General features: G+C 28.6%; 1 protein-coding gene across 2 annotated transcripts; it reads right to left on the bottom strand.

The window, feature by feature from the left end:
* Positions 1–9,872: 9,872 nt before the first annotated feature.
* Positions 9,873–101,628, bottom strand: LOC107453035 (zinc finger SWIM domain-containing protein 5). Of its 2 annotated transcripts, none has more exons than XM_043044991.3 (16): positions 101,160–101,628; positions 27,635–27,743; positions 26,022–26,149; positions 23,826–23,969; positions 23,026–23,174; positions 22,052–22,202; positions 20,603–20,806; positions 19,892–20,101; positions 18,416–18,568; positions 18,166–18,321; positions 16,972–17,265; positions 15,254–15,389; positions 14,719–14,876; positions 13,986–14,152; positions 13,229–13,376; positions 9,873–11,361 (listed from the first exon to the last, which is right to left on the bottom strand). In XM_043044991.3, the coding sequence occupies exons 1-16, from the start codon at positions 101,611–101,613 to the stop codon at positions 10,562–10,564; spliced, it is 3,561 nt and encodes a 1,186-aa protein (XP_042900925.2). In that variant the 5' UTR covers positions 101,614–101,628; the 3' UTR covers positions 9,873–10,561. The 2 variants fall into 2 exon arrangements, with proteins under 2 accessions (XP_042900925.2, XP_042900924.2); XM_043044990.3 differs by having other exon boundaries at positions 10,458–11,361; positions 22,034–22,202.
* Positions 101,629–115,731: the final 14,103 nt, after the last annotated feature.

Here is a 115,731-nt window from a genome sequence, read left to right as displayed (position 1 = left end):
CAGCTTAAAGCACCACCTAGTTGAAAACTAGGGAGTTATAACTCCTACTTCAAAAACAGTGTGAGATAAATCAAAAAATGTATAATTATAGAGAATCATCAATTTAGTACAAATGGTGTGTGGACATTAATGATGCTGTTATTAATTTTCTTTTTAAGAAAGAAAACTTTCAATGTACAAGTGTTGCCTATACTGTAACATAACAAAACAATCTAAGATGATAGAAAAACAGCAAGTTAAGACAAGATACCTTTTTCTTCTTAAAATTAAATCTTCTCTTACATTTTGTACACTGAAAGAAAAAAAAAAGATATCTTGGGATAACTATTTTGTTGTTGTTGTTGTCTTAGATACATTTATACATCAGATGTTGTTGTCAATTTACTGTGTAGGAAATTCCAAACTAACAAATATACGTTTCGAACGCTCTAAAAATGCGTTAATAATTATAAAAAGTATATTTTTACTAACTAAATAATGCTCTACAGCTTAATAATTTAGTTCGCCCATTATTTCAAATAATTTAAAGATAAAACTAACTTCACAGTTATCTTCGAGGTGATGCTGTAAGATGTCTTATTTCATAATGCATTGCCACTTTACTATAACTAGATACCAATTTTATTCACATTCACTGACGTATCATCCGAAAGCTCGAAAAAAAAAGATTTAGACTTTAGAGCGTACACTGCTATAAACAAGAGTAATAAAAAAAGGAAATATGAAATGTGAAAAAAATTATGAAAAGAATAAATAGGTCAGTAAATATGTTGCATTTCGTCAGACAGCTTCCAAGTATGGTACTTTCTGTACAAGCGTCAATATCGCCAAAGCAATACTGGTGCATAATCATATTCATTAACATACATCAATTTGTTTAAATGATTTATAAAAATTGAAATAAAATATACATAAAACCAATATCAACCAAGAGAAGCATTGCAATCCTTGATAATAAACGCTAACAAATTTGTAAGGGAACTCAATGAAGATGTTGGCTGACTTCATTTCTATAAAACATATTTATATGGATGACGCAGTCTCATTGCATAGAGTACTTCACATTATATACATAGCACTGGACTTGCACAATATTAGTTGATATGAGTGGAAGGACTAACACATAAGTCACAAAAAATCGTGTTTTTATTCCTTCAAATGAGTGATAAGAAGTCTTTCACTAATTTGTCCTGTCCTTGTGACACTCTCAATTGATTTATACTTTGGAATTACAGTTTTTTTAAAAAAAAATTTATGTCGGATTGGACAAAATAAGAATCACTTAAATTAATACATTCACAATTTAACAGAAAAAAGTAACAAATAATCACAGTTTCTTGTTATCAAAAATCTTATTCTAGAGAAAATATTTTTCACTTTCTCAACTTTTTTAACTATTAGTTTTAAAACACACATAAACCAATAAATACCATTAAATGTTATTTTCCTTATCATGATATCAAAAAATTGAGCTCTATATACAATAATGTTTTTTTTCTTTCTTAATTTGAACATACATGCGTTAAAGTATAATTAAGTATTTAGTTTCATTTATAAATATATATATAACAGAAATTTTTGAAAAATAAAAATTATTGTCAGGGAAATGAAATAATATATTTTATTAATTTCTGAATAACAGGAAACAAAGCACTATTTTAACAGCTTCAACTGAAGATTATAGCTTTGCACATGGCTTAACATATGTAACAAAACATTAAAAAAAATATTTTTATTGAAAAGAAAGGACACTGCTACATTAAAAAAGCTTTAAAAAAATATCTAAAAATATACTATTATTTTTTTCAGTAAATTAAAATGAATCTAAATGTCAATAAAACAAATAAAAAAAATTTTTGTTTGTTTGTTTTATGTACAATAAGAGTTTAATGATTATTTCATATGATTCATAATAAATTCATTCACTTGTTATTCATAAGAATATAAATATTAAATATAAAAACATATAAAATGAGGTAGCAACTAAAAATGACTAATAGAAAGACAACAGAAAATAGCAACTATGCCACCCCCAATCGAATTGTGACAGCACTATACTAACTTTTTCCCCATATGGAGTTTTAAAAAATTTATTCCATGTCGCTTAAATATATTTGTGTTTATTAAGAAACTTAATTGTTTTGCTTGACTTTCAAATAAAATCCTTTAATTGCAGATCTTTAAACTTAATTTGTACAGCAAAACAAGTTTTCTATATTATTCCTAAAATTAAGATTATCTGTGCTCCAATTTAGTAGAAAAACTTAAGCCCGAATTCGTTAAACTACTTAATAAATTAAGTAGTTTAACGAATATAGTACATGAAACTGATCATTTATTGAACAACAAATCTTTTAACGCTGTAACTTCAAATGCAGTTGAATATAGGACAAGGTTGCCCACAATTTTTTTGTTTTGATAATAAACAAGTAATGATTAAAAGGAAAATTTTTATTTAAATTAGTTGAATCACAATAACTTAGTAGTTTAACTAATTCATTAATTTAATTAATTAGTGAACCATCATTTCAGTTTAGGATAAGCGATGGCCTACAGAATTTGTTTTTCTCTATATCATTCCACGAAAAAACAATTTTAAGACAAAAAACTTTTATGCAGATGTATCGAATTTTACATTCCACAAATCAATGTAATAAAAAGCAAAAGATTTTAAACAAATAGCGTATTTAGACTATCACAATTCATAAAAACAATTTACATGTTTTCAAGCATTCAAACCTACTCTCCACTTAAGACAAAAATCTGACTATTCAATACTGTTTATTATTAAACAGTTAATAATAAGTGGTTCATTAATCATATCTCATATGATTATTAAGTGATATGTATAGCTTAGCTCTTTAAATGTTAGTTGTAATTTCAGTTTAAGGTTGTTAGACCTGGTTGCCCACACAACAAATTTGTTTTCCCCTTTATATATAATAAAAATAAAGTTGTAGCATATTGTAATCAATCTGCTTTGTAGACGTTTTGATTGGCCTGGAAAATTTACATGATAAGATGTACTTTTCCCTCACTGACTTCCATATTTTTTTTATTTTTGTCTTTAGCATAAAATTAATAACAGTTATTAAGGTACTATTTTCCTATAAAATACTTCTGTATCCCTAATTTAACAGTAATTATCTGTAATATTTCTTTTTCTACCCTGCTATTATTAAGTTTTTGATTGCTTTCTAAATTAAGAGTTAAAAACTAAAAGAGTTGTTTTTTTATAACACCATGGTAATATTACCTTATTACACTACATTTTAAGAAAAACTTATTTGAATCGCCATCAAGACTTATTAACATTTTTACAATTTGTATTAACTTTTTATGTAAATTACATCAATATGCTATTATGAATTACCATTAAAGAGATTTGTTAAATGATTTAGAACTTAACCATCAGTTTCATGCACAGTGTGATGATGCAAACACAAATTGTATTTCATATATCAGCCGGTTTGGTTAAGAAAAAATATTAAATGACTGTTGTGAACTCGCCAAATTAGTTATAACAATAAACCTTTGATTTCAAATGTTATTTTAAATAATGATAACTGAGCAAAATTATTTATGCTCACTAATAGATTTTAATGGTAACACGCTCACTAATAGATCTTAATGGAATCCTAAGAGAAATATTTTCACATGGGAAGCCTACGCAAACATAATTCTTATTAGCACATACATAATTGAATAGTTCAAACTTTTGTAGAATAAACTGTTTCATGATAACACTGGCAGCAAACAAAAAAATTATTGCATAGTAATTATTGGGGGTTAGCGAACAAGGGGCAGAGCCTTCTAGTTATTTAATGAAAAACAATGCCTATGTGAAACATTTTTGAACTAACCATAATCAGTAATTAAGTAATCAGTAATAACTAACCATAAATCAGTAATTAAGTAAACTTATTACAATTTCAATATCTGATACGAATGATTTGTTTTCCCTCAATTCAAATATCAGAAATAGGGCTAATTTACAAGTGAATGATTTCCCCCCTTCATGCAATTGAGAGGGCATAGTTGCAAAGCAAGTTTATGCTAGATGAGACAATTCAATTATTGAATGATTGTACCTGAATTTGTTAACCACTCAGCATCAAATGTGCCAATATTATTGAGAAATACATGAATGCTAGAAAATATTTTGTACTAAGCTTAAAAGATATATTTGCTATGTGGGAAGTATAAAAAATGCATAAAAAATTCTTGGTAAAAATATAGCAAACAGGTTTTTGTAGAGCACAAGAGATGGAATATTTTGGTTTCAATTCTCTTGTTTGTTATTGCTCTAGTTTATTGCTGATTGTGAATGGTGCCCTTTCCTGCTATTGAAGTGGTATAATTAGTGAAATAAAATTCCACCATTCTGGTATAAAGGCAGTTACTATGACATTTTGACAATGGAGATTGGGAGAAAAAGGCACCACACAATCTTAAAAAATTGCATAGATATAGAATGCAATTATTTTGCTGAATTGCATGATTATTGACAATTTTAAGGTACATTTAGCATAGAACAAGTGCATTATTATTTAGTTTTTAAACAGTAGCAAATAAAATAAATACGTTTACATTATTTGGAAGTACTTTATTTATATGAATAAAAGGTTATTTGTAAGTACTGTATAATCTATAAAAAGGCTTCATCTAACTTTAAAGTTTTGCATAAGTTAGATTCAAAAGGCTTTATATGCTTGTAACTTTTTATTTAAAAAAAAAGAGGAAAAAAAAAGTGGTGAGTATACCATCACGCAAAAAGCTGTAGCAGCAAGCACGTCATAATTAGAAAGTACAAATTTTCACATGTCGATTCATACACGTCATAATTAAAAAGTACAAATTTTCACATGTCGATTCATATTGTCATATAGTTTGATTGAAAAGACTAAAATCGTAACAGAAATTCATTATTTTGACAAACACATTTTATTCATAGGTCACTTTATCTGAATTTTTTTTATTTATAGTATCTGGAAAATAATATTTACTTTGCAGGCAAAAGATTTGTAGATACAGTATCTGCAAATCAAAAAAAAAAATCATCATAGGCTGGGAAATGTATCCATTATTATTACGAAGTTCATTCACTACATCGCAATTTAACGTTTTAAAAGAAATTTAGCAAACACAATGTGAATACTAGAATAAATAATTATAAACTTTCTTTACTTACACAAAAAATACATTTTTTCACAGATATAAAATACACACGAAAAAATGATCTATGATAATTTTATCAGTGTCAAGAATTAAAATGTCGCACATAAGTTTATAAATATCTAATTCAAGGGAATAAAAATGCAACCAAGTCAACATTTTATCACCGGTAACTATATAAAAAGGGCTAACTTTTTCTAAGAAAGAAATCATTTAATTAAACAAGTATTTAGGAAATGGATAAAATTAGATAACTATTTTACTAATAACTTTCTGATACAGAATGAACAACGGCTAAAAAACAAATAAATAAAACAAAACAATTATGCAGAATAAAGAGGCAACAATTATTTATGATGACTCTTTTGATATCCACAGAAATATCAATTAATAAAAGATTCCAAAAATGTATCACTTTGATAAAAAGATACGACTCTCTTTTAGGACTCACATACCTCTAGATTGTACCAAAATTGAAACATTTCACAAAATTTTAAAAATGTTTTTATGATTCAATTAAGAAACATTTAGGCATTTTATGGAATATTTTTTTATAATTTTTATTAATTGAATTTGATTAAATGATATTTTTTAAATATATAACTAAATAATATAAATTTCTATAAGATCAATAAACTTAGTTAACATACAGTTTGTATGCTTTAAAAAAAATGTTGCTTTTTAATGAAATTCATATCTAATTATAATGATATCTCTAAGAGTAATGATTTTATTAAACAAATTTTTCAAGTTATATTAAGTAATTATTATATTGTACTGAATAGGAATCAAATTAATACCTATAAAATCAATAAATTCAGAAAACTAATTTTTTTTAATTCGATTAAATAAATATTTTTTTAATGGTTTTAATACATGCTTTAGTGATTAAAATTAAATGTCAAAATTTCTAAAAGCAAGTAGAAATGATAATTTGATTACAATAAAAATAAAGTGTACTAGCTACAGTAATACTAATTCTATGATAATCATATACTTATCAAAATCAAACAAAATACCTTTTGTTCATTCTGTATCATTAGTATATGAAATTGTTTGAAATATTTATGCTCAACAAAGGGTAAAAACTTAACAATATTTTTGAAATGAATCTTAACCAAATATAAATATATTTCATATAATAGTGCAGACATAAAAATGTGATTTTAATTTTTACCAAAGAAAAGTTTAAATAAAATTTAACAAAATAATCTGAAAGCAAAACGTTTAGATTTCTAATAGCATATTTTTTTCGCTTCAATATATAAATCTAAGCTTGCATTATTATGCTTGGTCCTAATGCAAATACACAACCTACTATTTACAAATAGACAAACATTTACAAAAAATATACAAACATAGTCTGATTAAAACTATGGACTTTCATTGCAAATACAAAATGACACTTACTTCATACAAATAATATTTTATATCTTTGATTACATTTTTTTTTATATATCTTTTTTGTGTAACAACTTATTAAAAGGTACACAAGAAAGATTTAAAGAAATATAGAATTAATTTTGATTATGCATTTTTGGAAACATTTGTATGGAAATAACTTCCCCTGTAATTTATTTAGAGGAAAAATAATTGAAAATTGTCTAAGAAATATTAAAAACTTTAAAAAAACATGATTTAATGAAAATAATGTTGAAATAAGAATAATTTATTAAAGATGTTCTATGAAGCTCTTTAGCCAAGAAGCACAATTTAATTAAGAGGAGAAATGTATGTTGAATGGAAGTGAAAATGTTTGTTCTCAGAATGAAACTATTTGACTGGAGCGCCAGTCGAGAAAAAAATTTCTACCATTCCGTTGTCCACTCCTTGTATTTCATAAGAAAATTGATGCGGAAATTTTAAAGTCAAAAATTTTAAAATATTATTGTTCACTATGCTGCAGTTGGTTGTACAAAAAATTTATTAAAAGAGGACCTTAAAAATTTCATGGGTAAATTAATTTATCCCTTTCTGGAATTACATTTATTTTAATTACTATAAAAAAGAACTTTTAGAAAAGCCATTTTCCCCTTAAAATATCATATAAATGCCAATCATTCCATTTTATTCCTTCTAAACTCCAAATTATTGCTTTTAAAACTATCTATCAAGTAAATATAAACAATTAGGAACACAACTTAAATTATTACATAGTAATTATATAGAATTACTCATTATTAATACATCATTTTTAATATTTTAATGCTAAAGTTTTGGCAACATCATTTCTTAATTTATTTATGTTGTATATTTTTACTCCGTATAATGCTTGTGAAAGAATAAATTCAATATATTTTAACTCCGACAACTTGCTTTGTATTTATTTAGTTAATAAAAAACATTTTCTCATAGAAAAAAGGATTTATGAAAGATTATTGCATAACTATTAAATAAATTGGGCAACATTTTTTGACAAAGTTTTCGTTGATGAAATCATCATATCTTTTCAAAATATTTTTTAGTTGCAATAATATATGAAAAAATTGAGAATGCAAGCAGTAGTATTAAAGCTGTTTAATTAAAGCATAAGTGGAAAGTTGAAATTAAATTGGAAAGTTTCAAAGAGTTAAGCAGATTTTTTCAAATTTTTTTCGAAAGGTCTAAAATTATTTATTTTAAATAGTTTCAAAAATTGGAAACACCGGAAAAGATATCAATGATTTTATTAAATGTTGTATAATTACAAAATATAAGTGAGATTAAAATTTAAACACCTTTTTTATAGATTTCAATTAAGATTTTCTGAAAATTATTGAGTCTTATTATTATAAATTTGATTAAAAGATAAATTTTTACAGTTTTAAAAAACATTCACAAATTAATATGTTCTTAATTTTGTAAAAATGTAAACAATTTTGTTCAGTTCACAAATTAAAAAATTGGAATTTTGAAATAATTTTTAATTAAAGTATTGCCGAAAAATAATTCAATTTACTAGACTTCAATTAATCACAATGCTTTTGAAGCTTTTCAATTTCCTCGATTACCTGTATAAGTACGAAAACACGAATCTACCAGAAAAGGAACTAGTCTCAAATTTCACGCAATGCCCTTCTCTCACTGCTAAAATCGTCAAAAAAGAGGGAGCATGTGACTGAGGAGACTCTAATGTTTGGTGTGAAGAGAGATGGGGAAATCTAACAGCAGATTTCATCTATTTGTATTACAACATAACAAAACTGTCAAAAACTCGAAGCCCAAGATATATTCTTTACATATGTATTATATACTATCTAGTCTTAAAAAGTAAAGAAAAAAAATAGTTTTAAAAAAATATTAAAATTTTTTTGAAAGATTGTGAATTTGGAAAGATTTTTAAATACGATGAAAATCAATAAAGCCTAGGAATGGTTTACAACTTTTGCACATTTTTATGAGTTTTAGTTCAAAGAGGAGGAAAAATAGAATAGTTAAAAAAAGTTTTTTTTTTAAAAAAAAACAGCCACTTTTTAAATATCATAAAATTATATTAAAAACACTTTTATTTTCTCAAAAATTTAGCGTTTTATTATTTTAATATTTTGTGCCATTACTTTAATTAGCACTGACTTAAGGTGAACAAAATTTAACCTAACAGTTACAAATTCACAACAGTTATGAAATTAACATCTAATGTATTAAAAAGCATTACTTCAGATGAGAACAGAGGCCTCGAAGAACATCTTTAATAAAATTAATAGCTAGTAGTTTTCTTTATTAATTTTTAAGTAGAAAATTCAAAATACACATAAGAGAAAGATATTTGTGCATGTACAGTGTCAATTTGCATCGATGCTTTGTGTACTTTCATTTAAATTGACTGGAAAATTGGCCACAACATAATTCATGGTTGTTTTGTACAAAATAAAATATTAGTGAGGTAGAAACTAGCATTTTGTATGCAACTTAAAATCTGCCTTGTCATTAGAGTAAAAAATATTTTGTCAAACTGAAGTCAAGGCTAAACATTTCTCTGCTTTTGCAGCTTTTCTGAATCTTATTTACTGATTCCATAATTGAGGTTCAATCTATTCAATTCTTCTTTTTGATTCAGCATTTTAAGATGGCATTTTTTATATAGAATTTTAAGTAATGTTTAAATCGCATAAGCATGGTAAGTAATTAATAAATAATGTATTTATTACATAAAAAATTTAAAAACATAATTAAATCAGAAATCTGAAGAAAAAAAATTAAATTCATACTTTTGCACTTAAAAAGAAATATTTAATGCATCTAAAATTCTCTCATAGAAAAGAAATTACACCATTTTTAAAAATAAATACAAAGATAGGAATATTATATGTCAAATCCCCCCAAAACATTTAGATTTGTTATTTTTCAAACAATGCATATAATTAAAAAATAAAAAAAGGGTAAACCACTATCAAAATATAGTTAAAACTCATTTAAACATTTTAAAAATTCCTTATGGTAGCTTAATAAAACATTACAGAATATAGTAGAAAAATATATTGAATTTTAATCAAAATAACTATGTATGAAAATTGAAGGGCCTATTATGAAACAATGAAAAGTAAAATGTGGATATGTTTAGTTTTAGTTATTAAACCAATTTTAAGACTTCACTTTTAAATAACATAAAAAGTCTATAAATAAGCATGAATATACACTGACCATGACAATGAAACATCGTCAAAGTAAAGTAAAGCACTGTCGCAACAACCAGCTGTCGGTCAAGGTCCCACAATTTGCAAAAGCATGATGGTGGCAATGTGGTCAGCATTTTGCAGCAACTCTTACTGAGGAAATTATTGGGCGTCTCACATTATAGCCGAGTGCCTTCACCACTGTGCTATCACAGCTGAAAACGTTGGTAAAAAATTACAATGTTAAATAGATTTTAAAGATTCAAAAAGCATATTTTTTTAACCTTCTTTCGTGGCTTGTCATTGTATCATTAAAAGCTCCTAAAATTATAGTTTAATTAGTTTTTGCAACTAATTATAAAAGAAGAAAAAAAACTTATTAAGCGTGTGTTAAGATACTTGAAACTAAAATTTTTAAACATAAATTATGCTTAACTATTTTTTAAGCATCAAAAACTGTTGCAAAAAAATGACATAGAAAAAAATAACAATATGAGTATTTATAAAATAAATTGAAAAAAAAAAATGCCATCTTAAAATGATTATCCTTTGGAATATTTTACTGAATAACTCTGTATCCTGTCCTGCAGAACTTCTCAACATAGTAACTGACAGAAGGCAATTTCCTATTGCTCGCCTGGAACAATATTATATAGTGGGACACTGGCCCTGCCTCAGGTCTTCCCCATCTTGTCACTCACACATCAAATCACAGCTTTATGGGAAAATATCATTAACCCGAGTATAAAGTATCCATGTCAAAAACACACAAGGCTGTAGAATATTACAATGGGCTAGCCAAACCTTTCCTTGACTAGGAGCATGAGCTTTTTCTTTCCTTTGTAAGCGGATTTCATATTGTCCACCAGTTGAGCGAACTGGATGTGTCCGTCTTGTGCCAGTAGGAACGTCTCTCTTGCTTTGCCGAGGAACTCAATAAAGTCACCATAATGGCGAGGACTAATGTGCGTCAGACGGGAGTGCGTAGTGTTCACATATGCTGATATGGCAGCCTCCAGAAGCTGACGCAGAGGAGGTTTGTCCAAAGAGAGAGGTTTGATACACCGCCGCTTAGCATCCAGTGTGGCTATACCTGGAGCAGCCATAGAGCAGCGTCTAAGAATGTCAGAAAGCACAGTGGCACATTGCACATTTTTGACAAGGAGGGGAACAAGATTTGTCAGTTCTGATTTGCCCAGAGAGTGGGCAAGAGCACACGCCCAATGAATGTCGTTTATGGCAGGGTGATTGTCCTGATTATAGGCAAGGTGGACACCCTTCATGGCCAAAACAGCCAATTTGTAAGCACGGTGAGGGTAGCCCCGGTGTTCCATGTACCGAGCTACCGTGAATAGTTGGGATGAGGTCATGACATTAGTCGTTGCCGCATCCACAACTATCTGATATGCTGCTTCAAAAGCAAAAGGTTCACTTTCACACAGCGTCAGAGCATTGAGAGCACAGTTTGGTGGATCCTTAGTGGCACATTGAAGAGCTAAGGTACGAGCACAACTTGCTAGTTCTTCTTGTTGTCGAAAGTCCAAATTTAGCCGCATTACAGTGGCATGAGACATAACAGTAGTTGCAACCGGACCTGCAAAATTATCAGTCGTAATTAACTCTACATAAAATTTAACTAAATTACAGTAGTTTCCCAATATTGCAGATTTTCACGAGATATATTTTATCTGAAGTTCCGATTCATTGATGCTTATTAAATACAGTAAATTATAAGCAAAGGGTATATTTATAAAGAAAAATAAAAGAATTTTTGAAAAGGAGAATTTAAAAAAAAAAATTTTATGTTTCTTTTTTTTGTAATAAAATAGCAAAAAATAAATATATGTCTATTTTAAATCATTTACAAATTTATATCTATTGTCAACCTAATACCATCCAATCTTTTTCTGCAAAAAATAATGAAAGCAACCATTTTTTCCTGCAATAACTAAAGAAATATGCAGAAGTACACAAAAATTCACCATGTAACACCATAATTACTAAAAGAAATAATAACTGTAAGAAATTGTAGCAACAAATAAATATGTCTTCATACAGATCATTAACAAGAGATCCAATATAAAAAGAGTCACAATAATGAGAGACCACTGTATTATAAAAATAATTAATTAAAAAAATCGTACTTCATCTATTAGTCAGTATTGTGTCTTATTATATTTGTAATATTTTCCTTTTGTTCAGTTGCAGTTGTTATATTACTGGAGGAATTTTTTGATTATTATTATTAAAAGCATTTTAGGTTCCCAATAAATTACTAACATCTATAATACATTTTGAACTTGTTATAGGATCAACATTATCTACTTTTCCTTCGTTTTATTTACAGCTGGATACTTATTACGGAGTTATCTAGACACAGTGAAAAGAGCTTTAAATTTCTTATAAAGTGCAAAGTAAATAAATTATTAACAATCAAGTAAATATGTTAGAGATGGCACGTGTTTTACTGATAGCTTAGGTTTGTGAGATTTATAACACACTAAATAATACATTATTTCAATCAAAACTCACTCTAACTATTCATAACTATAAATACATTGTTTAATACACAAATTTTTAGTAATAATTCTAATAACACAAGATTGTGAGTTCTCCTACACTTGAGATTTCAACTTTTACAGAATATCTCCTGTTTTTAAATATTATTGTTTTACATTATATTTATTGTTTGTTGAGTTAGAACTATTGAAAATGCACTATTTTAAACTTCTGAAAATAAAAAAGAATCAGTCAACAATTATGAAGGCAAATGAAGATAAAAAAATTATCTGAAAAGGAAAAATGCATTAAAATATTCAAAATCAGACTAATAACAATTATAAAACTTAGTTCAAGGATGAAGCAAAAAAAAATTTTTTTTGGTTCAATGACGTAGCTTAATTGATTTGATAATTCGACAGTACATTGAATAGTTATTAAAGTATCATTTATATATATAAAAAATAATCAAAGTTTTTCTTAAACTGGTAAACTAACTAACATTAAATCATAATACATAAAGTTACATATCATAAATTTAAATTATAATGTAAGTAAATAAAACTTCCTGCAAATATATTATAACATAGAAATACGCATATTACATATTAGTTAGAAAAAACAAGTTAACTACAGCATAGATTTTAAAATTAGCAAAGTTATTAAACAAATGAAAAGAAAAACAGATTTTTTATGTAGCTTTACTAGGAAAAAAAAGTTTTTCTTTTATACAATACTAGGGGATACTTAGCCTTTACTTTATCTTAAAAGATTATCCTACATGCAATATTTGCTAAAACAATTCATTAGTATATTCTTCACTATAGAACTCAACCAGTTGAATACATTTTTATTGTTTAGTCTTTACTAAAAATATAAAAATCTTGAAGAGTTGGCATTAGTATTAGTATTAAAACAATGTTGCTAACAAAAATAGTTAAAAATTTAGTAAGAGACATTACCAGTAGCTTCAGTTGGTGAAAACAGTTGATACCAATTTTGAATGATGGATATAACAGCTTCTAATCCTAGTTCAGTGGCACATGTGACTAACCACCTCACCATCTCTCGCCTCCTCCAGTTTAAGGAGGCCAAAGTCATTCGCATCACCTACAATACAGAATTATAAATGAATAATTCAAAAATATTTTAAATTTCGTTCCCAAAAACAAATGGTTGTTGAATCCATATAATAAATTTGAAGTTCTTAATTTTTTTTTAATAAACTAATAAGCCTATTCAATTACTAGCCATTAACTTATTTGCTTCATTCTTCTTTTTTTATCATTCCTTATTTACTTGTTGTATTCATAGCAATGGTTGCTTACTATTCGTAAAAAATATTAAACGCTGATAGTTCAAGTCTACATTCCTTTTTGTACGGCTAACAAAGATTCGAAAACATAAATTGTACATGATTTTTTATTTTATTCAAAAGTAAGGACTTTAAAAATTTTAAATTCTTTGAAAAATAACGAAAAAATTTAAATGACAATAAATGATTTAAAACAAAAAATAAACCTGAAATTAAAGATGACATAGATTTAGTTAATACTCATTTATTAAAAAAATAAGTACTTATTACAAAACACTGAGTGAGTAAATTCACTACAGATGAAGTTAACTTTGAAATAAAGAAATATGATTCAATAAATACCTTAACAAAAATAAATATGAATACATAAATATAATAACAATATTATTTACAAAAATACTGACCTGGAGACCAAGCTGAAAAGCTGCATCTAAAAGAGTAGGATGTCTCCCACCCCCATCAGGTGGAACAGCTATACGAAATGCATCTTGGGCAAGTTTGAACAGCTGAGAGGAACTATGAATATTACGTTGAGCTGATTTTAAAACAGTTGGAAGCTTCACAACGTCACCTATTTTAGTAAAATAAATATATAATAATACATACAAACTTATATATATTTTCTGCAAAAATCCAACAGTTATTTGTTCATATTCAAATAATAAACATAGCATTTATCATCGTAAGTTTAGAAAAAGACAATGAAAAGATTTAAACTATTCAAAAACCGGTAAATTTTTAAAATTTTCTAACATTTTTTTAACAAAAAAATAAAATAAAATAATGGAAATTCATTATTAGGATTTCTGGTAGAAATTTTTAAATGTTTAAAATAATTTTAATATTTTACAAAATGTTTAGCATTTAAATCCCAATGAAGAAATATATTTAAATATGTTTGTAAATAGTATTTTCATTTTAAGAAGCTGCAAATTAATTTTTTAATACACACTTATATCTGTTTAAGAAGTAATTTTGAACAATTCATGTTTTACAGTGTAAGAATTTTCTTTTCTTCAAGAAAAATGTCTTAAATGGTTAGATAAACAGCAAAAAAAAAATTTCATAAAAAGGGTCACATTGAAAAAAAAATAAGTAATATTTGAAAAAAAGAATAGATTGAAACAAGTTATTTACTTTTGGCAGCTGAAAGCATGGTAGAGGCTAAAGCACATTGTTGAACTTCTATATGTCCCAAAGTGAACCAACGAGGATAGCGGCTTAGAACAGAAGGATTCAAAGAGGGATTTATGGCAACCTCTTCAGAATCTTCATGATCTTCAAGAATGGGTAACCTGATAAAAGTTATAGAAATTCAGTCATACTGATCATAAATATTTGAAACAAAAAACATAAAATCCCTAGCATAAAATATTTCTCAGACTTCTTATTATTATCATAATAAATAAAATGAAACTTTTTATTGAATTTCTCATAATTTAAAAAAAAAGCTTTATTTTTCATACATAAAAATATATTACTTTTGATAACTATAACAACTTATAATAAAATGTTTCAAAAAATATTTTTATTTGTTCCTTAAAACATTTAAAAAATGAAAAGCTGAATACGAAAGTTATTTGCACATTAAAATTGAATAGAAAAATATAAATTTAAAAGGAAGAGTTAATACCAAGAATCAGTATTAAAATTAAAAAAAGCAAAAAATTACCTCATTGCTCGAAGACCAACATTATACGCCAATTCTGAATCATATGGTAAAAGTGCAGTAAATAAATATTTAGCAAAGGTATGCATTGGAACGCTTTCAGGATGTATACCACATCCCAGGCCACTAAAAGGTCCACCTAGTTAAAATAAAATAATATTTACCATTAAAAGCAAGCTAATTAATATAATAAAAATATATATTTCCTTAAATTTATTTTAATTTTTAAATAGATATGGATATAGTCATTATATTAAAAATATTTTAATTATACTAAAAGTATGTAAAGAAGTTATTAATATTTTCTGTATCTCATATTTATAAAATCATAATATGCTCCATAAAGTTATTTTCAACAGTTAACCCTCTTGTTATGAGCCCTGTAGTAGTTAGCATCTATACAATAACTCATGTTTACAAGCACTGTATTTAGCATAGATTTAAGTTATATTTAAAGTTATTATAAATTACAAGAGCAAAAAAAGTTATATTTTTAAACAGATAATTCAAAATAATATTTCGTTCATAAAAATTATTGAGTATTCAAAAATGTTGTTCAATATATCTTTAAACTCTATCAATACTTCTAATAAACTAACACTATCAACAGCGAAATTACAACGGCATTCTGATAATTGGATATGCTGGTAATTTTTAAAGTTAAAGAAAGAACCTTTTTTTTTTTAATTTATCCAATATTTCAATAAGAGTAAGCCCAAGACAAAATGCAATTAAACTTATTATCCTTACACAATAACAAAAATCAAAGCTTAGCAAAAGTGATTTTTTTTACTTTTTTTTAAATTTATAATTTTTTTAAAAAAAAGAGCCTTTAGTATTTGATAAATTTCAAAAATATTTTTTTAAATGCATATATTACTAATGATATATATACTTAAATGTACATATATATAAAAATAGAAAAGTTATTGCAGTTAACATTAATGATACAGAAGTAATTTTTTTTTTTTTTTTTGGTCATTTTCAGTATTTAAAACTTATATGTTTAAATCTTTCGTGCCTAACGGGACACATCATACGTCCCAAGCAAATTTACAAAAAATCTTTTGGGACAGAAACGCTTCTATGTCTAATGGGAGACTTTCCCACCAGTTCTGCCAATATTTCTGAAGGTATTTTCATTCACAGAACATAGATGGCACTACCTTGCATAATGCAATTTCTGCTTTTTCGAAGTGTTGTAGCAGCTCATTCCATACTATACGAAAGTAAATAGTTTAGTTTTGGAAAATACCGCCTATTTGCGATTAAATTTTGATTGATCTATAAATCTAAGGCCAGAGATGCTACTTACGAAGCAGATTACCTCTAATAAACTGGTAAGTGGCAAAGTTTTACTTCCATTTTTATTATCGGGACATAAGTGTCCCTCTCGTCTTGGATAGTGGGAACACATTTTCCCAACAGTCCTATGTGATCATTGGTTTTCTTTACAAAATTACTCATTAAAGACTACTGGGACACGTATGTTCCAGTTGTCAAGACTGATGGGACATATATGCCCCGGTCCTAAATCAGTGTTCAAAATCTTCCTAAAAATATAACATCTTAGTTTTAGCATTCTAGTGAGCCTACTCATAGTTTATGCTACCAAAATTGTTCTCTTATAAAAATAAAAAAAAATACTCATCGCGAAAGGGTTAAAGATTTAGCAGGAAAAAAAAACATTAAATACATAAGAGGCTTATATGAAAACAAACCTTCAAGCAAAAGCATGGCTTGTTTTCGAAGTACAGCGACTAGTGTACCATCCAAGTCAATGTCATGAAGTTTTGTGATGAGACGATCTTCATGTTTACAAGCTTTTTCTTGAGCATACAAGCCTAAAGGCATCACACGCTGCTGACCTAGACCAATGAGAGCAGCTTCAACAGCTAATGACAGATAAGTTTCACTTCTATCTCTACTGCCTGGCACAGACACATGATGATACCTAGGTCTTTCTCGGGGTGCTAAGTTGCCCTCTTCATTAGATGCATTAGTGATGCTTACATCTAAAATAAGAAAATTTCATTAAGACAATAGCTATGCTACTAACCAATATCCACATTTTTATGAATTTATTACTTCTGCAAGTGTGTTGATCAGGGAAGTTTTTAGCAAAAAAATTTCATGATTCACCAAAAAAAAAAAAGAAAAAAAGCAAGAAAGCCTATTTATATAATTTCATAAAAATAAACTGGTGTTAACTATATAATACTTATAAAGAATTGATTTCTATGAATTAATTATCATAAAATCTTTTAGAGATGTAGTTTAGATATTCAGTAAATTTTGTTCAACACTGTAAAATCTACAGCTTCTTTCAAAACACGAAGAGCACATGCAGCATCTATATGAACATCCAATATTAAAATAAATGTATTTAAGATCTCAAGCCTGAACAAAATATACTCATTCAAGTTTAAAATCATGATTATTATTCTGATGTCTGCAGGACAAGTAAAGAGATAAACATCAAAATCTACAGAACAAGTAAAACTTCTTAAAAGTCCTTAATCTTAGAATTTAATTTGTTCAAAAGCTATTTCTATTATTTTATTTAAAATATAAGCATTATTTCCTAGCCACAGCATTACAAGATTTTAAAAAAATGATAAATTTTGAAACACTTCACTAGAAATATTGAAAACTATGAATTTTCATTAAACAGTAGATCATTAGAAGTTTTCAGTAATGTTATTAGAATTGCAAAATAATTTATTTAGACTTTAGTGCTTTATATATATTATTTTGGCTATTTTCAAATAATTTTGATTGGAGCTGTGTCTTTTTTCTAAGGTCAAATGCATGAATACAGTAAATAATATAAAACAATACCAAAAACCTAAAATCACAAAATTTAAAAGACATATAATACTAATCATAGAAGTTAAAGAGCATATGATACTCACCATAGTACTGATCAAATGATTTAGTCTCAGGTATCAAAGATGATTCAGCTAATGTATCAAAAAGAGCACCAACAGGATCAAGAGGATGTCCAATCCAACCTTCAGAATTGTAGTGCAGTGGATTGCTTGTGATACCAGAACTTGAGCAAGGAGCAACTAAAATGGAAACATTATGTTTAAAGAAATGAAAATCAGCTCAATGATATTTTTATTGATTTGAAATGCTATGCAAAATGTAAGTTTTTTTCACCTCCCCTGTCTTGTTCTGCTTGCCATCGACATTGCCAGTCTCTTTGTTGTCGCTTCATTGTTCTAACGATTGCTACAGCTAGTCTCAATGCTTCCGGTTGATATCCATGAGATCGTAATGCTTCGACTCTAGCGCAAGCAGTGGGGATATGTTCTGTAAAAATTTTTAAAAATTAGCCTGAATTTAAAATATTATTACAAAAAATATTTAATTTAACTTTTTTATTAATGGTCAATAATGCTTAGAAAATACGAAGAAAAAAAACTTTTTTAAACTCTAACAAGTGAAAACTTTAGATAGGTTAACACAATCAATTGTATACATATTTCATAATTATAAATATATTTTACGTCTTTATTTGTACAACACTCATAATAATAATTAATTTCATATAATTATTTTCTAAGGTTATATATGCAATATTTAAGCTGTAAATATTAAATATTCTTGAGCAGACATATCAATAAATTTCGATAATTTGTTACAAAAATTAAAATTGTGTTTTTACACCTGTAACAAGATAGAAAAAAATATTATAAATGAAAATTCTTACCTCAAAGAAATATTCTAATAACAAATTTTATTAAAGGTGTAATCCAAAATACAAGGCATTGTTGTACCAGTCCCTTAATGTCCAAAGCAGGTTTAGACTGGTTGGGTTAGGTGAAAGGGACACATAGCTTCTCAGTGCACAGATAGCATAAAAATCTCAGTAGTTGTATAACCCTGCTTTAGGACCTTGTCAGACATGCAATTGCAAATATTCTTGATCACCACTACACAATCAACGTCTGAACAAATTTTGACAAAAAAGAACTGATAAAATGTGGACTTATAGTGAAACCTTGAGATGAATTGTAAGAGTGCAAATGATATCCACAAAACAGAAAAACAAGAGGAGGAAGAAAATCAAAATGAAAAGGATACCCATTAACTTTTCAAAGACAGGAGTATTTTTCACAAAGTTTTTACTTCAAAGATACGCCGATAATCCTCTAAATAATGAGGACATTCTGGAAAGATTAAGAAAAAGGGTAATATGCAAGCAAAAACACCCTAATCATAATAAAGACTACAATCACCCTTAAGTCCAGCACTAGACTACAATCAACCTAAAGTGCAGAGCTAGTCTGATAAACTTCTTTTTGTGCTTCAAGTTCAAGTTCCAAAAAAAAAAAAAAAAAAAAAAAAATGTCCGTTCCGAGTCGATTTTAGCTGACAGCACATTAGCTATAAATGAAGTTTACTTTGAGACCAATGAGAGAGTATTTTGCAAATGGGAGAGTTGATATAAAAAAAAGAGTAGATGAATAAGAAAACTAAGATTATTAACACTTTGTATCAATCAATATTGTATGAGAATAATTTTTTAAAATATATATTTCATGATTTTTAGCACATACTTTGTAGTAATATTCTCACACTTTATTAAGAAAGTTGGAAAGTATGAATGAAATTTTTTTCTTAATTTCTTACCAGGCCAAAGAGGATATCCCTGAGAATTGAAGGCTCCTAAAGCAGGTGTTTCAGTGTTAGGACTAAGGCTATCATTATTTAAAATGAATTTCAAATGAGGATCATCCCAACTCAGATGGCAGGCTTCAAGTGCTCGATGGAAGATCGTTCTTAGCTGAGGTGCAGAAGAAATTCGGTGGTGGCCAGTCAATGAGCGCTCCTTTGGACGATCTGCAAGAAGATGGTTCACGCATTTAAAGTCATATAAATGCAGTCAATAATTTTAAAAACCAAAAAATTTAAGCCAGCTATTTCTAACTCACTCAAAAAAAAAAGTATTGGATGAAAGTTACTCCATTGAGTAAGGAAATTTTTTTTCTACACTGGTACAGGTTATGACAGGTATATATATATATACACACACACACTGATTCCTGTTAAAGCTTAGAATAGCATTGAGATAATACATCTCCTGTAATAAGCGTTAAATGGGGTGGATTTAATTGATTATTCGAGTAATTACACTTTTCTTATGGTGATAGCACTCAGTGAAGAAACATTTCTTTGAGCACAGTTGGACATTCATAATATGGAATAGCTACTAATCTTTGACAACAAAATAAAATATTATATATTAGCTCAACGAAATGTTGGAAATAGTTTTTTTAAAACCATACAATAAAATTATGCAAGAATTCATCAACAATGACAAGAACTAAGAGTTTATCTCACCATTATCTTCATCAGAAGAATCTGATGAAGAGTCATCAACTAATATTCTTCGTCGACTGCTATTGTTCCCTCTCATAGGCCTGAAATCTGCATCTTCTAAAGGGCATACATGCATATTAGCCCACTTTTCTAAGTAAGTTTTCCAATGTGATCTCTCAAGAGCTGTGCAGTGTGGATTCAGAACTATGCAAACCCATAATGCACCTGCAAATAATTACAATGAAGTTAGTAAAACCCTTAAACACATTACTCTTATTTATTAACAAGAGTACCATGCAAAGTTAAAACATTGATACTACAATAATAAAGGGATAGCCCAACAAATAAATATGCAAATTATTATAATAAGATACCTGATGTCCAAAATGAAATTCTTATTGAATTTTAAAATTGAAAGGTAAGAAAAAAATAAATTTTAAGGTAAATGCTTTACAACATATTTATGAAAAAATATTAAATAAAAAATTTATATTTATACAAGTTTACAGAAAATTATTAAATAACTATTTTTTAAAGATAATTTATTTTAAATGTGATTAAGTTTTAATTAGTAGCAAATTTTTATTAAATATTAAAATAAGAAAATATAAATAACTAAAAGGAATATTTTTTTTTATTTATATAAAAAAACAAATGTTTTTTTTTTAAAAAACTGTACGTAAAAATAAAGCTAAATAGAACTAACTCATTAAAATGTAGTAATATAATTAAGTGAATCAACACGTATTCATGAAAGAAATTTTTAACCAAAAAACAATGTATATAAAGTAAATACTTAGAAACATGCACAGAATTTTTAAACTAAAACTTATACTTAGAATAAGTAAATATATTTGGAATAATTTCTTAAGTTATCAAAACATTTAAACAGATAAGCTATTATTTAATAACAAGGGTTTGGTGCACAAAAAATCTTTGTAACTATATAATAATTAAGAGATAGTTCACAACAAATATAAATGTAAATAATCATACTAATATACCTGCTGTCAAAAATAAGTTCAAAAAGGAAAAAAAAAAATCCTAAACTAACATATAACAACACATTAGTAAAAAAATAATAAGTAAAAAAATTACATTTATGCAAATTTATTAAAACTTAATATTAAAATAAAATGATAACTAAAATTAATATTTCTTAATTTAAAAAAAAAAACTCAACTGTTTTTGAAAAGTTTATAAGGTAAAACCTAAATAGAACTGACTGAATCAACTAAATAGAACTAGATAAGCTAAATAGAAATAACTTAATAAAATATAGAAATATTGTAAACTAAATCAACACATATTTATTAAAGAAATTTAAGCAAAAAATAACATGTATAAAGAGAAAACTTAAAAATAGGGGCTAAATGTTTTAACTAAAATTAATATTGCGAATAATTTCTAAATTAATTCATTAATGCAGACAATTAATGCTTAATAACATACCTAGCCGGTCCAACATACCTAACTGGTCCCATAACTGTCGACATTTATCTGTCATAGGAGTGCCTTGAGAGTGCCAGATAACCAGTCGAGGATCTGCTAGAAATTGTTCAGTAATTAGACGCAACATACGTCCACCATTGGAGTCTTTTGCTCGTAACATTTCTTTCACCTAAATAAACAAGAGTTCATACATTTTAAAAATGTTGCTAATTCATAAATAATTACACAAAAATTGAGGTAATTTTAGTTACATAAGTAGATAGTGTGAAAAATTATGTATACCAAATAATAAATAAATAAATACTAATTTTCCAATGCTTCAAACTTGTGTTTAGTAGCTAAAAAATTTCTCCTTTCATAAAACTAAGAGTAAATTGAAATGAACCTAAGAATGGGAGTAAACTAAAAGCTTAAAGGTTGCAAATAAGGACCAAATAAGTACAAGAATATATATTAGGAACTGTTCAATAATTAAATATAATATTTGTGTCAATAGTTTAAGTACAATACTTGTATATGGAATTTATGAATAAAATTTTACAAAATGTAAAACATATATTAAAAACAAGGAAACTTAATAATTAGTCTCAATTTTTTAAATTACATAAGCAACTAAATTAAATTAATGGGTAACTTAGTTTAGGAAGTTTGTAAGTTCCTATATACTTGCCACATTTAAAAAATTAGTAAACAAAAAGGGAAATGGAGCATATAATTTCTTAATTAGATATTTGAAAATGCTAGTTAGCCAGTAACAAAAAGATATTTACGATATATTTCTTTCAAAAAATTAGAAATCTCAAATGGAATTTTTATTTTTGAAAACAAGTGTAGATGAAATCCATTTATTGCTCCTTTTACAACAGAAATAAATTAATGCATACAAAAATAATAAAATAAAATAAAAAAATTCATTTTAAAAATAATTTTAGTCAATAATGTTAAAAAATAATTAAATTATTTTTTTTATTTAAAACGATGATGCTACATACTTTAGAAAAAAGGCAGTTGAGCTGCTTGTTAGCACTATAGTAGCTTCCCTGAGACAGATATGTACGAACTTGTTCCCCAACTTGTTCTTCATCAAGATGCCAGCTGTGTTCTTCATCGGCCGGAGCTCCTGCGGTTGGATCAGGAGCTCCTATTTAAAAAATAACAACAAAAAAATTATAATTAAATCACGGTTACTAATAATTTAAAAAATATATATCTAATCAATAGAATCACAATGAATGACTTCATTCCGAAAATAACTTCACAATTCACCAAAAAAAAAAAAAACTATTAAATTTAACAACAAAACTCTAAATATTTGGAATGCATTAAAGAATAATAAATAAAAAAAGGTGAATAATGGTGAACTAAGGGACGTTGATATTTGTTTGTGCTGGGAGCCTGACATCCATTTGGTTTGCACTTAAATGCAAACAGGCATCTCTTTAGGGATAATGGTTTTTTCTTAACTTGCAACAGAGTATAATTATGATCATTTCTTAATTTTTATCATTTCTGAGCCAATTTGCCATTATAAGCTAATTATATTATTTATTATTATTGTTATGTTGCTGTTTGCTATTATTTGTGTATAGATAAGTACATAAAGAAATACGATAAACATAAAGCAAATAATAACACAGAGGTACCTAAAAGATAAAAAAATACTATTGCAAAATGTCAATTAACTAATTAGACCTAAAATTTGCAGAATTATGATGATTCAATAGTTACGTATTTGTAAGTTACACAAATAAAATGTAAAATTTTTTTTACACAGAATCTAAGGAATACTTACCGGCTATTCGATTAATTAAAGACTTAGTTTGAAGGATATCATCTGCTAGTCTTTGGGCAGTAGGTAAAACCTCTGTATGATGTTCAGCAATTAAATATTGAACTAATTTTTGAAGCTGCTCCCGATCTAACTGAAGTAACGTTTCTAAAAGAAAAAAATTATCAAAATGTTAAAAAAAACTTTTAATAGTGTATTAGAAGTAATGGTAAAAGTATAGGAATGTACAAGATAAGGACAGAAGCCCCCCCCCCAAAAAAAAAATTAAATAAATAAAAAGTCTTAACTCTTGAGCTGTCAAAAATAGTATTAAAAATATAAAAGAAAAGAGTAACAGAAATTTACTGATCTAGTTTACAGCCTACCTAAAAGTATCAGAATGCGACAATTGCAGTTTCATTATTAAAATTCTATTTATGCAATGGGTTTAGGAGTTTGCAGTGGAATGTAATAACTTAAAAATTTGTAAATAAACTTAAAGAGAAGAAAAGAAAATTATGTATGAAGATAAGATGAATAAAAAAAGTCATAATTTCAAAATTCTAGCAAGTCATCACAACCTGCTATTGTATTAGTAACAAATTTTGTTTTCTGAATAATAGAGAAATTTAACTTTTAGGACGAATGCAAATTTAGTTATCTTTTTGTTATATTCCAATGCCTAAATAATTATAAATTTAACGTAATTTTCTTTTGCAATCTGATAAGTAAAATTGTTGAAACTTATTCACACAAATCATTTTTATTATCTGCACAGGAGCAAAAGATTAATTATAAACTTGTAGCTTATTCACATTACATTTAAACAGAGTCTTAAGTATTCCTCACACATTTATAATTACAAGCATTATTTCAATCTTGGTCCCAGACTTAATATTTTGCAGTTTTTGTGGCCCACTACCAATAAATGGTTGTGTTTTCCTGGATCATATCTAAAAAGTAAAGAACTCTCTTATTAAGTACAAAGCAATTCTATAAAAAGGTAAACCAGATCACAAAAAATTTCGTAGAAAATTATTTAAGCTAATAAGGTTTTATTTTAAAGGTAAAAAGATGAATAGAATAACTATTTAACTTAATAAATTTACTTTCCAATAATTTAAGTGACAGGCCATTAAATGAAGGGCAATGTTATTTAAAATCTTTAGCTTTTTTATTTTTATTATTATTGAAATAAGTTTTTAATATTATTGGAAAGTGGGGTAAATATTTTTTTAAGTACATTAAGTAGGTCAACTTGCAGGAAAAAAAAAAAAAAAAAAAATCATATTTTGAATTTTACAATTTCTATGACATGTTCCAGATTTGTTACGTCTTAAGCACTAAAATGCATAATTTTATTCAGAGCCAATAAGATAAAAGGTTCAAGATAAATTTTTGAATTTAAAGCAAAACTCTACATCTTATTGATATTACCTATTCTAATTTCGTAAATGTTTAATATTTTCATTACAACATTGGTAATTGATTCTTTTTAAATCTGATTCCATTTACATACGACACTATTGCATTTTTTTTCATCAAATTTTTCTCCAATTTTCACACATTTAGCTTTAGCTTATAAGACGAAAGGCTGTATGCATAGAACAAGCTAAATATATCCTTAGGTTTATTTAGGATAATATATTTCAGAAAAATAATTTCATGTTTTGTATGCTATGCTGTACTTAAGTTATTTCGATTATGTCTGCAAAATAAAACAATTAAAATTTTATTTGAAATCGGTTTATATCTTATAAGATATCTTGCAGTCATTTCTCATTTAAAACATTAAGGCATTTAATACATTTCTTAAGATTAGTATTATTACTTTTTAGATTTAGTTTTTATCATATGTTTGGAATTCACAATTCACAAGTCATTTCAGAAAATATGAAACAAAAAGAAATATTTTATACTACTAAAAAAATATTCATTTTTTAATTAAATTTACGAAATTGGACTGATGGGATAAGATGCACTTTGAAGAACTGAGAAATTGTTAGAAAGTTTCAACTGATCTTAAGCAAAAATTTTAAAACTTAGTTAAAAGAGGGTTAACACACACTGTAGTGTATTCATAATTGCAATTGATGTCTTCAATATCAATACCTTTTACGAGCATTAAGAGCTCGCTATTGAAACAATTATAAGACAAACATTTAATAAAAATATAAATGTGATTTTAATGTGATATAATAAAAAGGTATGAAAATTTACCAGAAATGGGTACGCGTAGTCTAACACTATCTGCATTGCGTATTCTGTATAAAGCTAAAGCTACAACATGTTGACACCAGAATATGTCTCTTGTGTCACACGTACACGTTACAGATGTTATTTTACACCTAGAATCAAAAAATAACATTTTAAAAAGGCACATAAGATTATGGTCAAAAAAATTTGTAAAAACATACTCATTACAAATCACAAGCTTCAAGAAAAATAAAAAATCCAAGAAACTTAAGTTATCAATTTTATAATATTTTTCATCCAAATACAGCTAATGAATATAAGTCATAAAATTTTTATATTTTTCTCAAAAAAAAAAAAAAAAAAAAAAAAAATGCAGTTTAGAGATAAAAAAAAAAAAATTTTGACATTAAAAAATATTCCAGAAGGAAACCGAGGAATAAAATTACTAATTAGAGGGAAGGAAAATTTCTATTTAATAATTTTTAATACAATTATACTGATTGTTAATTAGCCTTGAAATATGTGTGTTAATCAATCCTATATTTACACACACACAGATATATATATATATATATATATATACACCTGGCAGCAAAAACTTTCTGGTACGGCAACTAGCTCTACAGATTATTTTTTGTCTTAGCTTTATTTTTATTTTTAACAACCAAATGAGGTAAATTTACCCAGACACTTCTTTCAAAAAACAGCTCTAAATTGGTTACTATTAAAAATTAAAAGGCTGAATTGAGAGAACAATGCATAGAATGAACAGTTAAGAATTTTTTGAGTGTATATATATATATATATATATATATATATATATATATATATATATATATATATATATATATATATATATATATATATATATATATATATATATATATATATATATATATATATATATATATATATATATATATATATATATATAGTATAGGTTCATTGATAATAACCTGATTGAAGATTTAATGCAATAAGCCATTAGTGCATTGGAGCATGATCATAACTATATCTGTGAAGTAAACATGAATGAACAGGCAGTCATCGTCTTGATATTTGGACTGCAGTGTGGTCATTCATAAAAATTTACAATACAGATTAAAATTTTGCTTCTTAAATATATTCTTACACTTTTATTATAAAACGCAATAAGACAAAACTTTAACAAGAGGCTGTAATTATTGGTAATCTGAATTGACACTAAGGAAGCATTCTTGACAAAATCATGAAAAATAAAATTATTTATTGTATAAATATTATAGTAATGTAAATCACACAAATAAATAATTAAAAATGAATCAATTTTTTTTCATAATAATAAAATAAATATATTTTAATACATTTATTGATATTTTTAAAAAACAATATTAAAATATAAAAATTTTATTTTTATATATAAATGAACAGAAAGACAATGACAGAAAGATGCAAAAAATTTTCAAGATTTGCAGACAAAATATTTACTTTTGTTTTCTTATTTACAAAAAAATTATATAAGGCATTCTAATGCTCTGTATTCTAATGTTTAATATAATAATTACAAAATATATTCCAAGAATTTTTAACTGAAAAAAATAACAATTAATTCATATATTATATGAAGTTCTAACATAATACATGTTTTAAATAATTACCTGTCAAACGTAATGGACACTCTACATCTTTTGTCCGATTCCGGAAAATTAGGATGTGAGCTATTACTAGAAGACTTAGGCGCAGCGACAATGCCACTTAAATGGAAACCTATAAAAAATAACATTCAAATAAGTTGTGAGAATAGAATTCAAAAGAAAAAAACAAGTTACTATCTATAAAATACATTTGCTATAAACTATAACAATTATTAATTATATTTAATAGAAGTATATCAACTAAAAAGAGGCATATATTTAAAAATTATTAAGTTGCAAAAATTTAAAAAGAAACTTTTTAAAGAACTATAAATTTAAAAAAGAAAAAAAATTTCGATTTATATTATCGTTTGCTCATAAAGATAGAGTGAAACATTTATTAACCTAAACGTGCATTCATATATATATTAATAAAACAAATAACAAAACAGCTTGATTGCGCTTATAGACCTTAAATTACGGTCTAACATGGTTATAGTGAAGCTATAGCACTAACATTTGACCTCGAAGTATTAACTTGTTGTTTATTATGAATTATACTGTTAATATACCTAAATCATATCCATCCTCGTTTTTAATTGGAGGGGGGGAAAACATTAATCTACAGCATTTGTATTTTATTTTAAAATCAAGCTTTTTTCTTCGTTCTAAAAAGCAAAAATAAGTACAGGATACAGGTTAAAAATTTAAAGGGTACAGAGATACAATTTAGAACAGAGAAACTTTTGCAAGCTTACTAATGACTAACAGAGATTGTCAAATTTACAAGTTCCACTAAACTTATAAGATCAACGACTTTAGAACTCCCCCCCCCCTCAAATGAGGAATATCTTTAACGCTGTTTTTCGAAGCTCTGTCGCCAAGGAAAATAAAAAAAAGTCATAATTAAAGTGCCTTACACCGCAAGTTTTTATATACAAAATCTTATAAATAAAAATCTTGTCGGGTCTTCTTAAAAATCGTAATGCAGCATTGGTGTAAGTTTTTTAATATTAAAAAATTAGACCACAAACGCTTTTCATTTTTCAAAACTGTGGCTTTTCTCCATATTGATGTTTTGCGCCATCTTGAAAATAAGCGTCGACAACGCTGGCTTTAGATAGGCTGAACTTAATCTAACAGTCATGAGTAACAGTTGCAAACTCACAGCAACTATAAAAATAGCATATTATTCGCAAAATAACATCCTTTCCAATGACAATTACAATGGAGCCTTCGAAAAACAGACTTTTAAAGAAGAGCGTCGATTCTTTAATTATGTTCAAAATAATATTCTTAGAGATATTGTCTTTTCAAATATATTCAAAATAGTATTAAAACACACAAAAAATTCGTTTGTTTGAATAGATAAAAGCCTGGCGTAATTAAGAACTCGAAAATGTAATATAGATTATTGATGGTGACACGCTATCATAAACAGTGAGCAAATGGCGAGGAAATCATTAGTTGTTAACCCATAAGAACTCATTAAGAGAGAGCTACCATAGATTTCGATTATGTATTAAATAAGTCTCATAATAATTTCTAACCCACAAAGAAAAATACCCACAGGTTGCCCTCCAACCTCCAAGAGGCGTGGGAAAAGCAGCCCGAACTTGCCCTGCCTGAAGAAAACACTGGGCGACCTTGCGCTGCTACATTCTAGCCCGTAAGTATTTTCTTATTAAAAAGAGCCTAGGTAAGTTTTTTTTTATATATACACCCTCTCCCCTTTAAATTTCTTTCTTACTTCTTCTTCTAAAGAATGTATCAAACTAGTTTTCTTTTCAAACTTTTGAAGGCGGTATGCTCTCCCTTCTTATTAGGACGTTTAAAAACTTACATTATCCTCCAGCTCAATTCAACAGTCAAAACTTACGAACGTTAGCGTGAAATAATAATAAAAAATGCTGGTTGGTTGTCGATGCTACGTCAAGTGAACTTTTCCGTTTGCTTTTTTTTAAAAAAAGCGTTATAAATGAAGATAAATACTACATAATAATACATACATATATTGAAGTGATTCAAAATAATTGCTTTTGATTTAATAATATGTCGTGGCATGAATACAGTGTCATATCATAAAAAAGCGAAAGGTACGCTACGAGATAATATAACGTGGAACAGACTGAGAAATCCTGAAGACTGCCTTTACTGCTGATGAAGAAGAAGATATTAGTTTAAAAAATTATTGAAGCTTGGATATTTTACTACTTGACAATAATGGCATTAATTTGATCAACTTTAACGCATAAATAGCCTTGTTAGATTATTTAGCGGAGGAGATTTTATGAATTAAAACAAGCTAACAAGGAAACGCTTCTAAACTTACTCATAAGAATGAAGTTGACCTTTTACAGGGGTTGGTAACTACAAAATATTTACAATGGAAAAAATAATTGTTAATACAACGAGAAATGCCAAATACAAACCTACTCGGCTAAAAAAAAAAACTTTGATTCGATTAATTTGTCACCTGTGTCTTTTCAAAATCCTTCGCACGATTCAATATGACTGTTTAAGAGCATGTAAGTTTAAAAACGCAGAGCGCAAAGAATTATTGACATTTAAAGATTAAAATAATGCAGTTTTCAAGAACTTAGCACAAACTTTAAGGCATTTAATAATACCTACTTAAAAGTTCAAATGGAAATTACCGACAGACAGCAACATATTACATTGAAAATATTTCTTTAGAGCTATTTTTAAATGCAAACGATCACAATTATAAGTTTAGGAAATTCGTATTGATAAGCAATCTACAAAGTTTACAGGATTTGGCTGCCAGATATTGTTCCTGGTTTGGATCAACAAGTTTCTGAGCTAATGTTTTCTATTATGAGCACATCGCAGAATCATTCAAGATTCAATCAAAACCAGGGCCTGATTATCCATAGGATTGGACTTAGGGTTCATAATTTCTAAAGGGGCCTTAAAAATTAGTAAAAAGTCATCAAAATTATTACCCTTTTTTACTATTTTGTTAATTACTATTTTACAAAAGGATATTTGTACCTTGTAAACGAAAAGTGATTAAGGGTTATATTTATATCAAAGATAAATAAGAGACTGCGTGAGAACGGTAAGATTAAGAGCAACAAAAAAAAAGAAAGAAAAAAGAGACTTTTGAAATAATTTTCGATCTTACTTATTTTTTAACGGACTTACCAGATATTTAAATCCGACGCATTAAATAAATAAAATTTTACCACAAACAAAAAAAGGTTATTTCTCTTTAATAAAGAAATTTCATTTAAACTCTCACAGTTCGATAGAATTTCTTGATTTCAAAATAATAACTAAATGTTTACAAAAAAAGACGGCAAATTTTTTGTCAAACAATTAAATAATTCGAATTTGTATTAGCTAATATTTTAAAATATAAAAGAAAATAATCAGATCAGAAGAGTTAATTGGTTAAATGCAAAGTTTATTTTTAAATATATATATATATATATATATATATATATTAATCTGTAGAAGGAATGAAGAGGGGAGAGAGAAAATTCTAAATATACAGCTTATAATCTTCCTAGTCCAATTTTCAAAAATAAACTGATGGTGAATTTAAAATAAATGGCGATACTTAATTCGACAGTATCTTTCGATAGATGTAAAAATATAAGGCAGTCACCTAGTAAGAAAATAAGATATAAAGAGTGTGATACATTTAGTTTTTAGTAAAAAAAATTATACCAATACAGTTTAGCAATCAGTAGTTTTTGGAAGGTTGTTAACTAGTATACATTTATCTGTTTTTAAAATTTTGATAAATATCTTTGTTTTTGTTTGAACTGTAATAAAATTTATTTCAAAAAATCTAATAACTCATAAATATCTAGGTTTAAATTACTGATTTAAAACCACTAATTGTAGATTTTTATTGCTTTAAAGTTTCGAGGAAAATTTCATAGTTCTTAAAATTCTCAAGCTATATTTTTCCTAATCCAATAAAGCAACCCCTTTATTTTCCAACCTTCTTTTTTAAAAAAAATGATATTGTGCTTCTGAATAATAACCCTATCATCAAATATGTGTTAAGAGCAAAAAAGCATCAAGAAAATGAAAATATAAAATTATGGCAGAGGCCTCTTAAGAAACAACTGATTCTTTACTAACTTTTCGTTAAGGGAGAAAAAAAAGGAAATGAAAAAAGGTTAGATGAAATAGCGTTTGTTAGAGAATAATAATCTCATTTTATAACTGATTTAAGCTTGTAGCACACTAATGACTATAAAGGTTAAGTTTGTAACTCTTTAAACTAACGTCCTCAATAATGGTAACAAAAAAATTGGCGCAAAATGTCAATAAAAAAAAAGAGGGTTTTGTTAAAATGAAAAGAGTTTGTGGTTTAATTTTATAACATTTGATAATTTCATCCAATAATAAACTGATCATATAAAAATATACGAAGGTTGAGAACTATTCATTGATTTAAAGTCGTTCTTTGAAGGCTCCTTTGTCAAATGAAATAACGTTTGATAAATTTCTCTCTGTCCATCTCTAGCCAGCGCCCTCTAAGCTCATTGTGAAAGCCACGCAAATTGTGAAATATTAAAAAAAGTGACAGTTTTGTGAGAGAGAAAAATTGTGATCTCATTTATTATTTAATAAGTTCATCCAACGCCATATTTTAAGACTCGTAAAAAATATTTAAAAATTGAGAACTATTCTTTGATATGACTAAGTTACATAGAGGAAAGATCTCGCCAAATTGGCAATTTTTTTGTATATACTTGACTATTTCAAATAATCCATTCAGCAAGATATATATATATATATATATATATATATATATATATATATATATATATATATATATATATATATATATATATATATATATATATATATATATGAAACTCCGTAAAACTATCGTATAAGTATGCGAAATATTTTCTCCCTCTTTTTCTTTTGAACGTCAATGCCTTTCTAACATTTTTTTAATTTTATTTACCAGATTTTTGTATTTCAATTTTTATTGTCTACCACACAAAAACGATTTTCCCCCATATTAATTATATAGCAGTAATTTACACCATTTGTAATTTACACCATTTTTTAAATAATTAATTTTAAATTTATAAATTATTTTAGTAACCGTATTGATCAGAAAATAATAATATAATACGATAAACATTAAAATATTAAAGTGCATACTTACGTGCAAAAATAAAAATTTAATAAATAAAAATACATAACATAAAAAAAGAAAATTTAGGAAATTTGTGTGCCAAATATTATTACAAAAGCTTTAGGCGTAGTAGCAGTATTGATTAGAGAAACCCAGGGTTGCCAGGACGCAGGGAAATGTTCTCCATAGTTAATGAGTAAGACTTATTGCAAGAGGCCGCCAGCCCGTAGAGATGATGATGATGAAGGAACGGAAATCCCGATAGCAAAAATAAAAAAAAAGAGCGCCCCTACCACTTTTGCACAATATCTGATCTCATTGAATAGGAGAACCAGCCCGAAAAAGGTCCTAATCACGGGCAAGTTTAGTTATCGCCATTTTATTGAAGTCTCATATAATTAAATTACGTAAGCGCGTTGGAATGATTTTAATTTAAAATTGTCTTCTTTCCGTTTCATAAATATGCTAAATTTAGCTTTAAATTTTTAAATATAGTTATAGAGAAGTAAAATAAATTCTGGTTTATTTTTATTTATTAATCAGGGATTTAGAAGAAATTTGGGTCCGTTAACGGACCCTTCACAAAATATTTTTTCATAAAAACGGACCCTTCACAAAATGATTTTTCTTTTAATCGGACCCTTCACAAATTTGTTTATCGTCATTATTGTTTTGCTAATTGAATGGGCAGAAAACAAGAAAGATGGATGTAAACGAATTAAGTTTTGTCTTCTGCAGACGATTCTTCCACTATTCGTCCGAAATGAATATTCTACGTTCAGCAATATAGGTTAAATACCAAATATTTATTTTTTAATGTTTATTTTTTAAAATTTAATTTTTATTATAATTTTACAGTGCTGAGTGCTACATAATCTTATTTTGCAATAACCAGACCCTATTTGCACAATTTCACAAAACCGGACCTTTCACAAAATATCTGGACAGATCCCTGTTAATATTTAATTCCAGTAACTAAGCGAACAAATTTTACCTATTTCGCACGTTATTGAAAATAGCAGCAAGTTTTGCATTTGAGCAGTTCAAAAGTAAAATTTTACATTTAAAAATAATTCTAATTTATTTTACTTTTAAAATATTTTAAATAGTATATATTTAACTTAATAAATAATAGTTAAAATATTTAACTAATGATATTTAGAAAATGTTTTATTTATAAAATCATTTAATCAAAAGAATTCGTATTACTTCAAGTTTTAGCTTACATTTTCCTCTTTTATAGCGCTTCTATAACCCTCTCAGAAAAATCGGTTTAATACTAAACCATAATCCGGTGCAAATTCGAGGCAAACTTAAACTGAATCATAGTTACATTCAAGTTGATCCATTACAATCGTATATTCAAGTTTAAGAATTAAAGAGTTCAACTGAGCCGCGGCGGCTCAGGTGATAAAGTATTTGCCTCCAAATGAGGTGAATCACGTTCGAATCCCAGCGGTGGCTGGTTGATACAAATTTAGCTCGCACCATGCTGACGTAAAAACATCCTCGGTGATAGACGGATCACGGGTTAGAATCCCCTTGACGTAGGGCTAACTGTGGAAGGCTTTTGTGGGTTTCCTCTCTATGTGACGCAAATGCGGATTAGTTGCATCAAGTCCTCCACGAAGGCTAGTTTGTTCCAATATTCAAAATTAAAAAGTTGCGGAGTTAAACATTGATAGTCGTAAACAGAAAATTGGGGCAGCTGTTAAAATAAAATAAAATGAAAAGGCATCTTTTATGTAGAAGTTAACAATCCAATAACAATATAATTGACATAAAAATTAAATTTTATATCAAAATTAAGAAGTTTATGAATTAATTGATTTTTTGTTTTTCAACTATTCTAATGTTTAATCATAGTCTATTTTCTATTCTAGCAAATTATTCCGATGTAAAAATCATGAGCTTATTTGCCTGATAGGATAAAAGAAACCACAGGCGCAACTAAAATTAACAGCTCATAACTTACATAAAGTTAATATACAAAACATCACAACCTCAGCAACTCATTTTAATCATATTTATGAGAGTGATCCTCCGTTTCCCACGTCTCCGCAGGATGTGATAGTAAATATTCTCAAGAGCTTCATGATTGATCCTATCGACTGTTTTCAAAGGCGTAACAACTTCCGTGCCCCAGGCTCAGCTCTAATTGGCGGTCATTGGGAACATGTTTGCAGGACAATGGTCTCCTATTAGTATATTACAGATAAAGAAAAGAGCATCTTCCTTTTTTTTTCCCTTATCAAAATGTTTTATAAGTGCTAAAATTTTGAATGCATTTTAGAGATATGTCTTACAAGCACAACCATGTTGAACGTTAAAAAAAACTCCCAATGACAGAAGAACTCGTTGGCGAGGGAGACAAACAAAATATCAAGGATACAGCTAAAAATACCATGTAACTGATAGATATCGTGGCCTTAAGTCGATAAAATATCGAGGAACAGACACTAGAGTAGGAAAAATATTATGAAACAGAATCACTTTGTCCCATGAATAAATAATCATGGTACAAAATCTCACACAGAGTTTTGTTACGGACACACAGTATAAATAGAATTTTTGTAAAAATTGTATTTACTGCAGCAAAAATGTTAAGTGCAAGTTTCAAAAAAAAAAAAAAAAAAAAAAAAAAAAAAAAAAAAAAACGTGATGACCATATTAAATTGTATTGTCTAAGTTATAACTGAACCGTAATTAAGCTGTGAATTTCCGAATATGTTGTGAGAATATGCATGTCCAACATGCTTTTAGCATATTAATCAACAAACTTTTTTTTTTCTTAAATAATAAGTACATATATATCGTTCATCTAGTTCATATGTCTATTTCTACGTCCTTTCCTTCACTTTTTTGATCGCAATACTTTTTATTTTCAACACTATGAGCGAAGATTCCAAGTAACAATAAATAAAAAACCTTCCCACCACATTAAAATGAATGTTTCATTAGATTACTTCCTTAATAATAATAAATAATTACTCAAGGAAAATGTTTTTTTCGTATAAACTATTCTTGAATTTAGTAAAATATTAAATTAGTATTAAGAGCATAATATGTGAAAGAAACAGGAGTGTTACATGAACAAAACAGGATTCAAAACAGATATACATCTTACATTATGCTCAAATGCTTTATCTATAATTCCAGATGATTTGGGGGATAAAAGAACTTTTAAAGTGACAAGTTGAAGTGATAGATGTGAGAATACGTTAAACAGGTCTTTACATTTTGAAATTGTGACATTAATAAAATATAAACTAGTATTTAAGTTAAAACTTGAAGAAATATTTGAGCATTTGTAAAAATGTTACAATAATACTTAAGATATCCGACTAGTTTCAAAAAAAAATTTTTTAAATATATATTAATAAAAAATTTAAAAAAAACTAGTTTATTTGTATGAGAAAAAATTTAAAAAGCAGCAAAAAAATATTATTTTTGAATGGCCATTTTTAGGTAAAAAATAAGGCATTTTTTGCATATACACTAAACACATTAAAAAAATTTCTATCTCCTTAAATAAAAAAAATCCCAAGAGGATTATATTTAAAAGGCCTTACTTACAACTATGTTTTGAACTATTATCTTAAAGTGTAGTAATGTAGGGATCAGTGTAGTTAAAAAAGAAAATTTGTATAAATTTCCGCACTTGTGTTTCCAAAAAAACTTATATAACAAATTTAATTCTATTTATTTCTCATAGTCTGTAGTTCAAAACTTGTGTGCTATAAGCATTAAAACTCATGAAAAATTGTACACAATTATTTTAAAAGCAATATGAGATATCGTGGTTAAGGAGGTGTAAAATACGAAAAAATCTGATTTTGAGATAAACGCTCAGAGCTTTTTTTTTCTCCTTAAAATGAATAAGACTAAAATTAATTAAAAGTAAATAGGTGGACGTTTCTTTTAAGCATTAAAAATTATATTGGCAACCGCCACCTAAACTGTTAGTAAACTTAATCCAATATGTACTAAGAGAAAGAGACTTAACTAAGATTAATATTTTTAAACACAATTGTTATTCATAAAAACATAAGAATAACAAATAGAATATAAGTTAATATTGAAGAAAAACACTTAGTAAATTTTAAGACAGAAAAAATTTAAATTTTATCATTAAAAAAACTTAATTTACTTTTATAAAATTCTTAAAATTTCATTTATAATTCTTCGTTTTAAATGCTTTGCTATTTATCAATTCAGCCAGCTACTTCTGAAATTCGATATTGTTTTTCCTAACCACTGAAACTCACCCACCCTCCGGCGAATGCACCGTCTAAATGGAATAGACCGAATCTTGCATCCGGCGTCACTTGTCAGCTGAGGAGATCGTAACATGACGTAATCGAGTAGTTTTCTGCCTCCGTTACGTCACCAGAAGCACACGCCCCCAACCACTCTGTTTCCCCTGAAGCACGTGCTTCAGAAGGATCACGTGACCACTCCCAACAGGAGAATAGAAATGAAGGTTTATACAGCTATAATTGGCAGCTTATCGCTTCCTATTCAGCTTGGCGAAACGACTGCCTTATTTGGCGTGATGGCGAGGTAGCAAGATAGATATGAAATCTAGTAACCCCGATAGGACTGTCGGGCTTTTGCAACCCATCCGGCGACTGTAGGAAGGTGTTTCCCCAGTGAGTGAGTGGTAAAGGAAATTGGAAGTGTTATTTTTGGCCCGATTTCCCTCTCGTTCGACGCCAAGACGGAGGTCAACACATGTGGGTGAAGGTTATTTAATTCTCAAGGACTATTATTATGAAATGTTTATAATCGGTGATTAGATAATATTTGTCTTGTTTACATTTAGTGTTTAATAACTATTAAGAGATTTATAACAATATTTAAACATTGAATTCTAGTTTGTATACTAATTTCCTAATGTTTTCTCCTCAATTAATACTAATGTTTATATATCAACAATTTATTACAGAGGATTTTACATACACTTACTTGTAAGTCGTAATTATAAATAGTTTATTAGTTAACAATTTTCAGTTAATATCATATTAAATAATTAAAATAGAATGATATAGGCAAAATATACTTTATAAAAGTAATTCATGAAACTGCTTTTTTAAATTATATTCAAAAAAAGAATTGAAAAAATTTAAAAGATTTCTTCTTGAAGATATACACTAAGATATAACAAACTAAAGGATAGAAGTAAAAAGAAATCGCTTAGGGAGGATCACTTTTTCAATTAGCGCTAAAATAAAACAGGAAATCTGCATAGCCTCATTCCACGATAAAACAGTTTATAAATTATAGGGACTTAAAACGTTGAAACTTAAGCAGTATAAAGACAAGTAGGTGCGAGGCCATTTCTAATCTTTAAACAATTGTCACCAGCTATCATAGAATTAACGTATAAAACATGCAAATAACGCTTGTTTAATAATGCCTCTGATAATATGTAAAAATTAAATTTTCAACAAACCGACGAATGAATTAATAAAATTTGAATATCGATCTGTTTAAATGCTCCCCAAACAATTTTAATAATACAAAAACACTATTTTATTGAAAAAATATCAAAGTATATTTATTAAAACAAATTAATGAAATAATGACTAAAATTGGATATTCAAATGCTTCCCAAACAATTTTAATAATACGAAAACCCTATTTTACTGTAAAAATAATAGAGTACATTTATAAAAATAAATGAATGAAATTTTTAACACACCCAGTATAGGCAATGAATAGATTAAAATAGTCGTTTTTGTTTTCTAATAGAAATTTTTAAATAGAAAGTTAGACGAAATAATTCGAAATTTCAGCTCAAGACTTACGAAAACAAAAACTGAGATTTGAACAATTTTTGTATCGTATAGTAAAAAAGCAAAATTAACTTGATATTGAATAGTAATGTGGGAAGTTTCCTTGAAACAAATAAAAAACTAAATTTCTATTAACAGAAAATCAGAAATATTTATTGTAATTCTGTTTAACTTGATTCAGATTGAGCAATGTCACAAATTCCAAATTTATAATAAGTTAAAATAAGGGATGTGAAAAACGGGCGCGAGAATATGAGAAATAACTCTAAAAAAAATGACAGCGATGATACATCTTATTTTCTGCCACTTTCAAAATTTCCATTCAGTCTTACAATTTTAAATAATGAGATAAAACGTACCGCGTCTCCATTGCTCACGTTTTCACCTAAGGTATTACGAGTATTTTACCACCATAATTAATGTACTTTTTTTTTTGCAGCTGCATTTTCTTTGAGCAACAATAGTGGAAAAGATGTGAAGTGATAGTCCCAGTACAGCAACTGTCAACACTTATGTTTAAGAGGGAATAAATGATTACCGGTATAAGTTAAAAAAAGGTTTAAAATGATTTACAGTATTTTGCATTGTTAAATATGGCAGCTTACTGCAATTACTGTTCCCTCAAAGTTCAAGGAAATAGAGTCCCTTTAGTTCCAGCTATTCAAACTATGAATTTAACATACATTGCAAGAGCCAAGTGGTACCATACTGTATAACTGATTCTATAAGTTAGGATTGTTATCTACAAATGTCAACATGTTCTTTTGTGGAAGTGTCATTCGTAAGTTGTTAGTTAAAGAGGTTTAAATGATTTATGGCATTTCTTTTTGTTAAAATGTGACATGCATTTATCATTCTTTACAACTGAAATAGTTTTATGCTATTTACGATTTAAGACTTCCTTTTTAGACTGTGCAAAATAGAGTTGAAGGGTTTCAGTAAAGAGTATGGAATAGGTTTTCATTATAATAATTAAAATTAAAAAAAAAGATTTTAAACTTTTTAATTTTATTACTGAATAAAAATTTATAATAAAATATGTGAGATGCCTGCTCCAACCAGGATTTTAAGTTAAATTTTTATATTTCATTTTAATACTATTTGCAATAAAAATATTTATAACATAAAATATATTATTCAAAGGAAGTATATAAATCTTTATGTCGGTTATAAAATTTGCGTTGAAACAACGTATAAAACCTTGACAGAGATGCTGTGTTATACTTTTAAAGATGACAAATTCATTTTTTTTTACAAAACTAATCCTATATGAAAATTTGGATTGGCAATGAAGTATTATAAAAATAATATAATTTTCAGCCAACTAAATTACTATAGGCAGATTCGTTAGCTTTAGACTTTTTTAAATAATCTTAAAATTTATTTTAAAAAATAGATATCAAATTACTTATTTGAATATGCAACTTTAGTCTGTGTGATGATAATAATGTTGTTAATTATTTTAATTTTTTAGATAGATATAGCATATAAGATATAGCCTATAAATATAGCATATAATAAAACTGCAGTACTCAAATATATTGATCACAGAATTTACACTGTATATATTCGAGAAGTTTTATTGTCAACAGTGTTTAATTATAAATAATTTACAGGTGAAAATTTTAAAAAAACTACTTTTTGTCGAGGGAGATTTTGGCCACAGAGGAGCCTTAAATGAAAATTCTTTAGAAGCAGTTCGGTTTTTATGGAATTTAAAATAACAATTATTTTTAAAGCTGAACTTAATTAAAATATTTGCAACTAAACAATTTTGAAACTAAGTTGTGTGCTATTCAACATTGAAATAAAATAAAAATGTCGGTGTCATTTCAAAATAAATTACATTATAATGCAATAAATAGGAAATTAAGTATTGTATTTATTGATATGGAATGGAAAACATCTAAAATAATTCACTATACAATCAAAAATAAAATAACATTAAAAAAAATAAGGAATTTGTGACTAATTTTCAATAAAATTGCTTCGAAAATTATTTAAAATTAGTGCAGAGTATATATCAATCTTTTATTCGTTTTGGTTTTTAAAAAAGATAAATCTAATAAACTACAGCAGCAATAGCTTAATAGCAAATTCCATAAATCGATAAAAGAAATTTGCTACAGATATTTTACACAGAAAATACCATTCATAACATACAGAGGCACAACCTTCATAAAATACAATAAGAATTTATTTTCCGCAGTGCAAGAGGAAACAAGATTTTAGGTCGTTATTAAACACGCAGGATATTTGCTTGCAAAACCTTCGAAGAATCAAGCAAGCATCACCATATATGAATGTCCAGCTTTCTCATTTCCATAGCAGTCACGCCAAAGACAAACAAGTGGACGCCAAGGCCTAACATCCGCTGACTCTAAAGACAGCCTGTGTCTTTATCAAACAGTTCGGAGGTTCACACAACTGCAACAATCTCCTCCGAACAATTATTCAGAAATGTCCCGCGGCAGTTGTGACCTCGAGCATGACGCGGCGTCCGTCATTATGGCCTGTAACCCAGTTGTCACCCAGGGCGGAGAGGCAGAGGACAGTCTTAACTCTTCCCTTCCAAATCAGCCAGCCGAGTAATTGATGACGTAATCTCATATCGCACTGAAACTAGCAATATCCGCTCATTTTAGTCGTCCAGCCCTGGTACAGATAGATGGAGGTTTGGTTATGCAAATTTATCTGGCAGAGAAGATATGACATGCTTTATTTTGAAAGTTTTAATTTAAGGCTTTAAGTACTGACGGAGACTATCCAACCTAACCGACTGCCAATGGTTAGATAAAAAGTAACTAAACGATATTTAAAATAGCCATCATTTTGAATAGAACAAAAAAATCGACAGTTTATTCAAATCAACATAATTCAATATACTGCCAAGTACGGTAAAAAATAACTTATTTTGAATCGAAATTGAATTCCACTTGCGTTCAATCTGATATAAGAGCCTTTAAATTTAAATGAGAGTATTGGTTTTATGATGTTATCGGATTTTTGGTGCTCTCTGTTACGTAGCAGAAATAAGCTAGAGGTGTATTAGTTTTAAAATAAAATAAAATAAAATTTTTAGCGGGAAATAAAAGCATAAAATGAACCACTATTTTGAAATTTGATTTGGCCACAATTGAAATAAAGCCTACATTCAGTGAAATAATAAAAACATAAAATTTTAAATTTCGAGAATATTTTAGCATTCGACGGGTCAAAATTTTAAACGTCAATGTTTAAAAATCGTAATGAAATATACGATAAAATTATTTTTCAATATTAGCTGAAATTATATTAACTTCCAATCCGGTTTACAAGCTTTTGTTACTAGTTATTAATGGTTTATTAAAGAGAATTTGCTTTAAGTTAGAATTGGGAACTAAAGGGTAAAAATATTAATGCTTTATAGCAAAAAATAACGTATTTTACAAACAATAATAAAATATAGCATGTTTTAGTATTTACTTTCGTATTCGTATTTACCATACGAAGAAAGCAGAAATTAAGTTCTTAGGACGCAGTCTCATTTTTACAAAATTTTCATAATTTTAAAGCATTTTTCAAATGCAAATACAAAGAAAAGTTTCTATTCTTTAAGCCGTGCCAGCACAAAATAATTTTTAAATGAATTTACACTTCCGTAAGAAATCGTATCCATTCGTATGACAAATTTTACTTTAAGGAAAAGATATATAATAAACTACGCACACAAAGTTAATATCGTAACAAAGAGATACAAAGCTAAACAGAATATCAGTTATGTTACTAATGAAAAGCAAATCCTTTAATTCATTTTCAAAAAGATTTCATATATCAATTTTTTTCTTTAGAAATTATATTTCAAAATTATAAAACATATCTAAAAATGTCATATTAATTCTAAATAAAAATAAAATTTTTAAAAGCCACGTTTTTGTAGTGGAGAATAATAATTACAAAACAAAAATTTGAAAAACGAAAAACGTGGGTAGCTTAAAATACATAACAGTAACCGTATGTGTACTCATGAGAATATGTGTATGTATATGTGTATGTAATTATATCTGAATGTGGAATATGTTTGTGTATATGCATGTGGATGTGCATGTGTATGAGTAAGAAAATGTATATATGTACTGTTACGTATTTCATGCGCCCCACGTTTTTCGTTTTTCAAATTTTTGTTTTTTAATTATTATTCTCCACAACAAAAACGTGGTTTTTAAAAATATTAATTTTATTTTCATTAATTTATTTATTTTTTGTACTCACTTCCAAAATCTCAATTTTTTCACTCACTGTACACAAAACTTTTAAACTGACACGTGACACTAATTTGAAATAATCGAACAATCGCGAAAATATGTATTTTCCTTTAATTTTATTTTACTTCGTATGCCTTTTTTCTCCTCATTTCCATGCATTGTCATCCAATTCTGAACTATGTGCCAAATTTGAACTCTGTAGGTAGTCGGGAAGTTAGTTTAAAATCGATTACAAAATTCCACCCGAACGGACATACACGAAGGCAAGTTGATAAAAACGTGGTAAAATAAAATTATACATAAATTCATAAATTATTAAAGCACTTTTATGGGGAAATTTGATCGTTTTTTAAAACCATATCGGTTTTCTATGGTTAAAACTGAAATGCGAAAATATCGCCCGGCAAGAGGCAAGGCAAGGTCAGCGACCATAGGACAAAGCATCAGTGATGCGTAAAAGGTCGCCGAAGACGATACTAGAATTTTTTAAGAGCAAGATATGACAATTTCCGATACTGGTGAGGGGACAAACAAGCCTTCATAAAAAAAATTTCCAATTGGAGAAACAAAGAGGTTTTCGACAAGATATATTCTGTAATCGTTTTCTTCAAGTGTTCCGCTTCACCTACTGGAACTCCGCTGAAAATCTACCATGCGCAATTGTGAGATCAAGTGATGGAAAGCAAATCACAATAAAAATAAGGGCGATAAGTAGCCAAATATAAAGTCAATGACCAGATGATCAGAAATAAAATAAGAGAAGTTCGTTCAGAAGCCCCGCCTAAGAGTCGTGACATTAGGAGGAGTTACGGTTTAGAAATGGAAATAATTGGCGACAGGAAATCAAAACTAAGCACGAATCATGCCGGAGACGTTATAGTAAACAGGCTTTCTCTCTTTCGTAACGCTCTGATCACTATTCAAACCGATGTTCCGAGAGACGAAACTCTTAAAACGTAGCAGCAAAAATGTGGAACGAAATTCAAATTATTCATTTCTTATATCTCAAATGAACGAACACTTCAATGATTGCTTAAAAAGGCTTAATTGACGGTAATAACTAGAATGTTAATTAAAATTGAAAAGATTAATGATAGAAAATGTTGAACATGGTTCCCTCTCAATTTCAAGAAAACAATTCTCTGAATTTTCCAAGTATATGAGGAAAATTTCAATAAAAATCCTGATGAGAAGAAAAAATTCTCAAAACTGACATTAGTTTCTTCAAATGTTCTACCGTAAAGGTATATAGTAGAACCTAATGTGTGTATAGCAATAATAGAGTTGCGAACAAATACTCAAAACAACTTTTAGATAATAAGCTAAAGGTATTTTTAAATGGATATTTTTAATAAAGATTTTATTATTAAGATCAAATAATATTAGCTTATTAAAACTTATCTCATGCTAAGAACAGTAGTATCAATTATTTTAATATGCCGATTATTTAAAATAAAATTATTAATATCCGAATTCATTTATATTGGTATCAAAAATTCACCAAGTGGAGAAAAAAAATTTAATATTTAGAAGAAAAAAAAATCTGTAAAAATAATCTGAATTAAACCTGTAGAAACAAAAAAAAATAAAAAATCTATCTGTAAGCAAATATCAATTAAGAATTGAATTTTTTTAAAAAAAAAAAATAGAATATGCAGTTATCTAAACACCATAATAGTAAATAAACCTTATCGTATATTATTTATACAGAAAAAGGACAACATTCTTGTTACAAATATAGCTGATATAGAATTTAATAAAAATCAAATTAAATTAACGTGTAAAAAATTGAATAACAAAATTAAATTGATACTTCAACTTAATTGAGACTAAAGTTTATTGAGAGAATAGTTATTTATTTAAAAAGTAAATGCGAAAAACTGTTGTCCTACATTAAATATTTTGTATACAAATTCGAACTAATTTTTTATTACTAAACAATTGTTATAATTTTTAATTCCTTCAAATAACCAGAATAGGTTAGGTTACTCCCGAAAGATATCCTAACCCCAGTGTAAACTAACACAAAATATAAATATTAAATTCTTTATGAAGATCTAGTTGCATGAAAATGTAATTTTTCCACTTAACCTATAATACATGGATACCCAAGCTACATTCAGTGAGCCAAAAGTGACAACTGAAATTTTTTATTTGGCCCCTGTACAATCTTGAAAAGGAATAAAAAATATACATAAAAATAAGTTATAAATAATCTTTTCCACAGCCTTGAAAGAAAATAGAAAGCATTATCTTGGTATTAGAAAGTTATTTTCTCCACTCCTATTTGTCTCGGTGCAAGTCTTAATATTTGTAATCTTTTCGTTTTGAAAATTTCGATTATGGCCACGAGTACTGTGCTTGCAGTGAAATGTAACGTCTTACAAATATGTTCAAATAAAATCGGATAAAGAAAAAATTTATAAGGAAAGGAAACTGATAAAAGGGAGATAAAATAAGATTTGATACGTTAGTAACAAAATTTATTTTCTGAATAATAACAAAAGTAAATTTTTGAGTTGAATGATTTTTTTTTCTTTTTATTAATCTATAAATGAGCCGCTTTGTAATGTTTTAAAAATGTAATAGTTTATATTAAACTAAATTTTATACTGAAATTTATTTTCACTATCAGCACTTATGTAAAGCTATTAGTTATGCATGTGCATAACTAATAACATTACAACTAATGACATTTTTAAGTGTATAAGTATTGTTGAATTGAAAGTGAATGCATAACTAAATACGTAAGAATTATACACAATTATTGTTGTATATAGAGATGGCAGATTTTATAACAAATACATTTTGTATTAGTTACTAAGTCGTATCTGTTCCGAAATAAGCATTAATTCTAAGAATCCATTACAAATGACAATTCAAGTGATTTCAAAGGCTTTTTACTTTCTTTTTTCTTTTATTCAAGATGGCTTTTATTAAAATTTAAGGATTTCTTAATGAAAGCAAACGAATAGTAAACGCAATCTGTTAATGTATTAATGTGATTGTAAACTATTATAGCAGTAAAAGCGTAATACAATATACAAGTAGAAGCGCTCATAACAGGAGGAATCCAATGAGAAATGCTGAAAATCTGCTTTTCTTGTTACATTTAAGCAGAGATACTTATCTGTTACAACTGTTCCTCTTATTCTGGCACATTCCTAACCGTAAAAGGTAACAGTTGTAACGTGTCGCTTAAAAACAGCCTTACGACACAATTCTAGAGACTCCTTGCTTTTGACATCGAGGATTTGAAATTTGGTCTGGAATGTTTCGAGTCTGTATTTTACTTTTTCACAATTGAAGCTAATTATTTCTTCTTCTTTTTAACAAATTATACTTAAAAAAATAAAACGAAGAAAATTATTTCTTGTTACATTTAAGCTGAGATACTTATCTGTTACAACTGTTCCTCGTATTCTGGCATATTCCTAACCGTAAAAGGGTAACAGTTGTAACGTGTCACTCAAAAACAGCCTTACGACACTACTCCAGAGACTCCTTGCTTTGACAACGAGGACTTGAAATTTGGTCTGGAACATTTTGAGTCTGTATTTTACTTTTTCACAATTGAAGCTAATTATTTCTTCTTCCTTTTAACAAATTATATTTAAAAAATAAAAAGAAGAAGAAAAACGTTTAACATGTCGGTTTATTTTACATGCATATTGAGAATCTTGGCGCTCCCAATTTCCATTTCTTTGTTGCTCTCCTGAAACTATTTTATAAGCTTGAATAATGACACAACTGCACTGTTTACTTAGTCTTTACGGTGTGGCTAATTTTTCAAAAACTCAAGTAAATATTATTTCTTTAATTTAATTTAAATGCAGGCGATGTGGGTAATTTATTGAGACCATAAATTGCAGATAGTCGTAAATGTTATCTCGCGTAAGGGGGAATTCTTTTACAATATGTCCTAACTTCGAAACTAAGTAAACTTTTCCAGCCAATTAAAATCCGCCCACCCACTTGTCGTAGGGATACTTTTATTCCCCTCCCCCATTCAATTCAATCCTTGTTTCGCTTTCATTTCCTTTCAACGTGACGTCATTGCTTACGAAAGTACTACGTTTTCATATACACGCGGAGTCTAGGTTACAACTTCTACACACAAACACACGCACAGGTCTTGTAGGGAGGGAGAGGAGTAGGAAGGCAGCATAGAACGCGATGACCTCATTCACGACAACGTTAATTAACCTGCCCCCAACTGATACTCCACCCCTTCCCCCCTCATTCATTCGTTCTCTCCATCCCATGCTCCGCTGGATCTTTCGTTTATTCTATGGATGAGGAGAGGCAGAAGATGAAAGGGTAAAAGGCTATATTGGCGAGAAATGACTGCGACTAATTCCTTGAATTAAAATTACAGATTTACTTTGTTGTGCAAGCGAATAATTAATTGAGGAATCGTTGGTTTATAATTCGAAAGATATTTAAAGTATCAATGTGATAATTTAAAGTATTTAAAGTAGCTATTTAAGATTTAAGTGATCTGGAGAAAACAGAAGACTATTTTAGAGAAAACACAAAAATTAAAATTTAAAGCGAAAAGAAGATATCTATTTTTAAATAATTCAATGACATTAATATTTTTTCAAAGCATAATTTAATTATCAATTACGTCAAAAGAATTCAAAAAAAAAAAAAAAAAATTCTATTATCAAAAATTTGAAAATAAAAATGTTAATTTTTTGTATGTTATTTTAAATAAATTAAATGACTTAACTTAAAACATTTTTTTAAAAATAAGTTTTAAAATATTTAAAAATTTATTTTTAATGTTTAAAAACTTTTTTGAAAAATAATAAATTTTAAATTATATTTAACAAAAATTAAATGTTTTAGAGAAAATGGCTCATGATAAATTTTTAGTTTAAATTTATTATGATTTAATAAAATGGATTAGTTTTAAAATTTAAGAGTCATAATAGTACAATAAAATATTTTGTCTTAAAAGAAACCACCAAAATCAATAGATTAAGTATGAATTAATCTTTCCAAATTTCACTTTGTTCTGTAGGTAATTTATTATTTTGATTGTCATATTTAAATTTATGACAGTATTATAAAGGTTTTGTTTTACCAGATTTTTCTGGCAACATTAATAAAAGATATATGAATGAAAATAAACAGTTTAATTATGAGCGAAGCCTACTGCGGCATGGCATTTGACGTCTGTAAGGGGGTGATGAATATAATAATTTCTATTACTTTGCGTCATCTTTTATTTATTTAAATTTTTCTTTAATTTCCAAAAGTTTTGGTACAAATTCGTTTAAGTCAAAAAGTTTCATAAGGAATCAGCTACAATTGCTACATAAGTTATCATATTCCAGGCATAAACAAACTGACAAAAATTTCGACGAACAGCCAAAGAATGGATATTGAATGATTTAATACGATTGTTTCCCAATTTTATTTTAATTTTCATTGTACGATGTTTCCGTTATCCAAATAAAAAGGAGATTTTTTTATTTTTAATTTAACTCGTAATTAAAAAAATTAACAGAAATACAACAATAGTCCAAAGGTATATATACACATCTCTATATTACATAAAAATGTAACACGGAATAAAACTGTATTTCAATTTGTAGGCAGTGTATTCTTATTGGGCATAAAATTACCGGTATAGTTCCTTACTTAATAAAGAATATCCGGAAATCTAGGCTGTCACGAGCATAATAGTGATTAAACCTGGGAATTATTTATTTTTCTTCTACTATTTAACAGTGTTTTTATTCCGTTCTATTTTTGATCGTAGAAATATCTAAAATTTTACATGAGCAACAATTCAACTATTCGTGTCATTTTTTAAAAAAAAATGTAAAGTAACATTGTTGAAAACACGGGTGTTGTAGAACAACAAAGACAAAATCGAGAAAATAGATAGACAACTTATTAATGATAAGCAAAGATAAGCTACAATAGTAAAAGTAATAACAGCAGTAACAAAAATTTAACTTAAATATTATTTTATTTTGTTGATCCATGCCAAATATGTATGAATTCATTATTATCATTAGTATTTTGAACTTTTAGTATAAAAGCTCAGGGAAAAGAGTAGGAAGGAAATTGTAAATGAAAGTTATTCGAATGAATAATTCGACGCAAATAAGAGAATTCAAAAATTTTTTTAAATACAATGCCACATTAAGAAAACTATGGGCCTGGATAGCCTGGTTGGTAGGACGTTGAGCCCATGGCCAAAGGGTCGTGAGTTAGATCCCTGCCGACCAAAGACTCCTCGTATGGTGACTGGTGCACGTTAAATCTGTCGGATCACAAAGTTCTCAATGTTCCCATAACAAATCATGCATCTGGGGGAACTGAATTGGAGATTAATCGTTCTCTGGTTCAGGTCAAAATTACGATCTGTGGATGAATGAATAGATGTATGAATGGGTCCGCCCTATATAAGGGCTGTGAAGTGTGTGTGGCTGAAATCGTATTATTGGCTATAGATGGCGCCACTCAAAAACAGGAAACGCCCTCTATGCCTCAATTTTGCTTGGCTTCTCCATGCAGGCCTGCTGGTATTGGCAAATAGCATTAGAAACAACAACAATAAAATTGTGTATTTACCGTACGAATGTACCAAATTTATGTCGGCAGAGAATCTATACTTTAAATATTATTCTATATTAAGAAAAAGAATGATTTGTGATTTAGATTAACAAATGCACTCAATCAAAACTACAAAGTAAATCTTTGAGGAAGGAGTGTTGGTTAGCTTAATCAAAGAGAATACTCTTATTTCACATTTAACTGTATAATTTAAACATGTAAAAAAAAACAAAGATGATTGAGAAATAATCGTGGGTTATGGTAAGCAAAAGTGAAGAAAAGGCTCTAAATAATTAAACAAATTAATATTTAAGATTGCAAATCCAAGTTCAGATTTTCTTCTTTCTTCCCTTAATCTATAGCTACATTCTATTTCAACCAAAAGCATATTTTAGTGATAATTATATCATTACTATACTATTTTAGTTGGAGTTAAAAAGAGTCATCAAATAATTAAGTGCAAAACTTAATGCACAAAGTTACATGAGCTTTATGCGTTTAAGTTAAGCTGTAAGTATTTAATTAAGCTGTATTCGATATTATTTTAATATACTCGATTAGCATTGTTAGTCATAAAATTCACGATACTAAGGAGAGTTACATTTAGAAATCAAATTATTAATTAAAGCGAAACAGATAAATATTTCACCATGTATTGTTCAGTTAGACTTAAAATTCTTCGCTCTCTGCTTTATACCATGCAATTTATGATTTTAAAAAAATAAAAACAACCTTTAATTTTTTTTTTAAACTCTTAATGAAAAAACTTAACAATAAAAAGCATCACGCAGGGCTTTAAAATTTGATAAAGCTCTAATAATATTAATAAGTACCATTCGAAAATGAAGATAAAATAGTAAATAAAAATACACACTTTTTAAATTCAGCAACGCGAAATTTTAATTTCTATGCAAAATATCTTGCATTAAATTAAAACTGAATCTTACATCTAACATCAATGTTTCTACTATTCAGTAGCTGGTATTTTAAAGTATCTTTTTTATTGCGTTTAGAATGAAACAGAATGTTTAATACCATGAATACAATGAATCACATATTTAAGCAAACCTTAAAATTCTTTGAATTTTTGCTAAGGTAAAAAAAACTCTCAGTACAGCATTCTTTTTAAAACATTTCCTGGTTGTGAGGATTAATCTAAAATGGATTAAAAAAGAAAACAAAAACGAAAACGTTTTCAATTAAATCAAAAGAACCGGGAGAAAGTGGAAAATTCCAGAGGTCTCCCAGGAAACTTAGTAGAATTAGAAACTTTATAAAAGTATGTAGTGGCGCTGAAATCTTGAATAGAAAACCAAATATACTTCTACTATTTCAAGCAGAATATATTTTTGAATTCTAAATGTTATTAGGTAAGAAGAAAACATAATTAAATTATAAAATGTCATTACAAATTACCACATATAACATCAAATATTCTTTAAAAAAAGGGTTAAAATAAGTTTTTAATTTATTTAAAAAAAATACTCAACTGGCAACATAACTGATTAAAAAATACATATAAAGATATACATATAAAAATGCAATGCAAGATATTTATTTTGCATTGAAAAATACATGTAATACATTTGCTTCAAAAATACATATAAAGGAAACATTATGAAGTTTTATAGCAAATGAAGTTTTTAATCAGGTTCAGTTTTACGGGATTATTTATTTAACAAAGTAACTTGATATATTTTATTTTATAAAATAATATATCAAAAGAACACATAAAAAAAATTCAAAGCAAACGACTTTTATAAATAACACAGTTTTAGAATTTTTTCCACTTCTTGAATTAAATATGGTGCATCAAAATATAAAATTGTGGTCGTAAATGTAAAATTGGAATCCCAAATTATTGCACCTTTCGTTCTAAATTTGTTGAACCGTTTGTTACGAATATTTTATTTCACTAAATAATAATATTTAAAAAGAACTAATAAAAAAAGCAAAAAGTTTTATGAATAACGCAATCGGGTACTTGCAACTCAAGAAGAAAAATACTATGAAATGTTTAAAATGGAATTTTTTTTCACTTTGAATGAGTAATTAATAGATTATACATCAATATATAATATTGTGATGCATCAATCTGTGACTCAAAATACTACATTTTTGAATACAAATTATGAGAATCATTTTGCTAGGAATAATTTATTTCAGAAAATTAAAAATATTCCAAAAGAACACTTGGGAGAAAAAAGAAGAAAAAAAAGCAAACCATTTTATAAATAAAGCAATTTCAGATTTTTCGTTTTTCAACTTTTGAAAGAAAAGAAAAATAATAATGCATACTAACATCAAGATATTAAATTGTAATGACATAATGAGTTACCCAAAACATTACATTTCTGATTACAAAATGTTGCACCGAAGTTTGAAATTAGATTAATTTTTAACAGAATGTTTAAGAATAAATCAATTAAATCTTTTAGCTCCTTTTGGTTAAAAATAATTACTATAAATTAAAGATAATTGATGTATAAATAACATTGCGCAGAACCTGAGAATAGAAATTTAAGTCCAAACAAGGGGAAAATATTGTCTGTAAACAATAAATCAAGAGTTAAGTAACAATTTCTAATAAACTGCATCCAAAAGCAAAATAAACACGTGTCTTGTATAATACATTTAATACAAGCTGACTGCCCTTTGTTACTATCGTAGTTCGTAAGCTGCCGGCCGATATTTAATGGTTTAGCCTAGAGGAAAATTTTTGAAAAATAGGTCACCGAATCGCTTGTTGAGAAATTTATTTTTTACGACTAAGTGTAAGTCGTTAAATTTCAGAAAAATGTAAGGTATAAGTTTTTGGAGGGCGTAGAAAAAAAATATATATTACACATAAAATCTTACCCAAACTACTTTACGACGGTTAGTAAGGAAAAACTGTAACTTTTCAATGTTTATACATTCTTCATTTTCATTAATTTTGCACTAATAAGCGAGCGACTATTTCGAAATTTTATTTTAATTTTCAATCCTAACATTTCACATTGGTACAGTAAGAAGAATTTTGGGATTTTATTTGGCGATTAAATATTACAGAAATTTTACTTACACTTGATTTGTTTTACATGAGTCTTTCTTCTCTCTTTACTCGGTCATTAAAGAAGCATCAAAACTAAGAGTTCAATTTAAAATTATAATTTCGACGAGAACCAGTTGTGTAATGGTGTAAGACCTAACAACAGTCAATTGAAACTTTTACTTCAATTGTTTTGTGAATTCAATTGAAACACAAATTTCAGTTGTTTCGGTTAATCAAAATGCTTCTAACTAACAGAGCTCCAGTTAAAGTTTGGAAGCTCTATCTAGTTATAAAGTGGTTAAAATTTTGGTTGGCAATGTTATGTTCCATTATGTTCATGGCGATTAGGAAATGACTGAAACTTGTCATCCAGCAGAGTTCCATTTAAAATTTGACCACTCTAGCATAAAGTTAGGAGGACAACATACCATGAGTCACAAATTCTCTTTTACCTTTATAACTAATATAAGATTTAAATTATAGAAAAAGGGATTTCGGGTAAACCTAGAGTAAGCTATAAAGTTTCAAAGACTAAAAAGAAGTTTTTAAAATATCCAGATCAAAATAAATTATGACATGATAAATTAGGATTACGCAATGGAGTAATAATAATTTGTTTGCATTGTGATATTTTGAACTTTTATTTTAAACAATTAAAACTTCTTGGCTTACTCTAGGTTTTGCTAGAATTCACTTTTTCTTTCTTTTAAATTAGTAATGGAGATGAAAGAGAATTTGCGATGAAAAGTTTCTCTCGTGGTATGTTGTTCTCGTAAACAAAGCGGGGTAAAAATCTCGTTAGAAAATATTTTAAGTGAGGATGGAGGAATTATTCTTTTTAGCAAAGGAGGTAGTGCATTTCCATAATAATTTTCAATATTTATCATTGAAAAAAAAATCATATCAAAGCATTTATTTTATTATGTATTTATTCTACACCAATCTATTTTATGTGAATCACTGACACGTAAAGTGTCACAAAATTGACGAAATTTCTTTTTTGCTCTGGCAACGAAAAGCTGATAAAAACTGAGCTATAAAGTTGGGTAGAAATAAAAAGTTAAAATCTAACAGCTCATAAATAACATACCAACTGTTCTATATTTTGGTTTTAATGATGCTTTTATTAATTTATACAGGAAACGTACTGATTTAGAGCTATATTTTAGTTTTAATCCGGTGCCTAATAATTACCGCAAAAGAGAGACGCCTCACATCAACAGAGATCGGCCAGAAATACGTTAAATAATGGTTTAAACAATTTTTTTAAGACTAGCATACTTCTTCAATTTTCACCTACTTAGTTACAGACTATTTTTCTTTTTTTAATTTCCTTGCTCTTTCCTTTGGCATTTATACATTTTACGAGTTTACGTTAGAATGAAGGACTGCCGTCTCTCCAAACACTGAAATTTATACACATGTAATATATAAATATTAAATGTTTTACTACATTTTAACTTTAGCGTAAAAATCAACTAAAGCTGTACTTTATGGAGGATCACTTCAGAAAGAAAAAAAAGAGAACATAGACTAGATGTCCAATTAAATAAATTTTCCAGCGATTTCAAGTCAATCCACGCCATTTATCTACAGCAATTTCTTTGACAGATAGCATCAATTTCTGGTAATTGCTGTAATCACCTAGGGCGAACGAGATGGAGACATAAGCCTAAACAAGAGAAGAAAGAATAAGCCTATCGGCAGCGGAAGAAGTCGACAGATGTTGGGTAGCAGCTGGAGTATACCAGACACCCTTAAAACAATGCTCATTTTTTAATCTATTCCATCCAAAATATTGGAAGTCTTAACTTTCACCTACATTCCAAGTCAACAAGAAGAGCGATATCAACCTCGTTTTTTCGAATAGGGAAGAAATCGGAAAACTACAATGCATGTAAGCGAAGACAGCAAACCGGTCACGGTTACGTGCTTATGTGGGTGAGAGTGTTCCCACATCAGACGAACTCTGACCGCGAAACCGCAATATGCAAATCACGGTCAGCAACGTCATCCCTTTCCGATGGTTAATAACAATAACGAGAAAGTATAATGAGTGATTTCGGAAGAAATTTTTCCGCTATCACTTTCTCTCTATTAGAGAATAGAAATGAATTCGGACAATGGGATACACATTTTTTTAAAGCCTCAGATTAATTAACTAAGATTAATTAACTCAGTTCAATTCAGATTAATTAACTAAGCAAGGTTTCCACACATTGAGAAAAATTAAAAAGTGGTAGCTAAGTTGTCCCAACGAATTTGAAAAAGCTAACCTAGCACTTGAGCATAACAAAAAATTACGAAGCTTTTTCCCTTTCTTTTCATTTATATACATATACTTATTCAGGGTGCGTAGCCAAATAATTCAACAAAAAATAAGCACCTTTTAAGCACTTTTCAAGCACTCCAAAAATGTTTTTAAGCACTTTAAAAAATATCAAAATTAGGCAGGGTTGGAAAGATTTTGACAATCGACGGTTTTATCTTGTTTTAACCGTCATGTCCAAAAAAAAACCTTTTGGCATTGTTTTTGACAATTGTCCAAAGTCATGAAATTTTGAATTATGTAAAACGAATGGCGTTTTCACACGCTACGGACTGACTATACGCCGAAATAGACTGGAATTGAATTAATTATGAAAACGTTGAATAGAAAGAACTATGTTAACTGCGTCTTTTTGCATAATTCGAAGCGAAAATCAACATAGTAAAGGAAAAATCTCATTTTGAAAAAGGGAAAATTAAGCACTTTTTAAAAACACCCAATGAAAAAAGCACCTTTAAGGGCTTTTAAAAAACGAAAATAAGCACCTTTAACCACTTTTTAAAACCCCTGTTATTATATATTTATTTTGTAACTTTTATTTATTTATTTTCTTGGTACAAACAAGTAATTTAAAATATTATTTTTTCCCCACTTTTTTTCAATTTCTGAGCCACAATATATGGGAGGTAGCTGCAATCTAGGAAATATGGTCCCAATAGTTTGGTCAGGAGAGAGATTTTAAAGTTTGGATCCCTTAATGTTAATATTACTTTTTGTGTCTTTCACGATATTTCGAGAACTTTTTTAAGCTAATTGAAATGTTTTTACACACAATTACAAAATCGAGTAGTATTTTTAAAATAGTCGTATACTTAAAATTCGATTTCTCGGAAACTATTCGACCGATTTCGCTCAAATTTTATATTTGGTTACGTACAATTACATTCTTTAAAACGATGCGAAAATTGTAGACCTTATAATTGAGGATTTTTTCGACTAGTATTAAATAAAATAATACATATTTACTAAAAGTTTTTGTTTCTATGAAATTATCTTTGGATAAACAAATTTTGTAAGTGTTTGCAAAAATTAGCTTAAAAAGTTCTCGAGATATAGCGAAATACGTAAAAAGTAAAATTAACATTAAGGTGTCCTAACTTTGAAGCACTCTCTTGACCAAACTATGTTTCCCAGATTGCGGCTCCCCCCCCCCCCCTATATTTTGAGGGATAGAAATTTGAATCACACGAAAAAAAGGGACGTTTGTTCAGAGAACACGTCTTTGTGTCTGATTTCGTAACTTTAAATATCGTCTGCACTAATTAATTAGCATATTTGGAGTTACCACTTCGAACCATTTAGTCCTAGATTGTAAAGATCCAATCATTAGATCAAAAATTATTCACGGTGGTTCGTTTATTTTTTTGTACACTATACATAAATCTAATTAGACATGTCAAGCATCATTACTGTCTAGAATAAAAAAATCTTAATTCTTAGAACCTCTGCGTCCATTTAACGGAACACTAGGGTTCCGCGAAACACCTTTTAGGAACCGCTGGTCTGGACCATTTTTTCCCCAACAAGATAGCACACGTAGATTTAGTAGATCAATGATAACTTTGCTTTGAGTTAAAAACATCCAAGCGTCTTTTTTTTCCTTCAAAAAACACCCTTAAAAATATTACGCAAAATTAAAGTTTCAATATGGCATGGAAACAAACAGTGGAGAAAAAATTATAGCGCACAATTAGTACATGGATATAGTTTCATTCATTTTTAAACTTCAATCTTAAACAACGAAGAGCACCTTTAAAGGGTAACCTAAATCAAACAGTAAATTGCCAAATATAATTGCGTTGGACTCGTAAAAAGTCGATTTCCATTTTAATCTACGTATTCAACAAAAGCAAGCAGCCAGCAACTGAATTCACATTAGCCTATATGGGTAAACAAATCATTCGCCGTCTTTAAACGAGAAATTAAATTCACAAATGCATAGAATGTGAACGACAACGCATAATAACCTGCACTTATTCCATCTGTCTTCAGCGTAGTACCATTAAAAGCTCGACATGATTAATCAGAAATCTTTTCCAATAACACAGAAATGGCTTATTAAAAATGATTGATATAGATTTCGGAAAGCCGTCATATGGGTGAGAAAAAATCAGGTGCGAGAATTCAATGCGGGTTATCATCAAACATGATTTCAGAACTTGAAGAAGAGTATGTGCGAATTCATGAATTTTTCAAGCTTTTTTCTTCTCTTAAAAAAATTAAGATATTTCTTTTAAACGTGATTTTGTTTTAGCTGTATTCTTCTCACAGCACACAAACAATCAATTTCAAAATGAAAATTAAAGAAATAAGATGATTTGAAGAACAACAAACTATGGTTCGCAAAAGATTAAATTACAAAGGTTTCTTACCCTAGCAACAATATTTACCCTAGTAACATTTGATAAACAATTTATGTCTGTAGCTATTTAGCTTTGCTTTTAATTAATGAGCACATAGTTATACAAAGGTTTTTGGTAAATATTTCCGTAACTGCATTTAGCGAAACTAATAATTCAAACAAAGCATCGTTTAGAAGTTAAATTTAGATTATGGTTAGGATTGGTCAGAGTCCAAATACTTCATCATAATAATTTAAGCAGCTTAGGAAAGGGATTTATAATAATTATAATATAGAAAAGATTTATAATAGCCATAATATTCAGTTGGTTTTTACTAGGTGGCTCCGACTAATAATTAGTTCTTTTAAATTACAAGAGCGTAACTACATTCGAATTAAAGAGCATCAAGTAATAAATAATTACTTTTTAATTGATTCGTGTATTTTATTTGAATAATAAAAACTATGATATCGGGAATAGGATTCATAATCGAACAGCAGAAAGTGAGATTGTCACTTCCGTGTAGTCAAGTCTGATCAACTCTAAAAGTTTCTATTAAAATAAAAATTTCACTTTATTAAAATGATTTTTCAGAATTTTTTCTTGGTTACGAAAGTAGCTGCAAAATTTCGACAATCGTGCAAAATGTGAGTTGCCACAATTTGTTTGTTAGCTACAGAAGATAATGTCATCAGACTGATTTTAAGGAATCACTGACGTCCATTGACATTGTGGACTAAATAGGAACTATTTTAATTACAACGTGGCCTATATTAGGAAGGATTTCCAAGATAATCGTAATGCTGAAAATATGAGATAATTTTTTCCAGCACACAATGTACTGTGCATCATAAACTCTTCCCAAAACATTGTGGACGACAGAAACTTCAATTACAGGGAAGTCTAATTATATTCACCGACTGTTTCCATTTTGTGGTTTATTGCTACAATATTCAGTCATCAAAGAATCATTTCCCTGGCCGCAAATGATAATTTGTCATAAAAAATGAAAGCCCAGTTATAAATTATTACTTATTTTTTAAGCACGTCGCGATCAGAAAGGAGTTAATTGTGATAGCACAAAGAGAAAAAAAATTATATTATATAGCATTGGGAGTCAATTTTAAGCAGGTTTTATAAATAAAACAACACAAGCAAAGATTTTCTGCATTACATTTTTGTTATTTGCAGAATTAAAAACTTATTATTATTGTTATACAGTAATGAAAAATGAGATACAGTACGTTAAAGATGAATACGAAATGCATTTACATGAGCAGAAACAATTATGCTGGAAAAAATTTAATCTTGAATCTCTCTCTGAAATTTAGAAACTTATCTTAATTTTTTACTCTTATTGTAAAGTAATAAATGAATAGAAACTGGGGTTGAGAAAATTAATAACAATAGTCACATTTGTGTAAGCAGGATTTCACTTACTGATGATCCTCGTGTTAAAATGTAAAACATATCTTTATGTACCTCATGTATCCTTTTGGCAAAGTTTCTTATTTGAAAAAAATTATAAGAACCTATAATATGAACCTTTGCAAAGCTGTGTTTGAAAAAATAATAAGAAACATATCTATATGAACAGGAACTGACGGAGATATTTCCGTATCGTGATCTGTCGCGACAACTACAATCGCCAAGGCGCCAAATTGATTTTTAATTGATTAAAAAAATAGGTAGAAATTTTCCCGGGGGGGAGACTACGAGTTATAATACCCTTTGAATTAGTCCCCTTGTGTGATGTATTTTTTTTTTTTTTCGTTTATTTTAATTTTAGTTTCTCACGGGCCGTTGCCCGGTAGTTGGCAAGATTTGGCGATTATTCTGCCACAGATCACGACATGGAAATCTACCCGTTGAAACACAAAGCTCTTAAATTTTTTACGTAAGCGTAAAAAATAAGTTAGTGTTTTTTGAAGCGAATAATGATTTCAAATAAAAAAATTTGCGATAATAATAGTAAAAATATAATAATAAAACAAAATAATAATGAAATAAAATAAATAATAAGATATAAAATTTAAAAAAAAAATTAAATTAAAAATTTACGCTTAATTCGAATTAAAAATTTTTTAAAACATGTTTTCTACTTGTGCATGAAGAAAAAGTTTACAGTATTTTTTTAAGCGAATAATGATTTTGAATACGAACTTTTGCTTGATAATAAAAATAAAATTAACAAAATATATAAAAGTAATGAGTACATTTAAATCGAATTTTAAAAAAAATTCAAACATATTTTGGACTCGTTATTTAGGGGTTCTTACAGATTGGAATCTTTGGCCACGTACACCAAACATCTTTTCCTAGAATACGCCCCAGTATGCGAGTAAAATTGAGTTGTTGTTTTAACAAACTAGCTGATGCCGACCAAACCACTCAATGAAATAAAATCTGAGCATAAGTAATGATAACGTGACCTTAACACACTTCCAAGAAAATCGAGTAAACAAGATTATCAAATAAGGTAGACATATCTGCACACATTTTGGTTACAAAATAAATAAGGACTATCTATCTGCCTTTGAAACTGCAAACTAATATGTTATAATCTGAGAAATAATACGAAGGAGAAATAAGAGCACAGACATTACAAATTCTTGTCAGTCAACATTTTAAACTAAAGATACACTTCCATATTCTGTATATCTAAAATATTTGTTCTGTAAAACCAGTAAAGCGTAAAAATAAACTTTTTCCACAACAGTAAAAAATAAATTAAAAATTATATTTAAAATTTTTAATAGTTTTACAGAATTTCTTAAAAATTACTTCTGGATGAGACACTGAGTGTTTAATTCAGTTATGTGTTTGCAGATAATGGTTTAGAAAAATTTCATGTATACGGTTAACGGATAATTTAACGAAATTACAAAAACGTGGTTGATTCATCATTAAAGGAATTACAAAGGAAAAAAAATATTTTTCGTTACACAATTTAAACATTAAATGATTAAACAATAAAATCATCCATATCTATATGGCACCATACACTCGGGTATTTCTCCATTTAATGGCAACACTATAGTTGTTACTCATTTTGTTAGGTTGTAAGTATTAATTTAAGTAACTAAACTCTAAAACTCAGCTGCGCGACAGTCCATGGAGGGCCAAGGCCTACTGTGCCCATCTCAAATTTCTTGACCTTGGGTTCTGAGGTGCAGGAGCAGATGTTCCGGTTAGGTGGTCAGTTCAACGCGAAACCCCCAGTGCTTAGTTCCCAAGCATGCTTGATTAATTTAAGTAGTGTTAAAAAAATTAGTTATACGTTAAGTAAATATTTAGATTCCTTTTGTTAGGTTCTCTTAAGTAATTTAATTAGTGTGAAATAGTTATACGTTAAATGATTATTACTAAATTAAATTACTAAGTTTTAAATTAATAGAAGAATTCAATACATAACGAACTTTGACAATATCGCGGATATCTTTTGAAAATAGTTAAAATTGAAATCAACGTATTTCTACGTGGGCATAGCGGCAAAATGTGGTTAGTATTTTATTTAAAACTAATTAAGGTATTAGGATGGGAGGAGCTGAAGAATTAGATTATTTAAACACAATTTTGTAGTGCATTCGGCTTGGTTACCATTAAAGTTTATATGTTGTACAAAATAAAGACTGGTGACCAAATTGGTCAACAAAGGAGGCTAGTATTTTTAATAAGAAAAAAAGTTGATTATTAATATATTTTGTTTGGGACTCAAACATTGTATCCATAAAATTCATTAAATTAAAGAGCGGAAGTCGTGGTGGCTTAGGAGATAGAGAGCTCGCCGCCCAATGAGGTGAACCGGGCTCGAATCCAAGCGGTAGCTGGTCGATTTTTCGCACCCGTCACGCACCGCCGACAGTGTTGACGTAAAATATCCTCAGAGGTGGATCCTGGGTTAGAGTCCTCTTGCTGTCAGGCTAACCGTGAGAGGCTTTCGTGGTTGCCCTCTCCATATAATGGAAATGGGGGTTAGTTCCATCAAAAAGTCCACCACGAAGACACATTTTCAACAATATTTAATTCAGGAGTTTCCTTGTCTTCTGGAATGGATTCAAAATTACAAGGCTACGGAGTTGAGCATTGATGGTCGTCAACCCTAATTTGAGTTGGCTGTTTAACGACGGTTATAAAAAAAATATAAAATTGAGGCGTGGTGATCAATTGTTCCTAATTGTTCAGAAAAGCATCTTTGATCAGAAATGCGTCGATTTCCATGTAGGTAATGCGATGTTTTTGAGAATTGTGCTGTTATATATTACCAAAAAATTTTTCATTAACTATCTAGAAATAAGATCAAGGAAAAGTTTGATATAAAAAATACCACCATTGGAAAATGTGTGATTCATCATCGTATTACGTCAAGGCTTTCAAATGTAAATTAACCAGAAAATAACTTAGCATCATGAATTGAAAATAACCAAAACTACCATAAATTAAGTATCACGAAAAACACGATATCGATTGAAATTTTGACAGAAAAAAAGATCCGATGCATAATTTGTGTTCACTCCCTTAAATAGCGCCATAAATTTTAACAGCTATGTTGATATATTTCGAAATAAGCGGGATAATATTCCAAAGCAAAGTTTCCCCATAATAACAGTCTTCGTCAAAATGATAGTCAGCGCGAATAGTTATTGTTATGTATCATAACCAGAGGGGGCTGTTAAAGCACTGGCCCAGATCGAGGCCGATTTGCTTCACCGCCTGTGCCCCTATCAGTGTCAAGGGCGTAAGCAGGTATGAAGGAAGAGTTAATAAGCCTTAACTAAACACTATAAACAAAGAGTGATTTTTTTTTTTTTTTTTGCAAAAAAAACAAACACATATCTATTTTATTATTTTAATTGACTCTTTTAAATCCATAGTTGCCCATAGAGAAAGCAAAAAAAATCGCAATGAAATACTTGAATTATTATTATATATTATCAGGAGTCTGTCCAGACATTTTGTGAAAGGTCCGTTTTTGTAAAATTGTGAAAAAATTACTCGTAATTTGTAAATATAAAATAAACGTTAAGTCACATTCTTTCAACCAGGGTCCTGCTTTTGTGAATTTGTGCAAATGGGGTCCGTTAGTGCAAAAAAAAACTTTTTCATTGAGTTTTTAAATTGTAAAGAGATACAAGATTATGCTCAACATTGTGAAATTGTTATAAAAAAAATTACATTTTAAAAAATAAATAGCAATTGCTGCTACTAAATTAGCGATGCAACATAGAAATATTTGGTATTTAGCCTATACTGCTGAACGCAGAATATTCATTTCAGGCGAATAAAGGAAGAAGCGCCTGCCGAAGACAAAACTTAATTCGTTTACATCTGTCTTTCTCCCCCCCCCCCCCGCGGGGAAGAATTTATTCGATTAACAAAATAATGAAGATAAACAAATTTGTGAAAGGTCCGATTAAAAGATAAATTATTTTGTGAAGGGTCCGTTTTTATGAAAAGATATTTTGTGAAGGGTTCGTTAACGGACCCAAATTTCTTCGAAACAGACCCTTGATTATGTAAGGAAAAAGCGAACTATATTTTTAAAATAACACCATAACTAGGGCTGGGCAATGTCAGAATTTCGATATTGTGGTATATTGTGAGCTTCATATCACGATATTATGATATACCGCGGTAATTAAATTGTTATGTATATTATAAATGCTAAGACTATTTTGCAATTAAAAATTAATGTGTTTAAAGAGCATCATTTAAAAAAAATGGGGTACTTATCCTATATTAGCTCGCAGCATAATTATCCCATGGAATCAACTAATTATAAAACATCATTATTTTAAAACAGAAAAATTTTATTAATATAAACATCAATTACTAATATGAACATCAACACAATTATAAACATCAAAACAGTTATAAACATCAACACAATTATAAACATCAACAATTATAAATATCAACACAATTATAAACATCACAAGGAGATCCGACAATCTCGGATATTTTTTAAATCAGAAACACGCTATTCTCAAAATGAAACCAAAATCAGTAACTAAGTATACCATGGAGGGTTGATATAACGCGCGGGTGTTTGAAATCCGATATCGCCAATACCACGGATATGACGCATGCGCTTTAAAGTCAAATGATACCACAATATATTGTAGGAGAAATTTCTAGCTGCCGAGAGGAGGTATCGTAAATATTACGCGCAAGCCTTTGAGTTCTTCACCCCTAAATCAATCACGTGCCATACCAATACCTCCTAGATACCATACCATACCGCCACTTCCTCGCCGCCGGTCGGCCGAAGATATTGGCTAGCGGTGAGTACCGAGAGGTGCAGGCATACCGAAGTTCAATAACTCGGTATTGCCGAAGAATATACTTCCGAATATCATTACCGCGGTATCAAAGAAATACCGGTAAATGACGGTATTTCGGTATATTGCCCAGGCCTAACCATAACCATGAAAAAACTTTTCGCCGCTCAATCTCTTCACCCCCATAAGTGATTTAAAATTTAAAGAATATAAAAAGTGAGTTTAGACCAACATTGAGGAAGCTATGAAGTTTTAAATACTGAAAGGATAAAAAAAAAAAAATAATATCAAAATAAAAATAAATATTGCGAAGATAACTTAGGATTGCGCAATGGAGAAGTTCTCTTCCAGCAATTTGTTTTGTATTCTGATATTTTTTATTATTCTTTTCCAGCAATTGAAACTTCATGGCTTACTCAAGGTTAGCCTAAACTAATTTTTTCTTTCTTTTTCAATTTTAAATTAGTAATGGAAGTGAGAGAAAGCTTGGCGACGGAAAGTTTCTCTCGCGGAATGGCATCCTTCCTAAGTCAGAAAAAATTATTTTTATACCTGACTCAAACTTTTCGGGAATAAATAATTAAATGTAAATATTGTTTTTACTTAATGAAAAAGTAATGATTAATCGCATTTTCTATAATAAAAAATATATTAAAACCAGCCTCCAACGTTTATACTACTTAAGAACTAATGCAGTAAAATAATTTTTTCCAACAATAATAATGTTCTGATAATGTTTTGATTAGTTCAAAATAAACAAATAATATACTTCAAAGGAAAAACGAGCAAATATGCTTGTGCAAACGTTTCATTGATTTTTTTAAAAATCGTTTTCTAATTTTCGATTCGTGCAAACGATTAAATAGAAAGTAGATTTTCTTAATCAACATCTAATTTTCAATTGGGTACTTACAACTCACGAAGAATATAGGCCCAATCATGTGATTTAAATCAGATTTGATTGGATATCATATCTGTCAGCGAGTCACGTGTGTGTCTAACCTGATTGGCTTCTTAATCGATAAATGACACGTTATATTTATGGTCGCTTGCAGGTATCCAATTTTAAAATTTTCTGTCTGAATAAAACAAGACATAACAAATTTATTTGAAATAGCATCGAATTAATTTTGTAGTAACGCTTCACCATTAATGCATAATTTAAAATCTACACACCATTCTCTTACTCGTGAATGCTATAACTAAAGGGGTAAAATTAATGAGAGGATGTAATTTTTTAAAAAAAAATAATAATACGGTGCAAATTTTGTAATAATTGACTTCAGTTCTTCATAAATGACATATATCTAGGGTACTCTGCTAATAAAAGCTTTACAGTGCAGTAATCAGTGTCAAAATCCAGAGCAACAAACATCTCTTTCACGATGGCATCAGTGCTTTTTCTGAGCCCACAAACAAAAGACATTGATAAATGATGCTTTTTAAATTCAAAATAGAGTTTCCCTTTGAAATGAAAGGGAAAAAATGATTTCATGAATAAACAAAAATATATAAGGGTACTATCACACAATTGTATCATTATTATCAAGAAAAAGAACGTAATTATGTTTAGTTAAATAATAATTATTATTTTTTTTTTTAAGTTAACATTTTATTGTAGATCAGAAAAATTAGCTTTAAAAAGTAAGAAGTTTGTTGGCTTAAAATTTTACACTTTTTTACGTTTTTATTTTTTCTAATTTAATTTTCAACTTTAAAAATAAATCGATGATAGCATCGTCTTTAGTGCATTCTGATGGCAACATGAGATTGTCGATCTCATTCAAAGATCGTCAAAAATGCTATCTAAATAAGAGCCACCCACAATATTTTGAATACATTTGAATCTACTAATTTGTTCTGTTAATATTTTTTGCTTTGATAATTTTTCGTGTTTCCTTATTCGATCTTTTCCACATTTGGTGCAAAGGTTTGTGCGGTCGCTGGGAGAGGTTTTCATGGTCTCTCTTAAAGGTTTTCTTTAACACAAAGTCTATGGAAAAAATTCCGTACTTCCCAAAACTGGTCGTTAATAGAGGTGGTCTTTGCCGTAGTACTAAGCTTCCTTAAAATACTATATTAAAAAAAAATAATTTTATCTTGAAATTTTTTTTAACAAACTAAATATAAAAGAGTTTATTATTTATACTCAGTAATAGCCTGAGAAGGTATTTTCAGTATGTCACGCAAGAACAGAGAGGGGGCATTTAGCATTCATAAGAAATGACATTTTTTTTCTCTCGTCATGTTTCACCTAAGATTTAAATGAAATAGGCAATTTTCCGAGCCACTTTATGGGCATACCAATGATGCCTAGAGTTTTTACGATTACGCCTTGAGCTTCGGATAGCATAAACAGAGAGAAGAGTATCGGTGGAAAAGAATTCTGTGTTGTATTCCCAGAATAACGACCAAAGGCAAGGCAGAGAGAGAGAAAGAGAAAAAAATACCGTGTAGTTGATGATAATGTAATATGGGAACTACTGCTACAAGAGATAGGCAAGAATCCATAAGATTTTCTTTACCTTTTTTTTTCCTCTCTCACGTAAATCTTGAACCCGTGACTGAAAGAAAACATGCATGATGGGAAATCAAGCGGTTAAGATTACATTTTTTTCCCTGTAAAATGCAACTTCATAAAAAATATTCAAAAAGACAGCTATTTTAAGGTGTGTAATCTGAAGGTGATTTGAGATTAAAGCGCTTATTTAAAACAGGGTTGGGTTTTTGACGTCAAAAAGTGGTTTTTGACATGACAAGGGTATAATACTGGTTTAAACCGTCAAAAACCCGTCAAAAATGTCGAAAACTAAAGTTTGCCAAAAAAATATATAAACTTCAAAACTACCAACAGTTGCCATGCATTATGTTGAAATTTAATTATACTATAGGTAATCAGCAGGTTTTAAAATATTTTTTAATTAAAATTAAGGTAAAATAACAGATTTAAAATCTCAGAAATTTATATTCAAATGCATGTGCAGAAAAATTTTGCACAAAATTTCTTTAAATATTTATATTTTGAAAAAAAAAATTTTTTTTTGATACTTAAGAAAATTAAAAGTTTATTACTATGCATTTTTGACATATAAGGAACATATAAGTAATATTTATAAGGAACTTTCAAGTTATGTTGTATAAATACAAACTTGATACAAGTGTATGAAAAAATTTTTTTAATGTTATACCGAATATCTTTATTATCCAGTATGTTAATTTGAATTTAAAAGTAGTTATATTTGGGAATAATGATAAATATAATTCATATTGTTTATTATATTTATTTATAATTATTACACTTATCATTTTAAAACAATTTTTACCTCTTAATTTGTTTCCCCCACTTGTATTAAGAATACAAATAATGCATATCTTGAAAGCAAGAAGTAATTATTCAACAGCTGAATATTTAGATATTCAACAAAACTATGTATATAGTATTCAGCAAAATGAAATTCACAAGTATTTGGATAAACTAAATTTTCAGCATAGTAAATGAATAGGCTGAATATACTGTAAATCGACACTAAGTACTCTGTGTATTTAACAGAAAGCACTTAAATTTGTATTGTCTCATGTTAAAAAGATTATTAAGAAGATTTAAAAGAATATTAAAAAGATTTTTCTTTAAAAGAAGTCTAATGTACAAAACTGCTAATGTTTATCTTCAAAAATGTCTAATTTTTAGTATAATCTATACTATACACTAAATTTGGTTATAAATAAATTTCTTAATAATATCACTGCAGATTTTCAATAACACATGAAAATGAATACATAATATTACAAAAGATGTGAGCTTTCAAAAGTACAAGATTTTGGTTACTATTCAAAATATAAGTGTTTCTTCAAAGTTTTAAATTTATTTTTTCTAGAACATATTTAGAAACACTATCCTTTAAAAAATATATAAATTTTATGCATTAATTAAATTTCACATATCGATATAGGTTTTTGACATTTTCGACATTTTTGACAGTGAGGTTTTTGACGTGACGGTTTAAACCATGGTTTAAACTGTCAAAAACTGTCACATGTCAAAAACCTGCCAACCCTGATTTAAAACCGATAACTTTAAATTGACTTCTTAAGGGGTATAGTTTTTCCCACAGTTCGAATGATTTGAAGTCGATATCTAGAAGTATTTGTACACCAAGATTTCCACTAAAAAATTATATTCAAATTATAAAATATTTCCCACCAGTTACCCAATTTTGGAACAAAAATTCTAATGAAATAAAATTCTAAATTGTTGCAACGAATTTTTTATAAGCAAAAAGTAATTACATCTAAAGTATAAATTTTTCATTAGTGATTGATTGCAAATAGATAGAATTTTATGGAATGTAAACACTTTAATGATAATTTACATTTATTGAATTATGATAGAACAGGGTAAGTATAAGAGATAGTATAAGAAGGTAATATAAAAATTAAGGTACAAATTAATAAAATATGTAATATTACACATTTTGATTAATTTTAACGATGTCAAATGAGTACCCTTTTCTGAGAAGAAGCACCCTGCCCTTTTTTATTCCTACGGAGAAATCTGTGAATACATATACTGCATATTTTATTTGCGATTTATCATATAATACTAATTAAAATTTTGAATAAATAACATTTACCATAGCTATTAAAAATTTCAAATTAAATAAATTGATAGATCTCGTATTTTTTATAATAACTATTTGCCATTACTACCACTTAAAATGTTCATCGTAGAGACAGACATAATTGTATATTATGCCAAGCAAAAATACAATTATATACAATAAAGTAAATTAAATCTAATCTTATTTCTTTGTAAGTAATTGATAATGAATTTCAACAAACGGATAACATTTGTAGTTAATATATATTATTTGTTTATGTTATTGTATGTTTTCTTTATTGCATTTGTTTATTGTATGTTTAATATATGTATAGTCTGTGGTAAAATATATAATATTTGCTTATTTTTTGAACTTTCTCTATATTTTGAAGAGCACAGACCTATTCTGTTGAAGGATCTTGGCACCAATATTAAAACTAAATAAAGACAAACAAAAAAAATCTCTATCAACATAATTCCAATGTTCCATAAACTGTACCCTGACAACGAACATGTACAAATCAGCCATCAATCTGATTTATAACTAACGCGCATTACAGAAAATTTTAACGACTTTTCGGGATTCGTCAGTTTAAGCTTCAGGTAGATTAGAAAATACGTATATCAATCGTATACATTCAGGAGACCCTGATCAAACAATAAGGCGATTGGGCTGATCTTTAAGAAGCTTTGAAAAAGGTGACTTATCAAAGATGGTGGAGACCTTGGCGATTGAAAAGGCCTCGGCAGACAAGCATGAAAGAAAAAGAAAGAAATCTAACGATGCTGAATGATAAAATAAAGAGAAGCCCTTAAACACGTGCACCTGGGCGTAGCATGCCCCTGAAAATATATATATTATAAAAAGAGAACTTCAAATGTATAATCGCAATAGAGGGTGTATGCTAGCTATAAAGCAAACGCGTATATGCACACAGTGAAGGGAATCATTTGGAGGGGTCATTTACAAATTTGATTTCGAACTTAAGCTAAAAACATGGACATAGAATGCGAATTCAAAGAAAATGTATTGATAAAATTTAGAAATGAATCGTGTGATCTTACAACAATTTGTTCAATCAATCAATAAATAATTTTATTGATTTTTATTTAATATTATGTTTGTCTAGCACTAGTTCCATAGGAAACTAAATAAATGTCCGCTATTTTAAAATTATAAATTATATTTTGTTTAACTATACAATTTACTTAGAAGAAGTTCAATAATATTTATAATTTTCAATAATTTTCAATATTCTCAATAATTTTCAATTAATAATAATATTTAAATTCGTTATAGCTGAATTCAGGAAAATCTATAATCTACCAAATTTTCTACTCACAAAACCGCAGTTTCAGTTAGAGCCATCTTGAATCGTATGCCACAGCATTAAAGAGATAGTCTAACGTCCATTGTAAATGTTTGTTTTGATTTTGTGGTCGAAGTTGAAATGATATTCCACCACGTTAGCGTTTTTAACTTACGTATTTTTGCAAAATCTCTTATTTTCACTTACGTAAGATTGATATTTTTCCACGGACGCATACGCAATCACTTGAAATCTTACGTACAGGAGCACTCGGAAGCTAACGTAAATGTACGAAATATCCCAATTTTCAAATAAATAAACCTCCAGTGGAGCGTTTAACATAAAAATCTCCGACCTTTCGCTTCAACCTTTTCGAATCAATAATTCATTCTAACATAGTCTTAAAAACAATCAAATGAGATAAATTAAATTTGTGATGATATTGAAATAATTGCCCGAATATTCATTTGAGTAAGAATTTTGTTCAAGTGATTGTAAATATTTGTCGAAACAACTCGCATAAAAACAAAAACTTTTTTTCGTCTTTCAATATAAGAACCTAACAATCGCAAATTTTTTCGACTATAACACCGACTTCTAAATTTTCTTACACTTTGACTCCATAACCCTGGTTATAACAGAACATATAGTTTATTTTTTATAAACTACAAAATTGAAAAATTTAAAAGTTAATAAATTCGGCATTTTCTGTTATAAAATAATAACATAAATAATCATTCTCTTTTATTCATCTTAACTAAATATTTGTCTAAATAATTTTCACAAAAACAAAACTATTTTCGTCTTTCAATCTAAGAACCTAAAATTAGCGAATTTTTTCGTCTCAAACCCAGACTTCTGATATTTTTTTTTCTCACTCCGACAAACCTTATAATAACAGGACAAATAGTTTATTTTCGTGAAACAAAAAGATCAAGAAATTTAAAAATTAATAAATTCCTCTTTTTTTGTTATGAAAGAATAACGTGAAGAATAATTATCTTTTAATAATCCCAACTAATAAAAAACATTTTTAAATAATGAAAAGGTGACTTAAATCCACAGTACGAACATCATCCCAGTTTTCGGACATAAATATATCATCCCTTCAGGGCCAGGATTTACTAGGGGGTGGTTGGGATTTACAAAAGGGGGAAACGGCCCAGCAAGCAAACACTTCAACAGCACCAGCTCGATACCCCGATTGCTGCAGACTACTCTTCCATTGCTCTTCTTCCCCGATGCACGGAACGAATGCATAATAACTCTCAGCATCACCTGCGCTCACACTATAAACGCTCAAATAGAAAAAGAAGGGACAGGCCTATTTGAAATTTGAAAGCAGTGCAGCAAGTTGAATGATGCGTGTGGATTAGAGAACACGTCATACACAGCATGTTTAGAAATCTTTTGTTGGAAAATTATTCTGAAAATCTATGTAGATAAGCCTCGGATTTTAAGTAAATATTAAATCTCAAGATTGATTTGTTAGTTTAGTATTAAAAAAGAGGGGGGAAATATATTAGATAAAACGATAATTTTGTAATTTTAAAACGATAATAATTTTAAAGTAATCTTTATGATTACTGTCTAATTTGCCAAAAACAAAAAGATATAGTTTTTAAAAAAAAAATCGAAAATTATTATATGTAATCGTAATTTCCTGAATGAAATAAAATTCTGTTACCCAGAATTTTACTATTAAAATTAAAAAGAGTAAATTGTCTTTAATAACAAAAAACTGCTCAAAATTGATGGATACTGCATTAATTTCAGTAAGAAAAAAAATAGATTACTTTTAACAATTGCTACTAGCTCAACGATTCTTGGTTCAATTTTCGAAATTTATGATACGAAATTTATATTACAGTAGAAGAAATACATAAATTAAATATAAAATTTAATTTTAGAATTTAACAAAAAAAAATAAGTAAAAGATAATTTTCAACTTTCATTCAGCGAACATTAAAAGCAGCGACTCAGTGAAAGCTCAATTTTCCGAAGTAATTAAGACACTGAATAAAAAATCATTGCATCGCTTTACGCTTCACTAAAATCATCTCATATAAAACTTAATATAATCGTTTTTTTTTTTTTTTTTTTGCGGTAATTTTTTAGTTTTTATTGCACTAGAGAGTAACGGAGATGAATATTTAGTGAACAAATGTCAAAAACACACTAAGTTTTAAAAGAGAATAATAATTTGAAAATCAACTTCGGTCAAGAGAGTTTTTAGGATAAAAGAATTCCGGATAATCGAAGTTTTACCTATCTTCTTAAATTATAAAATAACATGCAACACATTTCATCTTTTTAAAAATAAACCATTAATATGTGAACCCCGCACTGCTAGAAACTTTACAGCGAGTAGAACCACAACAATGTTCAAATTTACTACAATCTCAATATGACCCAAAGTTGAATCATATAATCATACTTCTTAAACTTGACAACACGATGCTAAGGTTCACTTGAAAAGAAAATGGTTCATTTTAGGATCTTATTAAAGTTGCGGCAAATTCATGGTTCAAGGAATCTAATATTATGATTAAACGAACTGATTTTTTGAGAATTTAACTATGGGGATGTCAAACAAACAGCATATTAATAATATTTTAACGATATGTGTGAACCTACACAGCTAGAAACTTTGGAGCTAGTTGAATTAAAATATTGTTTAAATTTATTGGAACCTCAATATGGCCATAAGTTGTAATATATAACCATACTTCTTAAACTAGATTACACGATACTATGGTTAACTTGAAAAGAAAATGGTCCATTTTAAGATCTTATTAAACTAGCAGCAAATTTAGGATTCAAGGTACGTAATATATTATGGTTAAGCGTCGAACCGATTTTTTGAGAATATGGGGATGTCAAACAAACAGCATATAAAAAGAATATTTTAACGACGACCTTGTTAACAAAAAAGAGTTTCTTCTATAGAACAACATCGGTTGATTTATACCCCAATTATTTAACCAATAAAACCACAGAATCCCATAAACTCTATGGATACAGATATAGTTCCACATCATGCTTCCAAAGCATCCAGCCCAAGTATTGTATATCTTCAATACAGAGGTTTATCACAGGTGTGGAGATACAGCTAGAAAATACAGCATTCACCAAAAGTAAGAGAGTGAGTCTCAGAGCATTCCCCTCCCGCTGGGTAGGAGAGAATCAAAAAAAGAATAACTGTAGCCACAATAGAATTCCACGCTACCCCCACTGCCAAAATATGCCCCTCTACAGATGACAGGATTAGAATTTTTTTTTACGGGCCTTCTCGCGAAATGAGCACTCAGAAGGCTTTCGCTTCAAAAGGAAATTTTATGCTCTATATACAAGAGAGTTCTGGGCATTCTTGCTGCTCTGAAAACTGGTTGCTCGGCTGTACCTCGGGGGTGCAGTTTCGAGTCGCACTTGGACTATCACTAACTGCAGGGCTGGTCTGGATAAATTGTGTACGAATTACTGCTGAAGAATTTGGGCAACGCATTTTCAATAAGGTGGCAAGATAAATAAACTGCTTTCATTTGCAATTGAAGGAATGGTGACAGAGGAAATGGCTGAAAAATAAGCCCATGAGCTAGAAAATGCATTGATAACGAACAGTTGTTAGGCAATAGTTTTCGGGGAAAAAATCTAAATTTTGTTGCATTTTTCATGTTTTTTTTACAGTTAATTACACTTATAAAAAAAATTTAATTCTATAATTGCATAGAATTTATTTTGAAGTTCAAATTCTAAAACTTTATTATACTTATCTTGAAATCCCACGCACTTATTATTAAATTTTATTATACTTATATATTTTTAGACTCATTCGAATTTAAAGGAGGCACATAAATAAACAATTACAAACCGCAGGAAAGGTCTAAACAAAATGTGCACCTTGTGAAATACCGTTGCAGAATTTAGATAGTGCAATCGTCACAAGGAAGCAGATAAACACAAATTGTTTTCATTTGCAAGAAAGAAAGAAAAAAATTTATTGTATATATTTATAAATTTTTTTTTATTCTACAACTAGTTCGCACTTTACGATAACTTATTTTAGACTACTAGTAAACAAAAAAAACAACTAGTAGAAATAAAATTTAAAAAAACAAGAGCTAGGAATATGCATTGATAACTAATAATTGTTGTGCAATTCTTTTTTTTTTTTTTTTTTAAATAAAAATTGGAGCTCATGTGAATTCTTTTCGATATTTAATTGAAGTTGTAAGATAATTAATTCCACTGATTGATTGATTATTAAATTTCAATTCTAAAACTGAACTAATTTATTTTTAATTTGTAGTTCAATAATTTTATTACATTTTTTAATTGTGATTCAATGATTTTTATTCGAATTTTTAAACAGATATTCAATAGTTTCATTGCTAAATTTATTCTAAATTTCTAATATAATTTTATAAAATATCATTTTGAAATCTTATTTTAATAATACGCCAAAGTAATAAAAATTTTAAGTTTAGTTCCATGACAATTTTATTTAGATTAGATAAATGGCAGAGATAATCTAATGTAAATTTAATAGATTTGTATCTTTTTTTTATCATCGTTAATGGTTTTTAATTAATTAGAACAAATTATTGCAGCATAATCAGCAAGATTTTTTCTTTCCAAATCAATCTCCTTCGCAGATTCAACAGAAATTTAAGAATTCAACAGAAATGTTAAACTAACAAATTATGTCCTTGATCGTAATGTTAAAAATAAGTTTATCAATTTATATAATTAAATGGCAGAATAAATACAATAATCATTATATCAGAAAGTTTTCCATAATAGCAAAAATGTCGTTTTCAATGTTCGTTCAAAATTGTTCGTATAGAACATATCCATCTTCCATAACGTTCCTCAGTTGACTGAATTCTTTTTAACTATTGATTCATGTTGAAGATACGATCAAAATAGTAATTAGTAACGCACAAATTGCTTTTAGGAATTATTTAGTAGGAAACTTTGGAATGCCCATAAATAAAAAAAATCAATAAGTAGTATAATATTTAGGAACTCTGAAGTTATGATAAAAGTTGGAATTGATTTTAATTATTTGGTTGCAATTCTAAATTTAACTCTGGGTATATAAAATTTAAGTTTGTAATTTATCGCTTGTTGATTTTGAAACAAAAATATCATAAATAGTAAATGTTAGTTAAAGTTGAGTTGAATTGTAAACTTTACCGAACCAAGAGCTGAAACCGGCTGAACAACACCAAACATAAGGGTAAGTTGATCAAAAAGGTATTTATTATAAACCAAATTTATTTAAAGAAAAAAAAGTAGAAAAAAAAGTACAAATCACTAGTATTCCTTATTGTATTAAATAAAGCAAATTCTCTAAATAGGGAAAATTGGGAAATTTTAACCATCGCCTTTTAGTACATGGTAGGAATATATCGAAATTATAATATCAAGATATTACATCAGAAAATAATGGTAATTCACAATTAATCTCCATACTTTTCATATTTAATTGATTCAAATTACATTTTATGTCAAATAACTTTCCGTTCCTTAATCGAAGACGATAGATTGGCAAATTGAGTTGACTCGACACTCATAATATCGATGTCGATATTTATTGAGATGTTGTCGAACTTGATAATTATAGTTATCGATATATACCACGTTATTATCGCGTTTGATAAATCTAGTAGCTTATTCAAAAAATAATATTTATAATTGAAAAATAAAAACTACGTCATTATTAGAATCCTTAGAATAATCAACTTAGTTTTTACCTCTTTAACGCAACATTATTTTGTTTCTAAAATAAAATAAGACTTTTAAAGATATTTTCGGGGAAAAAAAAACATGATATTTTGTTAGTTTGTAATATGAAATTTTGTTAGTTTGTAACAGTTATACATGATTGGTCGATTAAGTTATGTTTAATCTTTAGTTATCGTCTGCAAAACTAATTCTGAAATAGACGAAAAACGTCAATGTATTGTAGATAAGTCTCAGTTTTAGGAAAATGAAAAGCATTTACGATCCAATTTTTTAATATTTCAAAAATTACTGTAATGCTGCTGGGTTTGCATTCATAAAAATTTCTAAAATCCAGAATTATTGATTTGAATGACTTTACTAGAGAAGAAAAAAATCTCGTCAAGATTGCGATTTTTTCTTAAGTTTAAATAGAGCCGCGGTGGCTCATGGGATAGAGCGTCCGCCTCCCATCAAGTTAAAACGATTCACTAAAATGATATTGATGGTCAATTAAAAATGATTGAAATTAGCTCAAGTTCAAGTTAAAATCAAGCACTCAAATGAAAAATTATTGAAATTCACTAAATTCGAGTTAAAACGATCCACTCTAGTGATATTGATGGCTGATAAAAAATGACTGAAATTCACCCAGGTTCAAATTAAAATTATGCACTCAAACTTGAGTTACTTCAGTTGACTCTTTAACTCGAGGGATTTTAAGCTGAGTAAAATTTGAAAGTTTAATTTAAAAACGTTTCTCACAGTAAGAGTTAAAATTAGCATGATGTGAAAATTCCTATTATTTTAACAGAGAGAAGCAGTCAAAATAAAAAATAAAATATTTGTGTACCTAACAAATGAAAACAGGATGATGTTATAACACAGTCAGTTCAATGTGAAACATTATTTGATAAAGACGTTATATAATATGTAAACAGTCAATTAAGGTCATATCAACCAAATAAAGAGGTCAAAACACGAGCTACTTTCCAACAAAGTTTCACTTTCGTTGACGAAAACCAGCGATGCGGAAAAACTGCTTACACTTTCTCTCTCAAAACAAGGAAGAAAATAGAAGGAAAAATCGAGACCGAATCAAGAGAAAACATCGCCAAATTCGTCCTAAATAAATACTTTTTTTTTTCTTTTGTCTTACTAGTTTTCTCTCCCTCTCTCTTCGAGTCTTCTTTATTTATATTGGGGATGCGGAGCGGATCGTGACCTTGGAGGAGGGAAGATGTGTGTGACCTCGCGGCGGCGGTAGGGTCGCTGACTAGCCACCTGTCTCCCGGATATAAGGCTCTCTGCCCTTCGCTAGATCGATAGAGTAGAGAAGGGGGACCGGCTCAAAATGACACAGCACAGCGGAATATTGGAAGTTCCGGATTTAGTTTCGTTTCCATAAAAAAACTTGGGAACGTGAAGAGTTTATTTTGAGACAGCTTTTTACTTGTTTATTTACACATTTTTGACGGATCACGGGCAAGGACTGATTCAAGGAAAAGGCATTCTTAACACTCGCCCGTGCCCATAATTTTAAAAAGGAGTCCCCTAGTAATTAGTCAACACTACTTCGAAAAATTATTTTTTGAACATTTTTTCTTACAGATAATGATTCGAAATTATTACGGACCTCTGTGTAAGACGCTATTTTAAATGGAAAATATTTCGTATCAAATATTATCATAAGAATAAATATTTTATAAATGGATTTATTTATTTAGCTCCTTTAATTTGGAAAGCATGTATAGAGAGAAAAAAAAATCTTCGTTACAATTGGAATCTGAAATGTATAAATCAGTACCAGAGCATTATCAGGGGTCTGTACAGACATTTTGTGAAAGGTCCGTTTTTCGTGAAATTGTGAAAAAATTACTCACATTCTTTCAACCAGGGCCCGCTTTTATGAATTTGTGCAAATAGGGTCCGGTTATTGCAAAAAAACTTATTCAGTGAGTTTTTAAATTGTAAATAGATACAAAATTATGCTCAGAACTGTAAAATCATAATAAAAAAAATTTACTTTTCAAAAATAAACAGCAATTGCTGCTACTAAATTAGAGATGCAACATACAAATATTTGGTATTTAGCCTAGACTGCTGAACGTTGAATATTCATTTCGGACGAATAATGGAAGAATCGTTTGCCGAAGACAAAACTTAATTCGATTACATCCATCTTTCCTGTTTTCTGCTCTGGGAAGGGTTTATTCGATTAACAAAACAATAATGAAGATAAACAAATTTGTGAAGAGTTCGATTAAAAGATAAATTATTTTGTGAAGGCTCCGTTTTTAAGTTAAAATATTTTGTGAAGGGTCTTCTTTTGTCTTCTAAACAGACCCCTGATTATGACAGACAAAATTGGGCTTACCAACTCAGCAACATTTAAGCTTCGTTCGTATTTAACTCTTTAATTGGTAAGTAGCAAAATTTATTTAAAAAATAAAATTATATATATATATATATATATATATATATTGTTAGAGAATAAATATGCTTTTTTATTTTAAATTTAAAAAAAAAAGAAGATAATTTGAGACCTAAGGCGCTAGTAAAGTCTGCTATCATTACCGGTGGCAAGTCACATAACCACTGATGTTTGAATACTATTACAAACAGAAATTTTAAATTTTATTTTAGGAGAGAGCTCTTTGTGACTAACGCTATTGCTGGTCACAGTCAGTATGATTGCGTCACTGACGTCACAACATAAGATTAAAATATTTATTGTTAATAAGTTAATAACACATACTAAATAAGAAACTTTCTAAAACGACTTTTTTGTCTCTCTTTACACATTTTATACTTTTTATTACATTATTATCAAAATACAAAAAGAGTTCTATAAAAAATATGTTAAAATTGTGACTGAAATTAAAATAATTTTCTGAGACAGTATTGATTAGAAACGAAATGTTGCGCTTTAAAAGCTAAGTATGAAAGCATAATTGAATATGCATGATAAACTTTTTTTTAAATATTCCAACTTTTACGAGCAATGACATATCAAATATTAGTTAGATAACTTCTGTTGCACACGCGTTTATCTCCTACACACGTTTATCTCGAAACAATAACAAGGTAAGTCAAGATTCACAAATTATTGGTGAAACCTAAATTATAGTTAAAAATATAATACTTTTATATAGTTTTTTCCTCATACTATTTACGACACATAAAAGTTTGATATTAGATTTATGCCTGGTTCTTGCATTAATCGAAGCAGGTATATTGTCCAGTCAAAGATGGAATAAAACGAATAAAAACAAAATTGGGCTGGTTTATGTTATCTGTTTTGGCCACGACTACATTTGCTTCAGGATTTAAACATTTATTATGAAATCAATATCGTTTGCTAAATATTACCATTATAACAAAATGCAACAAAAGTTTGGATTTTGGAAAAGCACAAAAAGAAACCAACGGATAATGAAATGGATAAGCAAAAAATAAATAAAAATATAAAAAAAGAATTATAAAAAAGGATTATAATAATTATTCGCAATGATAAACAAAACTGAAAAGAAAGAGAAAAAAGAACAGGAAAATGTGGGCCTTAATTTTTGACATACAGTGGACTTTAATCGTAGTCATAAACAACATGGATTATTTTTAAACCCAACCGAACTTTGAATTACTTTAAATATAATTCAGGTAAAGGGAGAAATCAGTTCTTACAACTTAGTTGTTGATGGCTAAGAAAAAAATATCATTAAAAATTTCTAAATCAGTAGCCATTTAAATTGTAAAAATATTTGCACTAATTTTTTATAAAAATAAGTCGATATCCCTTAAAAATGCTGTTTTTTTTGTTGTTTTTTTTTTACTGTATTCCATCAAGAAAAAATTTACTGCTTAAATAATAACTACACACTGGTAAAATTATCCCTGTTTATAGGTTTAATTCTGATTACTATTACAAATATTTATTTTGTTAAGATTATTAACTGTTTAAATTTTAGTATCTTTTTCCGGGGAGGGGGGCTACTAATAAATTTTTGAAGTGATTTTAAATTTTAAAACTATATTGTTTTTTAAATAAATAACCTCTTGGAGCACCCCCCATCGAAATTCTCCACGGCCATCGGGCTCCAGAACTTGCAAATCTTGTTATTAAGACTTTTGGAGGACTCTAATCTTTGCACTAGCACTGCATGCATAGACACGACAACAACAATAAATAACCTTTGTTTTTTTTTTTTTTTTTTTAATCCACCTTTAAATATTTATTTTCACATAATTTTTAGTTTAAGTTATAGGAAAAAAAACTTCAAGTTATCATTTTTCAATTAATCATATTTCGTTAGTTTACTTTTTTTGAAGAAAAAAAAATATATGCATAGAGATTGCCTTTTAACATGCCTTTATAATTATTTTAATAAACTAAATTTTTTTCCTCTTATTTTGATAATGAGAGAGAATCACTTTTTGAAATATACACATAAAATAATATAAATGATTAATTTAGAAATTGTTGAGGTTAAAATTCAGTTATTACATAATATTACATATTTTGATAAATTTTTACGGTGTTAAGTTTAAAAACTCAGAGTGCTCTTTTCAGAGAAGAAGCGCCCATCCCTTTTTTATTCCTAAGGAGAACTCTGATGGTCACATGTAGAATATACACACAACTGAAAGCATATAGTAAGTATAATTGTTCAGTTAAAAATTAGGTTATAAAAACTTTATTTAAGATCCAGACAAAACTATCGTGCCTCAAACCTGTCCACTTATCTACAGTCGCGACCCATAAGGGGAAAACTCCGAGTTATATTAACTTAAAAATCTTGTGCCAACAAATATTTTCTAACGTTGGCCTTGTTATGTCATTGCTCTTTGCCGAAGTGTTCAAGGCAAGTTTTTTTTCCCTTCCCTTTCCCTAAAAGCAAATTATAAACATTAAGTGAAAAACACCTAACCACATCCGTCGATTCTACCATTTTCACCTACATTTGGAGTTTAGATGGGCTGGATTTTACCTCAACATGGCTTTCTAATTTTGTGGTTAAAGCCAAGTCAGGACGTCTAGCGGTGGTTTTCTTTGTGTGAAGAATATATTAAATTATGAAGAATATATTAAATTGTGAAGAATATATTAAAGCTTATTTAGAAATAGTCGACTTTCCCTTAAGAGCCCAACCGCGCCATTTCGGATTTTAGTTAAAAATTTTGATTTTCGTTTTCATAAGGTTGCTTTTCGAAGACTTCTTCGTAATATGAATTATGCCTTTTTTGCGAATAATATGCTATTCCAGTTACTCATGACTGTTAGAACAAGTTTAGCCTATCTAAAGCTAGCGCTATCTGAGATTTTTCTGAAAATGGCGGAAAACGTCAATATAGAGAAAAGCCATAGTTTTGTGGAAATAAAAAGCTTTTGTGGTCTAATTTTTTAATATTTAAAAACTTAACCCAATGCTGCATAATCTGGGCTCATTAGAACTTACAAAAACTGAGACTAAGGCAGTGAATTTGATGATTTTCTTCTAGGTGGAAAAATGCTGCCAAATTTTAAAAAAAGTTAAATAAATTTTGAAATATTGAAGTTATTTGTCCGTTCTTAATCAGATAATTCTTCACAGCAAAGATGATATATATATAGTTAAAAATAATCGTTTTTCTCTTTAAAAAACTGTGTAAAACTGCTCTGGTGTAAGGCCTTTAAACAGTGGCATTTATTTTTTTCCTTGGCGACAGAGCTTCGAAAAACTATGTTAATGTTTTCTTGTACTGCACTAACTGTAGATGATATAGTATTATTTGGCAGCACAATATCCTTAAAAAAGGTGAAAATAAAGGGGTCGCTTTATTAGACTATGAGAAACAGAGCTTGATAATTTTTAGAACTTCTGTGAAATTTCCCTCAAAACTTTAAAACAATAAAAATCCGAGATTTGTAGTTTTGATTCAGTTTATTTAAAATTGCATATTTTTCAGTTTTTAGATTCCTTTAAAATTTAATTTTATTATAGTTTAAACTGATAAAAAACGGATTTGGATGAATCGTATAAATTTGCACAAAACAAAGATATTAATCAAAAATTTAAAAGCTGACAAATGTTATGCTATTAAACTAACTATCCTTCAAAAAGTACTAATTAGGAAACTGTACTGGTATAATTTTATCAGAGAAAATTAAAAGAGAATTCAAATTGCCATAAGCTTTATACTTTATAGCTCAAATTCTGATGAGGTGGCAGCCTTGTATTTTACATGTATAAAAAATTACTGCCAAATAAAGTAAATATCCACCATCAGTTTATTTGTGAAAATTAAATAAACAAGGATTATAAGCATATTTAGAGTTTTCTCACTCCGTCTTCACCCTTTCGACAACTGAATTCGTTCATGGGAAGAAAAACCACTTGAAACGCTGCTTTTCGAAGCTCTGTCGCCAAGGAAAATAATAAAAGACATAGTATAAGCGCCTTACACTTGAAGCAATGCGATGATTTTAAACTATATATATATAATCATGCCGTGAAGAATTAGCAGGGCTTTAGAACAGGCTAATAATTTAAAAGATATTAAACTCTTTTAAAAATTGCCACTTCGGCGACATTATTAGATGAAAATTTTCAAAATCCCAACCATATGTTTTTGAAAATTTTTATGAGCCCAGGTAATGCAGCATTGGAGTAAGTTTCTAAATATTAAAAACACAGACCACAAACTCTTTTCATTTTCACAAAACAGTAGCTTTTCTCCATAATGACGTTTTGCGCCATTTTCAAAATAAACGAAGACAGCGTTGGCTTCAGAGAGGCTAAACTTGACCTAACAGTCATGAGTAACAGTTGCAAACTCACAATCGCAAAAAACTATCAAATAAAACTCAACTATAATAAAACTATAAACTATAAAATAAGCAAAACACTATAAAGATAAACATATTCGCAAAAAAGCATAATTTCATATTACGACAGAGCCTTCGAAAAACAGTCTTTTGAAGGAATAACACAACAACCAATGCGGAGTTGTCACTGGAGTAAAACAACAAAAAGGAAACTCTAGGTTATTAAAAATAGCCCTATGCCATGCAGGCACTGAATATTGTTCAGTACAGAGTTATGAACTCAGTAATGACTGGGGGAAGATTAACAGAGGGCATATATGCTACTTTGTAAAACATCTTTCTGAAATCATTTCAATGAATAGCGCCTTTTAATGATATCGTAAGGGTGTGCACTATTCAACGGTGTTCTAACAGCCAGATTCTTTATTGGAATATTTTAATTTATTGCTATCAGTTAGACAGTACAGCAGTTTTGGGCGTCAAAGAAAAATACACCATACATATTTTTTTTTTTCCCTTCCCGAAAATCCTAACATCCTTCTTATCAGTTACGTCCTACAGTACAAACAGATACCCTATATTTAGGCCTAAGTCACTAGGTTTATACGATATTTAGTACATTTCTATATGAAAATAATTCTAGCCTAATCTCTTGAATTTGGTCAAGCACGTTATAGTGTGTAATTAATAAAACAAATTATAACAATAGTTGCCAAAAAGGTATAAACAAATAATAGAAACATAACAAGTTTCTACTTAATTCTGTTTGATTTTTTCTGCGAATTATGAACATTTCCAAAAACACAAAAGATCGATTTTCCAGCTTCAAACCAGGGTACAAAAGAAGCAAATATGCTCAGCGGGAAGTACGCTTCAGAAAAAGAAGCTAATAATGAAAAAAAAAAAGCTGAAAGTTGGGAAAAAATGGAAAGAGGAAGCACTGAAGCTCGACAGAGCCCAGACCCTTTCTTACCACAACCACGCACACCAACCAACGCCAAGTCATAATTAGTAAATGAGTACCACCACTGCCTATTTCTAAACACAACAAGGCAAGACCTTTTTCTGCTTTATCATCCATCCCTATGGCAAAGGAGAGAAGAAGAAGAAGAAAAAAAGATTGTGGCGCAGAATATAAGACTGAAAGCAAGAAGATAGGAAAAAGAAAGAAAGAAAGAAAACCCACTATTCTCTCTCGGGCATCGATTTTTTGGGGGCTTTAATTGCGAGAAGGAAAGGCCTCTATCTATGCTGGATTATTCAACGACCCTCTTCTACTACTGCAGGCAGTGGCTATGAATGATGCATAGGTCGGCAGGGGCGTTTTGGGCGAAGGCCTGGTTCATTATTCAAGAGCGAGTGCGCGCGTGCCGCATGTGCAGCAGATGCGCCAGAGAGGACGGAGCAAAAAGGATTACACACGCCGCTATGTGGGTGGTTGGAAAGTGTGTACACTGTACAAGAGCACAGGACTGAAAGTACTTGTTCCTTTTTTGCGGAGCGGTGACGTCACGTTGGAGGGACAGTGAAAAAATCGCCAGAGCGTTACTCGGATTCCTTTGGGGGATATGAAAAGTTGGGGGAACGCGTAGAATTAAAAATGTGGTAACGCTTTGAGGAATGAGTGATTCACAACGTTAAAAATGCATTCGCAAAAGAATTGTTGTCATTTCAAACATCAAGAGAAGAAAGAAAAAAAAATACAGATAAAATATTTCATTTAGTTTTCAAAAGTAATAGCATTTGTTGGGTACAAAAAAAACAAATAATTGCAAGAGAGCTTAAATTACGTTACCATGTAATGTTGGTAAGGTTTCCTTCTTTGCAAGATAGAATGGTTCCACGCATTTAAATTGTTATTTACGTTATAGTATTAACACGAGAAAGCTTTGTTTGTTAATTCATATACCCCCATGGCCGAGAGAAAATCCCAAATAATAAACAGTAGTCCTCTAATTTACAACTGCAATATATGTAATGGAAGAGTAAAAATAGAATTGCATAGCATAATAAACAAACTAGGATTAGAGAAACGTAAGATATATTTATGAATGTTTATATAATTGGAGAACTTTCAAATGGAAAACTTAGCAGTGCTTATTGGAAATATTGTCAAATAATCCATTTTTTAGAGAAAATGTTATCAAATTCCTCTTCGCTGTTGGGCAACTCGGAAGAGTATGATTAAGATTCTTTTCTTTTCCTCCATGCATACCATATTATTACCTATTCTTGCTAATCTAAATAGTTATCTAAGTAAAATACCATAACACCATCTTTGCTTGTAAAGAACAAGCTAAATAACACTACTTGAAGGAATTTGAGAAAATGAACTTTAAAATGAATAAAAATATGGGGAAGCTGCTTACAAAATAATATTTACCAATGAAAACAGCCCTATTTAAAAGCTTTGAATAATAAGTAATTGGTTTATATTTATAAGCAAGACTCGTGAAATAGTCATGGGGTAGCCAATGGCGACTAATGAATTTTGAGTGACGACAATATTTTTAGCTTTTCAATTACGACTTAACATTTTTTTAGAGTTCAATATTAACGTTTAAATAAATAAATAAATAAAAAATAAAATAAAAAAATTCTGAGAATTGAACTCTAATTTTTTTTCCCCGTTCTCGCCCGTGTTTTCAATAATTATCGGAGAACAATCCTATTTTACTTTATCTTCACACTCACGTATTCCTCAAATATTGATTCCGAGTTTTAAGATAATACTGTGTTAATAGGAATTTAAAAAATTACGTAAAAAACCATGAGAATAACTGTGGAATTGCAATCGAAAAGCGCATGGATTTATGATGAAATTGATGCAAAAATAGAACTAACGTGGTCGAAAATCGATTGCTCATATGCGTGATTCGAAATTAATGAGTCGCAACAGTTTCGATTTAAAAATATCGGGATTAATTCCTAGGTACAACGGATCAAAAAATTTTATGAAAAAGATAGTGAATTCATGACGAAATCGGCGCAAATCTAATGCGTACGTCAGAGTTATAATTCAAATGCGCGCCTCAAATTCACTTGTGCAATCTGATTAGATGTATCATTATTATGTCTTTTTATTCTGTAGTCCACCTGAGCTATCAACGGCTTGATGATTAAATGTATCGAAATTTCAGGAAATCATACAGAAATCTGTATCAATAACTGCTGAAAAAGCAAGTGGATTTAGAATTAAATAGCCACAAAATCGAGCCCAACAAAACATGATCACTTGAATGTGCGATTCGAAATTTTTGTGACGTGTTAATATTGTATTATTAAAAAAAATGGAAAAACGCTTTCGATTCAATCTTGTTTCAACAAAACAATAAGAAATAAGCATTTTTATTCACGGCTATAGCGTGATTTTTAAGCAAGGTCTGTGATTTCGGGATTCTCCTTAGAAATTCTTCGCGTATCGGGATCTCGGAAGTTTTGACACCGTTGCGCCCCAATTTATAAAATAAACTTGCATAAACACATCGCTACAATCATTATCATAGCTGTCAACTTGTTAACAACAAAAATAGGAACACAAAGCATGACACGCTAATCAAGGAAAATTATGACACAATGTGAAAAACAAAATATCAAAAATAACTTTAACTTTTAAATCAAGAGTAACTTTCAAATATCAAAATCGATGTTTGATATTAAAATCGTGTGAATAAGAATTGCGATATTAGCAGATTCCGACGCAGCTCCTAACATTCAATATGGCTAAAATCAGCCTAATCAAAGGAATCAAATTGGCGGAAGAATCATAGGCATGTAAACGTCTCGTTAACGTGATTTAGAAAAAGTTTCAAAATTTTGTAGGATTATAAGTTTTTGATTTGCGGAATTCTGCGATATTCGAGGAAAAATCAAATGCCCTGCTGGTGACTTATGCATGGTAAATCTGTTGGGTCACAAAGTCCTCCCATTTTCACATAGTAAATTATACCTATGGGTGTACTAGATTGGAGATTCAGATTTCATTCTCCAGATCAAGTGAAAATTCGATCTGTGGATGAATAAACGGATATATGAACAGTTCCGCGAAATAAATGAGTGTGACGTATGGGAGTGGCATAAGTCGAATTTTTGGCCATAGATGAAGCCACTGGAAAACAAGAACAACCGCATTCCCTATGTCTTAATGGCCTACGACGCAAGCATGTATTTAACAAAATTTCAAGTTTGGCAGGGAAAAAAACTAGAAAAGGGGGAGGTGCTAATATTTTAGCTGGATACCAACATTTTTCAAACGCTTAGAGCCCTGTTTATAAGCCAACTATAGCACGTTCTTAAATAGGAAAAAATGAGTGTTTCTAGACGTGACTTAAAGTGTTTTTCTACCAAGTTCGGGAATTGCTATTTCACTTTAAGACCAAACTATATTGAACACTATAATTTTCAGTACAAAGAAATGCCCGAAACGCATTCAGTGAATTCCCTGTTTATAAGCTAACTATAGCATTTTCTTAAATAGAAAAAAATGAGTGTTTCTAGACGTGACTTAACTTGCTTTACTACCAAGTTCGGGATTTGCTAATGCTATTTCACTTTAAGGCCTAACTATACTGAACACTACAATTTGCAGCACAAAGAAAAATCCAAAAGGTATTCAGTGAATTCCCTGTTTAAAGCCAACATGTTCTTAAATAGAAAAAACTGAGTGTTTCTAGATGTGACTCAACGTGCTTCACCGAATTCGGGAATTGCTATTTCACTTCTTTAAGGTCAAACTATACTGAACATATATAATTTACAGCACTAAGAAAAATCCAAAAGGCATTCAGACCCTGTTTATAAGCCAACTATAGCATGTTCTTCAATAGAAAGAACTGAGTGTTTCTAGATGTGACTTAACGTGCTTTTCTACCAAGTTCGGGAATCGCTCTTTCACTTTAAGGCCAAACTAATATTGAACACTATAATTTTCAGCACAAAGAAAAGTCCAAAACGCATTCAGTGAAGCGAGTCAAAAGGCTGATTTAACTGACAAAGAAAACACTAACCTATTTTATTTCATAAAACATCGCAGTAATATTATGTCTTGAAATGAAAATGGAAGAGGAAAACTGCATCCCAGTAATACAAAGCCAGAAAGTGACCACGCAACGGAAGGGTGATAGAATCAAAGTTTAAGAAAGTGGAGTAAAGGTCACAGAAAATTATCTTACCAGTAAAGGTCATAGAAAATTATTTTATAACATTCTTGCATCACACGCCTGCCTGAACAAAAGAAGATAGCTTGATAAATGAAGTAAAAGATCAATATGTCGCTCACCCTACGTTGTCATTAAACAACATTGTTTCAAACATTCTGTTGCTTGAAACAATGAATTTGCTAACACTTAATTAATAAAAAAAATGGAGCAATATGCTTCAAATATACTGGAGCAATGCCAACGCTCAAATCATAACTAAAATGCAATTCGCATATGCATCATATAATTATGATTTATGGGTAAAGAATTTGGGGTACCAGCCTAAGATCCTCATCTTGCAAGGTGTTCGTAGAGAATTATTTCACTATATTTTTGGTTCAATCTTCCCTTGCCTGAATAAACGGAGGATTGATAAACGTCTTCATTTCAGGCAGGACATGTCATGACTTATTTACTCATCTATTTTTTATTTCAACAATGCCAAGAAAAAAAATATTTGTAATGGAATACTACAACGATATCTCCAGCAAGCTCTAATTAGTTACAACTCTAAATTATATAAACATTTTTAAAGGCAAAAAATTTTTATACGTGCGCCATAAGAATACAAAGAGAAAAAAATAAGATTTTTTTCGCGTGTAACTATTAAACACATTTTTGAATTATTATCGATATTATCTGCCTCAATGAACTGTTTTTCACACTGCTAACACGATTAATAACGTGTAAAAGATTATTAACTTCTTGAAAACGGCTTGTATAAGTTATATCAAGAGTCCTTTTCTTTATTAATATATAAGAGACATGTTATGTTCGTTTATATTCAGAGACATATTTTGCTGTAGACAAAACAAATAGGGTATCACAAAAAAATTAATATTTTTCTCTAGTATATCAAATACTTCTCTAAAGAGAAAAAAAAAAGATTTAAGGTAGGTACAACTGTTGTGCCGGCCGTGTCTAAAAGTTTAACATTATTTTTAGTTTAGGGTCTCGAAATGTCATGAAAAGACCACTAATTAACGAAGGGATCTACGTGGATAAGCGATATATATATATATATATATATATATATATATATATATACATATATATATATATATATATATATATATATATATATATATATATATATATATACCTAATTTTTACTTCAATTCCTAACAAAAAAATTTTTGGAGAGCACATACTTTCCAGTTGGCATATATGGGCCCATTTACAAAATTTTTCAAACTTGACCAGTGCATGGCAAAAACATCCCAGCGCATACTTGTAAAGAACAAGAACGACAAGACTGATTAAAAATAATGGTTTTCTCAAAAAAATCGTCTATTCAAATGCCTTAAGTAACAATAATGCCCCATTAACGACTAACATGATTACTAATAATATTTTTCTTTCTATCCAATCAAGTAACAAACTAGAAAGCCTTTAATATAAAAATAAAATGTAGTTTTAAGTTGACTAAGAATTATGTCAAGCAAAATTAAGCTCAATACTAGAGGGAATAACTATTTCTAAAACTTCAAGCTTAGTTTACCGATTTTCCTATATTTTTATTTTTAATTTTCTTTTAATGTAAATTTCTATTTTAAAGCAGTTTTCCAAAGTTTTTTTTTTATAACTCTATATTAGCTCTGGCTTGTCCTGTTTGATCAAGACACCAAATCTGAAGGGACAAGGATGCAGTGGTACACGACATCCCGAAAAACTTTTAAAAGCTAAGAGCATGACCACATAATTAATTTACCGAGACCGGAAAGTGGTTGGCTGAAAAAAATAAAGAAGCTTTCATCGATGAAATTTAATAAAGTGTGAGGCTCTAAATATTATTACGCCACCAATCAGGAACTTAATCGAAAGAAGAATTTTATTAATTTTATCTAAACTATAGATGTGTAGCTTTTTTCTAGAGTCAATTCAAAATATCAACTTATCAGAAATCGAAATATATCGATAGAAATTCAAAATCGGGATTAAAGAGGCATTTTTGGTATTACATAACATTAAAATTAATTAATCTAGTTCATATAAAAAATAATCTCGTTGCAAAATATGCAGAAGATAGTTTAATAATTTTGTACAGATTGATTATTAATGCAAAATAATTTAGCCCTAAAATCATTTTTACAGATTGATTGTTAAGGTTTTGTAAATTCTGTAATTCTGTCGAATCCAAACCCAATTTATTAATTAAACTATAATTTAGCTTTAAAATACATTTATTACAAAATGAATTAAAAGATATCTGTATTCTTTAAACCTTGAAATTTCCAAACTAGAAATCGCAGGGTAATTTTATATGAACAATGCAGAATAAACAAATTTAAAAAAATTAGTAAAAAAATAGTATATAAGCGATAATAAAAATGTATGAATTGAATTGTATAAGATGTAATTGGAGATCTCATCTTTGAATTAAATTTTTAAAAAATAAAAGAAATAGCTTCTTCTGTTTTAAAATCTGTTATGAGTTTTAACATTTAGAATTAAATATCAGGAGAGTATATATTATTTAAAATGCAATAAGTGCTCAGTGATTATTTGAGTCTTTTAATACCTTCATGTTTTTCAGAATTATAGGTTTAGAATTGATTGGAATCATTAGGACTTACAATTGAAGTAATACAAAGTACCAAACAATCATTAAACTTAAAGTTTGCCGCTATTATTAGTTGGTGTTTATAAGGCTTACTCCCTCCCACAACAACAAATACAGTGAAATTTAGCTTCGCGACAATAAAGAAGAGATTAAAAAACTTTCAAGGACCAACATCAAGTGAAAAAGTTCAAGGACTATTTTGATGCCATTCAAGGCCAAACTATGGTCTACGTCTATCGTGTTGTGTACAAACTATTACAAATGTGTCTAGGGAAAATGCTATACCCCGGTGCATCACTCGCCCTTGTATAGAGAAGACTTAACAAGGTTAGATCCTACGAAGCGAATAACGGGTTACAAGATATTGAAACTGGTTCTTTTCGTTTTAAAAAATTTGCTGAAAAAGTTTTTATCAAATTGAAAACATACCAAGAGAAATGCATTCGAATATGGAAATCAGCTAATTAATATTCAAAATGCATTTTTTTTTTATTAATATCTTGCATGGGCATCGTTGACGAAGGGAAATAAATAAATACATGCCCCCTCAAAAGGGAACATTAAATAGTCCTTCCTTCAACATTTCAGACAAACTTTTCATGGATTTTAATTCATCTGAGTTGAAAACAAGTAAGAAATAACAGTATCACCAGGGGTCTGTCCAGACATTTTGTGAAAGGTCCGTTTTTCGTGAAATTGTGAAAAAATTACTCACATTCTTTCAACCAGGGTCCGCTTTTATGAATTTGTTCAAATAGGGTCCGTTATTGCAAAAAAAATTTTTTTCAAGGAGTTTTAAAATTGTAAAGACATACAAGATTATGCTCAACACTGTAAAATTATAATTAAAAAAATTAAATTTTAAAAAATAAACAACAATTGCTGCTTCTAAATTAGAGATGTAACATGAAAATATTTGGTATTTAGCCTATTCTGCTGAACGCAGAATATTAATTTCGAACGAATAATGGAAGAATCGTCTGCTGAAGATAAAACTTAATTCGTTTACATCCATCTTTCTTGTTTTCTGCTCTGGAAAGGCAGGGGTCTGTCCAGACATTTTGTGAAAGGTCCGTTTTTCGTGAAATTGTGAAAAAATTACTCACATTCTTTCAACCAGGGTCCGCTTTTACAAATTTGTGCAAATAGGGTCCGTTATTGCAAAAAAAAAAAAAAATTTCAAGGAGATTTTAAATTGTAAAGACAATAATTATTATTTAATTATTATTTAAATTGTAAATAATTAAAAAAATTAAATTTTAAAAAATAAACAACAATTGCTGCTTCTAAATTAGAGATGCAACATACAAATATTTGGTATTTAGCCTATACTGCTGAACGCAGAATATTAATTTCGAACGAATAATGGAAGAATCGTCTGCCAAAGACAAAACTTAATTCGTTTACATCCATCTTTCTTGTTTTCTGCCCTGGAAAGGGTTTATTCGATTAACAAAATAATAATGAAGATAAACAAATTTGTGAAGGGTCCGATTAAAAGAAAAATCCTTTTGTGAAGGGTCCGTTTTTAAGTTAAAATATTTTGTGAAGGGTCCGTTTTTATGAAAAGATATTTTGTGAAGGGTCCGTTAACGGACCCAAATTTCTTCTAAACAGACCCTTGAAAGGGTTTATTCGATTAACAAAATAATAATAAAGATAAACAAATTTGTAAACGGTCCGTTTTTAAGTTAAAATATTTTGTGAAGGGTTCGTTTTTACGTTAAAATATTTTGTGAAGGGTCCGTTTTTAAGTTAAAATATTTTGTGAAGGGTCCGTTTTTATGAAAAGATATTTTTCTAAACAAACCCCTGACTTCAGTATTTATGATACTGTGATACAGTATAAATTATTATTCATTCTCACTACTCTTATAATTATTCTTTTCTAATAATTCCTCATCATTAATATTTCCTCATAATATATTACAAAACATTCATATTCACTTATACTTGCATACCTGCCAACATTCACTCTTTTCGAGAATGGATTTTCCAAGTGGTAGTAAAACAATTACCGAAAAACTATCTTCCTCAAGAGTAAATTTATATTTTAATTAGGTTGAAATTCGCTATCGTAAGGGCTAATATGCTTTCATATATTTGTTGTAATTATTTATATGTAGTGGTGGTCAAACTGATTTAAAATTATTATTATAATTCAAAAAGTTTAGTGAAATAACATGAATTTCGCTAGCACTTTAAATATGAAAATAAAATCTTCCACAAAAACAGGAAGAGTTGGCAGCTATGTACTTGCCATTAGAGTTGAAAATAAACATTTTTTGTTTAAATCATCACAAGAAGATTTTTTTCCGGAAAAGAATATTACTAACACTTCAAACTCAAATTTAAGTCATTTTTCGTTATTTCTTAGGAATTTTTTTATTAAATTAACTGATATTTTCCTTATTTTCACAGATTGATAAAATTCCTTGCTCTCCGTGATTTTCCAGTTCTCCTTTAATTCACATTATTCTTTTCATTATTCATTCAAAAAACTTATGTTTTTATAGATGTTGTTATTATGGCGCGGCAATTAAGAGGGACACTATTGGACATAATTCTTTACTTTCTTCTGGAAAATACGGTAATTGGAAAACTGAAATATTTAGCTATAAAATTTTCTTTCAAAAATTAAGATCGATTCTTACTATCGAATTTTTTGCTTTTGTATTAAGTCTTTGTCTTTTATAGGCGTTTTTATGATAGCACTACATTTTTAAAAGCGTTTCAAATAGATATTACCTCTTTTAATGTTTTACGAATAATTTTTTTCGGGAAAATATTAAATTTGGCATTAAAGGTTTGTTTTAAGAATTAAGAGGATATTTTTTTTTATTTCTTTTTTTTCAACTATACAACCTTTGTTTTCGGTTTTTTATTTTTTAACAGTTTAAGGTAGTTCAATCTAATTATCCTAAACATTTCTATATAAAAAAATATTTATTAATGATTTTTTTATAAAAAAAAATTTTGCTATTTGGCCAATCGGCAAAATCATTATTCGTTACAATCCTAGTATGTGTGTGTGTATATACATACAGGGGTCTGTCCAGACATTTTGTGAAAGGTCCGTTTTTGTAAAACTGTGAAAAATTATTCGTAATTTGTGAATATAAAATAAACGTTAAGTCACATTCTTTCAACCAGGGTCCGCTTTTGTGAATTTGTGCAAATAGGGTCCGTTATTGCAAAAAAACTTTTTTAAGCAGTTTTTAAATTGTAAAGACATACAAGATTATGCTCAACACTGTAAAATTATAATTAAAAAAATTAAATTTTAAAAAATAAACAGCAATTGTAGTTGCTAAATTAGCGATGCAACATACAAATATTTGGTATTTAGCCTATACTGCTGAATGCAGAATTTTCATTTCGGAGGAATAAAGGAAGAAGCGTCTGCGAAGACAAAATTTAGTTCGTTTACATCTGTCTTTCTTTCCCTTCCTGGGAAGGGTTTATTTGATTAACAAAACAATAATTAAGATAAACAAATTTGTGAAGGGTCCGATTAAAAGATCAATTATTTTGTAGAGGGTCCGTTAACGGACCCAAATTTCTTCTAAACAGACCCCTGATATATATATATATATATATATATATATATTACAACCGCTTAAGGACCCACGTTTCCTTCAAATGGATTCCTGATATGAAAATAAAATCAATATTAATTTAATACTTTTAAAATAAAATAAAAATTCGAATGTTATATTAATTCTCTTAAAAATGAAGAAAAAAAAATACTTTTTAAATAAATGATTTATTTTTTAATATTTAAAATGGAAAATTCAACTTTGAACGAATGAATTAATTAAACAAGCAAGAGAAGAAATAATCGATTAGGAACCCCCAAGAGAAAATATTTTTAAAGTTACAAATCATTTGCATCAATTAATAATTTAAAAATAAAGAAAAAGAAAAAATGAACGAAGATTTAGACGAGAAAAAAAAAATAGTAAATTAAAAAATTAAACCGAAAATACATTTCAAAATATGAAATTTAAAAGTATAATAAATAAGACATATTTGAATTTGAATAAGATTTGCAAACTAAGTAAATTATGTAATTTTTTTAAAGCTCTAAAATATAATTATGCAATAAAAATGAAAGCAGTTATGAAAGCTACTTTTTTAAAAATGCAAGACGATGTGGGGGGAGATCAATAAAGAGTTTTCAAAACAAGCATGAAAAAAAAATTCTTTAACTATCGTTCAATCCCTAAAAAGTCAACTAGCTCTTCAAAGAATTTTTTAAAAAAAATTTTTTTTTCTGCAACTAAACTCTTTCTGCCACTCAAACTTTCTCTCCGTAAATACTCCATTCAATACTTAAAATGAAAACCGGGAAATTTTTTTTCTCTTTTTTTTTGTAAGATACATAAATGCTTAAAATAGGAGGAACTGGGGGGAAAAAAAGTTAAATCAACTTAACGTATAATTTAAGCATAATTTATCGTCCAAAGCTATGAGGGAAAAAGAGGAAAAAAATAGAAAATTCATTAGACATCAAAAAGAGAAAAATTAACTCCAGGCTTAAAAAGACCAAATTTTTTTTCCCGGCATTCTTTCAAAAAGCGCAAAAACATGTATGAGCGCCCTTAAATCTCAGAAGATGAAACAAGAATTTCTTTTTTTATTATTATTCTTAAAAAAAAGTCGATATTCGTGTTTTTATAATTATTCGACAAGTATACATATTTTCACAGAAAAAGTTCATTAAAAATGCAGTGAGGGTGTTTTAATAAGAAAGTAGGGTTAAAGGGTCAAAATACTAAATCCTCGTTTTTGCTCTTTCAGGATGCTGGTGCTGTCCTTAAAGTAAAAAGAAAATTTTTAATTTAAATATATTTTTAAAAAAATGTGTATCCATACGAAACTGAAATTTGAAACTTGACTAACTATTATGGCGGAAACTATTTGAAATATCAAGAGCAGGAGTTCGAATTACATTAAGGGATTTCGAAAATATTACTTTTTTGACATAAATAATCTTATAGGTTAATAGGCAATTTTTTATTACTGCGTTATGATGCTTATTTTATGTAAAACTGAAAATCAAATTGTAGTGCTCTGAGTTCAGTTGGTATTGATCTGTGATAAACATGAAATGAGCCTTTTTTCCCCCTCGTTTTTATCTTAACGTTTTTTATCAAACACAATTTTTTTTTATTTTTTCTTTAAAATAAAAAAAAAACAGATTTTAAAAACTCTAAAGCAATTTTCATATTTGTTCTAGCTACATTAAGAAAAAATTTATGATTTTTCAAAAACCTTTCGCTCTCTTTGCTATTGCTATCGGCGGGTTTTTCTCGAGGCTGAAAATTTTGAAGCAATAAGAAAATTTTCATTAAAACTATAACTCAAATAAACCTGAATTTTGGTAAATATATTCTCTGCAACATTGTTTAGATTAATCAATCTAATTACTAATCTTTTAGCAAAATATCTAAGTAAAAATTTATATCAATACATAATTATGCTTTTTTTTTTTAGAAATCCTCACTATAATAAACAAATATATTCATAAGAATACTTTAATCGAAACTTTTAAAAAATACTTTAATAAGAGCGTAAGCATCTAGCTAAAAAAAAATAGCAAGCTTGTGTGTTGTGTCAATTTTTTAGAAAACGTTCCTTAAAAACAAAAGTTTATAACATCAGCAGGGGTCCGTCCAGACATTTTGTGAAAGGTCCGGTTTTCATGAAATTGTGAAAAAATTACTCACATTCTTTTAACCAGGGTCCGCTTTTATCAATTTGTGCAAATAGGGTCCGGTTATTGCAAAAAACTTTTTCAAGGAGTTTTTAAATTGTAAATAGATACGAGATTATGCTCGGCACTGTAAAATTATAATTAAAAAAATAAAATTTTCAAAAACAAACAGCAATTTCTGCTTCTAAATTAGAGATGCAACATACAAATATTTGGCATTTAGCCTATACTGCTGAACGCAGAATATTAATTTCGGACGAATAATGGAAGAATCGTCTGCCGAAGACAAAACTAATTCGTCTTTCTTGTTTTCTGCCCTGGGAAGGGTTAATTCGATTAACAAAAGAATAATAAAGATAAACAAATTTGTGAAGGGTCCGATTAAAAGAAAAACCATTTTGTGAAGGGTCCGTTTTTAAGTTAAAATATTTTGTGAGGGGTCCGTTTTTATGAAAAGATATTTTGTGAAGGGTCCGTTAACGGACCCAAATTTCTTCTAAACAGACCCCTGATCAGAAGCATAATGTGATTCAACCATGTGAAAAGCCCAGCTTAAAATGTTAGATATAAAAAATTTATAATAAATTTCATGGAAATTACATTAAATTTATGAATTACGATAAAAAAAAAGGCATCATACTTCTTTCTCTCAAATAAAACATCATAATAAAATTTAAAAATAGTTCAGCTAAAAGCTATAGGAATTTTTCAACTAATTTACTCATACTACGCGCAACTAAAGAACTTTAGCAATGGCAAATCTGGATAATCCGAATACACACAAAATTAATAATTTCTGAGTGCTCTTTTCTCTTTAGAACTAGTCCCATTTTTAGATTATTCAGAATCTTTTAAAAAAGAAATACGCAGGAAACATCGAACTATTTACACTGAGTATAACACCAGACGATTTCTAAGCCAGACTAAATAGAAATAACGGAAACATAACTTTTTAAACATCGCAATTCGTAATGCATTTATATTATAAGCCGTATATTTCTGCCATGACATCACTAGTTTACGTGGAACGAAATAACCTATTTATCAACTGCCAAAAATAAGTAAATAGAATCTTTAAACACAGACGCATGTAACAGGGCGGTGTTAGATTTAAAATACCTCATACACCCTTTTCCGCTGCAGCTTCTTCGCCAAGCAAGGTAGCATTAAATAAAAAATAGCAATGGTTGGCGCTTTCAACATAAAGGGGCAAAAAAGATAGCTCATTAAATTTACTGATCAAAAAAACTGCAATAAGTACGTATGTATTATTAATGTTGTTAAAGACAGCCAAATAAAAAAAAAAATCGTCACGCAGAAGTGCCACATCCTGTACTATTATATCAGGCATATGAACCTCGGCAGCATAAAAACCGGATGAAGAAATAAGAGAAAGCCAACAATCGGAACAAGCACTGCTGTTTCCCCCAATTTGCAATAAATCAGATCACAGTATGACAAATTCAGTAAATAATTTACATAATTCACTACGAAACAATCATGAGAACGTTCTATTTCTTTATATTTTGATAGCTTTAATGCTATGTTTATATACTATCATAAAAAATAATTTACAACTGCGTACGGCTCGTAAAATATTTAGCCTAAGATATGTATTCTAAGATTTTTATGTTCTCAAATGATTTAATTTCTATGAACGATGCAGAACTTCACAATTCAGAGAGAGAAAAAAACAATAATAACATTTTTACATAAAATGGAATAAAATGGAATAAAATTTATAACACTAGAATAATTTTTGCTATAATTCCACACTGGTAAAGATCGCCTAGAATTTTTTACTTCATTTATCAAAACCATTACTATTACAATGTAAAAAGTATAGTACTGCTAAAATCTTTCAATTTAAAATTCATAAATATTTCAAATTAAACAACAAAAATTTTTTCTTCGAATATAATATTGCGAGTTGAAAAAGAAATCATCTTAACATCCCTCCCTGGACATACCCATGGTACCATATTGATTACTATCTGATGAGAATTTTTTCAGAAAAAGATAAATTATTGTCTATCTTACGAGTAGAGATTATTTATTTTTATTTTTGATAACTGTCAAATTTGGTGAATTGCAAATAAATGTTTGCTCATAACCGAAATATGCGATTAAAATCAAGGGCTTAAATTCCCAATCGCATAGAAACTTCGAAAAATAACCCATTATATACAAATTTATTTCATTCGTGAATTAATGAAGGAAACTAAAAAAAAAATACTCTTTATTTAGAAGGTAATATATTAACTTATAATTAATCATAAAAAATCAATGTTTCTAAAACAATGGTTTTGCAAAAAAATAAATAAAAATAACTGAATGAACTGCTAATATGAAAAAGAGGAACTAAAATGTTGCTACCATTAAATGCAAAAAAATAACTTATAAAACTGCAGCCATGCAACAGAAGAGGAAACTACGAACGTGCAAAACATTGCAAACGAAAAAGAAGAAAGGATTTGCAACAGAATAAAGAAAAGAATCACTGTCATTCGCATCCATCAATATAATTGTAGATAACGCTAAAATTATAGCAAATTTAAGAATGAAAAACATATCAAGAAACAGTAAAAAAATAATAACTCCCTTAATATTCATGTATTTTTTTTTTTTTTTTTGAGGGTAAGCAAATTAGATATGCGTTAATATTACTTTACCTAACTACAAGTGCTTAAAAGTCACTTATTAATACGTCATTTCATAGACATACACGAATGTCGATTTTAGTGACCGAAAATTCATACAAAACAACGAATGAATTCATTATAAACGCCATTTTTACTTATCATTTACCGACCCTGCAATTAAATTTTGATAGTTCATTTTACTAAAGATATTTAGGAGAAACGGATTCTCTTCATTCAAGGACCCTATCTACATATTTAAACAATAGGAGTTAATTTTCTTTGAAATCGACAATCACATACGATTCCGATATTACGTTGATGTAGCAATTTAAGTAGCTCATACATCTTTAAAAATAAAATGAAAATAATAAGGTTTATTCAAGAAATAGTACAGAAATAACAATTCTAAATGTTACACATAACACTAAACTGCTTAAGTACTTTTAAATTATGTATTGTATTTTCAAATTCAAAATAAGGTTGTTGTTTGTTTTATTCATTAAATCTGTGATTTTTATTTGTTCAATATTAATGTAAAATATCAAATACTAAAAAAAATCAAATTACTGTAATCCAATTTTGCAAATTATGCTCGTACAATGACTTCCATTGTGCACATTATAATGAATATTAAATTTTGCGCTTGAAGCATAGAACCCATTATTGAAAATTTTTTTAATTTTACTTAATACTTAAATCGAGAAGTGCTTAACAGTATAGGATGCATATTAGAGGTTCTATAAAATTTAAAAAGCATGTTTTTTAAGTAATCAATTTCTCTTTTCCCCAGTAAGAGCTAAGTAAACCTGTATCTCCCTCTTGCTTAAATTTTGTGAAAAAAAATCCTTATAAATATTTTATACCATCAATTAATGTAAATCAAAGTTATCTCAATAATTTGATTTGTTTAAAACGAAATTTTACATTTCTTTTAATATCTTTTGTAAGCATGCCTAGAACTCACCTAACCCTCTTGTCAGGGAAGATGCGGATATGTATAAAGAACACCCAGAATAATAATATCCGGAAAATGAAAATAGGGCATTAATAATATGAAAAACAATTTTAAATACAAATTAATATCTTCCTAATTAAATTAATAATACTCATAACTCCAAAATCAAAAAGTTAAAAAAAAAAGAACTTTATTTTCTCTATAAGTCATTAATGTTTTGAATGAAAAGCTTTTCTATTGTTGCTATAAAGATTTCCATTAAAAAAAAATTAACGCAACTGAAAAGAATGTAAAAGAAAAAAAAATGTAAACACTAATCCAGAAAAAAAAAAACTGAATAATAAAGTTGAGAATTCTAAAGAAAAAAAGAGGAAGTGCAAAAAAAAAAAAAAAAAAAAAATACGAAATGAAAATTTTTTTTATATAATTTTGCAACATCTTTATGATGAAATGATTAAAACAAAAATATTGAAATAATTATCTAAACGTTAGTCTAATTACATTTTTAAAAAAACCTACGCATCTTTAATGTATTAATTGCTATAGGTATATATCAATGTCTGGCTTATTAAGAAATATTGTAAAAATTAATGTGTAAATTAAAGGAAATATTTAATAAAAAATAAACTGATTAACAACAAAATGCAAGCGGATTAATTACAAATACGATTCAATCGGGAAAACATATTTAAATCCTGCTTTTTATATCAGGCTGAAATTATCTTCCCAACAAAGACGTCATACGCTAATAGTCTAAAAAAATGTTCTATTGTTTCAATATCATCGATATATTTATGCAGTGTATTTAACAATAATAAAATCCTTAATTAAAGATGAAACTTAGTTAAAAATAACCTAGTGTGCATAAGTTATCGAGTTATATAAGCGCCAGACAATTGATAATTACAGTAGTTGCGGCGAAATCGATGTTAACTCCGCAGGTGCTGTTCATCTCCCCCTTTCAAAGATAGTTCTCAAGTGATAATACACACGGCCAAGAGATGAGCGCATCGCCAATTATGGCAACCCTAGAAGATGTTTTGTTTTTGTTGTTTACGTTTTCAAGTGTCGATTTAAATTCCCTTTCTGTCAACTTTCATCCCGGATACAATTTTAATATATATCCACCTTAAAACTATTATACAAAGTTATATTAAAAAATTCGCTTCATTGTTTCCACTTTTTAATGACTATTCTCATGCATTAATAATTGATCTATTGATTTTTCAAACATTAAGGTACTCATTAAAATAAACATAATCACCAGCAAGATGAGAATGTTATGGTGTTGAAATTAAAAAAATATTTTTGAATGTATGTTCTCAGTAAATTAGTGTCCATTCATGATATATATTAACATTAATGTTAACAACTAAATAACTCATTATTATTTTTTTAAGAGTAAACATTGCAGATCAAATGTAAATAATAATACAGTAAAAATCGTTTAGTTTAAGGCAGTGCAAAAAAAAATATTTAATATTAAAGAAATAAATTAGAATTACAGACAGAAAAACCATTCTTTTTTTTCAACAAAGAATAAAATCGACAATACGATTAATAGACAATAAAATTAAAGCATAACAGCGCCAAAGTAACATTTAATCCCAATTACAAATATTTAAAAAAAAATTTAAACACGAGGAAATAATTGATAATTTTTTCGTAATAGCAATATTAATTATAATTAACAAAGGAATTTTTGAAAAATCAAAGTAATTAACAACATATTTGAATCGGAATTGAGCTTAAATGCCTAGGGAAAGTAATTAAGCATAGAGGTCGACGATGCGCATTTAGGTAAAGCAAACAATGAAAAATATCGGCAAGAAAAGAAAAATATTCATCAAATATTATGTAAAGATATGCGAAAATGTAGGCTTAGCATCGATATTTATGATTAGGAGAGCGGATCGAAGAAAACGCTTGTTCAGCATAGGAGAGAAAGGAAGCACCAGAATATCGAACGTCTGACTGACGCTAGTTATTTGAGCTGCGCTATTCCATTAGCGAAACTCAGCGCAATATAAGAAGATTTTTTAAGCCCTGAACGCTAAAAAGAATCCGTACGAAAGCCTAGAAAAGGCGAAGAAATTTTTGTTTTTTTAAAGACAGCTTTAGAAAAGTGGGCCCCTCCCCACGGGGGTAGAGCGACCGACGCTTGAGAAGCTTGCCGAACCATGCCAGCCAGCCTGCGGCTAGCACGTCTGACTGCCGCCTCGCCCAGGCGCGGAAGGGGGGATTAGAGTTCTTTGTTTGCGGAGTATAGAAAAAGTTTTTGGCGACAAAACTTACCGACTTGCAGAACATTTTCTACGCATCCTGTTTCGTAAAGGCGTAGTCCACGGTAAAATGGAAGTTTTTGGTAATCGCTACAACTGTTACTATCACTTGAGAGAGAAGAATACATGCATATGTCCCTCTCATTTCGAGGAAACGACCAATAAATAATCCTCTTCTGCACAGGTTCGGGAATGCGATCATATCTTTCCTCTATCCTTTGGAAAGGTATGTGAAAGGCCACAACTTTTGCACACACATCGAGTAATGTTTCTGGACATCGTTTTTCGTCCACTTTGGAATCGGCACTTAGTAATCTTACACTATTAGTTAATGAATTACTACTCATCCGCGAACAGCACAGTCTCGGCGCTACCGCCATCTTGAAACATCTGATACAAGTCACACAGAGAAGCGGCGCTACGCATGCGCCGATCCATTTAACAGTTTCATGGCGCTGGCGTGCCATACGATAGTTATCTGAGAGTGTGTGGTTGCTACAAAAAGCGAGGCTATCGCTCTCGGAATTCACGCCAAACTGATGAGATTCAACTAGTAAACTCGCCAAGATCAGCGTTTTCTACTATTTTATTTCTGCCAACTAATAAAGTTAAAAAATAATTTTTAAATTATAGATATGATGAAAAAAGTGTAAAAGAGAAACTTTGAAACGCTACAATAACAGAAAAAATTGTGTATGATATCGTGATTTACAGATAAATACATTCTAAAATAAGTTAAATAATAAAGATTTCGCACCTTTTTTCGCTACCATTTATTTTTAAATTGCAACTCTCAGAAAATTAAACTATAAAAAAATTATAAATGCTAAACATTATTTTAAATTTACATTAAATTGAATAAAAGGAATTTATATTGGTAAATTACTTTAAATGTATACTAACATCAAACTTTACCGGTTTATGTGTACTTTAAATAAAGAAATTTAAAAAATAAATAAATAAAAGATAAGAGTTTAACAAGTATGCCTAATGTATTCCAAATAAGCGATTATTATAATTAGAAAGAAATCAAATCGGAAAATTCAATATCTTACCATTAATTAAAACAGCAACTTAGAATTGCTTTGTGGCATTTTTTTTTTTTTTTTCAATTATGTATATTTCTAAATATGACAAGAAAAAAAAGGAACGATACCTATTTTAAACCATTTTAATTTAAATCAGGGTAAACTTAAAAATGTATATTTCTAGCAAGTTTAAAATCTAAAACACTGAGTCATTTTTTTTTCTTCTTCTTACTGAATTTAAAAAAAAACTAGTCCTGGCTAGAGGTTCGTCCAGTAAAACATATCCAAGTGTAATAGCACTGAATCTGAATTTTTTTTTCTAAAAAATTCATGTTTAAAATGTTTGTAATAAAAGAAAAATATGAATTTTATGGCTGGTTAAGTATTAAATATGTGCAGTACTCTGTTCTAAAAATATATGAACTTTTCTTCTAAAAAATAATTTAATTTTAAATATTACATGCTATATATTAAGGAATATTGTTAATTGATCCCATTTTCATAATATCCATTTACATTTTTTTAAGAATCAAATAAATTATTGAACAAAAACAAGCATTTGCTGTCTCAAAAATACTCATACAAATAAATATATTTCACAAGAGAAAAAAAAACACACAAATAAACAATTAACAAAATTTAATAAGTATTAATGTTTTTATTATATCTTTTAAATTTATAAGAATGAGACTCCATTGAAAAAACCATATTTTGAATGCTTTTAGAAAATAATTCACAACCAAATTTTCTAAATTTCAGATAGTAAATCTTAGATAAATAGTGTCTTCTTCTTCAAAAAAATATTTCAAGCTAAGAGTTCCCATACATTAAAAAGTTCAAATATGGACAAAGTGATAAAACCTTAATAAAATTTTATTATAATCCCACTTTTATAGAATTTCAAGTGCGAATTTTTGATCATTATTTGCTGAAAATACATTAAAGACAACACAATTAGCAACGACATTAAGTTAATTTCGGAAATATGTTTGTACTACATCAAATTTAATTTCCCATTAGATTATGCTAAAGGATAAGATAACCAGCGTCCTCAAGAAACTAAAAAAACTGGTAGCAAAATTTCTGCACTAATATTTGAAAACTAACTGCTTTACCTTTCCAAATTTATATTCTAAGAACATAAATCCTTTGCATGGATTCACTAACAGAAAGTTTTCGAATGTTATCTCAGAAATTTTACTACCACTTTTTTAGATTTTTGAGGCCGCTGGTCACCTTACTAGACCCCTGATAAGATGGATCAACCGGACTGAAAATAACCTAAACAGTCTTTAGGTTAAGAAATGGAGAGTAGTTGCCTACTGTAGAGATACCCTGAGAAAACTTTAGAAAAAGGCCAGGGCCTACCCAGGCAAACTGGAGAAGATGAAGAATAGTAAAGAAGTGTAAATTAAGTAATTGGACTGAATTATGCAACATACAAAAGATTTAAGCTATAGTTAGAACACCTAGATAATTATGTTATGTACTTCACGAAAATACTGCATTGTTAGAAATTTTAAAGCTTATTGAACCAGAATATCATTCAAATTTTCTGTAACCTTAATATAGAGTCAAGTTGAATCCTGTAAATTAATCCATCTGAAACACAACACCGTGAGAAAGAAATATCATTTTAACATCTTATTAAGGTTACAGCAGGTTAAAACAATATTATAGTTTCACGTTAATCCAACTTTTCAGAGAGTATTTCAAAGATTACAAAACGAAAACATTTAAAGTCTTGTTTACAGTTTTGCCGAATTAATCAAAACAACTGGTTATTTCATACATTAACAGGCAATAAAGAAATAATGACAATAACTTCATAATAATTGACAATAATAGTAAACCTTATGTAACTAATAAATGTGCCAACGGTTAAGAATGTTGCAAAACTTTATTCCATCGGAAAAATACAAATAAAAGCCAATGCAACAAATTTGTTGCAAAAAACACCTTCGAATCTGATGAAAAAAATGTTTACCTCGTTTCTCGAAGTCATCTAGTAATATTTATAATCATCGTAAAGTTTATAATCATTTATAATAATATTTATAATCATCACCACTTTTTTTAATCAATAAAAATTAAAGATATTCATCCAGTTATGCTGCTTTGTGTTATTTTTTTAAAATCATTTTTATTTTATTTTTTATTTTTTTAACATCTCTTTCTTCTGCGAAATATGTTTTCAGAGACTACATAATTCGAAGCAATTTTTTAGAAAGACAAATGATTTCAAGTAAAGTTTATTTATTTTTTCATTAAATAATCACAAATCGAATATTTTCGTGCTCTTCCTATTCTTTTCTTGGTTAACCGCTTATTATATTTATGTAAAATTTTCTTATTTGGAACGATTTCTTACTTCTTCCTTACTGTATAGCTTAGAAAATTACAGACTTCGCATTAAGTACTTCGCATAGAGCATGCATAAAAAAGGAATGCTAAACGAGAATTATGAAATAAGCATTGCAAGTTAATTCTGAAAGATCCTGCACTAATTTAAATATTCATTTTAAGTCGCAGAAAATACTTTCAAAAATATTTATAGATATATTTATTTGTTTTATTTATTATTTTAAGAAAAATATTTATTTGTCTTATTTTTTTTACTTAATAAATATACGAATATATTGCAATTTATATCAACTATTTTCAAGTTTTATAAGGTAAATAGATTTGATACATTTAAGTACATATTTGAAATATTCTCAAAACTGTAAAATCTATACTTTAAGGACAGAGCGTATATAAAAATGTTGTGAGTCAAATTTAAAGAAATTGATATCTCCAGGAATTTAGAGTCTGATTACGTAACTACATATGCATTCACCATAAAAATATTTTTAAACAAATAATCCTATTTACGAAATTATAACTTTGAAACCTTTGTCGATAGTGAATAGATATAACCAAATAAAAGTATGCCTAATATGTATTAGCTATTAAAAAAATACACAATTGTAAAATTTGTAAAAAAAAATTTTTTTTATTTATACAAAAAAAATTTTTAGTCTGCAGATTCGAGAAAATTCTTCTAGAAACTGAAGTGACAGTTCAAAAGATTTTGACGGAACCTCTAAAAGGTTTTATAAATTTATTTAGATCTATAAAGAAGAAGAATGAAAAATTATTGAAAAAAAAATTGAAGCTTTGAATTACCTTGTTATTCTATTGAAAAAATAATTATTCAACAGCATAATTATTGATAGATAATTAATGTGAGCAGTTATATAATTATTGATAGATAATTAATGTGAGCAGTTATATAATTATTGATAGATAATTAATGTGAGCAGTTATATAATTATTGATAGATAATTAAAGTAAACAAGCAGCAGGAATATGCAGTTATTTCTCGAAAGAATTAGTCAATTTAGTTACAGAGTAAAATAACTGTAAAATTATAATCTGTATTATTGAAAAAACTAGTATTTGATGATAAACTAATAACAGACCATCAAAATAGGCAATTAATAAATGATTCTACACTTTAACTTGTTCTTTTATTAAAAGAAAAATTAATCTACAATATTGATAGATAGTTAAATTGATCAGCAGCAGGAATACACAGTTATTTCACGAAATAACTAGTAAATTCAGTTAAAGTGTGAAATAACTTTAAAATTAGAATCTTTATCCGTGAAAAAACTAGTATTTGATGATAAACTAATGATAGACCATTAAAGTAGGCAATCAACCAATTTTATAATACCTTTTATAATACCAGGTATAATAATTTTATTATACCTGTTATCGTATTAAAAAAATAATTACTCTTCAATATAATTATTGATAGATCATTAAAGTGCGCATGACATGTGACCCGGACCTTACAGGCTCTTAAACAGACATTTACGGCCTGGGAAGAAAATGCAAAAATAATTCACTTATCTGTAAATAAAGTATAACAAAATATTTGCCTTGTCTTAAGTCCTATCCACAAATTACCCACTTCGAAATTAAAATTTATATATTTGAAAGGGTTAGCACTTTTGTTTATTTAGGAGTGGAAATATAAACAGCAATAATACTTTGACCTCTGAAATACACAAAAGAATTATACTTGCAAAATGATGTTTTTATGGCCTAAAGAAATTTGTAAAATCAGACTTACTTAACGGTGTTTTTCGAAACTCTGTCGCCAAGGAAAATAATTTTAAAAAAATTATAGTTTGACTGCCTTACAATTGAGGCAATGAGCTGATTTTAAACTATACTTATAATCTTGCCATGAAGAATCATCTGGGCTTTAGAACAGACTAATAACTTTAATATTTTAAAAGTTATTAAACTTTTTTAAAAAATCGCCAATTTGGCGACATTTTCCCACCTAAATGAAAATTATCAAAATCACTGCCTTATTCTCAGTTTTCGTAAATTTTTCTGAGCCCAGGTATTGCAGCATTGGAGTAAGTTTTTAAGTATAAAAAATTCGACCACAAACACTTTTCATTTTCACAAAACTGTGGCTTTTCTCCGTATTAACGTTTTGAGCCATTCTCAAAATAAGCGTTGACAGCTGTGGCTTCAGATAGGCTAAACTTGGCCTAACAGTCATGAGTAACAGTTGCAAACAACTCACAGCAGTTATAAAAATAGCATATTATTCGCAAAAAAGCATCATTTCAGATTATGACGTATCCTTAGAAAAACAGCCTTAAACTGAAAACTAAAGTGCTTCGTTTTCAGAGTCTCATAAGATCTATCCTGTTATATGAGCATTTACTCAGCGTAACGTGAAAGTTATGGGGACTTATGGAGAGAAAAATTTTGCGATGTATACATGGGGGAGGGGGTCAGATAAATGGTTCATGGCGGAGGAAAAGAGCAATTTTAATCTTTACAGGATTTTTTTAAAGAAAAAATATGATATGAAATTCCTAAAAATCCAGCGAATTAAATGGACTGGTTATCTGGCAAAAATTCCTGTAGATCGATGAGAAAGACTTTTTGGGAAAGCTCATGGGAAAAGGACTTTGGGGTAGACCTCCACAAAGAGGTATCGACTGGGTTGAGAATGATCAAAACATTAAATTGAAGAGCTGGAGAGTCGTCGCCAAATGTAGAGATGCCTGGAAGAGAACTTCTAGAGAAGGCCCGGGCCCGCCCAGGCCATTGAAGAAGACGGAAAAATGTAAAGAAGAAAAGGTGTTAATTAAGTAATTGAACTGAATTATATAACATACAAAATATAAATATTTAAGCTAGAGTTGATTACCTAGATAATTATGTAATGCACTTAATAAAAACACTGCTAAATAGTTTAGAGCTTATTGAACCATAATATCATTCAAATTTGTTGCTCACAACATTTTAATAATTGCCTCTTAATATGACGCTAAGTTGTATCATGCAGATTAATCCATCTTAAACTTAAAACACTACACCATGTGAAATACAGTATAATTTAAGATCTTATTCAAGTTACAGTAAGTTTGCACAATATTATGGTTCCATATTAAGCAAATTTTTCAGAGAGTATCGCAGAAATTTCATAGATTACGAGCCGAGATAATTTAAAATTTTAAATAAATACTCTATTTACATTTTAATACAGGATCATTTCATAAATTAACTGGCAATAATAAAATAATAACATATAATTCATAATAACTAACAATAATGGTAAACCTTACTCGTACAATAAGTGTGCAAAAAAATATTACAAAACTTTACTTCATTGAAAAAATACAAATAAAAATTAATACAACAAATTATCTCAAGTGTTTTAAAAAAATCGTTTTTTGTCAAAGCGTTTTCGGCTATTTAAAAAAAATTCATATTTCGGAATTTTCTAAAAATTATCTTTGTAGTAAATGTAAACGTTTGCATAGAATGCGTTTATAATATGAAATAATGATGCATTGATAAATATATCTCTCGTAATTCGTTGCCCCGTGATAGAAATAACGTTAAGATTGTAATCAGCATAAATAAACAGAAATTACATAATGCTCTACCAATCAAAATAGATAATAACTCAAAACCTTGCTGTTTCGCAGATACAAACACATCCTTAAAATTCACCCGACTAACATAAGGAAAAATCTATTAATAAAATAATCTTTATAATGATTAAAAAAAAACTTTATATTAAATTTAAAACGAATTTAAAATTTTATAAGGGAATATAATTTATTACTATAGTCATTTGCTAATGGTTGTTGTTCTAATGTTAAAATGAAGGAAAAGTTTGCTTACTTTCTACTATATACTCTACTCTACAATGATGGAAGAGACACTTTCAGTTTTTGACATTTTTTCAAATTTCTCAAGAAATACTTAAAGGATTATTTTGTAACTCTAGAGTTGCTTAGCTCACGCGATTTTTCATGCTTAACATCAAGATTTAAAGCTTTCAAAGGTTTGGGAGACCTACACATTTTTCCTGGACATTTTTATAAAAAATTTTAAAAAATTTGCCATGCGTTTTTTTAATATTACTTTATAAATACTGAATGGATATAACAAATTTTTTGGAGCAGTTTAAAATTAATTACAAAATTGTTGGTTTAAAATTTAAAAAAATTTGCTTAAAACTGCTCAAGATATAAGTATTTAAAGTAGTTCTTTGACACTGCGCATGAGCAGAAAAAATTTTTAAAAGTTTTTTCATAATTTTGTAGTGAATCGTAAACGGCAACTAATGAAAAAAGTTTGATTTGAATAACTTAAAATTTAAAAAGTTTGCTGCGATTTTCTAGGAAGTTTTTGTACTTTTTAAAAAAGAAGCTCAAAAGAATAAGGATTTTTCCACAAATTTCATTTTGTATTGCTAAATAAGATTTATTAAAAATGAGACTGGCATTGTGTGGGATCGTCCCTTATTAAATTATGTTTTCTTTCCTTATACCATCACATTTTGGTTTTGATTATTGGTATGTATTATCATTTATTATGAAATTTTGTCTGATGAAATAAAACTTAATTTGTGGATAACCCCTGATCGTGTTGAGCTTTCCCTTAAAAATTGCAAAATCTACTTAGATAAGTGCTTGAAACTTTCTAAATTTTTAAGTCATTCAAATCAGACTTTTTTCAAAAGTGGCCAAATATGATTCACTACAAAATTACGAATAAAACTGTTTTTTTTTTTCCGCATGCGCATGCGCAGTGTAAAAGAACTACTTTAAATACTTCTATCTAGTGCAGTTTTGAGAAAATTTGCTTTAAATTTTAAATCAACAATTTTCTAATTAATTTTAAGTTGTTCTAAACGTTTTGTTTAATTCCATTGAATAATTACAAAGTTATAGTAAAAAAAACGTAACACAAAAAAAATTATAAATAATTTTAAAAAATATTTTTTTATAAAAATGTCCATATCCTCATAGATATTTACTCAATGTTTAAGAAACTTTCTGCGATTATTAAAAATGACAACTAATGTAATTATTACAAGTTACAACTTTATTGCTTGATTTTCTGGCATAGGTTGTTCAAAAATACTTGTTTTCTTTCAAAATTTATTGTAGGTATCACAAACCTCCGAAAGCTTTAAATAAAAAATTACATGAACTATCAGTATTTTCTGATTTTTCCATATTTTCTTTCCTTTTCCAACTTTTATTTATATTTTTTAAAAATATTTTTTAATAATTTTCTCTTTTTCCTATAAAAAATATTTTTCCTTGTTTTTTCCACATTTATAAAAAAATTTCATATTTTCCACCGTTTTTAAAAATTGCCAAATCTTTTTCCGCCTAAATGAAAACTATTGAAATGATTTTATACCATGGGAGAAATTTTCAGTTTCATAACTAATTTAAAATATAGAAAAATTGAGTTCAACAAATTTAGACTAAGGCATAAAATCAATAAACAATTCTCAATTTTCGCATATGTTTATGATACCAAATAGTTCAGCGTTGGCGTAATTTTTCATTAAAAACTGTTTAACCAATTCGCAACAATTATGCAATTATTATTCGCTAAAAAGCGCAATTAGCGACAGAGCCTTCAAGGAACAATGATTCGAAAGTCAAAGTTCAATTTTTGATATTAAGAATTTTTCAGGTAAACAAAAGACAAATTTAATAATCTACATAATATCATGTATGCAATATAAATACCAAAAAAAAAAGGGGGAGTCGCTTAATATTTATTGCACACTTTGTTAACTCGGTACACATGTACAAAACCAGATTTCATAATATTTAATAATGCTGCGAGAAATGAAAGCATTTAATAAGGAGTTTAATTTAATAAATCGCGCAGATGGCATTTCATAGACCCTCCACTCAGCAAAAATAATTTGAATTTGCCATTTTCAAAAACTCCCATTCGTTCTCATGAAATCTGCCAAAGTGTACTCAGGCAAAGCCAGTTGGTGGTGCTCCAGCCTGCAAGAAAAAGTAGACAAGTGGTGCCCAGGGGGTCAGCTATGCATGAGGGGGGAAAGGGCAGTAGGCGTTCCTCCCTCTCTTTATTTCCCATTCAAAAGATGCAAGTTAGTTTTATTTTGTTTCTCTCTTGCCAAAAAATTGGTGATGATCCATTTCTGAGACGTGTGGTGTCCCCAGGGTAACAAGGTTCTTTAAAAAAGAAGTTGGAGACCATAGCTAGAATTAGTGGCCATGAAAACTATGAGCTTGGAGGATGGATGTTAGGTGTTTTGGGGGCAAAAAGAAAGCAAGGGCTACGGCCGGAGGGGCGGGTAAAATCGATTTGAAAAACAGCCGCCCTCTCTAATCTTCTTTTGTATGGCGCTCGGGAGAAGTTAGAAGGAACCGCAGTCGCCATAGACGAGGTTTGAAATGTAGAAGAAGAAGAAAAAAATTTATATATTACAGCATTTTGAATATTGTGATTATGATTGCTTTGGGTGGATGCTAAAGTACCATTTTGGCTATCATTTCCTTCGCTACTTGTCATTTGGCTAAAAATTCCTCATCCAACTCTCTAATTCAGATTGCATTAAGGATGTTTGTTATTGTTGATCTTTCTCTTGATCACGACAGTGATTGTAGTTGTTATTAAGAATTTTGAATTGTCACTGACTGAGCCGCTCCTGATTATTACCATAGTGTTGTGCAAGGACGTAACTTTATTTTATTTTGTGCATTTTATTTGAAAAAAAGGCTTCAATAAAAGGATGTGGTTGGTTACCTTAGCAGGATATTAATTTATTAAAATTTTTAATGCAGATTTATAAATATTTATATTATCCAAAATTAAAGCTAAAACATTAATTGGTCAATTAGAAGCATTGTTTACATCGTTTGGAATAAGAGTGTTTCACGTAAAATTGTATGTTGTATATTAAAGATTTTTCCCCGGCTTCCTTCAAATAATTATTTTTTAATATTTAATTTTCCATTTTTCAGTTTATTAAGGGTTAAAAGGTTAAAAAGAAATAACAGAATTTTTCTCATCATTATTAATCTCTTTAAAAGTTCCAAATTTTTTAGAATTTATGGGTACATTTTGAAAAGGTATCATCAAAGCTGCCAGAAATGATGTTGTGTGTCTTTAAAAAATTTGTTAATTAAGAATTAAAATAAAAAAATAAAAGGAGGAAATCTGTTTTTATATAAATTTTGATTTAATGATTAGATTTTCAAGAACCAAAATTAAATTTTTATGGTTTGAGTCGTTCACAAGATACAATAATTTATAAATACATAATAATGAATAGTAACGATTACATTGCTTATTTTAAAAAGTGGTAATTTCTAATGCATCGTAATAAGAAATTTCGAAAATAGCCTCGAGCACAGCACACAAGGGATAAAGAGGGGGGGGGGAGAGAGAAAGCAAAAATTGAAATTAAGGTTTAATTACTGTTACAATTTCATTGTATTGATCGGCGCTTAGCTAATGAAGAAAAAGGCACTTAACAAAAATGTAAAATACTTTAAAAGCAAATAAAAGTGAACACATATGATAATGTTTTAGATCAGTTGTTGGAAAAACCGCATTATTTTTGTAGTTTACTACAACTACAGCTACTTTATTGCAAATGTAGTTAACTACAAACTACTTTGGAATTGTAGTAAGAGTAACACTACTTCTCACTACTTTAAGATGACGAACTTTGCTGGAAAACTTAATTTACTCTTAAGTCTTATGCTCAAAATTGTTTTGAATAAAAAAATTGACCTACATTAAATATAAGAGAATAATTAAGAAACATTTATTCATGTTTACATGAGCCAGTTAGTTATTCCAAAACACTTTTTTCGAATTTCTTCATGTAACTTTCAATTTTTTATGCCTTTTTCTACAGCGAATATTTAATTTAAGAAATGCGAAATTATAAAATACTTGCAATTTTTTAATTGTTTATTGCTCTTTTATTTCCTCTAAGAAATTAAGTAGTATATAGAAAATACGCTCCCTTCCATCAATGTTTCATGAGTGTGCATTCGCATGTAAAAGTGTGACCAAAGTGATTAATAACCTATTTTTTGTAATGGATAGATTAAATATTAGTTTTACTTGATTTTAAATACGCAATTTATGTTAACGCTCAGCTGCAGCCACAGGGTCATTTTCATAGCATCCACTGACGGATTCGCGAGGATTTATACTCATAAAATTCGAAAAACTAATAGCGTTAGAACCGTGTTTCTTTTCTAAATTAACGTTAAAAGTTGTTACCAGGAAACGCTACAAACTATTGTTGTTTCGTATAACGTAGCGTAGCGTAACGTAAAAAAGTAACACACTAAACTACAAATTAGTACGAAAAAAAGTAGCTACAACAGTAGTTTCATTACTTGTAGTGCTCTACTTCCTATTACTATTTTAGATATATTATCTCAGATTGCACGTAACTGATTAATCTGTTCCCATGAGAGTATTTGAAATGGATATAAAATCTTTACTGAAGATGAGATGTCTAGAACAGAATAACGCGCAGATGTACAATTTTTTTCTTTTCTTTTTTAGCTCCAAGAGTCAAAAGTTGATTGCGGACATTTTTGTTAAAAAGGATGGTGGCCATTGATATCGAACCCCCACTGTCTAGTAAACACTATGATCTCAAATTAATCTGTTGCTATTAATCAAAGGATCAGAGGCAATAAAAGAGTCATTGCATCTGTGTTATGCTCTGAGTAACGAAACGGTTAAGATGCAATCGCCGTTAACCACTAAAAATCATACTACTGCGCTTTTTTTTCGAGACGCATCTCTCTTTGGCATTATTTTACATTCAATATACATGCTTTCATGTTACCTAGTTGATCAGTTATACGCAATCTGCAACGAACCCATCCTACCTTCTTTTATTATCTTGAATGATGCTGCTGTCTGTTTTGAACCACGATTAAAAACAGACATTAAAAAAATAATAATAAATTTTTAAGAAAAAACTAAATAAATAAATAAGCTTGTTTTTTTTTCTAAGAAAAAAACGCCTTTCAATAACTTATTTTTCTAACATTTATATAAATACATTCCGTTTAATTAAAAAAAAATTAAAAAATAGTAAGGATATCCACAAAATATTTTTAATTTGGAGTTTAACTGTTATTGTGATATATATATAAATATATATGTGTGTGTGCGTATGTAATTGTATAATTGTTCTATATTTTTGCTCTAATTGTGTTGTTTATTTTATTCTGATGAGAGAGAGATGTGTTTTACCATGGAAATAGATCAAAAATAAGTTGATCATAGATTAAATCTGATTTTTTTTCCTTCAAATACTTTGATATTATGCTTCTTTTTTCTTCATTTTCATTAGCCTACATTTTTAACAATTATTTATTAAGACTTAAAACTGTTGTCTTTTCAAACACTAAAATTTATTATTATGTACCTGGAGAAATCCTATGACTTACTTGTTCCAAATATAATTTATAAGTAGCATTGAAATTTATAGCAATTAAATCACAATGTAGGTAACAAATCGAATGCAATGCTTATAAATCAAATATTCAATACGATAAATTAGAAGAATAAACGAGGAGATTTAGAATTTCCAGACTAAAATGCATGGTCAGCAAGGCAAACTTGAAAAACAGTGAAAGCAGTTTCAGGGGTACTACATGCAAAAAGTTCGCCTCCCTCCAACTGAAGTATAAAGCTAAAGTAAAGATTTTCGTCAAAGTAATATTTTGTCTGGAATAAAACTCCTGTGCCATTTTGCTTCACTCTATTCTCCCAAACCTTTATCACAAATCAGAATGTTTAATAGGCAAGAGCACAAGGCAGTAAAAATTTGCTCATTCCCAGGTTGCTAGATGTGTTCTATTCTGTATAAGTCAGCACCAAAAAGATTTTTCTCAACTATTGGCATCACGCCGGAATAAAAGTCGATGAAGATCGCATCAGCCGAAAGGATAGGGTTACGTGTTCCTAATCACTCCAGTGATGGATGAATGAAATATCAGCTACTATAGCCAAAAAGAGTAGTATCGATCGGGGCCCCGTCGGGGACATGCCCTGAGGGGGGAACTGCCTCTATTCAAAAAGAAGAGACTATAATCATATGACGTTGTCGATGTGCCTTGTGCCGCTTCGATAGTGGCATTGAATGAAATTCTTCCTGGAAATCGACTCCCAAAAGCAGGACTGAAATTAATGTGATTAGTAAGCCATCCCGGGTATAAGGTGGCAGAGCGCTAATGAAAGCCAGGCTAGATATATAGCCAACGAATTCGATTTAGATGGCATTTCATCGACAGATGGAAGGATTTGCATGAATCCAGAATGCATTAAGCCATAAAAGGAATTTATTTTAAGGTTTTCTTAAATTCAGACACAACTGGGGAGTAAATGGCCTTGCACACAATGCATGTAGACAATTACGAATAATGCTTATTGTATCAATACACAGAGAGGGATATTTAGAAAGGATTTGGTAATTAACTTCAAAAGTTTGGGTTGATAAAAGTATAATATTGCATTGTCATGGAAAAATAAACTTCGTTACATAATTAATTTTGTGTACTAAATTCAATACACTGAATCAGTTTATTATTTGAATACTGCAAGGGCAAAGAAACCAATAATTGACAAAGCTAGCACGTAATTTATAAAGGTGTTCCACAGCGCAAAAATGATAAAATTCATTACTCCTAAGTCTTTATACGACTTTATGGGCATCAAATTACGGGTAATTAAGACATTTTACTGCAAATATTTTGTTTTTAATTATTTACTGCTGAAAAACAACAAATTTTTCATCTAATTTAATTTTTTTTTTATTTATTAAATTACGAAGAATAATGTGGGAAGGTAAAATTTGAACCACATTAAAAAAACAATAAAATTTATTTCTTTTTTCACAACTCACGACGATAACTGAAAGAAAAAAAAAAAAAAAAAAAAAAGCTACGCTATTATATTATTTTGGCAGTGATGTCATAATAGAAAAAATCTTATGGAAAAAACAATCAAAAAGCTGCTTAACAAAATTTATCTTTACGGTTGGCAAAACTAACGCTGTTTAAAAAGGGAACACAGCAGTAAAAAATTGTTAAACACTATACTTCTTTTAATTTTCAATTTTCAGAGTGACTAAATTACAAATGAATAAAATGATTTCCCATGGAATCAGAATTTTTTTTTTTTTTTTTTGAATGATTTTTTGTG

Source organism: Parasteatoda tepidariorum, chromosome 1, assembly GCF_982258835.1.
Source record: "Parasteatoda tepidariorum strain Cologne lab strain chromosome 1, Ptep-v5.0, whole genome shotgun sequence".
In the NCBI taxonomy this organism is placed as follows: domain Eukaryota; kingdom Metazoa; phylum Arthropoda; class Arachnida; order Araneae; family Theridiidae; genus Parasteatoda; species Parasteatoda tepidariorum.
Note: the sequence above shows the minus strand (reverse complement) of the source record. Positions and strands in the feature narration are given on the sequence as shown.

Excerpts from the sequence above, each read along its gene's own strand:
- LOC107453035 (XM_043044990.3), bottom strand. The coding sequence starts at position 101,613 with ATGGCACGCCAGCGCCATGAAACTGTTAAATGGATCGGCGCATGCGTA. Across the intron at positions 26,150-27,634 it reads GTGTCCATTACGTTTGACAG|GTGTAAAATAACATCTGTAA; the intron begins GTAATTATTTAA and ends TTTTGATTCTAG. Across the intron at positions 17,266-18,165 it reads ATCATTTGATCAGTACTATG|ATGTAAGCATCACTAATGCA; the intron begins GTGAGTATCATA and ends TTCTTATTTTAG.